The sequence below is a fragment of the Ochotona princeps genome, chromosome 15, assembly GCF_030435755.1.
Source record: "Ochotona princeps isolate mOchPri1 chromosome 15, mOchPri1.hap1, whole genome shotgun sequence".
Lineage (NCBI taxonomy): Eukaryota > Metazoa > Chordata > Mammalia > Lagomorpha > Ochotonidae > Ochotona > Ochotona princeps.
Window position 1 is genome coordinate 17,606,572 of NC_080846.1, and position 123,309 is coordinate 17,729,880.

The following is a 123,309-nucleotide window of genomic DNA, read 5'->3' on the forward strand; positions in this document are numbered from 1 at the left end:
TCCCCTCAGGAAAGTGGTGTGAAGTGAATTTGGACTCATTTGAAGTGAGACAGAGGGAGAATGAGTCTCTGTCCCCAATTTCAGCTCTTTCTATTGCTGTTCAGGGTCATGGGTTTGATCCTGGTGCGCCCAGCTGGTGGTATTAAGTGGGAAGTATTGTGCTTGGAGGCAGCAGCTTAGAGAGCTGTTGTTTGTAGAGAGAAGACTTGGAAGGGACTGGATGAAATGTGGGTCAACCTGAAGCCTGGTCCCTTTCTCCTGAGGCCTTTGGGCTGTGAATAATATGAATGATGCTGTTTTAAGTGAACTATTCATCAGCAATTAAAATAATTCTTTCATAAATGGTTAAAGTCACATCCAGAGACCTTGCTTATTATTGGTCCTTCTCTCGAGGAAGGTCCTATGCTGCCTACTCCCTGGGGATATATTGGAGAAAATGATTCTCTGAGGATTATATATGTTGCCTTGGACACCTGCATCCCATGTTCAGCCAGGAATGGGGGTCCTTGGCTGCTGTCCATGGTGCTGGCGCCTAGATTTGCTTGGAGGTGTAGGAGTAAAAGCTTGGTGAGGGGGTCTGAGTCGCCTTGAAGTGTGGAAGCATTATCACTTCTGACTTCTCAGGGGGGTCAGGATAGATAACGTTTAAGCTGAACCCCCCATCTCCAGGTGTGAAAATGTCTTCCCAAGAGATACGCCTTTATGCCCCCCCGGGGAGACAACAATTCTTTACTGATTTTTCCTATCGAAGAGTTGGTGGTGACCAGATGAGAGACAGAAAATCAGAGTGGTTACTTACCCCTCTACGATCAGGTGGGGCTCAGCTACGTATGACCTATGTGGGGGTTTTGGAGTCAAGCCTCGGCTGCCTCTTGTATGGCTTCATGTGCAAGCTTAGACATACCTAAGACCACACATATAGTTTCCATTTTGATTCTGTGCCCTAAAATCTGAACTAGTGAGATCATTGCTTCCCCCTCTCCATCAGCTGTAGCCCCCAGTAGAGGTCTTGGGATAGGGGTTGGGGCCAGCAATGTGTATGGTCTCCTGTCCTTTCCTTTTTCTAATTTAAATATTTCTTTTTCCTGGGAAAGGGGCCATAAGCAGCAGTGCTTTCTAATAGGGACTGTGAGGTAGGTAGAAGTCTCATGACCGATTCCAGGAGACAGGGTCTGACCATGAGCTGACGTTGTGTTCCCTTGTAACTCAGGTCATTTAGGTTCAAGTTGAGCTTGGCGATAGGGGAAGAGGCATGGAGAGTGAGCATACAGTAGAAAATAAGTTGAGAGGTGAGGCAGTAAATACAGAGAAACTTGGGTCTCTCCTCCAGGCCCTGGGCATGCCCTACCTCTCAGTGGATCTTACACAGTTCCATCCATCTTCAGAGGGCTAGCAGCCAATGGTGTTTCTGTGGCCAAAAATCCTTGTCTAAGGCAGCCAGGTGGCAGAGGTGGTATGGAGAAGGAAGTGTGAAGTGAGAACTCCATCTACACCCAGTTAATTATGGAGGTGGGGGAGGACACAGGGAGTGGAGACAAGTTCTGACTGGGAGAAGGTAACCTGGGGTGCACAAGGAGCTGTGCAGAGGGTGCTGAGAGATTTATTTTGATGGAGTATGAGTTAATCTGTATCCATCACAAGGGGAGAACTGTGGCCAGCCTCATGGGGGTGCGCAGAGAGTGCTGATTCAAGGAAACAGACACTCCCTCTGCCCACTCCTCTTCCTCCTGCCTTGCTGCCCTAGGGCTTCTGGCCACCCACATACTTAGTCTTCATCCCCTGCCTCTGACTCCCTGTCTCTCCCTGGTTCCGGTCTTTCTGTGAGAGCCCCTGCATTTACTTTTCACCACCACCCCCTTACTGTTACAGGAAGCCAGGCTGGATTTGGCTGTTCCTGCTGCAGACAGAAGCAAGTCTGGGGAAAGCCACTTTTGTAGGCATTTAGACCTCCTATTGTTTTTTTTTTGGGGGGGGGGTGGGGGTCACTCCCGTGACCTGGGAAACAAACATCGAGTTGGTGGGTCTAGGTCTTCTTGCCTCTGGATCTTATGTAAGGAGTGAACCAAAAGCCAGAGGTCAGCCATAAGTTAATATCTGATATTTTTTTATCCCCAAACTTACAAATATATTAAACACTTTCAATACATACATATAAAAAGGCTGAGGCCTGGGGGTGCCGATTCACCTCTCTGAGGAAAAAAAGAAATGTGCAGGCAGAGTATGGTATGCTGCTTATTCTGCTACACAGTCCAGATTCCATGTGACATAGGATGGGCTATCACCTGGTCAGACATAGGCCCTGGTATGGGATATAAAGGTCAAACAAGGTCTCATCCTTCCTCTCTCAAAGAAGGAGGACCAAGCAGGTGCAGGCCAGACGCACAGTTACTTAGCTTGGACCATAGTAAATGCTTAGCCATCAGCCACGAGCATGGTGCAAGCATAGCACAGGGGCTGGATTCTGCCCCTAGCACTTTTTAGTCAAGTCTGAGCTGGCCCTTGAAGGATCCCTTTATGACCAGGAAAAAGGCCAAGGAGGCAGAGGAAGGAACCATGGTTTTTCTCCAGACCTACTAAGTCAGGTCATGTGCCTACTTCACTCAGCCCTGGCTGCCTCAAGCCTTTTGCTGGGTCATTCTATCTAATCAGATAGACAGGCCTCAGGGGCAGATGCACATCTCAGTTTAGGGCCTCACACACCCCCGGGGGAGAGAACGAATGCTGAGGACAGCTTCCTTCCACAGCTCTATCTGTCCACAAACTGTAGGTTGATGCTCCTCTCAGGTACCAGCACAGTCCGGGTCATGGGTCTGATTGGAGCAGCTCCTGGCTCAGGCCGTATCTCAAAATGTGTCAAGATCTGGAAAGGTAGCAAGGCAGCTGTTACTGTGGCAGGGGTCCGTGATGGCAGGATTGATTGGTAAAAGGGTAGGATTAAGCTTAGAATGGCCACTGTTGGGTAAGAACCTGTGGCCAGAAGGGGTTCCTTGGTGAACCAATGATTGTCTCTAATGTTGTTGCTTACATTTCAGGTTGTGGATGGCATGACCATGTTTCCTAGGATTCCGTGCACCAGGTCTTGTGTGTTTTCCTAGGCTTATCAGGGGACAGGAGACTACAGCCTTAGCCGGCTAGAGCTTCCTCAGGTCCCAGAAGGAACAAGGCCTGGATCACTCACCTGGGCCAAAGCCATTTGCAGCTGAAACTCAGCTAGGCGTCTTCCCATGCAGCTGCGCTTGCCAAAGCCAAAGGGAAGAGAAGCAAATGGGTGGGGGGCTGGCCCCTCCCCCAGCCAGCGAGCTGGACGGAAAGCATTTGGCTCCGGGAACTGGGCAGGGTCCCGTGAAGTGGCATAGTGACACAGAGTGACCAATGTCTGGTGGGGGAAAGAACACAGACTTGTCAGTTTGGGCCCAGGGATTGGGGGGAGGGCAAGGCAAAAAGTATCTTGGGGACAGCATCCAGGGGAGGTCCTGTAGACATGACGGGGAGGTCTTCTGGGGCTTCTTTTGGAATGATTTCTCTGTTGCCCCCCCCATACCCTGGAGAGACTCATTTGGGTGAATGGGAGGGCTTGAAGGGGCTTACGAGGAAGGTGGTGTGAAGATGGGAAGGGGCCCCAGGTGCTAATGAGGTATGTCTCAGTCATAGGGGCTGCTAGGGGGCACTCACATTTTTGGGAATGATGTAGTCACCCACACGGACATCTTTGTCTGGAACACGGGCATTTCCAGGTACCACTGGGTACAGTCTGAGTTGCAAAGCAAAAGATGGAGACAGAATGGTGAGGCTGCAGCTGTCGCCTTGGTCTCAGCAGCTCCAACCTTCAAACCCATTTTTGGCCAGGAAAAGAGAGGGAAAGAGAGAAAAAAAGAAGGAGGAGGAGGAAGGAGGAGGAGAAGACGACGAGACGACAATTATTCCCTTCTCTCTCTCCCCATCTATCCACTGGCTCTTTTCTCAGCACTGTCTCAAGCTCTTCCTCTCCTCCCTACCGCCCACCTCACCTCAGAACTTCCTTGACCACAGCCTTCAGCAGGGGCAGTTGGGACAGAGCATTGGCTGGCAGGTGGGGATAGGCTCCAGGGCCCAGGGCAGCTGTGATCTCAGAGTGCAGTGCCATCTGGACTTCAGGATGCCGAGAGAGCTCATACAGGGCCCAGGAGAGTGTGTTGGACACCTGGGGGCACCGGCGGGGGCATCCAGGTATTAGGTATGAGGATACAGATTAGGGTACCTGGCAGCATGCGGGCAAAGGTGCTAAGCCAAGCTGCATTGGTGGCCATAGTGGGTGGGCTGCTGCAGGAAGGCACCCCCCTCTCCGCCGCCCATTGCAGAGGCTAAGCTCTGGCAGTGGAGTTCGCGGCATTGAGGGAAGCCCTCACCGTATCCACACCGGCCAGGAGCAGCTCTGTCACGTTCCCCAGGATGGACTGGGCAGGCATCTTTTCCCGGAGCAGGAAGTAGGTCAGGTGCGCATCCTCAGGCTTTTCCTGGTTTCCCGTGGCAGCTTCAGCCTCTCGCCGCTCCACGTGTTGCTGGGCTGCGTGGAGGCCAAGGCGCGCTGATACGGTGTTTCCGCTGGACAACTGTCTGTACTCGCTTCACCCCCAGCCCCTACTTTCATCTCGGTTCTTGACCTTACCGAAGGCAAACATCTGATCCCAGTCTCGGCAGAGGCGGCCCCAGGGCCCGGGCACCAGGTGGTGCAGCCATTTGGGCATCGCCATGGTCAGAAGCGTGGACACAAACACGGATCCCACAGCACGGATGAAGACTTCGGTGTCCGGCGGCACTTGGGCCTCCAGGCAGCCCAGGCGCGAACCCAGCAGCACCGCGGCTATACCTGGCCGGGAAGGGGACGCTGTCAGGGCATCAGGAGACCCAGCCGCGCGCCCCGGACAACTACCCCAGACTCACTTTCAAGCCCAAACTTGTAAAACTCTCCCGCCACGTCCCGAACCAGGGCGGGCGGTCCGGTGCCGCCTCCGCGCTGGCGCCGCAGTAACCGCACCAGGTCACGGACAACGTTGTCCAGGGTCCGGTTGTAGCCCGCGGCCGCCTGGGGCCGGAGGAGGAGCGGGGCCAGCAGGCTGCGGAGCCTCTGCCACTCTTCGCCTTCTCTGTGAGGGTGTGGAGAGAGGGCGCGTCAGGACGGCGGGCGCTGTGCCCGAGGCTCGACGGGGCAGGCGGCTGGGGAGAAGGAGCGCGTTTGGCAAGGGTGGCACAAGTGTTCTGTCTGTGCCCTTCGGGTACGCAAACCTGCCCCTGCCTGTGTCTGTCTTCCTTCTCCCTTTACTCGTTTCCGACCTCTGAGGGGCCCGAGTATGCAGGTGACTTCAATCTTAGAATCTCAGTCTTCCGTGCAAGCTCTAGCACCGAAGCCCACGCCGCGCTTTCCCCACGTTCCGGGACTCTGGCCTCAAAGGACCGGACAGCGGGCCGAGGGCCCGGCTTAACTTGGTGGGGGAGAGGGATTTGGTAGAAAACAGGCTGGGGTGGGAACCTTAAGTGCCCTAAGGGGTGGGAGAAACCACTGAGCGGGAGGTTGTCGGTGTAGGCGGCTGCGCGACGCCTGGGTGTTGGGAACTCTGGGGGACTCACGCTGTCAGCAGTCCGCAAGCCCGCTGGTGGAGGCGCCGGTGCTCGGCCCACGGTGAGAAACTGCAGCGCTCGGGCCGAGGTCCCTCCTGCCGCAGCAGCTGTTCCACGAGCGCAGGGTGGGCCACATACACAGTGCGCACCGTCCCGAAGCTGCCCAACCACACTGACCCAAAGCGCGCGGCGCCCTGCACCTGGAGGGGAACGTGCGCATGGACACTTGGAGACCCCTTGGCCGGATGGTGGTGAGGAGCTCCAGTTCTTCCTGCGGACCCCCAGCTGGTTACGTTGGCCCCGATGCTGCAAATTCCTCCTTTCTCTATCCCTGGGAAGTTTGAGCCTGTTGGGCAAATTGAGAACTTCGCACCTACTGAATGCAGACATTCAGTCTCTGTGTGTCCGTTAGGGTGTAAATGAAGGGGAGACTCCTAAAGGCTCCCCACCTGGGCGGTGCCTCCCTAGTGACTGCCCGTGTTCCTCCAAGGTCTCCAAAGAAGGTGCTTTTGGCACACCTGGCTTCCTTGGTGGACCCCGCACAGCCAGGTGTGTGCTGCCTCCAGTTCTGGCTTGCCTTTTCCATATCTGTTCTCCCTTCCTAATGTCCTGTGTTAGCTGGTCCTGTCTGGTATCAGCAAACATTGGTGCTCAGCCCCTCCTAACCTACCTGCAGCTCGTGCAGCCGTGACAGCCCCCCCTTGCAGAAAAGTTCGGCCAGAAAGCTGAACATGGAGGGGCCTGGGAGCTCCGTCAAGGTCTTTGGTGCTGAGCCCCGGCCTCGGGAGTTGAGGGGGGCGTTCAGCTCAGGAGCCCAGCAGACTCCATGTAGCAGCCTGGAGGTGAGCTTGAGGGTCCAGGTCATGCTGACTCAGAAAGCCCAAGAGAGAGAGGTCTCAGGAGCGTCCTGTTTGCCTGAACCCCTATTTAACCCTTGGGCAGGGCCCTGTTGACGCCCCCTCTCTGATCTTCTCAGCCAATCCCTTCTCCTGAGCAGTTGGTGCTAGGGGAACAGGAGGCGGAGCTGGGACTGACTGACTCATGTGGGGTCTAGTTCCTCATGGGATGGGAGTCCCATCTTAGCTTTAGCAGCCAGGCTGGGGCCATAATACCAGGCTTGAAGGCTCTTTCCTATTTAAAGGCATGGCAGGTGCCTGAACTCCACAAGCTGGCTTTGTGGCATTCACCCTGGGCAGGGGGTGTGGATGTGGAGTGGCAGCCCAGCCCCTCCAGACTCTCCCTGTAGCTTCTTTGGGAAGGGAAGCAGAGAGGAGGCTCAGTTGTCCCTGTACCCCACTTGGGTCTTTGGGCTTCTCTGTATGGGAGTGGTGCTGGCGCCCCCTGCCGCTGTGCTTCGTACAGGCGAATGACACAGCAGGTGACCTAACGGGTTAATATGGCTTACAGACACCTTCGTGTTTATTTCTTGGGGAGGGGGCGTCTCTAGGGTCAACGGGCTCCTCTTTCCAGCCCTGAGAACTTGGGGCTTGAGGAGTAGGAAAAATAAAGGCACAGTTTTTGCATGTTAGGAAAGTCCAACAATTCCCTGGGGCTGCTGGGTGGAGTGAGGGTCTAGTGCTCAGTGGAGGAGGTCCTCTATGGGGGAGGGGGACACATTCTGGCCAGCAGTCCCATCCCACCTTCAGCCTTGGAGGCCTCCACAGTTTGGCTCAGTTTCACGGTTTCCTCATCCTCCCTCCCTCCCCCCACGAGGCTCTGTCAGCTTTGAAGTTTTGGAATCTGTGGAATCCATGGCCAGTACAAAGGGAGGGACTCCATCCCCACTCCCCCCTCCCACTGGGACGGATCCCTCAGGCGGTGTCTTGGCCAGGGCCGGGACAAGGCACATGATATGCACTCCCATCGCTCCTGCGGGACAGCAGCTGGGACATGTGAACACCCGCATGTCGTCCCCAGGACTGCGAAGCAAACACGAGCGGGCAAGTGGTTTGTGCCTAGCAGGCAGTTTGGAAAATGGAATGACACATCCCACAGGGGAAGGGAGTGCTAAGGGACAGCAAGACCCCATGCCTCACGCACCCCCACCCCATGGGCCCTCCTAGTCCAAGGTCCTCCAACTTTCCCGTTCAGTTTCTTTCGCTTTCTGCTGGCTGTGAAGAGACTAGGAGGTGAGAGGAGCTGGGATGGCTGTAAAAAGCAGGGTTCTGTCCGGGGCTGCCTCTAACTTCTTGGTAGGAGGTTGCTGTTTCTTGTAGACCCAGCTGGGAAGGCCCGGGGGGCCTGAGTGTCCTCCCAGTGCCTGGAAGATGCCACTCAGCGCAGGATAAACAGTCAGTGACCAGGAAGGCTGGGATTGGGGTCCTCAGCCAGGAGCGTGGGGTCCTGTACTCTCCGGAAGATGGCTGGGAAGTTCTTTCCTCCATTGCGTAGAACTTTCTTGCCCTCTTCGGTGGAGGTGCCTAGATGTCCCACGATGGGGTCTTCACTCTGCAGGAAGGAAGGGACCAGGGAGTAAGAACCGTCCTCAGCTTCCTGGGTCCAAGCTGGATGCCAAACCACTCCAGGAAGAGCCTTCTCCCGTAGCTCCAACTTACCAGCTCCTCCAGGGGCACACGCTCGAACAAGGGGTGTCCTTCAAAGTGGGTGCACATCCACTGGTGCAGCTCCTGCACATCGGTTATGGTATATACCAGTCCCTGTGTAAGGGCAAAGTCGTCTTAGATGGATGGCTGGCTGCAGGCAGCCCAGGGACAAGAGGGGGGTGTGTGGCAGTGCTGGCTCCTGTCCACATCCTCCCACCCATGACTTCCCGGCCTCCCCAGACGCACTCCGACTCTCAGCACGTAGGCATACTCCGCCAGCAGCGTGGGGCTGATGATTCGCCACTTGTGCTTGGTGCGTTTGAAATGTGGGTCAGGGAAGAGGAAGAACATCTTGGTCAGCTGTGAGATGAGACACGCATCCATGGTGCTGTGAGACCTGGGCCTCGGGCACTGCCTGCCCTCACCCTGCCTCACCGCCCTCCAACAACAGGGCAGGGGCCCCTCCACACCTGGCCCTTGTGGAAGAAGTTAGGAAGGTGCTTCATGGCGTTGCTGCGCAGACAGGCGATGTTCTGGAAACCACCTCCGGGGGCCGCACGCAGGGCCCGGATCCGGTCCTGGACGTAATCAGAGACCTTGACCCGGATCTCCAGACCCAGAATCAGAGTGTCTGGGAACAGCGGGGACAGTTCCACTGCACACGGAAACAGCAAAGGGCTCAGCATGGCAGGAAGTGCACGCTGGGCAGGTGTGTGTGTGTGCTTGTCAGCTTGCAGAAGGAAGCCCTGGTGGGTGTGCCAGGGAAGTCGGCAATGGCAAGCGGGGACTGAGACAGCACTACGGGCTGGGGCAGATGGGCCAGCTGTGACTGAGACTAGAATCAGAGGGTTGGGGGTCCGTGTGCAGGATGTTCGCAGCTGCTTCAGCGTTTTCACGCACCATCTCAGTTAATCCTCATGACACTCTGTGATAAATTAGGAAGATGAGAAAACCAAGGGCCGGGAAAGCCCAAGGTCATGGTGCTGAGACAAAGGGCAGAGCAGGAACTTGAGAATTTCTGCCACCACACCCCATGCTCTTCCTCTCTGCCGGGCCGGTATGTCTATGGGAAGGGCTAATAAATATACAAGAGCGCCTTAGTATGCAATGCTGGGACAATGTGGACAAACACTGAGGGTCCCAACCCAGCAGTGGAGGACTGAGTTCTGTGTGTGGATTCCCTAGGACAGTTCAGGATCAGAGCCACACAAACGGCAGAGGGTCCCAACCATGGCAGCACAGGAATGAGCCCTACTGTGTGTGGAATCCCTAAGACAGTTCGGGATCACTGGCCACGGCGGCCAATCTTTGACACTGTGTTGGTCCGCTCAGTGACCCGGCACCTGACACGTGAAAAGCATCACACAGTGACTGCAGCCGGCCAGGGCAGCCTGGAGTTCTTCCAGGCATCTGAGGCAGCTCCCCACCCCCACCTGCAGGGCAAAGGCCATAGGCCCAGAGTGGAGGGGAGGTGGGGAGCCCTATGCTGATGTCACCAGTGTCTGGTCCGAAGGGGAAAGGCCACCCACCCACCTTCCCCAAACCTGCTGAGGTGGCAGAAGCTGGATCTCAGCTGGGCCCGGGGCATGCGTTACCTAACAGACCACCGTAGCCACAGCCTATGTCCGCAAACTCCACCTGGGCCTGCGGTCTCTGGTTCTTCTGGTCCTTGGGGTCGTCGTGGTTCTGATTTTGAGTGAGGGGGGCGAAGAACTGCGGGTACAACTCGGACCAGTCCATCTCCTCTGGCTTCACAGGGCTGTGGGAAGGACCACAAGGAGGAGGTGGGAAGGCTGCGTGTGTGTGTGTGTGTGTAGGGCTTCTCCCATGTTCTGTTTCAGCGGGTGCCAAGGCCTCCGGGCACAGTGCCCTCAGCTCCCATGGGTGAGTCAGAACTGCATCATGAAGCCCGTGACTGCTGAGGCACCCCACTTCTGCGGGACGATGTGGTCCCGACAGCGCCCTTTCCTGGGGGGCACAGGCTGGCCTCCTACAGCACCAGGGGGTATTATTTTGTGTGTGGGCAGGGGCCAGGGGGGCAGGGATGGAGTAAGCTGTGTGCAGGCAGCAAGGCGCAGCTGTCTCACTTGTTATCCAATGCAGCAAACAAAACCCTTAGAAAAGAGGTGTGAAGTGAATTAGGACTCTAGTTTCAGCCAGTTTCTTGCCCAGGCGTGGCGTCGCCGCACGCACACCGGCCAGGGCTCTACGCCCCGTCCGGCCCTCGGGCTCCGCCCGCTGTCAAAGCCGCCGGACCCGCCCCGGACCGACACCGGCCCCCTCCCGCTCGCTCACTAGCGTAGCGTGTGGTCCGCCATGGGGTTGGAGTGCGCTCGCTGCCGATAGTAGCGCTTCTGGGGCTGCGACGCCTCGGCTCCCGCCGCCTTCCCACTCTCGGCCGCGGCCATGACGCCCAACCCCGGGTTCCTCCTGCGAATCCACGTGGAGACAGAGGCCCGGGGCGCAAGGTGATGACGCGTCGTGCACGCTACGAGAAGACTCCGCCACTTAAAGACATACGAGCACCTTGCGCAGTGTTGGGAGGGGAGGACGGTCTTCAGGGGCTTTGGCTGGAGGGCGCCTCCGTACCCCTAGCCTCTAACACGGCTGATGGGGTCCGGGCTGGGCGCCCTGCCCTTTTGCCCTTTCCCGTAGCTTGCTAAGCCCTGGGCTGGTTGCCCTACCATCCCCGCTTGCAGGGATGCTCAGGTGCACTGCCCAGGTGAGAGGCGTCTGGAGTCTCGTCTGTCTCCCGGTCACCCTTCGTTTGATTTCGCTTCGCTTCGTTTCTTCCATCCCCATCGCTCTCCTGCATTCGGGCCAGGTGGCGGGGTGTGACTCGCGTGGGGCCCGTCGGAGCTGTGCGAGGCTCCCAGCCCACCTCCAGGAAGTCCCGCCGGAGGAGGGGGTGGCGGGCACAGACCCGCGGAGGCGGGGCCCGGGAACCTCGGGGCCGCCGAGTCGGCGTCCGCTCGCGCTGCTCGCCCGATGGCCGTCCCCGGTCCGGACCCCGAGTCGGAGCCGGAGTCGGTGTTCCCTCGGGAGCTCGGCCTCTTCGCCGACTCCTACCAGGAGAGAAGCCGCTTCTGCTTCTGCGGGCACGCGTTGAGCATCACGCAGAACTTCGGGTCCAGCCTCGGGGTGGCTGCGCGCGTGTGGGACGCGGTGAGGAGCCAACGGGGGTCCCCCTCCCCCGCCATGCCAGCTGTCGCTCTCCCCACGACAGCCCTGTCCCCTGGGTGTCTCTGTTTTTTCTTGTAGGCTCTGAGCCTGTGCAACTATTTCGAGAAACAAAATGTTGATTTCCGAGGCAAGAAGGTGATCGAGCTGGGCGCAGGGACGGGCCTCGTGGGCATCTTGGCAGCGCTGCAGGGTGCGTGGGCCGCCCGCGGGGTGGGGACCGGCGGCGGCTGCCCAAGTTGCCACGTCGGCGTCGTCGGCGTGTTGGGGAGGCGGGGATTGCCCCGGGCCCAGCCCAGTCCCTGGGGCCAACCCTGACTAGATACCTGCTTAGGTGTGCCAGATGGCTGGGGGTCTACTCCTAGGGGTTGCAATAGGGGGCTGTGGCGGAGGGGGGGCGACAAAAAGAGCTCAAAACCAGGCTGGCTTCTTGGAGGGGGTGGGTTCGTGGAGAATGAGCGCCCAGGAACTCTTGGCTGCGAAAGTGGTGGTACGCTGGTCCGGTGGTTTAGTTCTGTTAGGCTTTCTTCCTTCTTGCTAGGAGCATGGGGCTGTTGTGTTTCTGAGGGTTAGGAGGGTGTTTTCTGGGAAGCGGGGATAAAGATAGGAAGCATGCAATAAGGAACGTATCCTTGCTTCCGCCTGATCAAGACCCCAACCCTGCAATTAAACCTGTCCTCCACTTCTCATCTCTCTGTCTGGAAAGCCTGCTCTGCCTTTTTTTCCAAGATCACACCCTGGGACTGCAGGTCCGCACTGTTCTGGATCCCAGCAGGGCAGTCTGCCCGGAGGTAGGGATGTGCGTTCCTGTGCTAACCGCTTCTGCTCTATGCTGCTGTGCCGCAAATCCTGCTGGTATCCCTGCCGGGTGTAGGGGCCTCAGCAGTGAGCCTCAGCAGAGAGGCAGACACACGCCCTCTTGCCCAGGAGATGCTGAGACTGTGGGGAGCACACCCTGGTGTTGCCCGTCCGGGGAAGCACCCTCGGGCCCGTGCTCTCCTTGGTTGGCGTGAGCAGCTCAGTAGTCACCAGCTTTCTCCCCAGCGGTGGGTGGATGAAGTCAGGTGGGCAGGTCCTGCACGACTGCCCCCCATTCAGCTGCTGAGTCAGAGAACTGAGTGACATCTCATTTGCTGTCCCTCCAACTTTTTTTTTGTACCCCAACTGTGCCTGTGCACCCTGTAGACTCCCCAAGTTCTGTACTCCCCCTCCCAGCATTTCCAGTTGGAGTCACTGCTCTCTCCTGTGTAAGATTTTCCCAAGAGCCTGTTGCAGCTTACCCATGGGGACTTTTGGGGTGTCCAAAGTAGATTTCATCATCTTTCTGTACCCCCAAACCTACTTCCTCCTCAGGCTTTCCCATCTTGGTGAGTCAAATTACTGTTCCCCCAACCCCTTGCGGGCAGCCACATGTCACTTTTGATGTGGCTCCGTGTGCGTCGTGACATTTTTCAAGTCCTGTTGACTCTGCTGAAAGCTTCTTCAGCCACAGGCCCTAGCACCCCTGGCCCTTGCTGTGTACTGTGAGGCCAGCCTGCCCCTGCCCGCCCGCCCCTGCCCTGCCTGCCTGCCCGCCCCTCCCCTGCCCATGCAGCAGAGTGATATTTTTGCTAAATGTGCTCACAACCTATCCCCAATTGAGCTCCGAGACCTGCTTTCCTCCCCAGTCTCTCTCTTTGCCTTCCCCACCTGCCTGCCCCAGGTCAGCTCCTCAAACTGCTTTTGCTGTACCCTCCTTGGGATGAGGGGTCCACACAGGCTGTACCCTTCATCTGTAGCCTTTTTACCACCTGATTAGCACATGTACACCTTCCACTGCTCAGTGAATACCGTTCCTCCAAAGCAGGACTCCTTAGCCTCCCACCCTCAAGTTGGCTTGAGAGTGCCCCCGACACGCACAGCCAGGTTGACAGGTCCCAGTGAAAATACACCATGCCTGGGGTTCTAGTGTAGCAGGTTAAGCTGTCACCTGTGATGGCCACATCCCATGTAAGCATAGGTTTGAGTCCTGGCTATTCCGTTTCCGATCCAACTCTCTCCTAATGAGCTTGGCAAAGTGCAAGATAGTCCAAAACCCGTGGCCCTGCACCCACATGGGAGACCTGGATGGGAGTCTAGGCTCATGGCTTTGGCTGGGTCATTGTGGCCATTGGAGCGGGAGGGGGAACCTGGGGATAGACGATTTCCCTCACCCTTCTCTCTGTAACTCTGCTTTTCAAGTATGTAAGCACATCTTCTTTAAACGTTAAAGTTTGCCATCTGTGTCCGCTTGCACCGTGCTCTTCTGTCACACCACCTGTGCACTCACCATGCTAGCTTAGGACAAACCTTGTGCTCACCACAAGGTTCCAGCCCTCCCCTCCCCCTCCCATCTCTCCCCATCTCCTTCCCCCCCCTCCCCATCTCCCTCCCCACTGTTCCTGCTGTCCATCCCGCCATATCACTGGCCTTATCCGTTTTTTCCTTCTCTCTGGGCCATTCCACATTAAGTGTATGTACAGAATAGAAATTTTTAAAATTTATTTTTTCAAATATTTATTTATTTTTATTGGAAAGGTAGATTTACAGAGAGGAGATAGGGAGAATGATTTTCCATCTATTGATTCACTCTCCAAATGGCTGCAATGGCTGGAGCTGAGATGACCCAATCTGAAGCCAGGAGCCACGAGCTTCTTCCAGGTCTCCCACACGGGTATAGGGTCTGAAGACTTCGGGCCACCCTCTGCTGTCCTCTCAGGCCAAAAGCAGGGAGCTGGATGGGAAGTGGAGGGGCACTGCACTTGGGATTTCTGCCTATCTCACCAGCTCTCCATTTCTATTCTCTGCTGTTACTTCCTTTTCATCCTCACAGTCTATACCCACTCACTCCCGAGCAGCCCCATCACCCCATGGACGTACAGATTCACTTTATGCTAATGACTGCGACTCTCCCACGTCTGGCTCCAAACTATATTCCGGACCTCACTGCTGCTGCCCTGGTTTGGACCATCACTGCTGCCTCTTTGCACTTGCTGGTCTATCCTGGGTAGACTTTAGCCTGAGACAACCACCTTTGGGTGTTTGCCCAAACCTAACGTGGTCTATGAGGCCTTCCTTCCACCCCACCCTACCACCCCAATTTTTAAAAAAGATTTATTTATTTTTATTGCAAAGTCAGATATATATAGAGAGAGAGGAGGAGAGACAGAGAGGAAGACCTTCTGTCTGATGATTCACTCTCCAAGTGACCACAACAGCTGGAGCTGAGCTGATCCCAAGCCAGGAGCCAGGAGCTCTTCCAGGTCTCCCACACAGGTGCAGGGTTCCAAGGCTTTGGGCGGCCCTTGACTGCTTTCCAGGCCACCAGCAGGGAACTGGATGGGAAGCAGGGCTGCCGGGATTAGAACCTGCACCCCTATGGGATCCCGGTGCTTTCAAGGCGAGAACTTTAGCCACTAGGTGACTGTGCTGGACCCCCACCCCAATTTAAAATGACATTCCCTGCCCTGACTCCCACGGGCTCCTGTTTCCCTTTCCCTGCTGGCTGCTCATGACTGTTGGACACAAGGCGTGTTTCATTTTACTTATTTTGTTTGCCACGTTGTGCCTCCCTTGCCACCAGGCTGGGGAGAATTCTCTGCTTGGTTCATTGCTGAGCTCTCGATACCTGGGGCTTAGGGCATGAGAGAAATCAGAATGAAGGCATCTTACTACCTCACTTATGACCTTGACCGCATGGTGACTTTTGCAGAACCTCAGGATTGCACCTCAAGGAAGGTTCAGGTTTCTCCTGCTCACTTCTGTCTGCAGAATGTTCCAGGTGCTCTGTAGGTTCGTGGATGGCATGGCTGGAACTTTCTGGAATGCTCCTCTGATCTTCTGTTTCCCTGCTTTGCTTCTCCCTTTCAAGCCTGTGGTCCTCAGGCTCCGGCCAGACCTCCTGAGCATGTTGTGGTCATGTTCCTCTGGTCCTGCGCCTTGGTGCCCTGCTCCTCATCCCCCCACCCCCTGCGTGTGGCTAAAATCCAGCCTTCCTTGACTACGCCTTTGGCCTTGATGTTCTGGGCTGGGAAAGTGCCACCTGACCCAGCCCTTCTTGTGCTTTGGAGCTCAGCTGAGGTCACGTCTTCTGGGAGGCTTTCCAGACCCCCAAAGGCAGCTGTGTGTGTGTGTGTGTGTGTGTGTGTGTGTGTGTGTGTCAGGGGGGCATGGGGATGCACAGCCTGGCTCCAGCTAGGCGACGCTCCGGTTGCTTCTGCTGACATCTCCTTGTTGTTTGTGGGGGCACAGAAGTTGAAGATTAGCCTGGAAGGAATGCCACTGTTGTAGAATGTGGAGTAAGGAGTGGGGCAGTGGGTGTGACAGAAGGGAGGGCCACCTGAGCCCCAGGCTGGACTTTGGGGCTGTCACAATGTTGTCCTCCAGGCTCAGGTCTATGGGCTGGTCCCTCTGACTTGCCTTTTTCCCCCTTCCTCTTTCTCTCTCAGGGGGGGATGTGACCATCACTGACCTGCCCCTGGCTCTAGAACAGATCCAGGGTAACGTCCAGGCTAACGTGCTGCCCGGAGTGCGGGCCCAGGTCCGTGCCTTGTCCTGGGGGGTGGATCAGCACGTCTTCCCTGGAGACTATGATCTGGTGCTGGGGGCCGATATCGTATACCTGGAGCCCACCTTCCCACTGCTGCTGGGGACCCTGCAGCACCTGTGTGGGCCCCAGGGCACCATCTACCTGGCCGCCAAGATGAGGCAGGAGCATGGGACCGAGAACTTCTTTCAGCACCTCCTGCCCCAGTATTTCCACCTGGAGCTGGCCCAGCGGGACGAGAACGCGAACGTCAACATCTATAGGGCCAGGCACAGGAAACCTAAATCTGTGTGACGACGCCCCCTTCTGGCATTCTCAACTCCGGGTTCCCCCTCTCCCAAGGAACTGAGTGTCACCAAAGCCAAACACACAAGGACCGAGAAGGATGAACTCACCTGGCCTTTCTCTTCCCCCTCCCCTTTCTTTGTTGTCCTAGGCCTTTTGTGGGTCAGGGGCACCTGCTGGAGCCCTCCCAGCCCTGGTGTAAAGCAGCAGGCAGGCACCCAGCTGTTGTGCTCAGAGGAAGAGGCTGGAAGGAGAGGAGCCAGGGTGCTCGGGGGGAAGGGGGCAGTAGGGAAACACGATGCTGCTGCTGCCTGCTGGCTTTTTTTTTTTTTTTTGCAAAGTCTATGGGATTTTTTTTTTAAGGGAAAAAAATCAGTGAGCATTAAGGATCTCTCCACGCCTTTACTAGAGAGCTGAGAAGAAGCCCCAATCACCCATTTCTTGTTTCTTGAGACACAATCTGGTAGAACCCTGTCCCTGGACTGGGTCTGGGCAGCTCCGTTGGAGCTGGAGAATCGTGCTGCCCGGAAGGATCTGCCCCAAGCCTTGGCTTCTTCTTGTCTTGGGTCTTCCTCTGGGTTTCCAGGCTGCATCACTCCTCCCTCCCTAGCGTGCTGTGCCTCCCCACTCTTCCTCTTCCTGCTGCTCGTGCCTGGGGCACTCCGCTTTCCGCCTAGGTCACGCACACTGGCATTCTATCTCTCTGCTTCTAGCCATCCCTGCAAATGCGCAGGATCTCCCAGAGTCAGCTCCGAGGAGCTCTCACCATGGTCTTGGGAAGCAAAAATGGGCTCCCTTGCCCTGCAGCCAGTCAGCCCCTCTGTGATCTCATTGCCTCTCATCGCCTGCCCTTGCCCCCTCCAACACAGGGACGCCACAAGGTGTGCCTTCGTTCTCTGAATCCCATCCAGGCGCCCGATTCCTCCCCTCCCTGTGGATGAGCCTTCGTGGGCCACTGCTGCCTGTCAGAAACCTTCATTCCTCTTGGCTTGTTTCCTGAAAACAAGCCTCTCCCAGGTCTCCTGTTTCGATGCTGTTTCATTCCCCCTTTTCATTTCATGGGACCTCATCTTGTCTTGTGTGCATATTCGATCCTTGCTGCCTCATTACCTTTGAGGGTATAGGCCTGTGTTCCTTCATCTCTAATCCCCCCTGCTAAAACTTCAAGAGGATCTGCCACAAAACTCAACCCAGGCTTTTAAGCTTAAGGCAGTGGAAGCTTAAGGCAGTGATGATATTTCCTGGTGGGGGCCTGGGGGGAGCTCCTGGCTTCACTGGTGTCATTAGAAGGTGCCTCCTGCCCCACCACGTGACTCTTCCTCTGTAACGGGCGGCATCATTCCCACTGGACCGTTACTGGACCGTCGCCAGAGCCTGCATTATGCCATTTGAACTTTTAATCTCCCAATCCACAGACTAAACAAGAAACCCTCTTCCTTCGTCAGCACATTATCTCAGGTATTTTGTTGTAGTTGCCAAAAAAATAAAAAAAGCTGACAACACGGCCCTGAAGCCAGCTGGGTTCCTGCCACAGGGGAGATTCTCAACAGATACTTTAGCCACCCCATACCTCAGGGACCAGCGTGAGCAAATTCTGCAGCTCACCGACTTACGCTGCTTCACAAGCTTGTCACGAATCACAAATGGATAAGGAACATGAAAATGTAGTACGGACAATAAAGAAGTAGTAAAGTGTTACTCGCTTGTCTTGCACGTCGTCACCTGTGAAATGGGCAGTTCAGCCTAGTGCCGGCGGGGAGAGACGCGTGTGCTCCTCCGGCCAGCAGGTGGCGTCCCCGAATAGGCGCTATCTGGTGGAGCGTTTTGGCCCTGCGGCCACGCCGTAGTGCCGTCGCCTCACCTGTGCGCCTGCCGGCGGGAGTGGCCGCTGCCCTGCGCGGAGATGTCGCTGCTGTGGTCACTGCGCCTGGGCTTGGTCGCGCGGACTGGGAGCCGAGCGGTGAGGGATGCTGGCCCCGACGCCGACTTGCATTCCGGGCAGTTCTCCTGGGGCGGCTGGAGGACGCCTTTCCTGCCCCGACCCCCCGATTTCCGATAGCCCCCCAACCCCCTGGCAGCCTGGCCTCGTCCAGGCCCAGGGCTCTGCGCTGGCCGCACCTCTGGAGTCCCGAGCTCGCCTCCCCGCCCTCGTCCGCCTTGCTCCCTCTTGCCCATCGCCCTAGCTCCTCGTGGTTTCCAGCTTCTCACCCCTGTTTTCTGACCCCCTGTAGGCGGGGTGCTCGGTGTTTCCTGCGCCCCAGCCACGGCCCACGTTCCACACCGGCCCCCTGCTCTCTTCCTCGGCCTCCAGCAAGGAACTGCTCATGAAACTGCGCCGGAAAACGGGCTACTCTTTTGTCAACTGCAAGAAAGCCCTGGAGACTTGCGGCGGGGATTTGAAGCAGGTGGGGAGAGGGTGCTAACTGGGTGCCGGGACCCAGCCTGCTGGCTCACCCTGGGGAGCTTAGAAGTCACACCTGCCACCCAGTGACCCACACGGGCAGGACCCTGCGTCGGGGTTGCGGCTTCCCTGCCCCGTGGGAAGCATTTGGCTCTGGATCCTGGGGTTAGCAAATCCTAGCCCAGGCCGCCGTGCAGCGGTTCCTGCCTCTTGGAGCTGGAAGGGTTTGGGAGAACTCTGGAGGGAAACCTTCACAGACTCAAATCCTGCTTCCTTCATAGTCCCGTGACCTTGGACAATGCAATCGCCTCCCCCCCCCCCCAAGATTTATCTTTTTATTTGGAAAATAAAGAGCTTCCATTTGTTGGCTCACTCCCCAAATGGGTGCAGTGCCTGAGCTAGGCAAGTCCAAAGCTAGGTGCTTCTTCCAGGTCTCCCCCATGGGTACAGGATCCCAAGGACTTGAACCACTGCTTTCTGTGGCCACCGGCAAGGAGCTGGATTGGAAGTGCAGCAGGCGGGACTAGAACCAGCACCCATATGGGATGCTGGCGCTGCATGGAGGCTAAACTTGCTGTGCCATGGCGTTGGCCCCTCGATTCGCCTTTCAGAGTTGTGGCATTCTTGTTTTTCCATACTGTCACCTGCCTTCTCAGGAGATTATGAAGAACAGTCTCACATAAAGCTCCAGTTACAGGGTCTGGCATGTGGCATTTAGTGGTCAACTCAGCGAATGAGTGCTGGGTCACTTTGGTTTTTTCTTGAGAATTGAGTGGGAGCAGAAGGAACCCTGAACACAGCCTTTGTACCTTCTTTCCATTTGTGTAGGCAGAGACATGGCTCCAGCAGCAGGCCCAGAAGGAGGGCTGGAGCAAAGCTGCCAAGCTGCATGGGAGGAAGACCAGGGAGGGCTTAATCGGTCTGCTGCAGGAAGGAAATGCCACCGTGCTGGTCGAGGTGAGGCCCAGGGAGCAACCGTGGGTGTTGGGCTCGTGCCAGTGCCCTCTGCCCTCTCGGAAAAGATCTGTTAGTGAGCCATCGGGGACAGTGGGAGTTAAGCTTGCAGGGCCTCAGCGATGTGGTGTGGATCCATTTAGGTTTGGAAATGAGCAGGCGTGTAGCTGAGGAGTGGTCCTGCTGTCTAGACCATCACTTCTATGTGTGAATGCTGTGTGGTCTCATACCCCCTCACTGAATGTTTCCTGGAACAGTTGGATATTAAAGATAACAGGTGTGTGAATTGGGGGATCAGTGGGGGCCAGCTGTTTCAGAGGAGGCTTGGGGAGCCTTCCTTGGTGAGACCCAGGGGTGGATTCTTTTTGAGTGCGAGGAAGGAGGTAACAGAGTGGTAGCAGAGTTGATCTGGAGCTGGAGGTGGGCAGTCCCCAGCAGGTGGGAATTTGGGCTGAGTCTTGGTGGAACACCCGGGCTGTGGACTCCACGCTCAGTAGCGGCAGGGATCGGGAGAGGGCCTGCAGGTGATCTGTTTCGGGTGTGCACCTTGTTCTGTCGACTCCCAGGCTTCCGGGCACCCTGGACAGCCCTCGGGGGCAGGCGGTGGGAGGCTGTCCCTGAGCAGCTCTGCAGCAACAGCCATTTGTTCCTGCAGGTGAACTGTGAGACGGATTTTGTTTCCAGAAATGTAAAATTTCAGCAGTTGGTGCAGCAGGTGGCCCTGGGCACCATGTTGCACTGTCAGAGCCAACAGGATCAGCTCTCCACATACAGGAAGGTGAGTCTAGGCTCCGCAGCTCGCTGACCCCGCAGCTCTCTTTGAGTCCCAGCTGCTCCTGGTTTTCCTCAGTTGTTCTATCTCATCTCCTGACTTGTCACCTCTGCTTAAAGGTTCTTGTACAAGGCACACACCCTTCCTTGTGTTACTCGAGCCCTATTCTTCATTTTAAGTTTGTTATTGTAGTACTTTCATGTCACACTTTATTTGTGCATGGCCTTCGCAGTGTTGGCTGTCTGGGCCCAGCACTCAGTTGGAGCTCAACAAATTGGCAGAATCAGCCAAATCAAATGAAACCATCTGAGGCTTCCCAGTCATAAGTCTGGAATGATTAAAGAAAAGGATTTCTAAAGAGCTAGCAGAAGACACAACTTATGTGAAGAGGGTTGTGATGCTGTGGGTTGAACTGCTGCCTGCAGTACTGGCATTCCATATCGGAGTGTTGCTTCCAGGCCAGCTGCTCAGCCTCTGATCTAGATCGCAGCTGACGTACCTGGGAAGGCAGTGGAAGATGGTCCGGGTACTTGGGCCCCTGCCACCCACATGGGAGACCAAAACAGAGATTCTTGTTCATAAAATGATAAGGGAAGGAATTGGATCAAACTGCTTTTGGTTCCGCTTTCTTGCCGGGGCAAAAACAAACCACCCAGCCACAGCGATTTCTTGGTGTTCTTATTATCGCCTTTTATTCGTCCTCGGGAGGCCTCATGTGCTGTGTGGGCACGACCACAGATGTGTATGCGTGGTGACCGGGTGCTTCACTCGAGGGATGACAAATTCTCCTCCTCACTTACCCCTGAGGATTTGTCTCCTGAGCCATTCACTAACTTTCCTGCGCTGGTTTTTTGCGACTTGTGATGAGGGACTTTGGGCCTTTTTAGCTTTGGTTATCTGTTTATTCTTCCTTTTGGTTTTTAGTTAAAAAAAAATTAAAGAGAAATGATGTTGTGTATTTAATAGGTACAATTCTAAGAAGATAAGCATACTTTTTTATTTTTATTTTAAATTAAAGTTTGCTAGTATTCTTTCAGACATCTCAGTGTACTGTTCATCCAGAGTCACCATGTGTTGGCATTTCACTGCATTTGCTTTATCATTTCAAACATTTTTAAGATTTTTATTAATTTGTGAGGCGGGCGGTAACAGAGTCCTGACCTGCTGGTTCGCTCACACGCCTGCGAGTGGCGGGGTGGGACCTGGCATGCCACTCAGCCCTTCTCCGTGGGGGTTCGACCCTGATCACTTGTACCATCATTGCTGCTTCCTGTGTGTGCAGTGGGGAGTAGCTGGGACTGGATCTTACCAGTGGGCGTGGGCAGAGGGGCATCCTAACCACCAAGCTACACACCCTCTTAGGCCAGGTTTTTTACATAGTTGAGAGGGATGCATGCCCCTGTGGGGAGCGTCTGGTGTGGAGGAAGGTGGTGGGACACATGTTTCAGTCTTTTTTCCCGTCTGGGTCTGCAATGAGGGAAGGGGAGGAAGCCACTCCTTGCTGTGAAACTGTCTCAGCACCCAGGGATGGGGACAGTCCTCTGATGACACCTTAGAGACTCCGACTTGAGGCAGAGTGTTCTGAGAGTGTGGCTTGAGTGGTTTCAAAAGCCCTGAGACCTTGTGGGTTTTAGTGCTCCAGGACTGAGAAGATCTTTCCAAGATCTGTTGGTTGACAAAGTCCACCTTAGTGCAACCCACAGACCCAGGAACATGCTGCAAACTTTGACCACGAGAATTCTCTGACTTGTTCTGCTTTCCATCCTTTGATGAGGCAGTTGATGTCCCCTGCTGGCCTAGATGAGCTGGCTATCGTGTCCCCCATGTGCCTCTAGACATGTTGTCTACCGCACAGGCACCAACAGCTGAGGAGGCCCCGTCACCATACATATACTCTGAGGTCAGATTCACAGAGAGGCAGAAAGAGCCCCTATCCATTGATTCACTCCCCAAGTAGCCACAGTAGCTGGGGCTGAGCTGATCTGAAGCCAGGAGCCAAGTGCTTCTTCCGGGTCTCCCATGCGGGTGCAGGACCCCAAGGCTTTGGGCCATCCTCTACTGCCTTCCCAGGCCACAAGCAGGGAGTTGGAAGGGAAGTGGAGCAGTTTGGGATACAAAATGGTGTCCATATGGGATTCTGGTGCATACAAGGCGAGGCCTTCAGCCAGTAGGCCACTGCACCAGGCCCCAACATATATTATTATTATTTTTAAATTATTTAAAAGGCAGTTACAGAAAGAAGGAGACAGATCTTCCATCCACTGATTCACTCTCCAGATAGCTGAAACGGTTGGAGCTGAGCCTATCTGAAGCCAGGAGCCAGGAGTTTCTTTTGGGTCTCTCATGTGGCTGCAGGGTTCCAAGGCTTTGGGGTGTTCTCAACTGTTTTCCCAGACCACAGGCAGGGAAAGCAGTCTCGTACATGAACTGGCTGCCGTATAGGATCCTGGCATATGCAAGGCAAGGATTTAGCTACTGAGCATCATGCTAGGCTGTATTTCTGGGTGTTAAGTATTTATATTTATTTATTTATTTGAAAGGGAGATGAGAGAAAGAAAATGAGTGTCTTCCATCTGCTGGTTCACTCCCCGCACGGCTGCAGTGGCTGGGGCTGGTCCAGGTTGAAGCTGGGATTTTGGAGTTCCATCCAGGTCTCCCACATGGTAGCAGGGCCTGAATTGGGCAGTTCTCCAGTGCTTTCCTAGACACATTTGCAGGGAGCTGGATTGGAAGCCGAGCAGCCACCAGGACTTGAACTGGTGCCCATAAGAGATGCCAGCTTGTATTGTGGACTGAAGCTTAGCTCACTGTGCCACAAAGCCAGCCTCGCTTATTATTATTATTATTATTTTTTTGTGTGGTTATGTTATTCATTTGAAATACAATTAGAGTCTTACCCTGTTTAGTCAATGGTTGTTTTTACCCCTCACCTTTGTTGGTTCGATGCTAGTTTTGAACATGTAACACATTAACACAATCAGGAACGTAAGAACTGTTAAAACAGAGAAGCTCAGGAAGTCTGGAGTATGGTTGTACTTAAAATGTTTCTTTTTGCAAAAATAAGCATCTTTACAGAAATACTTCTTAGGCAAATGGTGGTATAACATGTGTTTACTTTTAATCTGGTTCTGCCTCTGAATTATGTGTCCTGGCACCTCCAGCACATCCTTTTCTTTTTCTGGGCTGCTTCATGTTCTGTTGTGTTAATGTGTGGGGATTTGAGTCAGTCAGCCTCTGCTATTGGCTATTTAAGCCATTTCCCAAATTTTGTGAAGAGTCTTCTGAGTATACACTTTAGTGTTGTTGCCAAGTATGTCGCCACCGCCAAGGCTAGTGCGGCGGGAGTCAGAGGACAGAGGCGTCTCTGGTTTTGCCATACACTCTCCAGTTCCCTCCACGGGGTGCGCCCCGTTTTTTGGACTCCCAGCCACAAATGCAAGAGTCGCACCTTTCCCATTTCATGCTTGTGTGTGTGAAGATGCTATTCTTTGGGAAGAAAGCATGTTCTAGAAGTTAGGTGAGAAGACGGGAATGGTGTGGAGCTTTGGGGCAGAGTGTGGTGATAGAATAAAATATTTCTTAAAAGTGCAACTGTTACCAGTGTTTAACATTCTTGGCTTGATGACAGTGCCATCTGTCTTGGGAATTGGTTGCTTTTGCCTGGTCTGCTAGTGCAGAGTATCTGACCTGTGCTTGTGCCCCCAGGGCTTCCTGGATTCCAAGGCGCTCTCGGGCCTTCCCACAGGGCCTGACCAGGAAGGCTTCCTGAAGGATCAGCTGGCCTTAGCCATTGGTGAGTGTCTAGGAATCCTAGGAGCTCAGGACTGCACCACCCCATGTCTTCCTTGTCCCTTTGGATCTTGAATTCCCACTTCTTGTGCGTAAGGGTCAGGAGGTTTGGATGGGAGGAGTGGGCTGTGGGTTCCCCGATAGGGGAGCGGAGGGACCTGGAGGAGCTCTTAGGAGGTTTTAGCCTGTAGTGACATGGCAGAAACAGAGTCCTGCAACATTAGATGCTGAGTTCCTTTTTTTTTTTTTTTAATTTTATTTATTTTTATTGGAATGTCAGATTTACAGAGATAAGAAGAGACAGAAAGATCTTTCATCCACTGGTTCATTCCTCAAGTGGCCGCAACAGCTGGAGCTGAGCTGATTCGAAGCCAGGAGCTAGGAGCTTCTTTTGGGTCTCCCATGTGGGTGCAGGGTCCCAAGGCTCTGGGCCATCCTCTACTGCTTTTCCAGGCCATAGGCAGGACCTGGATGGTAAGTGGAGCAGCTGGGACACGAACTGGTGCCAATATGGGATTCTGGGCACTTGAAGTTGGAACATTAGCAAGTTGAGCTATTGTGCTGGGCCTGCTGAGTTTCTTCAAAGAAGTTAGACTGAGCTTGTAGCCTTCAACTCTTTTGGCAACCAATTAAAGTGGTTTTTCTGTTTGCTAGGAGTTCAGTCTTTGTTTCCAGAACTTCCGGTCCTGAGTTTGTGAAGGAGCATCCTCTGAGGGCCCGCCGGCTGCAGGAGCCACATTGGGACGTGACGCTGGGTGGTGGGGATGCTGCTAGGCTGAGAAGGCAGGCTGGGCTGTCCTGACTGGAATCGACTGTTCCTCACACAGTTTGAGGTCAAGGCCCCAGTTCTGTTTTTACCAGCTCATCTTGCAGTATCTGCTGCTTTGGTGAGTCACATGTGACAAGCCAGGCAGTCAGCTCTGCTTGTGGCTTATTAAGAAATTCTGGAAGGACTGGGCATTTTAGCCTTGTCAGCTTCTGGGAATTTGCCACAGCCTGTTCATGATGCTGTGTGTCCCACAGCCATCCTGGATCCTGGTGTCCTTCCGGTGTCTTCGGGCCTCTGGCATCTGCCTGTGTTTGGCATCAGCCACTTTGGAGTGTTATTTTTTTTTTTTTCTTTTCTTAGGAGGTTTATTCCAGTGGGGCAGGAAGGGAGGGGGGAAGGTGGTGGAGATGTGGGGGAGGGTAAGGGAGGCCGGAAGGAGAAGAGAAGAGATGGAGTATTATCTTTTTGCTTCTGATGTACTGATGAGAGGAAGCTGAAGCTGTCTGCTGACGTAGGTTCTGGATTTTTGGGGGCTTTTAGTTTTTCAGGCTTTTTCCTGAAATAATGGATAAGCAAAGAATTGTCTGTGTCAGTTATGGTGACCTTGGGAGGGTGGTGATTTGGTGGGAAAAAGCACTTGAAGGCTTGCAAGTCAGTATCGATGTATAGTTCACACTCTGCCATGTATTACTGGGTGGGGTCCTTGAAGTTGCGGCCTTAGGAACAGCCGGCACTGGAGGGCTGGCTCAACAGCAGAGGATGGCCTTGTTCTGTTAAATCTTTTTTTTTTTAAAGATTTATTTTATTTTTATTACAAAGTCAGATATACTGAGAGGAGGAGAAATAGAGAGGAAGTGGAGCTGCCGGGATTAGAACCAGCGGCCATATGGGATCAAGGCGAGGAACTTAGCCACTAGGCCACACTGCCAAGCCCGTTCTGTTAAATCTTAAACATACGACAAAACAAAGCCTTGGGACCCTGCACCAACGTTGAAGACCTGGAAGAAACTCCTGGCTCCTGGCTTCGGATCAGTTCAGCTCTGGCCGTTGTGGTCACTTGGGGAGTGAACCAGCAGATGGAAGATCTTGTTCTCTTTCCTTCTCTGTAAATCATCTGCCTTTCCAATAAAATGAATTAAATAAATAAATCTTAAACATATAACAAAACAAAAACAAGAAAGAGAAGAATAGCCAGCGCTTTTGTGCTCGCTGCTGGGCAGATCTGGTCACAGGTGCTTGTGCCTCTGTTACCTTAGGGTCTCTGGTGATAACCCTGAGGCGGGGCTGATAGCATCCCCATTTCACAGGTGAAGAAGCTATGAGTGTGTTTGTAGCCAAGGTCCTGTCGTTAAGCCACTTACCAAGGGGGCTGACCCAAGACTCAGGCTTATGTTCTAGAAGAGAGCCTGCCGGGGTGTGGTCCTCCCCAAAGGCCTTCCCTGTCTCCCTCCCCATCTCCTCTTGGACACAGAAGATGGTATTCAGCCCCTGAATGCAGGTCTGATGCATGTGGAGAGGGATTCGCTGCCACCCTGTACCTGGCCTGTGCGTGTTTGGATGCCATGAAGGGCGTCGTGTTCTGGTGGTGTGTTGATTATGGTACTGTTTTGCTTTGTCCCAGGGAAACTGGGAGAAAACATGATCCTGAAACGTGCCGCCTGGGTGAAGGTGCCGTCCGGCTTCTATGTGGGCTCATATGTCCATGGAGCCATCCACAGCCCCTCGCTGCACAACCTGGTGCTGGGCAAGTACGGGGCCCTGGTCATCTGTGAGACGGCCGAGCAGCCAGCCAACCTGGAGGATCTGGGCCGCCACCTCGGGCAGCATGTGGTGGGCATGGCCCCCCTCTCCGTGGGCTCCCTGGACGACGAGCCCGGGGGAGAGGCAGAGACCAAGATGCTGTCCCAGCCCTACCTGCTGGACCCCTCCATCACGCTGGGACAGTATGTGCAGCCACAGGGTGTGTCCATAGTGGACTTTGTGCGGTTTGAGTGTGGAGAGGGCGAGGAGGTGGCGGAGGCTGAGTAGGTGGCGGAGACCTGGGGCCTGGGAGATCTGGGCATTGTTACCAAAAAGTCTGCAAGGCCTCTCCAACCTCTGTTTGTTGTTTACTTGAGTTTATATTGAAGTTATTACTTTATGAATCCAGTTATTAAAGAAACTAGCCATATACCAAAGAGTGGACCCTTTCCCTTGCTTGAATAATTCGGGGTTTAGCTGTCTGGGGCTTCCTGGTGACAGACGTTAGAAGACAGAGGGTGGTTACTTAACTGGTATGACAGGGCAGCTGGGACACAGGCTCGTCCCCCGTGTGCCGTGTCCCCTGCAGCACGGGCTCCTTGCGGCACCCCTGAAATTCCTACCCCTATTCCCACTACATGCGAGTCTTGTGTCCCGTGTTTGCTCTGTGAGCCTGCGCACTATGTTCCTACCTGGGTCTGCCTCACTCAAGGAACTTGGGGTACATGATTCCTTTGGGACTGTCCATTCCGACTTTGGGGTGTGGGCTGTGTGGGCTCATCTGGTGGCTGTGGGGGCTGGTGGCGTGCACCCTGTGTGGGTGTGTAGTGAGCTGTGGGGGCTGGTGGCGTGCACCCTGTGTGGGTGTGTAGTGGGCTGTGGGGGCTCGAGGTGTGTACCCTGGGTGTGTATGTAGTGAGTGGGCTGTGGGGGCTCGTGGTATACACCCTGAGTCTGGTTGCTTCACAGGCTGAGTGCCCCATGGCCCTGTTTCTCATGTGGATGGTGGGGTGTGGGTGTGAGGATTGTGAGGTTTCCTGGATAGCTGTAAGGCAGATGGGGACATTCTTGGCCCAGAATTTGGGACCACCGCGGCCCAGTTACCCAGGGAGCTCATTCTCCATCACCCCTCACTTTCCAATGGGATGAAATATCACCGTGACATGCAAACCCCAGATACCAAAATAAGCTCCAGATGCTTGCACTGTTGCCTTTATTTGAAAACTTAAAAATGCTCTGGCACGTGACAGATCTGACATTTAGATCTTGACCTTGGTGAACATGTGCTAACATACAGTCTAAGTTCAATAGGTTTTAGAAATTCTGAACCTAAATCTAGCTCCTGGCTACTGGGTTCATAAGCTTAGTTTTTTGGGGGAGGTTCTCTTTTTTTGACATCTCCTGAGTCATGCAATTTGCTGTCTGCGGGGGCTTTAGCTAGAAGGCTGCAAAACCCACGAAGTGGGTGGTTAACATTTTCAGTGTTTAACCACCAAAGGATGCGAGGATGAGGGGAGAAAAAAATGGAGGCCATGCTGGCCTTTCTTTGCAGATGCTCGTGCTGGCAGTGAAGGAGCTGTGTGTTAGGGAGAGGTCGGCAGGGGATTCTCTGCTGCCGCTCTCTGCTCTCTTCTGTGGCCAGGGAGTTCCCTCTGCCCACCTGCCTCAGAAAAGCCCCTTTTCTTTCTTGAGTTGGAGCTGCTTCCAGCCGGGCAGAGCAGCAAACTGCCCCCTTGGGATGCCGAACACAGCCACAAAATCCTGGTCGGAGAGGTAATTCTAAGGGAGCAAGCACAGTTTCTAGTTAGAAGGAAGGTGTGACTTCCATGGGTGCCACCAGGAACGAGGTTGGGGGAGGCAGGAAGGGGGAAGGGCTGTCCTGGGAGGATCTTTGTAGGAGGAGGTGGGATGAATTCCTCCAGAAGGCTGTCATGGACTTGAGGGACGCATAGGAGAGGTGTCCTGCAGTCTGTGGGGGCCCAGGTGGCCTGTGCTCACGGTCCTGACTAATACCAGTCTGTTGCCAGAAGAATGGGAAACGGCTTCTAGAGGATGGGTGAATCTCAGATGTCAGATGGGGGAAGGAGGATGGAGCACTATGCTGAGTGAGGCTCTTCCTTGCTTCCTGTTTTCATGAGCGTATTTACCCAGAAATCTTCACATGCAAGATCAGGCAGATCTTGCTGAGAGCATGCACTTCTAACATTTATGCCTTCGTGTAAAGACTATTTTCAAGGCAAAGATGATTAATACCATGTCCAGAAAGTTGTTAGAGCCCAGCTATTTAAGGGCTGTTAGATGCGGCATGGTGGGAAATCTAGAGACTTCCCCAATCAACTCCTTTAAGGGGAAAATGAATTCATTCCTTCAGTGTGAATCTGTTAACTGAAACTTAGGAAGTGCCAGCCAGGCACAGTTTTAGGTGCTGAGACTAGGATAGTGAATAAGACAAAGTCTTTCCCTTAAGGATGCTACTAGAGGCGATGAAAGACAGCAAGGAAGGAAGTGTAAAGGGACTGGAGCCATGGAGGCAAGGAGTAGCAGAGCTCTGAGGGAAGGCCTCTCGGGGGCCATGATGCTGGAGCCAAGGCCTAACCGGTAGAAGGGAGCTGGCTCTGTAACGAGCTGAGAGAAGGATGTGTTTGCAGGTGCACTAGCAAGTGTAAAGGCTGCCAGGTTAGCATCACTCTGTGCAGGGAGCAGGAGCCAGGAAGTAAAGCAGGTACTGATGTGTGAGATGGGACAAGAGAGGTGGCAAGGGCCACAATGTGAGGTCAGTGGACTCTTCTATGAACAGTGGGGAGTCATTTGATGTGTTTTCATTGGTATTTGTCTTAAAAGATGCTCACACTTTCCCATGGGAAATGGGTTGCAGCCATGGGTGAAAAACAGTAGGAACACAACAGCCTGCCATAGCTGGACTTGCCAGTGGCAGAAAGGGGGAGGGGAATTGACCCAGGCTGGAGAGAGTTTAGAACAAGCCTTGGCTGTGGGGGTTGAACTACTCAGCAGCTCTAGTTGTACAGCGAGGGCCAGCCCCGTGCCAGGACCATCCTGATTATTCCACTTGCACTGGGCACTCACCTCCTTTTTGGCAGGGTTCACGCCCTCAGGCAGCTCCTGAGGCTGCTTTTTCAGCAGAACTTCTACAGGGTAGTATTTCGGCTCACTGTCCTCGGAATCCAGGGAGAGGGTTGCATTCTTCATGTCCTAGATCAGAATGCAGACACTGGGGAGAAAGGCCACTCGGTCTGTGTGTATGTGTGTGGGGGGGTGGTATTGAACATGGTGACACTACTTTGTCCTGGTAATCACTTGGAGCAGACCAGCCCTGGCTGCATGTATTGGACCCTGGGAAGCTGACAGTGCTCTAGGGTTGGAGCTGCCTTCTTGGGAAGGCTGCTGTAGTAGGTACAAGGGGATGCTGCTCTCCCCAGTTTGGCATTTGTCTTCATCTAAACACTGGAATCCCTCCTGCTGTCGGGCACCTTGATGCAGGGCCCTGCATTTCCAGCCTCTAAAGGTCTTCAGGTTGGAGTCACACTTGACTTAAGCACAATTTAAAGACCCCACAGCCCCGGCAGCTTTGGGACCTGGGCTTGGAGCACAGCCAGGACCACAGTGCCAGATGGTGGGACACCTGGCGCCGTGTGTGCAGCCCTGGCTTTAAAGCTGTCGGGTTCCTGGCCAGAGGCTCTGCTTCTGTTAACCATTGCTTTATTTATATTTACCAAATGCACACTCCTTTCCTGTGATGCGAAGGTTATTTTTTAATGAATAAGGAATCAAGTGTTAGAGTCAGGCTTCTCATCAGACCACCTTCCTAAACTAAGAACAAAACTGCTGTCTTAAAAATAAAGGCTGACACTGTGGTGTCATGGCTAAGCCTCCGCCTACGATGCTGGTGCCCCAGATGAGCAGAGATTTGAGCCTAACTACTCTGTTTGCAGTGCAGCTCCCTGCTAATGTGCCTGGGGAAGCAGCAGAGGATGCTCCAAGTCCTCAGACCCCTGTGCCCACATGGGAGACCTGGAAAGAGCTCCTGGCACCTGCCTTTGGACTGGCTCGGCTCTGATCATTGCGGCCATTTGGGAAGTGAACCAACAGATGGAAGATCTCCCTCTCTTTCTTCTAGCTGTCATTCTGCCTTGCAGATAAATAACTGAATATTTTGTTAAAAAATTATTTTTACTTAAAAGGCTACATCACTGGGCTGGTCTTAAATAAGTAACTAAATCTTTAAAACCAAGTGGGGAAAAAAAAACCCAAGTAGACATCTAGTGAAGTACTAGGAAGGACATGGTGGGGTTTGGCCCTGTGGTGTCAGCAGCGTCTGTGGCTACTCTGACCTGGGGGCCAAGGTGACTTTATTCCTCAGGAGCAGACCCCACTGACTCACGGCAGTGATTCTCCGGATAGCCGCTGCGTCTCCTAGCTCTTCTTTCAGTTGTTCGTAGGATTTTCCTTCCTAAAAAGAGGAAACACAGGATGAGGGGCTGCTGAGAGGCAAGTGACACCCGACATCTCTTCAGCATCTTCAAGAAAAGCAGACAAGTTTGAGGACCCGGCATCTCAGGGGCAGGTGAAAATACATCTGTCATGGACAATGTGGTCTGCATTCCATGATGGCGCCCTCAGTCCTCCATGCAGGAAGTGAAGGCCAAGAAGCTGGGCCGGAGCTGTGGAGCACCAGATTAGGGGCCAGCGCTGCAAGAGCACGGCTGCTCGACTTCTGATCCAGCTCCCTGCTAATGTGCCTGGGAAAGCAGCAGAGGATGGTCCAAGTGCTTGGTCCCTTGCACCCACATGAGAGCCCCAAAAGAAACTCCTGGCTCCAGGCTTTGGATTGGCCTAGCTCCAGTCATTTCAGCTATTTGGATAGTGAACAAAAGACCTCTCTTTCTATCTTCCTGGCGTGGTAGCCTAGTGGCTAAAGTCCTCGCCTTGAACATGCCAGGATCCCATATGGGTGCTGGCTTTAATCCCTGCTGCCATTCTTCCCATCCAGTTCCCTGCCTGTGCCTGGGAAAGCAGTCGAGGGCAGCCCAAAGCCTTGAGACCCTACACCTGCATGGGAGACCTGGAAGAGGCTCCTGGCTTTGGATTGGCTCAGCTCTGGCCATTGTGGCCACTTGGGGAGTGAATCATCGGACGAAAGATCTTCCTCTCTGTCTCTCCTCCTCTGTGTATATCTGGCTGTAATAAAATGAATAAATCTTTAAAAAATTTTTTTTAATTTTAAAGATTTATTTTTATTGGAAAGTCAGGTAGATATACAGAGAGGAGAGACAGAGAGTAAGATCTTCCATCCGATGATTCACTCCCCAAGTGAGCCACAACGGACCGGTGCGCGCCGATCCGATGCCAGGAACCTGGAACCTCTTCCGCGTCTCCCACGCGGGTGCAGGGTCCCAATGCATTGGGCCGTCCTCCACTGCTTTCCCAGGCTACAAGCAGGGAGCTGGATGGGAAGTGGAGTTGCCAGGATTAGAACCGGCACCCATATGGGATCCCGGGGCGTTCAAGGTGAGGACTTTAGCTGCTAGGCCATGCTACTGGGCCCTTAAAATCTTTTTTAAAAGATTTATTTATTTATTTATTTTTAAAGATTTATTTTTATTACAATGTTAGATATCCAGAGAGGAGGAGAGACAGAGAGGAAGATCTTCCGTCTGATGATTCACTCCCCAAGTGAGCGCAACAGCCGGTGCTTTGCCGATCAGGAACCAGAACTTCCTCCAGGTCTCCCATGTGGATGCAGGGTCTCAAGGCTTTGGGCCATCCTTGACTGCTTTCCCAGGCCACAGGCAGGGAGCTGGATGGGAAGTGGCGCTCCCGGGATTAGAACCGGCGACCATATGGGATCCCGGCACGTTCAAGGCGAGGACTTTAATCGCTATGCTATAGCGCCGGGCCCAAAAATAAATAAATCTTTAAAAGCATTTTTTTAAAATTAGAAACAAAACTTGACTTCTTGCTATTGGTTATGATGACTTTGGCAAATAACTTCTCCCACTGAATGCCTCAGTTATGAAGTGGGAACAGTGCCATGTTGGCTATCAGAATGGTTGTAAAAATAAATGAATGGGGCATGGTTATGATAAGATAGTGCTCATTGCTTCACACCCCTGGTAGCTGCTAGCAAACATGCTCACTGGATTTATTGCTGGAAGGGAAGTGGTGAGGAAGGGAGTAACGTGGCTGAGCGGGCAGGTGGTGGTGGTGGTGGTGGTGGGGATGTCCTGCACCCCCTCCCCTCCCCCACAGAGCCCTGAGCTCTGAGTTCCCTGTTCTTACGCTCCAGATGTGAGGGTCCCAGGCCAGGAACCAGCCGGTGAAGGTGGGTGGCTCGAAGCCCTGTTTGATGATTAGGATGGGGGTGTCGGCGTCCCGGCCGCCGGGGTGTGTGCGCAGATACTCCTGGGCTGTTGCCAGGGCCCTCTCCTTCTCTGCGGCGTTGGCCTCAGCCCCAATCCACAGGAACACCTGTTGTGGTACGGGTTTCCTGCATTTCTCTGTGCTTGTCCCGGGAACTGTGTTTCAAGCCCATCACAGTGTCCCATCTTTCCCCCTCAGCAATTCACAGTCACAGAGAATGGCCTGACTTGTTCAGCAGGGAGACAGACTTTTCCAGAATCCCTGGGTGTCTGTCATCGTCTTGGCTTGGGATATCATCCGATCACCATCTCCAAACCTGAGCTCTCCCTTGAACTTGGGCTTCCCTAATCCAACCTGTGGCCGGACCCTCATGGCTGCCTGTGGTTGAAGACACCTCAACCGTCCTCGCCCAAACTAAGCTCTCCCCTTCTGAACCAGTGCCTGGCTGAGCATCCCCTTGTGGTCACTGGTGGCTATTCAGCCACATTGCTGGTGGGCGTCCTGGAACTCCCTGGTGTCTCCAGAGATGCCGGTCCTTTCTGCATGGGGTACCCATTACTGTTGCCCCTGCTATGCTCTGGACAGGGTGGCTTTGCCAAAACAGAGGGCAGGGGTTGGAGAATGCCCAAGACAGCAAGGCTTTAACACCTCCTGTTCTGTTCTTTACTGTTCTTTAACAGCAAAGCAGATGCCTCCCATGGGGTCACCACTGACAGGTATGGGATTGAGCCCAGGATGGTCTGGGGCTCCCTGGAGTTAACCCTGAGGTGGTGTGGTTAACAACCTCAACCTCCACTAGAGGGAACTCCTGGGCCTGGTGGCTGCATCTTACCTGGTCCCAGGTATCCAACAGCATCACATCACTCGGTTCTAAGTCGTCCTGGTTAAAGTCCGTGACCTCAGTGACCACGAAGCGGCCGGTCTTGTTGGAACACTCAAAGAGCCGGGGCTGGACGTCCAACTCTTCCTGCTGCAGTCTGCAACACAGCCGGTGGGCAGACCCTCTCAGCCGTTTGGAAACGGTGGGCTTTGTTGCCGTTCGCCAGCCTGGCCGGCAGGGGGCGCCCAGGAGCGCGCCGTCCCACCTTTTGTCGTTGGCGTAGGGAGTCTTCCCTCCCAGGAGGTCCCAGAAGGCAGCAGGTTCCTGGCCCTCGGCCACAGTGTCCTCTGCGCCATCACAGAGAAGCACGGCTAGCTCCTTAGCCATTGCCCGCTCGTCCCCGCTAGACCCCTGTGAGTGGGGTGAAACACAGGTCAGCGGCATGGGGGCATCCAGGTGTTGGATGAGAAGCTTCTAGAATGATAACCCAGTTGGGGTCAGCCTTAAGGGAAACAGGTGTGCTGTGATGCTGGGAAAAGGGGGAGGAGTAGACCGTGGACCTGTGGTGGGTGTTGCCAGGAGTCGCTTTCTATTTCACCTTCAATTTTAAGGGGTTTGGGCATCTATTCTCATGTCTTTTTTTTTTTTTTCTGGAGGAAAAAGTAATTTGAATGATGACATATAGTAAAATCAACTCATTCTGGCATGCAGTCGTGTGAGTCTTGACAAACACATAGATTTGAGTTGCCACACTTCAGTCAAGATCCGCAACCCCGCATTCCCTTAGGGATCATCCCCCTGAATCTTTGCCTTTGGCAGCCACTACCCTGTTCTCCATGGCTAGTTTTGCCTTTTTGCAGAAGGCCATAATGGAGCCACAGTCTTCAGCCTCTCCATCTGGCTTCGCTCCCCCGGCTGGAGGAATCTGAGATTCATCCTCGTGATTGTGTAGTGGGTCCTTCATTTTTACACCCTGGTTTTTATGAAGTGCATCTACTTGAGAGGCAGAAAAAGCAAGAGCAACCATCTGCAGGTTGATTCCCCAAATCCCCACAATGGCTTGGATGGGGCCAGGTCAGAGCCAGGAGTGGGGAATGCAGTCTGGGTCTCCCCTAGGGGAAGGGACCTAGTGGCCTGAGCTGTCCCGGATGCCTCCTGGGAGCTGTGCTTGCAGGAAGCTGGAATCAGAATTGGAGCTGGGTGTCGGACCCAGGCGCTCTGTTACTGGACACGGGCATCTTAACTGTCAGTGAGACATCTGCCCTGTCCGTCCGTCGTCATTACTGAGTAGTGTTCCGTTATATGGATGTACCACTCTTTACCCATTTTCCAGCTGGGTTTTTTCCAGTGTGGTGGTAACACATAGAGGTGCTATACACATTTGTGTACAGCTTTTGGAGTGAGGGTAGCTTACTGTTTCACTTGGGCCAACACCCAGGGTGGGATAGTTGGGACATATAGTGAACACAAGTTCCCAAGAACCTGTCAGGCTGCTTTCCAAGCACTGTCCCATTTTGTGTTCCTACAGCATTGATGCAAGCTCCTTCTGCTCTGTCTGAAACCCACACCGTCGACTTCTCTAGCCACGTAAGCAGGGTGGCCAATAGTGCCTCATGGTAGCTTTAAAAAATTCTTTATTTCAGGCCAGTGCTGTGGTGTAGTGGGTAAAGCTGTCTCCTGCAGTGCCGGCATTCTCTATGAGTACTGATTCGAGTCTGATCCAGCTCCCCACTGATGTGCCTGGGAAAACAGCAGAGGATTGCCCAAGTGCTTGGGTCTCTGAACCCATGTGGGAGACCCAGAAGGAGGCTTGCTGGTTTCTGAAGGCTTTGGATCGGTCCAGCTCTAGCTGTTGGGGCCATTTGGGTAGTAAAGCAGTGGATGGGCTCTGACGGGCCTGTGTGAAAGCTGAGCCTGGGGCAGGGCACCCCTACCTTGCCGCACCACAGGTAGTGCTCCGCTTGGGTCCGCAGCAGGAACACATCGTTGGAGTTGAGGGAGGAGGCAAAGGCTGGCACCTCCACGGCCTTGGTGTTGGATTTGTTGTTTCCTCGAATCTGGAAGAGTCTCACTGGAGGTTCGGGCTCAGCATTTCCTTTCCTGGAAGTCCCTCCCTGGAGAGAAGAAGGAGAGTGGAGTTGGGACCCACAGGAGCACAGCCCTGCGCTGGCCGTGGGGACCTTGGACACATGTGACTCCTGTCCCTACACCTGAGCTCCTAGGCCAGTTGGAGGGGTCAGGGTGGGCTGCAGCTGGGTGCCCACAACACTGGGTCTCATGGATTTCTTTCTTAATTTTACAGATTTATCTAGTTATTTGAAAGGCAGCATTACAGAGAAAGAAGAAGAGCATTCTTCAGTTCACTCTGCAAATGGCTGCATTGGTTGTGGCTGGGCCAGACTAAAGCCAGGAGCCAAGAGCTTCATCTCGATCTTCCAGGTGGGTGCAGAGGCCCAAACCCTTGGGCATCGTCTGCTGCTTCCCAGGCACATTAGCAGGAAGGTGGATTGGCAGTGGAAGTTCTGGGACTCGAAGTGGTGCCCATATGGAATGCTGACTCTGTAGGCAGTGGCTTAACGTGCTGAGCCACAGCACTGGTCTCCTCCACTCCCATCCCCATACTGAGTTTCATCCTGAGAATGTTGTTCCGTGCCAGGCTCAGCACCTGCTGCCCTCCTACATCTTTCCTCTGATCCTCATCTTTGCTCTATGAAGTAAGCATCATTATTTTTAGACAGATGAGGAAACCAGCACTCAAAACTGACTAAGGAAAGACAAGGCTTGGGGTCCAGCAGGGCTCAGAGGCCGGTAGACCTTGGATGTGAAGCAGTGACTGGGATAAGAAGCCCTAGGTGATCGGGGTCCCTGGCGTGTCTGAGAGATCCACCCTCTCTTGTCCCTCGGTGTAATCCTGGCCCTGCTTCCCATTGCCCACCTCCCCCTTACTGGTCTGTCAGGTCTCAGCATTCCCACCACCCCTCCACCTCTGGAGTGATCTCTCAGGAGCCTCACCTCAAAGATGACCAGCTTCCCTTTGAAGATGGCCATGAAGTGCCGTGGCTCCTTCCCCATGCTGACCCGGACCTGCACAGGGGCTCCGCCAAACTGCTGGTCTACCTCCACCGCCTGGTATGCTGAGGCTGCCAGCTCATCCTGGGAGGCGTGGCGGCCCTGTGTGTATGAAGGAGAGGCGAGTCCTGGACCCTGCTTCCCCAGCGACCAGGGGAGGCGCATCAGGGTCCAAGGCTGAGAGCCGGGGCCAGGCATACCAACCTGCCAGATGTACAGGATGTGGTGCGGTTTCCTGTTGACCTCATACGTGTACAGGACCAGATAACAATCTCCCCCATAAAAGAAGCCGTACTGTGAGTGGTCCACGGGAACGAGCTCCAGGTTCTCGATTCTCCAGACCTGGGTGGGGCGGAGGGGAGAGAGATGGTAGCCCGGGCGAGGGCCTGCTGAGCCAGAATCCAGGTGAGGAGGGTGCTCACCCCAGGCACTCCTGCCCCCTGATTCTTCTCTTCCAGCAGGGCGTGTTCATCAAAGTTGCATGATCTGAATCCAGTCCCTGGTCAGGTGCACTCTCCCTCTTCCCCCCCGCCCTGCCCAGGACCTGGTCTTGCAAGCTAGTAATGGTATTGGGGGGGTGTACCAGGTGAGTGACTGACAACTGAATGTTTGGGGCTGGGCTGCTCCCCTCACTTGCCTGGAGAGCCCTGTGGGGTTCAGAGGTTACTCCTGAGGTGCCGGAGAGGAAGGGACAGCAAAGGAACTCATCTCTCACCTCGCCTGAACCTCCTGCTCTTCTGATCCCCCGACCCTACCCCAGTTCTACACAGCCCAGAGAGCCAGGGCTGTTCCCATCAGGCTGCCATGGAATGTGTTAATTAAAAAATATATATTTATTAATGGGGCCGGTGCAGTGGCTCCAATAACTAATCTTCCACCCTCCAAGGGCTGGCATCCCATATGGGTGCCAGTTCATATTCTGATTCTTCCACTTCCCATCCAGCTCCCTGCTCGTGACCTGGGAAAGCAGTGGAGAATGGCATAAGTGCTTAGGACCCTGCACCCACTTGGGAGACCTGGAGAAGGTTCCTGGCTCCTAGCTTTAGATCAGCTCGGCTTTAGCTGTCTCGGCCATCTGGGGAGTGAACCAGCAGATGGGAGATCTTTCTTGCTGTCTCTCCTCTCTATAAATTTGCCTTTCCAATGAAAATAAATAAATTTTAAAAAGATATTGATTTGAAAGACAGGTAGAGAGAGGCAGAGAGAAATGAGATTCACTGCCCAAATGCCCACACCGGCCAGGGCAGGGCCAGGCTGAAGCCAGGAGCTCCGTCTAGGTCTTGCACAGGGGTAACCGAGGCACAAACACTTGAGCCATCCTCCTCATTTTCCAGGCGCATTAGCAGGGAGCAGCATTGGAAGCAGAAAAGCCAGAACTCAAGAGGGCACTCCAACTGCATGGGATGCAGCTGTCCCAAGCCAGGGTCCACCCACTGCGCCCATCCCTCACCTCAACTTTCCCACTGCCATCATCGACCATTCTTTCCTGGGCTGCGACTCCCAGCTTGTTGTGTAGCAAGGTTACATCGAACTTGTCCTGGAAAAACGTAGCTGCAGGAACGGAGTGGGGGAAGGTCGAGTGAGCGAGGGAACATCTGTGTCTGCCCGCCTGTCTGGAGGGCCACGGGTGGGCACAACCTCACCGATTCTGCCGATGCTGAATGTTTTCCCAAGGCCCCTGGCCTGGTCCTTTACTGTCCACTTTTGAAAGAGCTGCTTGAACATGGCTGACTCGGCCCCGTCATTGACCGTCTCCACGTTGGTGCTGCTAGGGTAGCCCTTCAGCTTGAGGAAGCCCTGCAGATGCCCCCCCCACAAGATCAGCCCAGAGCTATACTGGGCTTGTATTCACCCCTTGGGAAGCCACGTGGTAGGGACCCTCCCCTGTGGGAGGCAGAGCCAAGTTCTAGCTTACACCTGCCTCAGGGGCAAGTTGTTCGCCTCACCATAGGACCGGGAGGGAGCAGTTTGGCGTCCCTGTATTGGCTTGTGGCCATTAGGGTGAATGGTTGTGTGGCACCTGCCAAGCTCTGTGCTTCCAAAGCCTGCCACTCCATTGCCTGTGTGTCCTGCCTGTCCGCTCGTTTGCAGTACTGTGAGCCCAGCGGAGCTGATTCAGGATTCTCCACCAAACTCCCCAGCCCCTTAAATGCAGGGCCACTCGCCTTGGTGCCTGCCAACCCCTCACTATTAGCAGTTTCCTTCTGTGAAGCAGGTGCAGTGTGCCCATTACTTCTCCGAGTACCCCCAGCTGGGGAGGTGGCAGTGACCCTGTGTTCAGTGTGAGGCAGAGGCTTGGGTATGAAAGGCATCCAGGGGGCAAAGGCAGACCTGGATGTGAATCCTGGTCTGTTTGACTCTGAACCTGGTGTGGACAGCTGCAGCACCTGCCCTGGCACCCCGCCCTTCTACTCCCCACCCCTGTCTGAAACATCACTGGCTCAGTGAGCCGGACAAGGTTTGTACGTCTGCGCCTCCTACCAGGGCTTTGGCCATGACCGCCTGCTTCTCAACCTTTGTGGCTCCCCTTCCTTTCCACACGTAGATCTTGGTTCCTCTTTGGTCCAGGATGTAACAGTCCTGAGGCAGGCAGAGGGACACAGGGTTACTGCTGCCCAAGACCGGCAGGAAGTTGCTTTCCCAGGCTCTGTTTCTGCAGCTTGGGGCTCTGATCCTTCTCCCGGTCCCCATCCCAGAGCGTCCACATGAGTTCTACTTACATTGTGGTTCAGCAAGTCCTGGGCCAGTGGCCGCACTGCCACCTCGGTGACGGCCAGCTGTCCAGCCGCATCTGAGACCCTGGAGATGGGGAGAAGTTAGCTTGGGCCTTCTCTCCCAGCTGGGTGTTTTTGGGGCTTTGTGTGTGTTTGTGTTTTGAATATTTATTTATTTATATAGAAGTAGAGAGAGTGTATCCCCGTTTGCTGTTTTACTCCCTAAAATGCCCACAGTGGTTGGGGCTGGGTTGAACTCAGACTAGAGCTGTGAACTCAGGCCCAGTGTGGTAGCCTAGTGGCTAAATCCTCACCTTGATTACACTGGGATCCCATATGGGTGCCAGTTCATATCCCAGCTGCCTGGGAAAGCAGTGAAGGATGGCCCAAAGCCTTGGGACCCTGCACCCAAGTGGGAGACCCAGAAAAAGCTCCTGGGTCCTGGCTTCAAATCAGTTCACCTCTGGCCATTGTGGTCACTTGGGAAGTGAACCAGTGGACAGAAAATCTTTCTTTTTGTCTCCCCTTCTCTCTATAAATTTAATTTTCTAATAAAAACAAATTAAAAAAAAAAAGCTGTGAACTCAATCTAGGTTTTCCATGTGGGTGGCAGGGGCCTGACTAAGCCATCGCATTGCCTCCCAGGTTCTGTGTTAGCATGGAGTGGAGCAAGGACTTGAACTCAAGCATTCTGATATGGGTGTGTACTTTGTCCTAGTTAGTGTGTAGTTTCTGTAGAGTCTGACGTCCTAAGAAGGGCATGGCGTGCACACAGACAGTGTTCTCATATGCCTTCTGCAACCCTGGGCAGGTCTAGACCAGAGTAGAGGAAAGTCTCCAGGGGTCTCAAACGCTGCCAATAAGCAGGGAGGGTAGCTGCTCCCTTGACTGCAAGAACTCCTGGCTGCTTCTAGAAGCTGCATTTGAAAAGGAGCAAGAAGAAAACCAGGGGCTGGCATTGTGGGTTGAGTGGCTGTTTGCAATGGAGCACTGGTATGAGATCCGATCACCTCCCTGCTAATGCACCTGGGAAAGCAGGGGAGGATAACTCCCAGTCCTTGGGCCCCTGCACCCATGTGGGAGAGAGCCGTGGGGAGTCCAGACTCTTGACTGCCTGACTGTTGTGGCCATTTGGGGAGGGAGCCAGCAGATGAAAGATCTGACTCTAATTCTGCCTGTTATGACCAGCAGTCAGTCAACCTTGCAAAAATAAAATAAGAAAGCCTGATGCTTACACCCAGAGCAAACAGCCAAGCAGAGCTCCTGGCTCAGTAGGGACCCCTTCCCCACACCCGGCTTCCAGTCAGCCACCAGCGTAGGAAACTCACTGGTACAGTGTGATACTGGATTTCTGCTGCTGATCCACAACCTCATCAGGCAAGGCAGGCTTGATGAGGGTGCGGCGGCCCAGGTTATCCTGGAGGATCTTCATCAGCTCCGGGCTGGCTGCCTCCTGGTCGCCCTCTATCACACCTATCTCGGCCCGGCCCCCTCGCTCCCTGTCACGGATGTCCTTTGCCAGGAGCATGGCCTGTGGAAGAAGTCCAAGAAAGCCTTCAGCTGCTCCTGGTGGCAGTGGAGGGGGAGCAGCCCACGAGCCCAGGCCTGTACCATAGACTCCAAGACAGGTTCTTGGGGCAGAGCTGGCATGGGGGCAGAGAGGAAGAGGTGCATGCCAACCCCACAGCCGGGATTACAGGAGAGGAGCAAGCTTTACCTTCAGGCGCTCCCCACTGCTGCTTTCTGGGCCATTCCACTGGAGAATGACCTTCCCCAGGTCTAGCAGGAAGACGTCTCCTAGGTTAAAACTGTCCCAGCTCATGTCCACCTGCAGTTGAAGGTCAGCATGGTTCAGGAGGAAGCTGCGTGGTTGCACAGGACACAGGCCCCTGGTGGCAAGGTGCGGGTGGGGCTCACCTCCATGGCCCTGATGTGTCTCTTGCCCTTCACGTGCAGCAGCCGCTTCACGTCCGCAGTGTTGGTCTCCACATGCTTCATGCCCGAGGCCACGCCCCCCTTCTTGTAGCTAAGGGAACAGCCATTCTGTTATTCATGGAGCACCTGCCGGGTTCTGTGCCAGATTCTGAGGAGGCAGCTGGGAAGGGCCCAGAGGCATCCTGCACCCTGGGGGTGATGGCAACAAAACCAGCAGAGGCAGGGCCTGGCAAGATGGCCTTAAATCCTACTCTAAGCCCACCAACCCCAGGAATACTGCCCTGGCACTCACTGGTGCTCAGCCTCTGGAGCTGCAGGTCTTACCTCGGGGTCCCGAGTGACCTCAGCAAGGTTTCCTGTGCCCCTTGCCCTCAGCATCCTCGAGTTCCTAGACTCCCTCCCTTTGTGTTTCATCTCTGGGCTAACCACATTTATTCATGGACCTTCTCCCCCCCCCCCCCCGGTCTTTTCCTGCTCTGTGTGCTTTGCCCCTTCTTCTCTCCCCACCGTGGGCTCCCGCCTTAGCAGCTCACAGCTCTTGGACTTGTATTTGGTACAGCACATCCTGTTGTTTGGTGTGATGGCTTTGTTTCAATCGGTGTTTTCCCGACTACTTCCTCCTCACCACCTGGGCATGCGTGGGCCCTTGGGTTTCCCTTCTTTCTGTCCTTAATACTCACATGATGCCCTGCTTAAAGTAGCCACGAAAGGTGTCGGATTCATGGTGCTGGACCTCCCGGTGCTGCACAGGGCTGCCGCCCAGGTAGTCGTCCAGCTGCGTGGTATAGATGGCAGCACAGCTCTGTTCATCTTGGGAGGAGTCCTTTCCCAGCCAGAAGTGGATGTCCTGGGAGAGGACGCTACCCACTCTCCGAGTCTGGGACACAGCCAGAGAAGTCGGGTCAGGGACCAGCCGGCCTCACCTCCTTTGTTGCTGGCCCCAGGGGCCTGCACAGTGTGCACACAATGGCTCATGCTCTAACTTGCCTCTGGTCCGCCCCCCTCATCGTCCTGGCCCCTGTATAGGTCGGCTGTCATGGCCTGCTTTTCAGCAGCCCACATTCCCTGCTTCTCACCTCCAGCACTGGGCAAAGTTGGCAGCTTGTGGTTCTCAAGTTAAAGGAGACTAGTGGGGCTTTTTGCCCGATTGGGCCATGGACTCACCCTGCAGGTTCCCTGTGTGTGTCCATCTCTCCATCTGCCCCTCCCCACTGGCCATTCCCACCTCCACAGGAAGGAACACAACACGTTGAAGCCTCAGATTCTCTGGCCTTCCCCCACTCCAGTGCGGGTGCCTGGGCCCTGGGAGTGGTAAATGCTGCGGTGGTGTGCTCCAGACACAGCTGGGGCCAGCTTGCTGCCTGCTTGCCCTCACCAACAGCTCTCCCAGCAGAGTTCGGGCTGGACTGGGGAGAGAGGTGCTCACCGAGAGGATGATGTAGCAGTCCCCTTCGTAGAAGGTGCCGTGGGCACTCAGGGGTACCAGAGCCAACTCCATCTTCTGGAAGGACAAGGGGTGTGTGTGGGCTGCATCTCTCCTGCTATCCCCACCCCTGTATCTCTGTAATTTGGTATAGGGGAAAGGGGGCAGCTGGGCACAGAGTTAACGAACCCCTCCCTGCTCCCCCACCCCTCAACCCACCAGCACCTGCCAGCTCTGCCCTTTTTCTTCTCTAGGTTCTGAATCTGGGTCTCTGTCCTGGTTTGCCTGCCCTGCTCCCCAGGGCCACCTTGTGTGTCTCACCTTGCCTAACTTGAGCTGCCTACAGCCCTTTGTAGGACAGAGAGCTGTTTATATAAGCTGCCAAGTCCAGCCTCTCTGAGCACTTGTGTCAGTGCCCCCAGCTCTGACACCTGGGATCTGCGGAGCTGTGGCAGGTGAGGTAGACCCTGGAGACAGCGTCCCATCCTTGGGAGTGTGCACAGAGCTCAGCTGGTCACTGCGCACACAGCTGTGTACCAGGAGGTCATCTGTGCAGGCTCAGCTGGGTTTGTATCCCTCTCCAAAGGAGGTGCACCTGCAGCCTCGACTGGGTGTGTTCAGTGTGAAATGAATGCCAAACGGCGAAACGTGAAGCACCACACACATCTCAGTGCCTGGGAATTTTTAAATAACTGGTAACCTGGCAAATGTGGGCTCGTTAGAAAGCCTGACTCCCCTTCCTAAACGAGGGTGGCCCAGTGAGGGGTCCCTGTTGTGCTTCACGCTGGAGTGACCTGGTGGGGGTGGGGCTCAGAGCAGGCTCAAGGGTGAGGAGGGAATCCTCCCATGTCAGGGAGGTCAGAGTCACCCAGAAGGGCTCAAGCCCAGGAAAAGTGGTGACTAATGCCCCCCTTGGGACAGTGCCCACACCACACACCAGGCAGAGTGCCTTGGTAGAAAAATAAAAAAGTTCCACTGCTCTGACCGCAGCAGCCAGGAGTTTCCTGGCTCTGGGGTAGGTTCTTGGGGCTCTGCCCATCCCTCCAGGGTGTGCACTGGGGTGCAGACTCACCAAGCAGGATCACTGAGGCTGGATTTAGGATGAGTTTGGTTTTGCTGGCAGCGTTTCTTCCACCTCCCACCCACCTGCTTGGAGCCCACAGAAGGGGCCAGGGCTAGGCAGATGTGCACTTTGAGGCTGCCCCGTGCTGTTCCCAAAACGTCTAGCAGAGCCCCGGGCCAGCTGGCCGCGGCCCAGCCCAGCTCACCTCTATCCTCCAGGTGATGATGCCAGGATCGGTGCCTACAGCCTTGAAGGCGCTGCTCAGAGACATGGCGCTCGTCTTCCTGGGACTGAAATGTCACAGGGTGGCAGGGGATGTCATGTCGATGCCTCTAGCCATGACCATCAGCTCAGTTTTTCTACCAGATCATTCCTTGCCATGCCTTGGGGTGCTGCATCCTTGCACCAGGCCACATCCACATGTGCAAATTCACGTGGTGACCCTGCTTGGCTGGGAGGCTGCAGCCCATGACCCCTTTCCTATGTTAGAGCTCTAGTGCCAGCCATGGTTTTGCTAGCTGGATGGGCAGCATGTGATGGCCTGGGTTGCTAACGCAGTTGGAAGGTTACCTCACTATGTCTCAGGTGAATGTGTGACCTTCAGCCTCCTTGTTGTAAAGTCCAGAGAGGTTAAGAAAGTTACACCAAAGTAAAATTCGCATCTCACCCCCAAAGCCATGTGGAGATTAACTGCAGCCTCTCCCAAACAGATCAAAATCCAGGTCCCTGAGCCCTAAAAAGTCAGTTCCTGAACTTCTTCCTTCGACTTTTCCAAAACCATCCTAAAATTCAATCCTTTCTGCTCTTGCACTGTGCCAAAATCCTGACAGAAGGGAAAGGCAAGGCTGGGTTTGGGATAAAGGGGAAGCAGGTGTGACCCAGCCTTGCCGGTGGACAGGTGGCTGCCCCGTCCTCTTGCCCATGCACCGCCCCCCTCCTGCCCCAGACCTCTAAGCCAGGTCAATCTCAGAGAGTTCAGCTATAGGCCTCTAGTTACACCAGGATCAAGCAAGGCAGGGAGGAAGTGGGGAAGGGACGCGCATGTGAATTGTGCTCCATCTGTACCCAAGGTGTGGCCCAAGTCATTGAAGTTTGTGGAACTTCATGTCCATGGTCACATTGACACTTCACACAATTAACACCTCTTGCCATTTGATAACCTTCAGGGTTAATGAGTCTTATATCAGTTTCTTCCAAAGGAAGGGAAAAGGATGAGATGGATGGGTTCATATAGGACCAAATCACCCAGGAAGTGCTATGTGGGTTTTGCTCTTTGGTGGTCCAAAGCCGACCATCTCCTCTGCTGAGGAGAGCGCGTTCGAGTGTTCTTTTTCGAAGCCTTCATGCGTGAGGCTGGGCTGGCAGAACATGTGGCATTATCTAGTCTGGACTTTAGCAAAAATAAAAAGCAAATTCCCTTTGTCTGCTGCCATAGCAGGACTAAAGCAGAGCAGTGAGGCGGAGCAGCCAGTGTTTGAGGGATGACTCTTGTGGCCCCACCCAGCTGAGAACTGCCAGGAAACAGTTGTTTGTGTTCCCTTCAGACAGGCAGGCAATGCCCAGACCCACCCGGGCGATGGGCACCAGGACAGCAAATTCATCTGTGCAAGACAGAGACATGGCGGGCCCCTGGGAGCCGCTCTGCTGGTGCAGATTGCAACGGTCAGAGCGAGGGCCCGGGGCCGCCCTTCTCTCAGCTGGGACTGGGGAATCAGGAGGCATCTCTCTGGGCCAGGGACCCCAAATGCTAGAGGATAAACTCCAGGAAGGGACTTCTTGCTACTCTGCAGCACCCAGAAAATAATTCCATCAGGAACCCCCAAACCTGGCGTGCACTCTCTCTCCTCCCGTCACTTTGTAAACCTTTGAGAATGTTACAGAAACCCTGACCTGGGGTGGAGTTTTCAAATTCTGGGTAATTCTTGGAGAAGCCCCTAGTGTCAGACCCTGTGCCGAGGAAGCTGGCTTTAACTTCGGCCTTACCCTTAACCACTCGGCCCATGGGATAAGTGAAAGGGGTCTTCTCACTTTCACTTCTCGTCTCTTAAAAGTGAATCTTCTCTCAACTTCTCAAAAGGAAGTCTGAGGAGTTCATTACCAACTCCCAGTTCAACCCTTTCAAGCCTTTATGCCCAACACCAAAACCAAGAAATTTGGATTTCTGTATCTTCGTTGCTCCTCCTCCTCCTGACATACACCAGAAACCAGGCAGACCTTACCTCGCTTTCTCTCAGGGCCTCCCGGCTTCCCAGCGAGGGAACAGTAGGGGAAGGGCTACCCCAGGGTGCGAGGCTCCAGGTCCCACAGCTTTAGTGGAGTAATGGCTGCGCAGACACCGGGTTATATTTGCTTGTGTTTGCATCTTCACCGCATTTGCCTAGTCCTGGCCAATCACAGCCAGCCGAGCCTAGCCCTGGGCTTGCCTTATTCCAACCAGAGGGGAAGCGTTTTCTGTTCCTATTCAAAACAGCAAACACAACCAGAACAGATTTTTAAAGGCTTCTGTTCTAACTCCAGCTCCACACCCTCATCTATTGATTCTTTTTAAAAGCACAGTCCATCAATAATGCACGAAGGAGGGAGGATATGAAATTTACCATATTGTAGATATGGATGCATTATGTTGATGACAGGAGGCCCGGCTGGAGCTGATGGCTGAGAGCCTGGGATATCCAGGCTGGCAGCAGCCTTCTTGATAAGCTTCTGGATGTTTCTCAGAGGGAGGGGAAGTCTGGGAGAGGTGCTGGGAGTGGCTCTGTTTAGCTCTTCGGGGGGTCTCCACTTGTCACAATGCCCTCATACCTCTGGAGTACTTTAGAACATGCTACATGCAAGAACCACTCATTGTTCTCAATTTCAGGGTCCTGGTTCGAACCATTTCTGGGTCCTGCCCAGTGGTCAATCGGACATCAAGGACGTGTTAATAAAGCAGCCGGACAACAACGGAATGCATTCCCCATGGGGGTGGCAAAAAGCTATGGGAGCTCTACTTCTGTAACCTTGGGCGCAGCACATCTGTAGCTGGTGTCCCTGCAGTGCAGGGACCTGCCCCACCTGGCCATCCATAGCTCGGCCATTCTGGCTTCATCATGGCTAGTTTGCCAGGGAAAACAGCAGTGTCCAGAAGTTCCCAGTCCTGGATGGGCTTTAATTTATTTTTCACTTCTTTGAAAGACAGAGGAGAAACATCTTTGACTCCTTAGTCAATCCCAAAATGACCCCAAAGCCAGAAACTCCACTGGAGGGCCTGGTGTAATGGCTCAATGGCTAAAACCTCACCTAGAAACTGTATGGGAGTTGGTCTGTGTCCCAGCTGCTCCCCTTCCCACCCAGCTCTCTGCTTGTGGCCTGGGAAAGCAGCTGAGGACGGCCCAAAGCCTTGGGACTCTGTACCCACATTTAAGACCTGGAGGAAGCTCCTGGCTCCTGGCTTCTGTGAGCTCAGCTCTGGCCGTTGCAGCCATTTGGGCAGTGAACTAGTGGACTGAAAATCTTTCTCTCTGTCTCTCATTTTCTGTAAATCTGCCTTTCCAATAAATAAATCTTAAAAAAAAAAAAAAAAAGGGCCCAGCATGACACTCTAGTGGCTAAAGTCCTAGCCTTGTACACACTGGGATCCCATATAGGGCTGGTTTGTTTCTTGGCAGCCCTGCTTCCCATCCAGCTCCCTGTCTGTGGCCTGGGAAAGCATTAGAGGATGGCCTAAGACATTGGAACCCTGTGCCCACATGGGAAGCCCAGAGGAGGCCCCTTGCTCCTGGCTTCAGACTGGCTTAGCTCTGGCCGTTGTGGTCACTTGGGGAGTCAATCAGTGGACGAAGATCTTCCTCTATATCTCCCTCCTCTCTGTATATCTGACTTTCCAATAAAAATCAAATAAAATCCTAAAAAAGAAACAAAAACACTCCACTGGATAGGTTTTAAAAACCTGCTTTTATTAATTAGTTGTAAGTAATACAAATCTTCCAAAAATATAGACAGACACTTAATGGCGTCCTACATTTCAAGTTTTTGAATACAACAAATTTATCAAATCAGGAAGCAAGGGAGCAAGAACCCCATGGCCCAGGCACAGTGGGTGGCAGACTCCCTACCCTCCCATGGCATCATGAAGGGGACATGAAGCGGGCAAGGTGGGACATGGCAGACTTGGGGTCATCACCCTGCCCTGGTCAAGGCCTGGGGCAGGGGCTGGACCTGACCTTCACTGGCATTTGAGAAAGAAACACAAAGACAAAACAAAAGCCCATTTTATACAGAGGTGACTTGAGTGGGCAGGTAACCAACTGAAGCCCGGGAGAGGGGACAGGCCAACCTCCCTCCTCCACTTGGGACTTGGTCCAGTCTCCCGTGAGGACTGCCTGCTGCGTGCGGCCTCGGGAGCAGGCAGGGGCGACTGGCTACACGAGTACATGGGGTCACCTCCTGGGGAATGACCGCTTGTCCTCACACTCCCCTGGGGCCACTGGAACGGGGTAAGCTCACACGCTGATAAAATGGTCAACAGCTCTGAGAGGCAGGGCGTGCGCCACAGAGGATCGCAGGCTACACGACAGCCAGCGCACTCCATCTCTCTGGGAAGGGACCCGTGGGCGCACAGGGGGTTCCCTCTACAATGTGCAGAGTGGAAACCCACACCTGACCCTTTTCCAAACTGGTCCTGTGTCCAAGGCTCCCCCTATGAGAGGGACACGAACATCAGGCTTGTAATTCAGAAGCCCAAACAGAGAGACACACTGTGTCCCCGAAGAGGCACCTTAAAGAACTGAACCTGGCAGGGGGCAGATTCCTGGCATGACTTCACTGGGTGCTGACCAGGCTCGGGTGGGGGTGAGCGCCGATGCAGGAGACTGACTCCCAAAAGCCAAGTATCAAGCAGGAAAGGCTGGTGGGAGTCCCAGAACGGACCCCCTGCCCCAAGTCTTGTCCTGTAAACCTAGTCTGAACTGTTTCCTTTAGGGAGCAAGTTCTGCCATGGTCAAGTGCCCCTAACACACTGGGAAATCGGAAACCGGAGAGCAAACACCGACTGGAGGCTGGCTCTGGTCCACATGGGTGGCCCCAGTTTACATTTGGCTAAGCTGCTTCTGGGGGGAAGGAGAGTGGGGGGGAGCAGGGTCCCTACCAAGCCTTTGGGCCCAGGTCATGCCCCAAGCGCTTGGGCAAGCCTTATAGGACAGTGGGTGGCAGAGGCCACTCCCTGCACCTGGACCACCACGGAGATCCAGAGGTGGCACAAGGGCCTTGGGCACCGGGCCAGCCTCAAGCCTCTTATTGCTTATTTAGTCAGAAGAACTTGGCTGGGCCGAGATGGCTGAATGTTCGGCCAGGTGCTGACCTGCAGAGAGAGGCATCTCCTGCAGTGGCAGGATTATGACCTTGGCCGGAGCCGGGAACTGAGGTCACAGCCGGCCAGGGGGCCTCCACTCCTCTGCTTTTTAGGAAAAAAGTTCCTGTCCCAGCCACGGGCATGAGGGGTGCTGGGGAAACGATCACATGACTGTGAAGAGAGTTTCACTTCTGAGCAACCAGAGACCTGGGAGGAGAGAGGGTGGGACCACAGCGCTGAGGGCGAGTGGGTGAGCTGCCAGTTGGCCAGCCACTCTCGGAATGCCAGGCTGCTACTCCACCTCTGGATTCCTGTGATGCTAGCTAGTTCCTGAGGCTGGACTCAGTGGGTGGCCACTGTGAAGGACAAGGGAGCAAGTCCTGAGTGGGTGGCGTCCCCACCCCTGGAGCAATTCACAACGGCTTTGTGACACCTGCCTACAGGGAACAGATAGGATGGCAGCTTCCCTCCTACCCCAGGGCAGAGGAAAGGAAGAGAGGTGAGAGCCCCACCCGGCCCCGGGGAGGCCCCAATTAAGGCAGTGACGCTGGGGGCGGGAGTAGAGAGGGGGATACTTCTACTTGGTGACTGTTTCTTTACAGCACTCACTAGTAAGAACCACAGAGAGCAGGAGATACCCTGGGAGCAGGTGCAGGAGGGGTTTGCTCCAGGAGGCGGGCCCCTGGAAATTGGGTTTGCAAACTGAAAGGAGAGGCAGGAGTTCTGAGGCCTTGGAGAGGAAAAGCGGCAGGCAGGAAGGATGCAGTTGGAACAGAGCTCGCCGGGGACGGCCCGAGCTGGGGGAGACACAACAGGAAACGGCCCTGCCTGGGAAGCAGGTGGCCTGCTCGCTGTCCTCTGCCCATGCACTGAACGTTCTGTACCAGCACCCGCACAGTCCCCGAAGAGTGAACTGGGATATGTCTGACGGGTCACAGGCTAAGTGGCTGTCTCTGCTCCCTGCTCCCCCATGCTGCTGCCTCCCCTGCCCCCCATCACCTCCAGCGTAGAGCTGAGGCTTCACCAGGAACAAACTAGGCCCCAAACTCCGCACTGAGAAAGAGAATTTAAAAACAAGTGTCAGAGGAATGGAAGTAGGCTCTGTTCCCTCCCAGGGCAGCCCGGGAATGGCCTGGCCCTCAGGGTCAAGCCTGAGGCTGGGTGTGAGGAAGGCAGGCTTGGCCAGAGCCACAAGGGAGGCTAAGAGAGGGCTCAGGCTGAGGGGAGTGCAGCCCGGGGCCATGGGGTCTGGAAATGGGCACTAAACTTGCATCTTTGCATCTGCAGCAGCTGGCTGGAAGGGTGTCAGGGTGGGCGGCCCCCGCCCTCCTTCCTCCTTGGCACCGGCACCAACACTGAGAGAAGGCCGGGCTTGGGCAACAGAGCCTGCACGTGTTCAGCCCGTGGAGCCCAGGGGCTCCCAGGGTGACACAAAGGAGACCGACTACCTTGGGGAGAGTCGCAATCTTTCAGCTTCTCCCCTGCCCCTCAACACAGCCCACCCGGCAGCCCTGGCTGATGGGCTCGCTCCTTGGGGAGCAGATGGCTGGCTCTGCTGGCTGGGCTCGGGCGCCTTTGCTGCTGTCTGACCTGCCCCAAGGCTCCTCCCTGTCATTTGCGCTCCGCCCGCTGGCACTCCAGTGGCGGCTGTCTGTCAGGCTGGTGGTAAAGGCACGATGTGGGTGAGGCCCCTCCTGGGGTGGCCATTGCCAGGAAAACAGGCGGCTACGGAGCCCGCAGCTGCCCGAGGCTGGTGTAGACGTCCTCCGCTCCACTCAGCTCCTCAAAAATTGGGATGAGGTTCAGCAACTCAGTGTCGGCCATGTCATCAAACCAGGACTGTACCGGCACCTGGCAGAGGACAGGGGTGGTGAGCCTGCGGGCTGCTGCCCCACCTGCCCTGCCCCTACTCCGGCCGACCCCTGCAGCCCTTACCGCGTTCTCCGGGTGGAAGATGTAGGAGGCGGGAGAGTTGTCCAGGATGAGGGTTTTTCGCAGGTCCCTCCCAAGGCGGCTGAGGTCCTTGACGTAGCAGCCCTGGTGGAAGACACAGGATTCACGGAAGAGGCGGGCCCGGAAGACCCCGCAGCGGTCCAGCAGGTCCGTGACAGGGTCGGCGTACTGGGCAGAGAGACAAGAGGCCTTGGTGTGGATGTGGTCCAGACCTGGGAGTGGCTGCAGCATGCCTATGCCTGCAGCATGCCTATGGCCGCTGCCGCCACCCGTCTCAGACCTTCCTTCCCGGCCAGCGCCCTGCTACCTTGGCCAGGCTGGCAGTGAAGAGAACACATTCGAAGAGCTCCCCCATCCGCCTCAGGAACTCATCCACGTAAGGCCTTTTGAGCACGTACACCTGGGGAGAAGCAGAAATGCTCATGGAGGTGCCCCACACAGCGCAGCGTCGGGGGCCACCTGCACCAACCCAGCGCCCTGCAACACTCCCACCCCTGTCCCCAGCTGAGGCCCCCCACCCGCATCCCAGGAGCCACCTGCTTCGGCTGCAGAAGGTCAGCTGCCTCCGGAAACAAGTAATCAAGAATAGGCCTCACGGATGGAAACAGCCTATCCTGGATTACTTGAATCCAGCCGCAGCCTCTGTGGCAAACGTCGATCGTTCCTCCACCGGGAAGCTTGTCCAGATCACCACGTGCCCTCCCATGGCCACTCCCAACCAGAGGCCCTGCAGCCTTAGGGGGCTGCGTGGCTCAAACACACCTTTCCAGGCCTGCTCCTGCCAGCCCCGCCCTCTGCACCTGCATCCTTGACTGGGCACCTCTGGCCTATGTGTTGGCCTCCTTCACCGACGGGGCTCAGAACCACGCATAAAGCCTCTGTGATCCACGGCATGCCCTGGCCAGAGACGTGATCTCGGTGGCCCCTCCCCAGGCTGCCTCAGTGGGTTACCCACTCCCCAGGGCAGCCACCCTGAGCTCCCCTTCCTCAGTCATGGCCTCAGCCTCCTTCTCCCTGACTGTCATCAAGCCGGCCACTCCCTCACCACTGTACTCAAACCCGCATGAGCCCACCTTCCCAGGGTCTTCCCACCCCTGAATCCCCCCACAGCAGGCCATGCTTCAGCAGTGTGGGCGGGTCTTCTGGCAGAGGTGCTGTGAGTCACTGTCATCTGTACTACTGTACTACAGTATCCAAGACCCTGCTCAGGGCCATGCAGGCTGAGCAGGGCTGGGGGCTGACCTTGTGTGGCCTGGAGTGATTTTTACTTTTTAAAAACAATAATGAACTTGAAGAATACCGTCCACTTAACTGAGAGAGAGAGAAAGAGAGAGAGAGAAAGAGAGATGTGCATGTTGACTCTTATCTACTGGTTCACTCCCCAGGTGACCACAGAGGCTGAGGCTGGTCTAGGTTGAAGCTGGGAGCTAGGAATTCCATACCTGAGTCTCTCCCAAGAGTGGCAGGGACCCAGCTACTGAACTGCAACCTATTGCCTCCCAGGACCTGTAGCGGCAGGAAACTGAAGTGCTGAACCTGGGCACCCCAATGTGTAAGGCAGCTTAAGCACTAGTCCAGGTACCCAGTCCTGGCACCCCCTGGTGGTGTGTCCTGAGGCCTTGGGCAGAATCCAGGAGAGGGAAGTGTGAGGAGGCGTTGCAGGGGAGATGCCTGGGCTGGGAGGGACAAAAACGCACTAGCTCTTTTGGGGAGGGTGGCGAGGGGAGGGGAGGGCATCTTGGACAGAGAATGCAGCGAACACTGGTTTCCTTGTCTGTAGCACACAGAGGCCCCCGATATTCTCCAGGACAGAATGCAGCAACTCACACACAGTACTGAGCGCCTGCAGCCTGGGGATTAAGAAATGCTCTTGGGAAATAACAGACACTTCTAGTAGTGTGACTACAAGAGGACAACGGGTGACAACCACAGGAGGAAGTGCGGCTGCCATTTTCTGAGAGAGAAAGGCTGCAGGTGAGAGATAGCAACAGAAGGGAGCAGCTGAAGTTACAGGGAGTTGACCAGCTGGGGGGACCCAGGCCAGGAAGTGCAGAGCACCCCACCCTCTGTCCCGGCGGGTGGGGGGAAGCTCACCTGGTGAGTGGTCCCCTCAATCTCTACAGGCACTATGAAGTCAGCATTGCTGATGGGCTGCAAAGCAGAGAAGGGAATGACGTCAGCAGGTGGGCAGGATGCAGCAGCGGCAGCTCATCACCAGGAGGTGGGGTCAGGGGAGTCAGAGCCCCCAGCAAGCTCGTTTGCTCCCCATTTGAGGGCTCTCAGCCTACTCTAGTAGACTCAGTCACCCCCAGGCCTGCCCTGTACAGAACCCAGGGGTGTCTCTGGCTGTGCAACTGGTGGGCAGGTATACCTGCTGTCAGTGAAGGGCAGGCAGGGCTGCCCTCCTCAACATTTAGCAGGGCTTCTGGGTATCCCCAGCACCAGGCTGGCCAGAGAGTCCTAGCTCGCCCCCTCCTGGTTACTCAACCTACACCCCCCTTTTAGGCGCTCTCGGAGTGCCTGCTGCCAGCCGTGGCACCTGCGGTGGGGCTCCTGAGCAGGCTGCAGCTGGGTGCAGGGAGGGCTGCACATATCAGCTTACCTTAAAGGAGCTATGCACAAGGGTTTCATCCAGGTCGATGACCACACAGATCCTTCCTTGATCTTCTTCTGTCACCTCTGGGAGGAGGCAGGTCCCTGGGATCTAAAACCAGAACAGAGCAGTTGAGAGCTGTCCAGTTCATTGTACCCTCATGGCAGAACCGAAAGAGCTGGGCAGCTGTGGAGGCAGAATCACCAACTCGGGTCAGGCAGAGGAGGCAGACCTGGTTCCTTGGTTTCTGCCTCCCAGTGGGACTAGGAAGTGACCTGGACACTAGAAATGGTGGCCAGGCCTGGGCTAGGGTGGACAGCAGTCGTAGGAAGAGGGGTGTGGGCCCTAGGCAAGCACCTGAAGTGCATGGCTCCTTGGGGCAGGAGGTTTCTAGCCAGGTGCCAGGGCAGGAAGGCCTCGCGGGGCCAGCCGGGGGTCACAGGGCCTGGGCTCTGGAGCCTGCACCTGGCCAGATTCACGCACCTGATAAAACTGGTACTGGAGACACTGGAGGAGATCCGACTGAGAAGGGGAGAGAAGGAGGGCGTCAGTGCGGACTCATCAGCGCCTCCCGCTCCACCCCACCCCTGCAGCGGCCCGGGCCACGGACGGCTCCTCCCGCAGACCCAGCCTCCTGGGAGATCCTGACACAACCCAAGCGGCTTTTCCTAGGGGCTGAGCAGGGAAGAGGTAGGAGTGGGGGACTTCGAATTCACAACAGGTCTGATAGAGAAGCAAGAGGAGGGTGCCCTGGTTTCAGCTGCCAGCCCAACATATGGGAAGCCACACCATGGGTACCTCAAATCCAGAGTACAGAGAGCAGAAAACTGTTTCCCCACCTTTGCTAGCAAATCTAAAATGCTATGGTTGTAACAAGTAGCTGTCAGTACTGCAACAATGTGGAGGAATCCAACATGAGGGGAGGGCATGGGAAGGGGTTGGGGAAATCCCAGAGCCTATGAAACTGTGTCACAAAAGAAAGGTAGCTGTCAGGATTCTTAAAGGGGCCAGCAGTAGGTAAAGACGCTGCCTACACAGCCAGCACCCGTATGTTCCCGCTGCTCTACTTCCAATTCAGCTCCCTGCTCATGTGGCTAGGAAACAGTGCAGGACAGCCCAAGTGTTTGGGCCCTGCACCCACTAGGCCTGGAAGCTCCTAGCTCCTGGTCTTGGCCTGAACAAGCTCCAGCCATAGTGGCCATTTGCGGAGTGAACCAACAGATGGAAGATCTCTCTGTAATTCTGCCTTTAAATTGGTAAAGAAAATTTAAACAACAACAACAAAAAAAAGTAAAATCTTAGAACTAAGAAAAATTTTAATGTTGGCACTCTTGTGTGTTTCCTTCAAGTCTGTACTGGCAGTTCTGTATTCCCACTGAGAATCAGACAATTGGGCACTGTGCTTTCTGTCTTAACATTGCAACTTAGTGCTTGACTGAGTTACCCAGGACTCCCTGGAACACTGTCATGTTATCTGCTCACTTCTCCCTGCTGGAGAAGGGCGTGACTGCTCATTGGTGTGCACTTCTGCAGGTGTACTCTTGAGGGAGGGGGGAGGACAGCCAGGTTTTGGCACTCCACTGAGCACCCATGGCATTTGGGGTGCCACAGTTTTTGTTGGTGGGGGTTGGTACCACCCTTGAAAGGCTAGGGCTGCTACTGGCCATTGTGATGACCAAAACCACACACACATATTTCCCAATACCTGGCACAGGTACAATGGGAGAGCAATGGCAAAGGCTCCAAGCAAGCTGGTTGGGGCTGGTGCCATGGCTCAACAAGCTGATCCTCCACCTTGTGGCATCGGCATCCCATATGGGCATCCCGGCTGCTCCACTTGCAGACTAGTTCCCTGCTTATGGTTGAGAATAGCAGCCAAAGATGGCTCTAGTGTTTGGGGTCCTGGACCCACGTAGGAGACCTGGCTTTGGATCAGCTCAACTCTGGTCGTTGTAGCCATTTGGGGAGTTGAGCCAGCAGATGGAACATCTTTCACTCTCTTTCCTTCTCTATAAATCTGCCTTTCTAATAAGAACAAATAAATATTAAAAAAAAAAAAAAAGAGCATTCTGGTTTCAGTGCCTGGCTTCCTGGATGGTCAGGTGACTTGGCAGCAGCAGACCCGGGCTTTGGGGCTGTGGTAGTTTGAGTTCTGCGCTGGCACAGGCACTTGAGAAGTAACAACTTGGGGGGGGCTCAATCCCCCTGGTCTCAGTTTCCCTGTCAGCAAAGTGGGCTCCCATCGCTCTCCCTGTGAAGCAACCATGTGGGGGACACACAACAGGGACCTTTGGGAGGTCCACACCACAGATAGAGAGCACCAGAAGTGGCATGGCCCATGGAGGCGAGGGCAGAGAGTAGGCTGCCCCCATCCTGAGCTAGGGAACTTCACAAGCCCAGTTCTTCACACTGGGCCCTCTGTGTAGACAGTGGGCATCTTCCCACACCACGTGCACCCTCCCGAGCCAGCTACCTTAGCAATGGTGTTGGCTTCCTCCTTGTATGCTGTGAGCTCAGTGGAGGAGCTTGACTGGCCAACATGCTGGGCACGAAAACAGCAGAAAAGGGCCTTGAAGATGTTGCGTCCACGAGGCTTCTTAGGAGAGGACTTGGAGACCAGGCCTGGAGCAGAGGGAACGGTGGTAGCATTAGTTACAGGGACTTTGCACAGCCACCCGGTCCCCAGAGCCCGGGCAGGCTGAAGTGTGGGCTAAAGGTATATTTTTTGGGCTAAAACTCAGACGCAGGTGACAATGAAGTGTACATATTTATCCCCGCAGGCCCTCTACGTGCCACGTGTGTTTATGAGGCACCACTGGAGGCTGTGACGCACGTGTATGCTGTGTGCTGTCCAATCTGGCTTACCACGCTATCTCCATAGCCATTCTTTGTATTGGAAACACCCAAAATCCCAGCTCCCAGTTTTTTAATTTTTAAGAGATATGTATGGTACATCGTCTACAACCCCCATGCTGTCATCAGAATGCCACTTACTCCTGTGGAGTGACAGCTCAGCACCACGCATTGATCCGTCTGCCCCCAGCTCTCCCTCTCTCCACGCTCCTCTTTAGAGCTGAGATGGCCACAGTCCTGCTCCCTGGTTTGGTAAGTGGGAGCCCATGATTCCTTCTTGGTTCGGTCTGCTAGGGCCCACGTGCTTGGCTGCCCCACCACAGGCCATGGCAGGTGCTCTCTTTGGGAACCCCCACAAAGTGCTCCCTGGCCAGCCCACCTCCCAGGAGGGCTCCCCGTTCTGGACAACACAGTAGTCCAGGCTCCTATGAGTTAGTGCAGCTGCAGATCTGAGCGCAATTTGCCTACAAACCCCAGAGCAGCTTCATCTGGGGGAAGAGCCATCTTCTCGGTTCACACCCTCGTCTCTCCGACACTCAGCTACCTCCCTCCGAGACACATGTCCAGGCTCTCTAAGGCTGCCCTAAGGCTTGACAGAATGACCCCAAGAAAGGCCAGGTGGAGAGAAACCTTCTGGCTGTCTGGGCCAGCAGGTTCTTAGCGAGTTCTTACTGTTCTACATGAACTTCCTGGCAACTGTCTGTAGGGTGGAAAGACTGCGGCCAGGAGGTGGCGCTGTGCAGCCGCTTGCCAAGAGGCCTCCTAGCCCAGCATTTGGGGAACCCAAATGGGCTCAAGGATTAAACCCAAATGCCAGCAATGCTTCCATCTTTGCTGGTGAAACAGCAGCACATCCTGTGCCCCCAGGACAACTTCCCCAGCGGTCTTTTGGCATGGGGATGGGGAATGGGGAAGGCAATGGGGTTGGGGCAGTCAGGAGCAACTCAGAGCCTGTCTTGATGAGGTCCCTGCAGGGTAAAGAGACAGCCATGTGACACTGTTCCTGTGCTGCCTGTCACTCCAGGGAGGGCGAAAGAAAACCAAGCCATGGGTGAAGGCACAGCCCCCCACAGCAAGGACAAGAGACAGGCTGCTACTTGCCAGGTCAAGAACCACAGTGATGGAGTCTCTCCAGCCATCAGCCTGAAAAACCTAGATGTGCTCAGGACTTTGACCCTGGAGGAAACACCCAAGACCTTGCTTGGGGACACAGCAGCCTTGCGGACATCACCACGGACCCCCATGTCAAGGAGTTCAAATTCAGAGCAGCTCCCCGGTCTGTACCCACATGGCTTCCCCACTGCCTGTGCACAGTCCGGGGCCTCAGGGTGGCACTGCCAAGCCATGACTTTTCCTTTGGTTTATGGCTTCTTCCTGCAGAACCACAGCCAGAGGCCTGATCCTGACACTGAACCTCTCTGAAGAGAACATGGGAGGGACACCTTCAGCGCTCAGTAACAGATGCTGCTCAGGTTACAGAATCTTGCAAGGTGGTATGTGTGTGTGGGGGGGGTGCGGGTGGGCTGTGGGGATGAGGGGCCAGCTGGCCAGGAGCCCAACTGACAGGGGTGCCCTACCCCCTCACAGGGAGCTGGGACTCGGAGCGGGTGATGGTCTCCAGAACATCACATGACCCATGGATCCTAGGCCCCAGGGATTACAGAGGCAGTGACCTTGGGGTCGGTGCTCCAAGCCAAGTACTGTGGACTGGTCACTAGCCTGGCAGCCCTCACTGCCCCTTCCCACCCTTTCCTGGCCGACTCTGGTAACTGGCTGAATGAGGGGTTTGCTGAGATGCTAGAGCTGGGCTGGGGAAACCTTGGCTAGTTTGCAGCAGCCCCGAAAAGTCAGAAACAGGACAGCCCCTTTATGTGAGGGAGGCAGGTAGGCATTGAAGGAGTGGACGCGAAGTGTCTCCAGGCCTTGGCCACAAGAACTGGGCCTGCACCAGATCCCAATATCATTGTCCCCTTTAGTCTTCACTATAGACCCACTTGTCTATGCCAGCCGCCCATTTTACAGAAGGGAAACTGGGGCACACACGAGGCTGAGTAACCTGCTCAAGGACTTGCAGGTAGTGTGATAGAATCTGAACTCAGAGCTAGGGCTTCCCCACCCAAGATTTATTTATTTAAAAGGCAGAGTTGCAGAGGAGGAAGGGAGATACAGAAGGACAGAGAACTTCCATCTGCTGCTTCACTCCCCAAATGGCTGCAACAGCTGCATCTGGGCCAGGCAAAAGCCAGGAGCCAGGCACTTCATTTGGGTCTCCCAAGCTGAGCGGCCCAAGCACTTAGGCCGTCCTCCACTGCCTTCCCAGGTTCATCAGCACTTAGGCCGTCCTCCACTGCCTTCCCAGGTTCATCAGCACTTAGGCCGTCCTCCACTGCCTTCCCAGGTTCATCAGCACTTAGGCCGTCCTCCACTGCCTTCCCAGGTTCATCAGCACTTAGGCCGTCCTCCACTGCCTTCCCAGGTTCATCAGCACTTAGGCCGTCCTCCACTGCCTTCCCAGGTTCATCAGCACTTAGGCCGTCCTCCACTGCCTTCCCAGGTTCATCAGCACTTAGGCCGTCCTCCACTGCCTTCCCAGGTTCATCAGCACTTAGGCCGTCCTCCACTGCCTTCCCAGGTTCATCAGCACTTAGGCCGTCCTCCACTGCCTTCCCAGGTTCATCAGCACTTAGGCCGTCCTCCACTGCCTTCCCAGGTTCATCAGCACTTAGGCCGTCCTCCACTGCCTTCCCAGGTTCATCAGCACTTAGGCCGTCCTCCACTGCCTTCCCAGGTTCATCAGCACTTAGGCCGTCCTCCACTGCCTTCCCAGGTTCATCAGCACTTAGGCCGTCCTCCACTGCCTTCCCAGGTTCATCAGCACTTAGGCCGTCCTCCACTGCCTTCCCAGGTTCATCAGCAGGGAGCTGGATGGGAAGAGGAGCAGCTGGCATACAAACCAACAGGTCAGATCCAGGCACTGCAGGCCCATGCGCTCACCATCACGTCCTTGATGGCCAAGTGCAGCCCATCCCGCCCTTGTATGTGTCTAGGACAGGGTGCGAACGGGGCGGGGAGGGGTTGACACTGGCCTGGTTGCTGACTCAGAGCTCAGTTTCCTATCCACAAACTGAGCTAATAGCACGGCCTCAAGCATGACCGGAAGGAGAAATCAAATGTAGAGTAAGGCAGGCACTATGCCAGTGCAGCTACGGAACGAGCACGTGTCTGTGTGTGTGACACCAACTGGCAGCATCCCAGGTCTCGCTCCAGGAGGCTACAAGATGAGATCTGGGCACCCCACACCTGATGACGTGGTCAACATTCAGGAGGAGGGGAGACAGAATCATGACAGTGAGCAGGAGTCAGAGAGGGCAAACCGTGCCTCTGCTTCCTCCCCAGTTCACAGCAGGCTCCTGGGTGGTGCTCTGTGCCAGCAGGAAAGCAGGTAAGGCCAGCGTCCTCTGCCCTCACGGTCACCCCACTGTCCACAGCAGCTCCAGGCGAGAACAGCTTTTGCCTCTGCCTCCTAAAGGCAGATGCATGGCACGCATATACACGTGTACATGCACACACATAAATGAAGTCCGGCTTTGCCAGGGCAACACCATTTTTCATCAGGTCAGGTCCAGATATCACCAACGCCAGTGGCTCAGCTGTGTGTGTGACTGGCCCTGGCCTGAGTGGAAGACCACCTTGGGCTGGGAGACTTGAACGCTTTCTTGTTTCCCTCCTCTGAAGGACTTCCTTCCCCCAGCAGAAGGGAATGGTCTGGCCATCACTGCCATCCGGCCTCTCTGAGGGCCTCTCCCGCCCTAGCTATGGTAGGAAGGAGAGTATTTAGAGCATTTCCGGCCCTCCCTGGCTGGCTGCCTGGGCACTGTAGCCAAGACACATCTCATTGGGGCCCCCGCAGGGAGGATACTCCCAGGTCCTCGGCAAGGGGCCTCCTGGCCTTGGCACCGGACAGGCGCATGAGTGCCAGGTGCACGGAAGGGCTCCCCAGGCCAGCAGGTGAGTCGGCAGGGAGACAAGGGAAGCTGAGAGATGCCTGGAAACCTCCCCTGCCTCCCCTCCCCACCCCATCGCTGCAGTGCTGAGGGTGTGCTTACACCCCAGCACCATGGCTGCTGCTGCCCCTGGAGCTCCTGGGCAGCCAGGGACTCGCTTGGCTCAGCACCAGTGCCAAAAGCCCCCAAATGAACCTGACTGCACTTTTTCTTTCTTTTTTTCATTTACCTTATTTATTTGAAAGGCACAATTACAGAGAGAGGGAAAGACAGGGACAGAGGTTTCGCTCACCGATTCCCTCCACAAATAGTTGGGGGTGAGCCAGGCGGGGGGTGAGCCAGCACAGCCAAGAGCTTCTTCCTGGTCTCCCATGTGGGTGCAGAGGCCCAGCAATCTGGACCATCTTCCACTGCTTACCCAGGCCATAAGTGAGGAGTTGGATTGGAAGAGGAGCAGCCAGGACTCAAACTAGCACCCATATGGGATGCCAGTACTGCATATGGCAGTTCAAACCTCTCCACCACAGTGCAAGCAATTTTGGCCATGCTGTTTGGCTCTCACCAGCATGGTCCACACTGCTTGGCCTCACTCTCCGCTTCCCACAGCTCCTGGCAACTGCTAAAATCTCCTCAAGGCACCATATTGATCCCAGAATGAATCTCTCAAGGACCTGTAGTTCAGATCCCTCCGCCCTGGCAGCTCCCACATACTTTCAAAGGCACTGGAGATGGTGTGCCATTCCCAGAAGTGGCAGGTGCATCCTCCACATCTCAGAGGGCTCTTGGGGGGTGGTATGTCAGGAAGTGATCAGAAAGCCCGCAGCCATCCAACAAAACTGAAGGGCGGGGTCCTTCCCTGGCCTCCCAAGAGGCCACACCCTATGTACTAGCTGGGATGATGGTGTCCCTGTAGGGGATGGAAAACCCCACTTGTTCCTCAAGCCCCTTCTAAGGAGCTGGCAAGGGGACTGTCCGGCTAGCAGCCTGTTCCCACCCTCAAACCATCTCTCATCTGGTCTGTGAACAGGACAGTGGCTCTCTCAGGTGCCACGGACTTGAGATAAAATCCTAACCCTGCTTTGCATGAATCGTGGCCTCAGTGTCTTCATCTGCAGAATGGGGAGACGTCATCATCAGAGACTGATGAGGAGCCTGGGGAACGCCCTGACCCTAATAAATGCCTGGTGTTGGTCACCAGTCGTTAAGGGCCAGGCACTTTGCCATTCTTATCTTGGTCTCAATCTCAACATGTTCACTAAAATGGACAATAGACATTTCTTCCAGCTCATTTCAGAGGTCAGAGGTAAACACAGGGCCAGGCCTGGGAAATGGCCCTTTTCCGGGACACCACAAAGCCAATCAGTTTCTCTCTCTCTCTCATTCACACACACACACGCGCGCTGGCCAACCAGTTCCTTCCTCATGTGGCCCCAGTGGACCGGGAGGCAGGTGCCAGGGACATGCACCTGTTCCTCCCATCCTGTTGCACCATAAACAACCTGCCGACCAGGACAGGTGTGGCCACCTGAGCATCAGGCTACAAGTGAAGAAACCTGGGCCTTGCTCTAGTGAGGCAACCGCTCCGCGGTCCTGCCTGGAGCAGGTTCCGTCAGCAAACGCACAAGGAAGTTGAACTCTAACGTGTGCTATGCATGGCCGGCCAACCTAAAGCAAGCCTCAGCCCAGCGCCTGGAGCACGCGCCAGCAGACACTGGCCAAGCAGGCAGCCTGAGCACCCGATCGCTGGGGTGGAGGTTTTTCTTATCTGTTGGGTGAGGATAATCCCTGCCTCCCAAGGTTGTTATCAGGCTGCCTTGAGACACTGGCTGTAAAATGCTAGCAACGGTGCCTCGCCCAGTCGGTGGCTGCTCTGGGCTGGTGACAGGTGACAGCGTAGGTGAGGATCTGTAACAAGGAGCCCACAGGCAACACTGGACCCCCAAGGGGCCGCTTCCTGCCCGAGACTAAACAGGCAGTTGGGCCACTGCTGTGCCTAGCTGGCTCTTCTCCGAGGACACCTGTCAGAATGGCAGGGAGCATTTGGAACACCCGCATGCCCAGCCCACCTGCCACGCTTTGATTTAGCACGTCCCAGGTGGAGGGGCTGTATTTTTAGTAAGCGTCACACGAGAGTGAGTCCCCAGCTGGCAGCCCTCATCTAAACACTCCCAGGGGTCTTTGATTAACCCTTCCAGGACTGGAAGATGATTCTGCCAAAGTCCACTTGGCCCACCTCCCTGATGTGTTGGAGAGGCCTGGTACCCAAAGGGTCTGGTTTACTTTCCGGTGGGGGGGGGCGTTTTTTCTATTTCACATGGGAGTCTAGAGACCTCAGTCTGTTGGCTCTTCCTCCCGCCTGTTCTGGGAGCGAGGACCCGGGTCCTTTCTGCTACAGAGACAGAAGAGCCATCATGCCTATCCCTGCAAAGGTCAACTATGTGACTGTATGGCTCTCACATCTGCTCTGTGAGAACAGGACAGGCGGGAAAGGGCAGGGGCGGACCTAACAGGTGTCAGTTTGAGTCCTGGCTGCTCCACTTCCGATCCAGTTCCTGACTAATGCCCTGTGGGAAAATTCTGGAAGATGATCCAAGTATTTGGGTTCCTGTAGTGCATGTGGGAGATCCTGGTGAAGTTCTTGGCTTAGCCTTGGTGGTTGTGGTCATCTGGGGAGTGAACCAATAGAGGGAAAATCTCTTTCTGTTGACTCTGTAACTCTTTCAAATATATAACATTCAAAGTGTAGAGAAAGAGGTAGGTACTTGGCCCAGTGGTTAAGATGCCATGTGGGATGCCCATGTCAGATTGCCTGGGTTCGGGTCCTGCCTCTGCTTCTGGTTTAATTTTCTGTTGATGCATACCGAGGAAGGCAGCAGGTGATGGCACAAGCTCCTGCCACTCACATGGGAGACTTGGATTGAGTTCTGGGCTCCTGGTTTCAGCCTGGCCCCACCCAGCTGCTGCAGGCATCTGGGGAGTATAACAGAGGGCAAGTCTCTCTATCTTTGAAAGAAAGAGAGAGAGAGAGAAATAGAATCAAAATGCTAAGAACAAAGCCTAATTTGGGGCAGGGCCTAAGAGTACCTGGGAGGGAAAAGAAATGTCTGGTGCTGGGAAGGTTCAAGGTGAACAGGTGCTAAATAAAACAGGGTGCACAGTGCCTGCTCCTTGGGACCAGAGTGGCCATTGCGCAGTAGCAGATCCTGGCCTGGGAATACTTAGACCTGAGGGGTTCAGCACTTTGCTGGATAAAGAAAGTCCACTCCAGTGGCCACCGGGTCCAGAGAGGCCCCCCCAGTTCTCTGCTGTGACTTCCTCTGAGGCCCCTGGAAAGATGTGAGGGTTCACACACATACTTGGGTTCCTGCTGGAACTTTCGCCTCCATCTCAGAAGAGGGAGGAAAGTGTGGCGTCCATCCCCTGTCCCTGAGCCAAGCAAATGAATTCATTTCCTAGGGCTGGTCAGCCTGAGACGGGATAAAAGGCAGCTGACTGCTGCTCTTGCGCTTTTTCCCCACTGTGAAAGTGGCAAAGACCATTTATTTTAGGGCAGGGGTTGTGGTATGGTGGATTAAGTCACCTCTCAGAAAACCCTCATCCCATATCAGAGTGCCTATGCTTCGGATTTAGCCTCCAGCTAACCTGTCTAGGACGCAGAGGGGGCCCCAAGCACTTGGGTTTCCGCCACCCACATGGAAGACCAGGATGGAGCTCCTGGCTCCTGGCTCCAGCCCCACCCAGCCTTGGCTACTGTGGGCACTTGGGAAATGAACTAACACACTCACTCCTCTGCCACTTTGCCTTTGAAATAAATAGAAACATTATATATTTAAAGAACACTTATATCTCTCCAAAATCTTAGTTTTCTTTTTCCTCTCTTGTTACATTAAAATTCCGTAACAGAAGTCCAAGTTCATTAACTCTCCAAGCATATGCAAGCAGCAAGAGGTGCAGTTGTCCTGGGCCTTGGTTCTATGTATTCTGAGAGGCCCAGGAACTGCAGAGAGGGTCAGGCGCCAGAGACCCTCCCAGGAGGCTCAGGGCTCCTTGGCCTCCTCCCTGCTGGCCAGAGCCTCAAGGCATGGGCTCAGAGATCCCAGCCCAAGTCCCACGGGCACAAAGACTGGGTCTGTGTGGCAGGGTGATTTTTAAGCCTCAGAGGCTGATCCTTCCAGAAGGCCCAACCCCCTCTGTCGTCAGTCCCCCCTCTGACCCCTGGCCACCTGTCCTGAACAATAAAACTCACATGACCGCACCCTGTTTACACTGTGTGTCCTTGGCAGGGTGGGGGGAGATGGAGGAGGGAGAACAGAGCAGTGGTCATGTTAAAAAGAACATTCACATTTACCCATCCCCTATTACCCACCAGGCAGAATTTACAGACAAGTCGCAGAATATGAACACGATTTCTCAGGTTGTGCTGTGAACAGGAAATGCAAGAATTTGAATCCAGGCCTGAAGCAACTGATTTTGTTCTTAATAATAAACACTTCATTATCATTATGGTTCAACTTGAGAGAGCTCGCCCATCTGTTGGTTCACTTCTAAAATATCCAACAGGAGAGACCAAAGCCAGAACTTCAATCTTGGTTTCCTATGTGTGTGGCAGGGATTCAACCACCTGACCATCATGGGTTGCTGCCTGGGTTGTCCACTAGCAGGAAGCCACAGTTGGGAGCAGAGGCGGGACTTGAACCTAGGCATCCAGTATGGGAGGTGGGAGTCCTAACTGGTGTCTTAACCATATTGCTAAACACCTGCTTCATGAATAAACTCCACTACCCTGACTGCTCCTCCTGCTCCTCTTTACCCAATTCAAGAACTAAAGTTCTCAAGATGGGAATAAAAGACAATACTCCGAGTTGCCCAAAGTTGGCAGGGGCAAAGCTGAAGAAGAGCTCATGTCTGTTTCCTTCCTATACTTAGTTATGAATACTTCTAACTCATTAATTCTTCACAGAAAGCTTAGGAGCAGCAGTTCACTCCAGCTTGAAACATGACTACTGAAGTATCTGCTACTTGCATGCCATCCACTTTAAAGCACACGGGAAGGCCCGCTGAGAGGATGGACTAACCCTCGTGGCCTCTGCCATCCCAAGGGACCTTTCCCAAGGAGAGATATGGGAACCCGCAGGGGGTGGGGGACGAGAGGAGCATGCACTGACCTGCCCGTGGGGGGCCACTGAGGGCTGTATACAGGGGCACCCCTGCCCCCGCCTTCCCATCATCACAGTCAGCAAGCTAAGGACGAAGCCCTGACCAGACTCACTGCTGAGCTTTCCCAGCCGAGGGCTTGGCCATAGTGGAAAGGAAAACTTCCTGAGAGCCCAAGGCAGAGCTTGTCTAAGTGGAGAAAGTGGGAGCTACAGCAGCCCGGTGCCCACCCTAGTCTCACAGCAGCCTCCTTCGCATCCGCTAGCTGCCCGGGATGGAGGATGGGGGACTTTGGGGCAATGTCAGCTCCCTCTGAGAAAAGGGGGCACCAAAATCTCCAACCCCGGCTGTGGTGACTATGGTGACGATGGGACCCCATATGGGTACCAGTTTGAGTCCTTCCTGGCCGGATGCTCCACTTCCCTTCCAGCTCCCAGCTTATGGACTGGGAAAGCAGTGGAGAATGGCCTGTGTCCACTTGGGTCCTTGTGCCTGTGTGGGAGACCTAGAAGAATCTCCCAGGATCCTGATTAGCCCAGTTCTGACTACTGCAACTATTTGGGGAGTGAACCAGCAGATGGAAGAACTTGCTGTCTCTCCTCCCTGTGCCTTCTCTGTAACTCCAACTCCCAGGCAGGCGCTGGACTGACAGGGCGCTCTCCCGGAGAGTGCCTCCACCCTTTGATTTCACACTGGGAGGTTACTGGGTCGTGAACCCCGTGCTTTCCCCCAAGAGCCCTAAGACCCCAGTCGTGGGGCAGGGAGGAGTGATACCCTCGCATTCCCACCACACTGCCACTTCTCTTCTTTCTGATGCTGCACACAGTCCTACCCTTGCTGTCCCAGGAAGCCGTTTCACCCATCTGGCTGGGAAGATGATCCAATTTTGGAGCTTTTATCATCTACGCTTTCAGCAACTTTGTTCTACTTCCCCTACTGTAATTACTTTTGAATCATCAACAAACCCAAGCCAGCCTGAAAGCTCAGAGAGCAGAATGTTAAAAAAAATAAACCCACCACCACCGTGCAGGAGCCAACAACCTCACTGAACACCCACCGAAACCCAGGAGTGACGTGCTTTTTAACAGAAACTTACTCTAACAAAACCGGCCCCACTGTCTCCCCTCTGGTTTTTCCCAAGGGAGGCCGGACAGGGAGATGGGACACAGGAGGGAAGAAACATGTAAAGGACACATCTGTGTCCCTGTTTTGGTTTTGGAGTTCAGGGTGTTGGCTTTGCTGCTGAGTGAGGTGTGGCTGGGAGTGCAGCCTGGCTGGGCACCCCCAAGAACCCAGGAAGAAAGGAAGCCTTCTCGGGTATGCAGTCCAATTACCAGGGCAGGCTGCTGCCCGGCTGCAGAATTCCTCCAGGGTTAAGTATGAGGGAACAACCACAAACACAAAAGGAAAACAAAACCCCAACTCTCCTTCCCTCCAAACCCACCCAGTAACTTGCCACTGGGGAAAGTCACTTGCAAACTTAATCTGCTCGCCTGCCTGATGTGGCCCTGGTGGAAGAAAGTTGCAGCTCTGGCTGTAATAGGTGGCCTGCCGCTTTCCCTGTGTGGCCTCCTCACCCCTTCCAGGAAGCCCCCTGAAGCCCTGTGGAGAGCACCAGGAGTGGCGACAGCCCAGGGCTGGTCTTCCCTGCTTCTCAGCACCCCTCAACTTCATCCATACGCATCACCCCTGGTCAGCTCTTGGGGACCCTTCCCAGGAGGGGAGTCATGGGGAGACTGCCTCCCTTTCATAGTCCTCAGGTCTGGGCCTGCGGTTCCCCTGCTGGGCTAGTGATGCAGTCAGGGTCCCTGCAACACTGAGGTGGGGAAGGCAGGGCTCCAGGGGTGAGGGTGGAAGAAGAGGGCATCCCAGCTACAAGCAGCAGCACACATCGCCTCCCTCTCCCTCCCCCCCCCACCCCCCCCCCCGCACCCTAGGGTTATTCAGAAAGGATAGCACCCGCAAGCCAGCTGGGGAGCCCCAGGCAAGCTGGAGGGTTCTTCAGGATCATGCACCTTAGGAATCAGGGACCTGCTGAGTATTGTCACCCAAAGGGGCGACGTGGGGGAGCTGTTCTAAAGCTGTGCCACTGGCCGCCCACAAGGTTCTGGGCCTCAGTGAGCCCAACAGCAGCGGCCGCGGGCCTGCAGGCCCAGCTGCAGGCGCGGAAGGCTCTGGATTGGGCCCCAAGAGCGTGCTTCATCCCCAACCTTTGGGCCAGGTGGCCCCGGCCGGGGCGAGGAATTCTGCAGGAAATAATTATAATTATAAAAAAGCGCCGCTAGCCCTTACTCCCCGCAGAAATTCTGCCCGCTATTTTGGACACATTGCTGGGGGCCAGAAGAAGGGCATGGGGGAGGGAAGAGTTGCAGGGGCGGAAGGGGGGCACTGGGACCAAACTAAGACATTCCCACCCGGACACCAAGTGTGTCTCACCTGGAGCTCCCGCAAGAGGTCGTGGCCTCATCCCACAGGCCTCCGGGCCCCAAGCCCACCCCACGTCGCCCCGCACGGTCCCCACGACCCTCCTTCCCTCCGCCCCTGCCACGCGCCTCCACCTGGCCCTCGCACTTTTTTCGCTGCGCGATTCAGAAACACGCCGTGTGTGCTGCCATCCCGACGAATTATGTAACCAGGGACACCGCTCCCGGGCTAAACAAACGCCGCTGTGTGTGTGGTGTGTGTGTGTGTGCGTGTGGAGCGCCGCCGCGGCCCCGGGGGAGCGCACCGGAGCAGGGAGGGGCGCCGGCCGGGGCTGAGGCCGAGCTTGTTTGCTCAGCGAAACCGGCGGGAGGCAGCCCGGCCACTGCCCGCGCCGCGCACACCGCGTCCCGGGCTCGGCCAAGTCCGGCCCGGCAGGCCCGCCCCTCCCCCACCGCGGCCGCCCCCGCCTCCAGGCGCTGAACTTGGTTCTCAAAGTCCCATCGGGGACGCCGTCGTCGGCCCGCAGCCCCCACGACCCCGCGCTCGGCGGGCCTGGGAGGCGCTCAACTCCAGTCCGGGCTGCGTTCCAGCTCGGGACCCCCCCCCCCCACCAATCCCGTCCCCCTTGGCCTGTCCTCCCCCGCCGTCTCGCGACAGCCTAGACACACAGCAAAGTGACGACCCCACCCTCCCCCCACACACATTAAAAAAAAAAAAAGAAAAAACCCCAAAAAACAACTCGGGAAGAGGCGGACGCGGGTGGGTTCGCGCTCCCGGGGGGGCGGGAGGGGGAAGGGGTTGCGGGACCGGGTGACAGCTGCGCCCAAGACGCCCCTCCCCCTCGGGAGCCCGGATCCCGCGCAACCCGCACAGGAGGTTCGAGAATCGACACCCGGGGCGTGTGTGGGGGGCGGGGGGGAGACGTGGGGACAGGCCCAAGGGGCTCGGGTCGGAATCGCCTGGCCTGAGCGTCCCCCATCCCGCCTTCCCCGGAGGTCAGGCCCGAGAACGCGGGACCCCGGTAAGGGGTGGGGGAGGGAAGTGTGCAAGCCCCCCTCCCCTCCCCGGGGGCGACGCAAAGTTTTTGGGAAGTTGTTGCCCCTACCTTGCTTGGTGAGGACCAGGGCGTCTTCCCTCCGCGCCTGGGTGATGATGGAGCCGTGTTCCATCTAACAATCCCGCGGGCCCGGGCTGGCGGGGCGCGAGGACCGGCGGGCGCGCAGGCTGAGCTGGGCTGGGCTGGGGGGCCTGGGCGGGGGCCCGCTCCGGCTCCCGCTCTCGCGACTCCGACTCCCACAGCTGTTCACATCCCTCCCCCCAGCCCTCCGCTTCCTCCCCGGGCCGGGAAGGGAGGCGGCCTGTACCGGAGGGCGGGAGGCCCGGGCAGCAGCAGCTCCCCCCCCCCGCCCGGGTGCCCTCGGCCCCGATCCCCCGGTGGCAGCTCCGGGCTCCTCAGTTTGGGTCCAACATGGAGAATCCGGAGCGAAAACAAGAGGAGGAAATGGGACACGGGGCGGTTTCCAGGCTCCCCCCTCCCCTCCGTACTCCAGATAAACAACCCGCGGCTGCAGCGCCCACCCCCGCGCGCCTTCGGGTTCTCTGCCCGGCCGGGCCGCAGCCTGCTGGGCCTGCCCGCTCCTGGGCAGCGTCCTTACGCCCCGCGACCCTCCACTGTGAACGCACAGGGCGGCGGGCCGTCCGCAGCTTTCCTATTTTGTTACGGGAAAAAAAAAAAAAAAAAAGAATCCCCGAGGGGGGTGGGGTGGCGGGCGGGCAGGCTGGCAGGGGAGACTTGAAACCGCTCCGGCACTCCGATTGGTCCGGTCGGAGAAAAGGGGCGTGGCCCCTCCTTACTATGCGGTGCGAGGACCCAACAACATTCCAGGCGCTGCGGCCACGCCCCCGGCCACTCCCCCTCCCCGGCCGCGGCCTCCCCCGCTCCTCGGCCACACCCCCTTGCCAACTACTTAAAGGCCACACTCCAAAGCTCTCGCGTCTCCTGCTCAGGGCTGGGGTGTCCCTGTCTAGGCGACTTCGGTCTGGGCAAGGCGGGCCGATTCTGTCCTTGGGGGAGCCGAGGCGTGCCTGGAAGCCTAACCTGGGTCGCGCCAGGGTGCCTGAGGTTCCAGGCAGGTACGTTACTTATCCTGCTTAGCCTCTAGGGTGGCACAGCTGGTACTGTGTGACCGTATGACCTGAGCAGCCGGATTTCCCTCAAAACCTGTCACTTCTGCCTACCCAAGCCCGGTCCTCCCAGCTAGTCCTGCCTTCCACTTTCCCTTAGTCCTGGCTTCGGTTTATATATATATATATATATATATATTTAAATTAGGAGGAAGGTTGGGGGTAAGAGAGGCGTGTAGGAAGACCTCACCTCTGCTGATTCAGTCCCCAAATGCCTGTGACACCTGGTGCTGGCTGGGTTTGGGATAGGCAGAAGCCAGAAGCCTGCTGCTCAGTCTGGATCTCCCATGTGGGAAGTGGGGACCCAAGTACTGAGCAGCCACCTGTTGGCTCTTAAATTGCCCAATAGCAGGAAGCTGGGATCAGGAGGAGGGCTGAGATTGGTACCTGTGACGTAGATAACAAGCATCCCAACGAGGCTGGCTAACCATTCTCCTACCCCCCAGCTCCGTTTAAGGTCCCCAAGAAAAGGATTTCAGGTCTCTTGTTCCCCCAGCTGCCCTCCTTCCTTGCTCTGTAGGCCCCAGGACACCTCCCCTACTCCTCCCTGTGCAGGACCGGCAACACGCATGCCTGGGTGCTTTAACAGTGCCTGTGCTCGCTTGTTCCTGCTCTCCCACATGCATCCACAGAGCCTTTTTATATAACACCATTTTCATGGAAATGTGTTTTTCCGAAATGAAAGTGGCTGCTACAGAATATCTGAATGATGCTTATGTAACTTAAATGCCTAGTTTGGGTAGATCCTAATTCATTAACAGAAGGGAAGATGGAGGGCAGAGTTCTTGGGGATTGACCTCCCATTTTTAAAACAATAGGATCTTTTTTTTTTTAAGATTTATTTATTCTTATCGCAAAGTCAGAAATATATAGAGGAGTAGAGACAGAGGGAAATATCTTCTGTCTGATGATTCACTCCCCAAGTAACCTCAATAGCCAGTGCTGCACCGATCTGAAACCAGGAGGCAGGAGCTCTTCTGGGTTTCCCATGTGGGTGCAGGGTCCCAAGGCTTAGGGCCATCCTCCACTGCTTTCCCAGGCCACAAGCAGGGAGCTGAATGGGAAGTGGGGCTGCCAGGATTAGAACCCGAGGTTCAAAGACGAGCTTTAGCCGCTAGGTCCCTGCACTGGGCTCAAAACAATAGGATCTTTCAGGTAAACCGTTCTGGTCAGATTGCTTTGGGGATCTTTTTGGACCCTGCCTTCTGCAGTTACAGTAGAAGGAGTGTGGGCAGGGACAAAGGACTATGGATTGAGGGGAGCATGCTGCCCCAGGACTGCAGCATCAGGGAGGACGCTGCACCTGTGACCTGTCCCCATCCAGACAGACAGCCCTGCCTTTTAGAGTGTACCAAGTACTTTCCATCTCATCTAGTCTCTAGTTCCCAGAGGCGAAGAGAGTAGCTATTATGCTCATTTTATAGATGAGGAGATGGACTGGAAAGTTTCACTGGGAGGCCAGCATTGTGGCACAGCAGGTTAAGCCACTTCCTGTGATACCTGCATCTCACAGGAGCGCTGCTTTAAGTCCTGGTTCCAGCTCGCTGCTGATGCACCTGGGGAAGCAGTGGAAGATGGCCCAAGTGCTTACACCCCTGCATCCATGTGGGAGTTCCTGATGGAATTCTAGGTTCCTGGCTTCCACCTGGCCAAATCCTATTTAGCCATATGGGGAGTGAAAGCAAACCAGTGGACAGAAGACTTTCTGTGTGTGTGTGTCTCCCCTTTTTCTCTATAACTGCCTTTCAAACAAATTAATCAAATTTGAAAATAAAAAGGAAGATTAATGGACTCACCTGTGGAGGCTGAACTAGATGTTATTTTTAGGCTCTGGACTAGGACCCTTTTTTGTTTGCTTTTTAAAGATTTATTTTGGGTCTGGTGCAATAAGTTAGTGGCTAAAGTCCTTGCCTTGCGCATGCTAGGATCCCATATGGGTGCCTGTTTCTTTTGAATTTTTAATTGTAGAGTCTGGGATTTCTGCCCCCCCAATTCCTACCCCCCCCAACTGATTTTCCCCATATTGTTACAATAATATAGTTCTTCATAAGAAGTTAAAATTCCATCAGTCTGTTATTTAAGTGTGCCCCGACATTGCTGGCACAGACCATGTAAAATAGTCCAGCATCCCATTGACTAGATATGTCCAGCAGTTTCATTGGGAGTCCATCTTTGGTTTGGAAGTAGGGATGCATATTGCATTATATCCCCACATCTGGATATGGTAGTCTCTATTACTCCATCACTTACATTCCCTTAAATGAGAAGCCATGAAATAAGGGGTGCGGGTTTTAATCCCAGCTGCTTTACTTCCCATCCAGCTCCCTGCCTGTGGCCTGGGAAAGCAGTCAAGGATGGCCCAAAGCCTTGGGACACTGCATCCACATTGGAGACCTGGAATAAGCTCCTGGCTCCTGGCTTTGGATTGGCTCAGCTCCGGCTGTTGCGGCCACCTGGTGAGTAAGTCAGCAGATGGAGAATTTTTCTCTGTCTCTCCTGTTCTCTGTAGATCTGTCTTTCCAATAACAAAATAATCTTTTTTTTTTTTTTTTTTAAATAAAGGCAGAGTTATAACAGAGAACAGACACACACACACACAGAGGTCTTCCATCTGCTGCTTCATTCTCAAATGGCCTCAGTAGCTGGGGCTGGTCCAGGCTGAAACCAGGAGTCAGGAGCTTCCTTTAGGTCTCCCACATGGTGCAGGGTCCCAATAACTTGGGCTATCCTCCACTGTTTTCCCGGGTACATTAGCAGAGAGCTGGATCAGGAGTGGAGCTGTCTGGACTTGAACCAGTGCCCATATGGGATGCTGGCACTATAGAGACAGCACCTTAACTCTCTACAGTACAGTGCCAGTCCCAACAGAGCTTATTCTAAAAAAATATCAGAGTGCATACGTATCTTATCTTATGATATAGTATTTCTGGTCATGAATCCTGAACACAAGAGCAGTGGTTAAAATATAATATCCACATGCACAGAGCAAACACATAAAGACCACCTCTTCTGTGTTAGTTACCACGCTAGGTGCAAGAGACTCCCCAGCCATTACGGCCATCCGGGGAGTGAACAAGCGATGGAAGATCTCTTTCTTTTTCTCTGTTCCTTTCTTTTCAATTCAATAACCCTACCCTTCAAATAAATAAATAAACAAATATTTTGTTTAAAAAAAAAAAGGACAAGTAAGGGCCTGGCACGGTGGCCTAGTGCCTAAAGGCCATGCCATGCACGTGCTGGGATCCCATATGGGTGCCAGTTCTAATCCCTGCCACCCTGCTTCCCATCCAGCTCCCTGCTTGTGGCCTGGGAAAGCAGAAGAGGATGGCCCACAGTCTTGGGACGCTACACCCATGTGGGAGACCTGGAAAGAGGCTCCTGGCTTTGGATGGGCTGAGCTCTGGCTGTTGCGACCACTTGGGAAATGATTTAGTGGACAAATCTTCCTCTCTTATCTCTCCTCATCTCTGTATATCTGACTTCCTAATAAGAATAAATAAATCTTTTTTAAGAAACAGGGTAAAAAGAGATCTATTTATTTAAAAAGCACTGTGATAGGGAATGATGGAGAAAGAATAAAGAGGGAAAAGGAGATCCCTCTGTCTGTTGGTTTACTCCCTAGACAGCCACAATAGCCAGAGCAGAGCTGATCCAAAGTCAGGAGCCAGGAGCTTCTTCCGGGTCTCCCATGTAGGAGTAGGGTCTCAACGTTTTGGGCTGTCCTTGACTGCTTTCCCAGGTCATAAGCAGGGAGCTGGATGGGAAGTGGAGCAACCAGGACATGAACTGGTGCCCATATGGGTTGCTGGCACTATAGACAGAGTATTAATTTGCTACATCAGCATGCTGACCACTCATTTTTCTTAGGTGCTGACCTTGATAGTCTAAGTGGATTTGACAAGCACTGTGTGACTGGGAGCTCCTGAGTGCTGCGGATGCCTTCTCTGTGTGGGACACTGCTTGCTCTGAGAAACTGACCTGAAGCACCTGCTACAGAGAAAGATTTATGTGGTGCGATGGCTGAGCTGGCTAATCCTCTGTCTTCGGTGCTGACATCCCCTATGGGCATGGGTTTGTGTCCTGGCTGTTCCACTTCCCAGGCAGCCCCCTGCTTATGACCTGGAAAAGCAGTGGAGCAGTACCTCGGGCCCTGTACACATGCAGAGACCTGGAAGAAGTTCCTGGCTTCAGATCAGCTCAGCTCTAACCACTGTGGCTACTTGGGAAGCGAACCAACGGATGGAAGCTTTTTCTCTCTGTAAGTCTGCTTTTCCAATAAAAATAAATACATCTTAAAAAAAAATTCATGTTACCAATAGAACCTTCCTAGAGGCCACGGCACAGGTGTGAAGAGACCCAATGAAAGGGGGTGAATGAGGGAGGAAGGAGGCATGCAGGAGGGAAGGCCCTGAGAGGCCTGCTAAGGGGCCTAGTGCCTCCAGAGACCGTAAAGGCAGTGGCTGCCTTATTGGAGCCTGGAACCCTCCAAACAGACAGGTCACCTGATGCCATAGACTCTCACCGCTCTGCCCCCAGATTGCTAGGAGTGGATCTTCGTTCTAGAAAGCTCTCTCTGGGTCCTAATGGGCCTCTTTCCACCACTTCAGATGACAGATGGATATTCCAACTTCTGCCTACAACATTCTGCTAGGTAACTCCTGCTCTGTGGGCCCTGAGCTCGTTGCTTGCCATGCAGTTCAGGAGTCTCTTAATCAGCTTCAAGGGTGATGGCTGAAGGCAAGCCTCTCTAGCTGCCTGGTCACTGGCTTGCTCCATCCCTCTCCTCCTCTGGCCTCTCTGCCAGGAAGACTGGTGGCAAGCCACAACAGAGCTACTCATCCTTTAAAGTGCTGGATGGGGTGGACTGGGGGAGGAGATGGGGTCACCTGTGCATGACCCCCAAAGGCTGACTGTGCTCCTGATGCAAGGCTAGCGGAACAGGAGCGTAGCTGGAGGACTTGCTCTAGGAGAGGCATGCCTGCTCAGATACCCTGCCCCTACCCCACCTCAACCCTGCATGACCCTCTCTGATGCCAAATGAGCTACATTCACTTTCTTGATTTCTTAGATTGTTGCAGTAGTCTCAGTTCTATTTTATATTGTAATAGGGAAGACATGAGTCTTCATTAAATCTTTTTACAGGGTTCAGGCAGTGAGATCTTGTCCTGGTGTCCCAGGTGAGTTGAAATGAAGGAGGGAGACCCAGTAAACACTTGAACACCTGTAGAAATGCCAGGTTCTGAGGGCTGGGGAGGGGGAACGAATTTTTTTTTCTTTTTCTTTTTTTAAGATTATACAGAGAGAGAAGGAGAAAGAGATCCTTTCACCCGCTCGTATGCTTAAGCCATCCTCTGCTGCTCTCCCAGGCACATCAGCAGGAAGCTGGATTAGAATTAGATCAGCTGGGACTTGAGCTGGCATCCATTTGGGATGCCAGCACGGTACGCTATGGCTCAACTCACTATGCCACTGCACCAGCCAGGGGAGGGAGTTCACTGTACAGCACCCTGGCGATGCTCAGCTGGGCTTTGGATTTTGGATGCTGAATTCTGCAAGGTGAAGGTGTGCTCATCATACCAACACTGCCAGCTTATTGTAACACCTCTGGATTTAGTTTCTCCTGGTTAAAATGCACATAAACCACAGTAGCTACTTAACAGGTTTTTGTGAGGAGTAAATGAGATACTGTGAAGTGTTCAGAGCCTGAAGTTCCACAGGCACTCAGTACATTTTATTCTCATCATCACCAGCCTACCCTGCAAACCTGCTTCCTCTACAGGAAACCTGAGGCCCTGGCATCTCTTTCTCCCCATCACGGATCTCCTCTGCCCAGGCCAGTGGCTCTGTCTCTCCCAAGTATTTCTCAGTGCTTTTCTTTTTTTCATTCCCAGTAACTGCTGCTGTCTCAGAGGGGTCGGGCCTCTGGCTCCTCTCCATCTGTCTGTGTAGTACCCCAATCCACTACCCTAGAAAATATGCGTCTGATTCTATCTTGTCCCCATTGGTTCAGTGGTCCCCTCCTCCCCTGGGCTGAGCTGGCACACCCGGGTCTCAAGATGGCTCTCCTGTCGGGGTCCTCACCTCATCTCCACTTTCTCCATTCTGCCTGTGACAGGAGGAATAAGTACCTGGCCTCTAACTGTGCCTCCACAACCTTTACACCTGCAGCTGATGGGTTTCCTGCTTGTCCTCACAGACACAGTCTAAGCGCCACCGCTGTCTGATCCTTCCAGGCCCCAGGCTGGTCTAACTGCTTCTCTGACTGTCCCCCATTGCTTGCAGTGTAAGCTCCTTCAAGGCGGCCGCCATCTTGCTGCCTCTTGTAGGCAAAACCCGGCGCACTGCGTGCTCTTAGGAGCCAGGCCCAGCAGGCGCCTTTTCTCTCTGGGCACTGCACCTGGGAGACAGGATGCCTGCCTGGAGGTGGCCATCTCTACCACCCAGCATGTCGGCATTCCAGGCCTGGAGTGGGACCTGCCCTATGCCCTTGCTCGTGACACCCCAGACCGGAGCCAGAGGTGAAGAGGTGAAGCAGTCAGATTTGCAATACCACAAGCCAGTATTGGCAAAGCGGACGCACCTCGCCCGCCTGAGCATTCAGCAAGGGAATCTGGCAGGATTCCGTGAAGCCAGAGAAGGCTGCGGGGTGGAGGAAGCCAGAGTAGGGTCGACCACAGGGCTTCCCACCCCCACCGTCGGTGGAGGGGAATGAAAATGGACAGGAGTATTCCGGGTCTCAGATGCTCCCTCCTCTCCCTCTCCCCACCCCTACCTTCCGGGACCCGGGTGTGGTGGGTGAGGGAAGGCGAGCTTCGGGCTCCAGCCTTTCTCCTAAATAGGGAAGCGACAGGAGCGGATCGGGTTTCCTGGCGGTGTATACAGGTTCCCTGGACGGAGCCAAACCTCGCTCCTCCCAGGCTCCTCCCGACTCAGGCTGTGGGGTAGGGGAGGGAGGACTGGGGGAAGGAAAGAGGGGGCCCCTCCCTCGCCACACCCCCAGCCCTGCACTTTTGCGCGCCCGGCCGGTCCCTCCCGCCGCCCGGCTGGGGCTCCGTTTAGGGCGCTGCATTCCAAAGCCTCGGCCGCCCTTTGAGGTCGTGCGCACCAAGGGGGCTGGGAAGCAGGGCGTCCCTGACTCCGGTCGGCGACCTTGAGGCTTTCAAGCCATGAAAATTCTGCTCCCTTTCCTCGGACTTACGGAGGGTCTGCTTCGTTTTGGCTTTAATAACTAGGGAGGGAGGCCCCGCCGCGTCTGGGCCGCAGTCTTCTATGCTCCCTTGCCCCTCCGCCCCAGGCCACATCCGTTTCCCGTTGGAAGGCACTGGCTCAGAGTCACCAGGGCATGCCAACTCTGCGTCGGGAAGTGATAAGACTGGGTTAGGGACAGCCGCCTAGTTTAGACTGAGATCTAGGATAAATGTTGACAAGGCAGGCCAAGGCCAGCGTGCCCTGGGTGAAGCCTGGGACTTAGGCCTCTGAAAGCTGTGCTTTGGCTGGGATCCGGGACAGGGAAACTGATGATGGGGATTGGTTTCCCTCCAGGCTGGGCAGATATTCTGTGCGAGCAGCTCATTCCAGTCCAGTGCAAACTCAGAAAGCCCTGTCTGTCTTGGAGCTGGCCCGGGCCACCGGAAGGGCCCCTGGCTGCTTTCTGGGATTCAGACAGGAGTGAATGGTTTGACAAATTGAGCGCCAGCCACAGCCAGCTTGCCTGGGAAGCGTGACTTTGTAGGAACAAGGGCCGGTGGGCAATAGAATGGAGAAAGCAGAGTTGGCCAAAGCTTTTCATAATTTGGATGGGGTTGTCTACATTGCGTGTGTGTGTGTGTGTGAAATCATGGTGCACTCATTTGCATATTCACTGACCAAATGCATCATTCCTGACTCCTTTACTGTTGTCAAGCAGCAGGTAAGTTTCACCCTTCTTAGAGATTGGCTGAGCCAGTGAGGTGTAATGACAACCCACTGTGCCCACGGGTGGTGTGTGTGTGTGGGGCGGGGGAGACACATTGGAAGAGGAACAGCCAGGTTAGGTGCAGAGGCAGTGAGCTGAGAGTAAGGAAGAATAGCTTTCCAGGGAGAAAGCATGTTCTGGAAACTTCTACTTTAGTACAGCCACCTGTAGGAACAGGAGATGGAAAAATTGCATTGGAGGGAGAAAGAGGGTCGAGTATTGCCTGCCCTGAAGGACAAGGCTGAGCAAACCCCAGCTTTCTCGAGTGCACACGGCAGACCTTGCAGGAGTGCTGCAGCTCGGGAGTTAGCTCTAGGGTTAGAGTTGCCATACAGAATCAATATTTGTTTTATCCAGATGATGTGTATACATAGCTGAAAAAATCAAAAAGTGCTAAAAGGCTTGTAACAGAAACAAAAATCCCCCCTGGCCCTTCTCCTGACCCTTATCCCAACTCCACAGGGCTGGCTGATTCCAACTCTGAGCTCTTTCTTCTGGCATTTCCTTCCTTATTTCTAAATAATACATGTGCCGCTGTTCTGGATTCAGCTATCTCATTGTGCTGACTTCTGGTTTGGGCAGAGGAGGATTTGGATTCTCTGCTTGCCTCCTCGCCTCTCCCAGCCCTGTTATGTTTATATCTGTTAAGTCCATGTTCAGGGATTTCATGATCACTTTTGTAAATACTTTTTGTTTGTCCTTAGGACAAGTATTCTGGCTACATTTCCTTTTCTAATATGATTCTTTCTTGTATATTCTGTTTACATTTCTTTTCTTGAGCAACTTGAAGTTTTTTTTCCTGTAGACTGTTTTTGTGTTTGCTTGGTTTTCACTACATCTCCAGTTCCATCTTCCCACACCTTCCCATGGTTCTACAGAATGTCCTCTAAAGTACAGCTGTGCTATGGTTAACCTGTCATAAAAATCTTGTTAGTTTTCTGTTACTTTTCTCTTGGAGGCATTTGACCTGGGCTGCTGCATCGCTGAGCTTGACCTTCCTTGCCTGCTTTATTTGCTAGACTTGTGGTGCACATGTCACTGAGGACAATGAATAGTTTCCTTTGGCTTTTTCCTGCTTGCTGGGCCCAGTGTTGTCTTCTTTTTTTTTCTTTTCTTTTCTTTTCTTTTCTTTTCTTTTCTTTTCTTTTCTTTTCTTTTCTTTTCTTTTTGTTTACTCCCTTGTTGTGCAGAAGCACATTTGCCAGTAGCTCCCTGAGAAAGAAATGTTAGGAGGTAACGTTTTAGAAACATTTTGCATGCTTGAAATGGTTTTCTTCCAGCCTCACATCTGATTGAAAGTGTTGGCTGCATGTGAAAATCACTGTCCTTCAGAATTTTGAAGACATTGCTCCTTTGTTTTCTAGCTGTTAATTTTTGTGTTTGAGAATACTTATGTTCTTCCCATTTTGATTCTCACTTAAAGGCATTTTTTTCTTTTGTCTCTGATAAATTGAAAATCATAGTATATTGGCATGGGTCATTTTTCACACATTTTTCTGGGCACTTAATTTCACAAAGTGGTGTCCTTAGTGTGGTACTCACCTCAGTAGCCTTGCTACTACCTGTGAGAACTTGTTAGAACGGTAAATGTTTGGGACATGGTGTTGTGGTTTATCAGGCTAAGCATCCCACGTGGGCACCAGTTCAAATCCCAACTGCTCCACTTCCAATCCAGCTGCTTACTAATGTGCCTGGGAAAACAGTGGAAGATGGTCTAAGTGCTTGGGCCCTTTCACTCACGTGGGAGGCCCAGACTCCTGGCTTTGGATTGGCCCAGCTTTGCCTCTCATGACCATTTGGAGAACCAACCAGTGGATGGAAGATCTCTCTGTCTATCCTTTTTCTGTAACCTTGACTTTCAAATAAAAAGAAATACTTTTTTTAAAAAGAAGGAAATGTAGATTCGGAAGGTGGCACAAGGAAGACCTTCCCTGAGACACCCGCATCCTATGGAGCAGTGTTGTTTGTAATCCAGGTCCCTCCCTGTTCCAGCTTCTAGCGGATGCATAGCTTGGGAGGCAGCAGACCATGATGGTTCATGTAGTTGGGTTTCTGACACTCAGGTAGGAGATCTGGATTGAGTTATGGGCTCTTGGCTACAGCTTGGTCCAGCCCTGGCTGTTGTGGACAGTTGGGGAATGAGCCGGCAATGGAAGATTTCTACCTACCTTTTTAAAAGCCTTAATTAAAGTTTAAAAAACAGTCTTTAAAAAAAAATGTGAAATCTTGGGCCCAGCATTATGGTTCAGTGGCTAAAATCCTCACCTTGCAAGTTCCAGGATCCCATATGGGTGCTGGTTTGTGTCCTGGATGCTCTGCTTCCCATCCAGCACCCATGCTTGTGGCCTGGGAGGGCAGCAGAAGGTGACTCAAGTCCTTGGGACCCTGCATTCATGTGGGAGACCCGGCAGAATTTCCTGGCTCTTGATTTCGGATTGGCTCAGCTCCAATTGTTGTGGCCACTTAGGGAGTGAACCAGCTGATGCAAGAGGCCCTCTGCTCTGAGAAATGATGAATGTCCTCACTGCTTAAAGCACATTGCCGGGGGCTGGCATCTTGGTGCAGAGGATAAAGCTATAACACTGATACCTATAACAGTCCTAGTTCATGTCCTGGCTCCTCTACTTCCTATTCAGCTCCATGCTAATGGCCTGGGAAAGCGGTGGAAGTCGTTGAACTGCTACCACTTTAGTGGGAGACCCAAGTGAAGCTCCTGGTTTTGGCCTGGCTCTGGCAGGTCAGGAGAGGTAGGCCAGCTACACAGATGTGTTTTCCTTAGCCCGGCATGACAATCACCTTCCCTGTGGGAGGACAGACTGGCACACAACTGGCACTGATCTTCTGGAGTTTGGAAAAGCTTGCCTGGAGTGTTTGAAGGGAGAGACTATGGATTGGAGACAAGACAATCAGGACCAGCAAATGATTGACAACCCTGGTCCCTAAGTACCTCCCCCTGCCGCCTCCAGTGCGGAGCTCCTGCCTGCAGCCCTGTTGAATTGCCTCAAGCGATGAACATGCATTTGGGAAGTTCCTGGCTTGGTGGCAGAAGCTGCTGTGTGTTTGTGTGGGACGGACACCACAGCGCGAAGACAAGACTCGCCCTGAGCTTGCTGGTTAAGGATCCGTGAACAGTGCTTCTGGAACAATGGGGAACACATTCTGAGTAGAAAGCCAAAGACGTCCCCCAGTGCAGGCAGGGACACCTGTGGTCACAGGCACCCCGTGGGTACACGGCACTGGGTCTTGCGATGCCCACTGCATCGGTTCCAACCACCCACCTGCTCCCCAGTGTGTATTCTTCCCTCCTCCCTTATTCCCCTCAGATCCCTTTAAGGTTGATTCTTCAAACTGGAGGCTGATGCCTGATTTCCACATGTCCTGTGTGGCCTTCCTCCTGTCTCTGGGAGAGGAGGGAATGAAAGGGAGGAGGGGGAGGGGTGTGTCAGATCCCAAGCATGACAGTGCCACAGTAGGGTTCTTCAGAGATGGCCCTTTGGAGGCCCTGGTTTTGGGGTGGGGATAAGAGTGGGTGGGTCCTGCAGCTGAACAAAGAAAGTACTGAGTGCTGGCTTAGTTTGTGCCAGGCCAGGAGGGCATGTTGAAGACGCAGGCCACTGGCATGTGCATCACCTCAGTCGACCCACACAACAATGACTTTCAATGACTCTATCTGAAATTTCTGGAATGGAGGCACAGAGAGGCAAAGTCGCTTGTTTTCGTCAAACCAAAATCTGCAAGCAGTGGTGCCAAGGTTTGAACCCAAGCCGGTGGAGTGCCACCTCCCTGCCTCCCTTCCCTGGCTGACGCAACTGTGCCCACTGTGCCAAACTGACTTACTCAAGGCATTTTCCTTTTCAGTGCCAAAGCCTCTCCAGAATTGAGCTTAGGGGCCTTCTGAGCACGGCCCAGACCCCTTCCCCCTCCCTTCACGAGAGAAGAGGAATTCCAGGAGAGTGGCAGCCACTTTGGCTACTTTTCCTGAATCTTCCCCGAGCACGGAGCGTGAGCTTTGTGATTTGCCAGGTATCTCTCTGTTCCACTCAGGAACACCAGAGCCAGTCTCTAGCTAGAGCCCTGCCTCGAGCTGGAGTCCACGAGCACGTGTGGCTGTCAGGCCCAGAGTTTCGCTACGGCCAGGGAGGACAAAGCCAGGGCTGCGCGGGGTGGGGTTTCCTGTGACGCGTGCCCTCTGCCTCGGTTATAAAAAGCTCCCCTGGGATACACCTCATTCGCGGCCGAGGCTGGGGTGGCCGGACATGCGCCTGTGCGTGCGTGCGTGCGTGCATGTGTGCGGGAGGAGCCAGGAGCAGGCTAGAACAGCTCTCCTCCGCCTGCCTGGGTTCGCTTCCAAAATACTGTCAGCACTGCCAGTTGGAAAATATTTTTCTCCCTCCCTTTGTCTTCTTTCTTATTTAAAAAAAAAAAAGCCATCTGGTGTCAAATTCACTCCTGGCACATCATAAAGGGTAGCACTAAAAATGTCCCTGAAAAACTAAAAGCAAAACCGCAGCAGTATACATGGGATGTCATCTCAGCAGCCTAGAATTTTGGAGTTGCTAGGGGCCTGGGAGCTCAAACCCTTCCCACACACGGGAGGAAGATGAGGTCTGGAGGGGTTGCAAGGCCAGTTAAAAAAAAGAGGGGTGGGGCGCCGGTGTGGCAGCCTACTGGCTAAAATCCTTGCCTTGCACGCAACGGGAGCCCATATGGGCTCCAGAGTCCCTTCCTGGCTGCTCTGTTTCCCATCCAGCTTCCTGCTTGTGACCTGGGGAAGCAGTCCAGCACGGCCCAGATCAGCTCAGCTCTGGCCGTTGCAGCCACTTGGGGAGTGAACCAGCAGATGGAGGAAGATCTTTCTGTCTCTTCTCTCTGTAAATCTGTCTTTCCAGTAAAAATAAGTAAATAAAAAAGAAAAGAAAAGTTTAACTGAGCGCCTACTAGGTTCAAGGCGCCGAGACTCGTGAGGGGGACTGACACAAGTCCCGGCCTCCCGGCAGCCACCAACCAGATCCCACTCTCGCCTCGCTGGGAGCCAGGGCCCTCCAGGGTCCCATCCTGGAGCAACAACTTTCCCTGCGAGGGCGGCGGGGCCGCTAGCGCCAGGCCCCTCGCTGGGCACGGCTCAGAGGCCCCGTGGCTGCGGGGTCTCCAGCTCCGCCCGGGCCTGAAGGGGAGTGGCCATCGCCGCCAGCCCCTCTCCTGGGAGCCTGAGTGGCAGTGGGGGTTCAGGGCTGGGCATTAGACCATGCTGCTTTCCCTTGTGGCTGAGGCAGGATTGCCTAAGAACCTAGTGGGCATTGAGACCTGACTTTGAGCTTGACTTGGTCCACGCTGACCCACTGCCCAGCCCATCGCTTTACGCAGGCTGATTAGTAATGTTTGCTTCGAGTCATTAAAGAAATATTTATTTACTGGAGAGGCAGAAAGACACATAGCTATTCTGTGCTGGTCCACTTCCTCCAGCGCCTTGCAACTCAGTCCCGGCCTGGCGTGTGGGTGGTGGGGACCGGATCACCGCTTCGCCTTTTTGTGTCCAGTGTGTGTTAGCAGGAAGCTGGAGTTGGAGGGACTCCGGGCTCGAACTCGGCACTCCTGACTGCCGGCTGTAGGGCTGAGCCAAGCACCTCACCCTGCTTCAGCTTCTGACGACATCTGAGGATGCTTTGTCCGTGAGAAGAGAAGCATTTATAATAATTCCAGAAGACAGAGCCTAACCCAGTCCTTGGTCTGATTCCAAATATTTACCACAATCTTATTAACACAAGCTCTTTTATCCTCCAAATGCTTCCCTGCGTGCTGAACTCAGCGTATCACTGGGGAAAAAGGTTTTTTTTTTTATTATGATGCTAATTTCACAAATGAAAAAGCTCAGCATGTGAAGAATCAGAAATCAAGAAGGAATGAGCTGGGGCAGGCACTGTAGTTCAGTGGGCTAAGCCCCAGCTTGCAGCGCTGCCATCCATTTGGATGCTGCTCTAGTTTCCACCCAACTACAGGCTAATGCTCCCAGAAATGCAGTAAAGTCCAGGTCCTTGGGTCTCTGTATCCACCTGGGAAATCTGGAGGAAGCTCCTGGCTTGACCTTGGCCCAGCCCTGGTCATGGCAGTCATAAGGTAACCCCTGTGACCCCAGCATCCCAAATGGGCACTGGTTGGAGTTTCGGCTGCTCCACTTCAGATCCAGCTCCCTGCTAATGTGCCTGGGAAAGCAGCTAAAGATGGCCCAAGTGCTTGACTCCCTGCATCTGCTTGGGAGACTTGGATGAAACTCCAGGCTGCCGGCTTTACCCAGCTATTGCAGCCATCTCTCTCTGTTTCTCCTCTCTCTGTGTAACGCTGCCTTTCAAATAAAAAGATAAACAAACAAACAAAAAAAAAGTAAATAAAGGTGAGCTCTGGAGGGCTTTGGCTCTTAGCAGATGCCTGCTGTAGACACGGCCTCTAAGACGCTGTACAAGGTCAGCTCAGGGCTGGGTCAGTGAGAGTGCTGAAGGTCTTCACATGCCTAGTTAATAATTACACACAGCCATGCTTGCTCCCTTCCTTTCTGTTCAAAAGTGCTTTCTTTCTTTTTAAAGCTTTATTTATTTTTATTGGAAAGGCGTATATACAGAGAGCAGGAGAGACAGGAAAATCCTCCATCCAATGGTTCACTCCCCAAGTGACCACAATGGCTGGAGCTGCGCCAATCCTAAGCCAGGAGCCAGGAGCTTCTTTGGGGTCCCCCACGCGTGTGCAGGGTCCGAAGGCTTTGGGCCGTCCTCAACTGCTTTCTCAAGCCACAGGCAGGGAGCTGGGTCGGAAGCAGGGCCGCTGGGATTAGAACTGGCTCTCATATGGGATCCCAGTGCATTCAAGGTGAGGACTTCAACCGCTACGCTATCGCACCGGGCCCCAAACATGTGTTTTCTTTCTTCTTGACTTTAAAAAATTTTTTTATTTATGTATTTAAAAGACAATGTCAGAGAGAGAGAAAGAGAGAGAGAGAAATCTTCCATTCATGAATTCACTCCCCAATGGCTGCCAACAGCCAAAACTGGGCCAAACCAGAACCAGGATTTGCGAACCAGGAGCTCCATCTGATTCTCCCACATGGATATTAGGGGCCCAAGTACTATGCCTATCACCTGTTGCCTTCCCAGGCACTTTAACAGGAAGCTGGATTGGAAGTAAAATTTGCAATAAAAGTTCTATACCTACCTTTTGCCCAGCTCCTCCATCCCCCAGTTAACACCTTACCTACCCTCAATGCATTTGAGAACATTTAAGAAATTCACTCTGAGACAATACCATGAATGAAACTCTTGTATTTGGGGGTCAACGCCCCTTTTCTGTTCTAGGGTCCAATGGGAGACACCACCTTGCTCTTCTGGCTTGAAGCTTCCATGTCTGTAACCCAGCTCTCATTGCTTAAGGGCCTTTCTCCTTGGCAACGAGGCCAGAAGTGGAGTTAGTGATGCTGGACTCAGCTTCCTGACCTGGGGGGAGGGCCTTGGAAACACCTTGATCCCTGGATTTCCTGAGAGTGCTAACAAAGGCTTCAACTTGCTGGCTCCAGGAGCAGCTGGTGCAAATGCAGATCCCAAGGCCTGCACTGGAGGGTCCCCTCCGCCATCCGTTCCTCCAGTGGAGTACAGCCCTGTGCGGAGTGCCCTGACCCAAGCCTGCATTTCCTACTGGCAATCTGCTTCTCTGCGTCCTTCATCACCTGGCTGCCACTCTTTGCTCTTCCCAGGGGAAGCAGTGCCCTCACCCCTGTCCACTCCTTCCCTAGGCTTGCTCTTTTTTTCTCTCCACCATGGAATCGTCATCGGGGGCATCACCCTCTGTGTTGGCCTACAGTACAAGGAGCGAGCCCTGGGCCTGGGGATGAGTGAAGTGAGGGACAACCAGGGAGGGGTTCCTGAGTGTGGCTGGGTCACGAGAAGAACAGTGACGGTCTCTGGTCTCCAGGAGTGCAGGATCTGGAAGGAGAGAGAAGCAGTGTGAATAGATACTTGCATCCATCATGGAACAAGGTCTAGTGGGGCTAACGTGCACAGATGTGTGGGAGGCACATGGGGCCAGAGCCCGCTGCTGCTGGGATCGAGGACAAGCTTTGAGGGTGGGGACAGCTTTGTGGGCGGGGTCAGGCTTACATTGACTAGGTTTTGGTAGGAGGTGACAGAAGGGGGCCTGGAAGAGGAGCAAGGAAGGGTATTTCCGAAAGAATTCATAGCAAAGATACAGGAGCATTGACAAGCCAGGCAGATGAGGGAATTGTTGAGTCGGCTTCTGCAGCTTGGACCAAGGGCGGGCGGTATGAATTGGCCAGGGCGGTGGGTACTTGTTGCAGCAGTAAGTCAGCTTAGGGTGCCCATCTCTCACGTCAGTGCCTGGCCTCCAGCCCTGCTTTTCTTAGGATTCCAGCTTCCTGCTGATGGACACCCTGAGAGGCAGCAGGTGATGGCTCAGGTGGGTGGAGCCTTGTCCCAGTGGGAGACCTAGGTTGAGTTCTTGGCTCCTGGCTTTGACCTGACCCAGCCCTGGCTGTTGGGAACATCTGGAAAGTGAACTAGCAAATGGAAGATTTCTCTCTCTCTGCCTTTCAAATAAATGCAAACTAATAAACATTTATTTGAAAGGAGCCAAGGCAGGTGGAACAATCAGGAGTATGACCGACCGCAAGGAGTTTGTTTTATGTGGCAGCTGAGGGCTGTGAGCTCACCTTCCCCTTCATGTAGTCACTAGGGCAGGCCTGTGGAATGAGGGCTGCCCCTGGTGGAACCTGTGGGAGTGGGCATCTTCTATGAGAATCTAGGCAAGAAATGATGGGGACTGAACCAGAGCACTGGCCTAGGCAGAGGGGACAGATTGCAGAGAGACTCAGGAGGATAGTGATTTGGAGGTTCTGGGGCAGTTGAGAGTAGTTAGGAATGACTTTAGAATGTTGGCTTGAGGATGAAGAGAGATGGAATGGGAGGTGGGATGGGGTGAAGCTTTTCCCCACACATGGGCATCTTGGCATCTTGGAGGGTGGAGTGGGCTGGGGATTTAGCACAAATGGGCTTCCTGGATCCTACCCTCACTGCTTGGAGAAGGACTTTTCTAGGGAGAGAGTTGTAGAATAGATTCATTGAGCCTGTAGCTCCAGGGGCACCTGACAGGAGAGGGATGGGTGGGGAGCAGAGAGGAGAGGCCTGGGATGGCGAGTGTGGGTGGTGATGGAGGAAGAGGCATGGTTTGGCTCTTGGGAATTGAGAGGAGGAGGAGGGGAGACCTTGAGTTTTGGGCACAGAATTCAGAGCCTTCTTGCAATCTGGAAGCCAACTAGATGGAGATTAAAGAAGTTCAGAGGCTTCCTGAGGGAGCCAGCAGGATAGAGGAGGTGAGCAGGTGTGGAAGCCCCTGCTGGGCTGTTTCAGGATCTATGAGAAGCTGGAAGTGTCTGGGGTTTTACCTGAAGGTGCTTCCCTCTGCCAGCTGTGGAAGGGACCCAGATCTTAGAAAACACTCGAGTGGGCAGCTCAGGTCACTGAGGATTTGTAGTAATTCCCCCTGAAGAAATTTCAATTCTCAGTTGGATTTCATGGAAAACCGGGAAGGACCAAAGATTGTGAGCCACTTCCAGGTCGATCCCTCAGACCCCCATATCACAGCTGCTGATGGCAGATGTAGATAGAGGAATGCTCATTGCTCACAGAGACAGCGGTGGCGACAGCATCCACCTTCGTCTCCACAGGGCTTCCCAGAGGTCAGGAGACACCCACACAGAGAGAGGGTTACATTTCAGGAGAGGAACCCTGCATTTACAGAAAATGAATTTTTCATGACATGCTCTGGAAGGAGACATTATAGCCCTTTTAGATAACGTCCAAGGCCGATAGTGTGGGATGAAGGACAGTAATGCCTCACGTGCAAGAGGTGCAGAAAAGGAAACAGAATCATGGAAAAGCACGCTCCTGCAGCTGGTGGAGCCATGGCACTACATTGTTGCAGTTTCTGGGAGGCCTGGGTGAGGGGCATGCAGCCGAGGCACCTCCTTCCCATCTTTTTTCCTTGATGGATAGAATGTGGACATGCTGCGGGAGCTGGAGCAGCCACGTTGGGCTGGGGGGAAGTTTGTTCAGGACCAAGGATGGCAAATCAATGAGATGCAAGGTGGAACTGACAAAATTTCTTTCCAGAAGATAAAGGAAAACTTGTGTCTTGCTTTACTCTGCTTTCTGTTGTTTGATCTAGGCACCTGAACTTAGTTGGAGCAGTGCAGGAATAGCAGAGGGTCCGTGGAGGGAGAAGGCTACAGCCGTGATGGAGATGAGGGTGGAGGCGGGCGAGGAAAGCGGAGTTGCTTCTGCTTTTTTGCCACCCACTGGTGATGTCCATTCACAAGGGGGCCCAGCTGGCCACACGACGCATCCACTTGAAGGGCCATCCGTTTGAAGGCAGCAAGCAACAAGCTGGCTCCATTCACAAACCCTGTCATCCTTTGAAAACCAATCACCGTGCAAAGCATGACTGGGTGGTGGCCCATCTGTCACGCCCTTTCAGAAAACCCAGCAGCAGTCCTGCAGCAGCCAGCATGGGCCAAGCCAGCCACTCTCCCTTTGTGCCCCCTCCCCACCCCTGCCCTGGGGACATGCACTGTAAGGAGATCACAGTGCCTACTGAATTATTCAGAACTGCCCTGAGTGTCAGGGTTATTACAAATGTGCAGATTGCTACAGGCACAACCTCCAAACCTCCAGGATTTTGTACGGCTGCTAGGACACTCAGGTATGGATGGCCTAATTCTCCTGTGACAGGTTCCTACCTGCCCCTAGACACCAGGCCTGTGAGCCTCTTCAAGCCCTGTTCTGGGCTGAAGGACTGCTCTTGTGTGACCCCACCGTAGCTGGCACGCCCCCATCTCATCCCCTGTCCTTCTGGCTTCCCAAGTTGGTGTCCTGAGACACTCCACACGCCGGCCTGCCTTCCCCTGCTGGAGACGTGTGGATAGCAGGATCCTACACTTCTGTGGGTCCTTTGCCCTTCCCAATGAGCCCCCTGGTTCCCCTCCCTACCCCCGGTCCCCTCTGGACTTAATCTAGAGAATACCTCCAGCCAGGCAGGCAGCAGAACTGCTGGTGCGTGATTCTGCGTAATGAAATGCAGTGATATTTCAGGCCTGACAGACCTATTTCTGGCAGCCTTAGAATTAAAAGTGTGAGGCTTTGTACTGCGGCTGCTACTAGGAGCCTTCAGAGTTGTTCTAAAGATGGGAATAAAGCTTGCAGGGCTTCGGCTCAGATCACTGTGGCTATTTAGCCTGCTGCTCCTTTCATTGTACTTTTGTATGTGAAATTTCAGAGCTTTTAGACGAAGGGAACGCAGCAGCAAGTGCCAAGCACACAGAATATCCTGGTGGGGGACAATGTCCCCGTTTCCCTCTCTGTCTCTGGCGGCTTTGGGGAGGAAGAGCTGCTCGCTTGTTTGCTCACAGGGCGCGGTGCCTCTGGCTGCCCCTGCGAGGGGCCTCCTCTTGGAATTCTGCCCTGATGCTGCCTGCCACACGGGGGAGTGGGACTCCCATAAGGCTCTAGAAGGGGGTCTGGCCACGGAGGTTTGCAAGGAGCCAGGTGGAGGCTGACTGTTCCCCATGGTCTTTGCTGAGCTGGGGAATGTGGCACAGAGGGGCAGGTTTAGCCTGCGTTTCCACCCCTCCTCCCCTCCCCTGCTTGTGAGGGCTTGGTCTCCAACACTCCTGGGAGGAAAGTCAGCCTGCTGGTTCCCAGCTTGGCCTTGCTGGCTCCCGCCCTGGCTTCCTCGGGAAGGTGAGTGGCTGAGTGAGGTGAGTGGGTGAGTGAGGTGAGGCACAAGCTTGAGTCTGACATGACTGGTGTGACCCTGAAGCTCTGCTTATCAACTGCAATGGCCCCTCGCCCAGTCCTTCACCCTTCCTGGATTTCTTTCTTTCTTTCTTTTTTTAAGATTTATTTTTATTGCAAAGTCAGATACACAGAGAGGAGAAACAGAGAGGAAGATCTTCCGTCCAATGGTTCACTCCCCAAGTGACCGCAACGGCTGGTGCTGTGCTGATCCGGAGTCAGGAGCCAGGAACTTCCTCCAGGTCTCCCACACGGGTGCAGGGTACCAAAGCTTTGGGCCATCCTCGACTGCCTTCCCAGGTCACAAGCAGGGAGCTAGATAGGAAGTGGGGTTGCCGGGATTAGAACCAGCACCCATATAGGATCCTGGCATGTTCAAGGTGAGGACTTTAGCCTCTAGGCCACGCCGCCAGGTCCCCTTTCTGGATTTTTTTTTTCCCATCTGTAAAATGGGAGTGTCAATTCATCAACCATTCAGCTCTTTGTGATGCATGTTGGGTGCCTGGCTCAGAGGATGCTGTCCCTGGACCAAGGATGATGATGCTTGCTCCTTGGCACTGCCATGCTGAGGCCTTGCTCACTGGCTGGGGGCAGGAGAGGGTGGAGTGCAGTGGAGGGAGGTCAGCTTTAGAGTTGATGGTGCCAGCTTCCAACCTGGGGCATTTTTCTATGTGGTGATAGTGAAGTGATATTACACAGCATTCTTATTTCTCTCTCTCTCTTTTTTTTTTTTTAAGATTTATTTATTTTTATTGGGAAGGCCAATCTACAGAGAGGAAAGCCAGAGAAAAAGATCTTCCACCTGCTGGTTCACTCTCTAAGTGGCCAGAATGGTTGGAGCTGAGCTGTTCCGAAGTCAGGCACTTCTGGGTCTCTCCCATGGGTGCAGGGTCCCAAGGCTTTGGGCCATCTTCTACTGCTTTCCCAGGCCACAGGCAGGGAGCTGGAAGGGAAGTGGAACAGCTGAGATACAAACTGGTGCTTATATGGGATCCTGGCACATGCAAAGCAAAGATTTAGCCGCTGAGCCGTTGTGCCCGGCCCAAAAGTTCTTATCTTTTAGAATGCAGAATGAAAGAATTGTAGATTCAGTGACATGGTAATTGAGACTTGTTTTAAGATAATTCGGTGGGATGAAATGGGGGGTGTGGATGAAGCAAAATTGATCATGTGTGGATGGCTGACAACGTAGGGGATATCACAAGAGGGTATGAAGCATGGTTGATCCCAGCCAGTCGTGATCCACACACCTGCTCTGGCTGGCGGGGAGGTAGGGACAAGCCTCGTTTCCTCCCTGAAGGCAGAGAGAAAGAAGTGCAGCTGGTCTGCTCTCATTCAGGTTTTCCTGAGAGCAGAGCCTGAGACAGGATTCGGATGCTAATCACTTATGTAGGAGGGATCACAGGGAAGAGGCAGAAGGAGGCAGGAGAGGAGGAAGAGTTCATAGTGGGTGAGCATCTGAGCTTGCCCCACCCTTCCACGGACGTCATCTGTGTCGCTGGAGGCTGGGCGTCTGTCCAATGTCTTCTGCTGGCTGCCAGCTGCCCCTCACTTGGCTGGGACTGGATGTTCACTGGTCACTTCCTGGTTAACGGGGCTCCACCTGGCGCTTAGCTGTCTGTTCCATCGCTGCCGCCTCTGCCCACCACTTCCTGCTTTGGAGTTCTCTTCCGCCTGGGTTTCCTTCGTGGTTCGGCTGCTACTGTGTGTCCAGCTTCCTGCCTGCAGCCTCTTGGTTCCCTCCCCATGCCTCGTTCCTCTTCCACAGGCAGATGATCTCCTTGGTTCTATTCTAGTCCTCCTCACTTCTACACACCCACTGGGCACGTTGTGTCATGAAACGTTTTCTACTCTTACTGTCGCGATGCCAGCTTCCAAATCTAGACCCCACCCCGCGCTCTCTCCTGACTTTCATGGGCTTGTATCTACTCATTTATCCAACAAATGTTGATTAAACAGTTTAAATATGCCAGGGGTTGGGATAAATCATAAGTAGGAATTCTGTTCTTGGAGTGCTAACTGATGTGGGGATGGTGGACAGAATCCAAGGTAAACAAATAAGCAAACCAGATATTTTTAGTGGCTGGCATGGTGGTACAGCACGTTAAGACACTGTCTGCATGCCTGTTGGAGTCCAGGTTGTTCTACTTCCCCAACTCTCCGCTGATGCACCTGGGAAAACAGCAGAAGATGCCTTGGGTACTTGGGTACCTACCTCCCACAGGGTAGACAAAAATGGAGTTCTTGGCTCCTGGCTTCATCCTGGACCAGACTTGAGCATTGCAGTCACTTGGGGGAGTGAACCAGTGGATGGGAGACATCTTTCTTTCCCTGTTTCTCCCTCTCACCCCTTCTGTCATTCTTTCAAATAAATAAAAATACATTTAGAATAAAAGAGAGATCCAGATACTTTTTTTTTTGTTAATTTGCTTTATTTTTGATTTTCGCACAATGCAGAAGGATGTATGGACCACTGCTTAGGGTGGAAAGGGTTGAGGCATAGGGGAAACTGGATGAGACAATTGCTTCCTTTTTTTTTTTTTTTTTCTTTTTTTTTCCCCTCCTTCCTGAAGTCAGGGAGGAGGGAAAGATGAGGAAAGGCCTGCTCCCAGCAGCTCAAACACATCAGTTCCCTGGGGGCAGGGGACAGCCTCCTGATGTCATTCTAGGATCCCTGATGTGGAATATGTTCTGAGGATACTGCTTAAGTGATTTCGATAGTTCTGAGATGATGTTGATCTCATTGCTCCAAGGTGGAGGAAATCCTTCCAAGGTCCATTGGCTGACATAATCCATCTTAGGGTATCCACTCATCCACGTATTTGCTGTCAAAACTTAGCTAGGAGAGTTGTCCAATTCTGTCCTCCATCCTCTGACATGGTACTGGATAGATATACTCTGCAGGTATCAATGAGCTGACAAATCCCTCATGAGTGATGTTCAGTTTGGGCATGCTATCTGCTGCACAGGCCTCAACAACTGAAGAGACCCAATTCTGACATGTACTCCATGGTCAGACCACAGATCCGGTGATTTTCCCCATGGTTGGAGTTTTAAGTCCAGCAGGCCAGTTGGAGGTGTCCCAAAGATACCTCACTTGAGGTGATCCCAGACTGCGTGTGCCAACTAGTGTAGAGTCTGGCTCAGTATGTCACCCACATCAGCCTACGCACACACTGATGGCTACAGTTTTCTGGTCAGTTCTGTCCCCAGCCCCATCACATACACAAACCAGCCTAACTGCTCACCACACACTCGGCTCTCACACATGTCAGTGAGAACTACAGCCTAGTTGGGGTGACCTCTAAAACCCCCCACTAGTCTGCCCCCAGCCCTAGTTCCTGCACATGCTAGTATGTACAGGAGGCTGGTCTAGTCTGTCCTGTATCCCACTGGGCTCTAGTATACATCAATAGGTGCTGTAGCCTAACTCAGCCTGACTGACCCCACAATTCAACCCACATTTATGCCATTGGGTGCTGCCACCTTGTCCAGCTGGGTTTGCCTCCAGTTCTGGTTCTCATCCTCAGCATACACACCAATGGGATCTGCAGTCCATCAGAGGGGTGCCCTACAAGACCCACTTCCAGTCCTAGATCTTGTATTTTCCTGGTGGTACTGGAACTAGTCTGACATGACTTACCCTCCCTTGTCCCAGCACTTTGCTGCACTTTGCTGCATCAAAGACCAACTAGCCTGCACTCAGTCTGAATCATGTATGTGCCAGCCAATATGGTAGTCTAGTCCAGCTTGACTTTCTCCACAAACTCAGCTCACACGCAGGCTAATGGGTGTTGTAGCCCTTCTCAACCTGGTCCACCACAAATCCCAGCTTTTATGCATATCAGCGGCCCAGCAGAGGATGCCCTGCAGTTCCCCTCTACCAGCTTGTGTGTTGCTTTTGGGTGTTTTGGCCTAGTCTGGCATGGCCTGCCTCACCTCAGCATTGACTGTTGGGTGTTGCAGCCTGGCTCTACCTGGCCTGCCCTGAGTTCCTGCTCATAATGTTGGGAGCTACAGCTGAGCACAGCCTTGAGAGCCACCAGTCTCAGCTCTAATGTGAACTGACTGGTGTTGCAGCACAACCTGGGTTTTCCTCACCCCATCCTGGCTCTCACATCTACCAGTGGGTACTGTGAACTGGCTCAGCCTGCCCTGCCCACATGTATGCTGTAACCCAGCCTGGTCTGGGCTGCTTCCAGCCTCGGCTCTTGTGCTTACCAGTGGGGGCTGTGTCCTGATGCGTTGGGAGTCTCCACAGCTTCGCTATCAGGAATGTGGGAGAGCAGGAAAGCGTGACAGAGAGGGTTCAACAGCCACAGCTGGAGGAAAGCAGTCTGCATGTTGTGCCTAAAGCTCGCCCCTGCCAGCAACTGGCATTCCTCCCCCTTGGTCTCCAGGAATGGCTGCCACTCAGGGCCCAGCTTCTTGTGTGTTGCTCCTGCTTCCCTGGTTTTCTCCACCCTGGTGTCTTCCATGGCTCCTGTGTGGGACGTGAGCAGGGGCCGAGATTTGAACTTGGAGTCAGGAAGTTTCTTTTGGAGGTGATCCCTTGCAGCAGGGATGGGGCAGCTAGCTGGAACTTGAGGTGGAGCAGGTTAGTGCTGCGACAGCTGAGGCTCTCACTGGCCTGAAATTTCTGAGACCATGAAGAAGGAAGGTCCCCCGGATTGGTTTGTAGTACCTGGGGATAAGAATCTTCTTAACTCTGGGAATGTCCCAGGCTGCATTCAAGGACAGATGGCAGCCCTTCCATGGTGGCCAAGAGGAACAATGTCCTCCCAACTGGGAACTGTTTATGGCAGCTGCTAGAACGAGGTGGGTAGAGGGCTTGAGGGCAGGGTGCGGCAGCTCCATCACCCCAACCATAGACTCTCTCTCTCTCTCTTTTTTTTTAAGATTTATTTATTTTTATTGAAAAGGCAGATATACAGAGAGGAGGAGAGGCATAGAGGAAGATCTTCTGCCTGATGATTCATTCCCCAAGTGACCGCAATGGCCAGGGCTGAGCTGATCCAAAGCCAGGAGCCCGGAGACTCTTCCGGGTCTCCCAAGGCTCTGGGCCATCCTCAACTGCTTTCCCAGGCCACAGCCAGGGAGCTGGATGGAAAGTGGGGCTGCTAGGATTTGAACCCAATGTCCATGTGGTATTCCAGGGATCACAGGTGGTGGCCCATATGGGATCCTGGCATGTTCAAGGTTAGAAACTTTAGCTGCTAGGCACCCCCCCCTTTTTTTGTTAAGATTTATTTTTTTCTGAGAGTCATTTTATTTATTTATTTATTTTTCCTGAGAGTCATTTTATAAAGCCTTCCCTAGCCACTCCTTCTCCCTAGTTTGCCTGTCTCCTTAACTCGGGTCCTTGAGGACCATGGTGGTGAACTGCTTCTCTTTTGATAAGCACCTGTGATATCAAAACAAATGAAATGCACAAGAAGTTTAAAGTGATGTGGAGTCCACAGAGGGTCCCCCTACCCAGTATTGGGGATCCAGAGAAAGCTTGCAGGAGGAAGTGACATCTCAGCAAATCTGAGGACTAAATAAATCAGTCAGACACAAAAGTGCAATAAAAGCGGTTTATTTTCGTGGAAACACACGTGTGTGAAAGTTCAGGATTTTTTTTGTAAAGTTTTAAGACAGAGTTTAACGCACACACACACCCCACAGAGATGGAGAGAGAGAGATCTTCCATCTGCTAGTTCATTCCCCCAATGTTGCCATGGTTGGAGCTGAGCTGATTTGAAGCCTGGAGTCAGGAGCTTCCTCTGGGTCTCCCACATATGTGCTAGGCCCAAATCCATGCGTTCTCTTCTGCTGCCCTCCCAGGCCATTAGCAAGGAGCTGGATAGAGCCAGGGGGAACTTGAACCTTCACTCGTATGGGAGGCTGGTGCCACAGGTAAAATCAAGGCACCCAGAATGGGTTAGTTTATCTGAAATGTAAGGGAAGAAGAAAAGCAAGATACAAGATTAGCAGTGGTCAGCCAGATCAAACCTTGTAAGTATTGGCTTCGCTCGAAAGGAGTGGGGAAGCCTGAAGACTTACAGCGAGAGAGTGGGGCAGGCACTTGGTACAGCAAGCGAGATGCCACATGGGACGCCCACATCGGGATGCATGTGTTTGAGCCCCAGATCTCCTCCAGCTTCCTGCTGATGTGCCCGTGGAGCAGCAGGTGGTGATTTAAGTAGTTCGATCCCTGCCACTCATGTGGAAGACCCAGATGAAGTGTCCAAATTCTGACTTCGGCCTGGCCCAATCCCACTGTGAAGGTCATTTGGGGGGGTGAATCAGCAGATGGAAGATCTCTCTGTTTATTCTCTCTTTCTTTCTACCTTTCAAAACAAAACAAAACAAAAACAAATAAAACGTACAGGAGAGTGATGGGTTTGAATCCAACTTTTGGTAAGGTCATTTTGGTTAAGGTAAGAGAATAAGTTAGCAGCTAACACTAATGTTTGTCTGGCTGTAAGCTCTTTGTTGGTTGCTTACCCAGTTTCAGCTCCCTGTCTCTACCCTACATGCCCTGTTCTCTAGAAGATTCACCTTCACACCGTGTTATTTGGATGGGTGTTCTCCGATCTCCAAACATCACTAAGCTAATCAGTAAGCTAACTGATAAACTGACCATGGTGGTCGGCTCAGGGGTGGGCACTTGACCCATTTCAACCAGTGGGTGACTGACGTTCAGGACACATACAACAGGAGGATGTGGTGTGAATGGCCTTGGCCACTTCACGTTTTTTATTTCAATTTTATTTGTAAGGCAGAGAGACAGAGATGGAGAGTTTTCATCCACTGATTCACTTCTTAAAAGTCTGCAGTGACTGAAATTGGCCAGATCATGGCAGGAGAGGAGCATTCAGTGCGGATCTCCCACATGGGTAGCAGGGACCAACATGTCTGAGCATCACCTGCTGCTATCCAGGGTGCCCATGAGCAGGAAGTTCTTTTTGAGAGTGGAGTTGGGATTTGAAGCTGGGATGTACAAATATGGATGTTAGCATTTTAACACCTGTGCCAAATGCCTATCCGTGCTCCCTGATTCTGCTGGATCCTATTTGTCATCTTTTGTGGTTCTTTGGGCTGGCCACTGAACAGGCTAGAAGTATGCCTGGGAGCTTCCATTGATGTCTCTGGGACACAGGTGGAAAGCTCTGGACACATCTGGGGGAGATGGACAAGATGGCAGGCTTCAAGGTGAGTGTTTCCTAGGCTTTTGCCTGTTTAGTTTTCCTCCACCACATCTCAGGACAAGGAGTGCTCTGAGAGCCTGAGGGAAGCATGACACTTTTTTGGCACCTTGAGTGACTCACGTGTCTACACACCCTCCTTCAAAGGCTTGGGGATTGTCAAGGTCAGGGTATTTAAAGTCACATTCCTGGGAATGCTGTAGACCCTGCCAGCTCAGCTCAAGGCTAGGGAAGAGCCCAGAACACAGTTGTTGGTGTCAGCGCTCTCCTTGTTTATGTCTAACCACACAGACCCAGTACAGGGATGGCTTCATAGGACTCAGCTCCAGCTGGTATCGATCAAGTAGCCATGGGTTTTAATTAATTTTCCTAAATATTTAATTCAGCACCTAATAACACCAAGATGTGTAGATGCAGCCCTACCCTTTGGTGATCACAAGGACTAGGAAGCTGCAACAGTGGTCCTACGGGGATTCATGGGGCCAAACCAAGCATTCATGGAGAGTAGTCACACTCATGGGAAAGCGTCCTACAGGGTCCTGAAGGAGGGGAATCCAGGAGTGGAGCTGATGGGTGAGGTTTAGGGAAATCTGAAAGTGAGCTCCTGAGCTGATTTTATGAACCTAAACAGAAGTGAGCCAGGCCAACTTTCACTTCCGGCCAAAAGGAATAATAAGGATGGAATGTACCTTCCTGCCTGAAGAAACTGAGAAGTTGCGCAAAATACAAGAAGCAGTGGTTTTAGATATTAAGTGATCTTTTTTTTTTTTCTTAAAGTGATTGATAGAGGCATAGTGGGTAAAGTTACCACCTCGAGCACCAGCATCCGGTTCAAGTTCTAGTTGCTCTACTTCTTGTCTCCGGCTTCCTGCTCATGCAGCTGGGAAAGCAGTGGAAGATTACCCAAGCACTTGGATCCCTGCACCTACATGGGAGACACAGATAAAGCTCCAGGCTCCTGGCTTCAGCTTGCCTAACCTCCCTCTCTCTGTAACTCTGCCTTTCAAATAAATAAAAATAAATCTTTCCAGAAAAGTAACTGAGACTGTGATGAAAAAAGAGACAGCCGGGAATCCTACGCCCTGATGGAGGCACACTGTACCACGTGTGTGAAACAGTATTTTCAAAAGATGAGAACAAAAGAAATATTGATAGTAGCCTAGGTGGATTTGGCCTCTGGACCAGGCTACCAATGTATAGACTGTACCAAGGATTAAAATGCGCTAAAACATTGCCGCATTTTAAGAACAAAAATTTCCAGACTTGGCGGATTGTGTAGAATAAACATCTAGATGATTTCTTCACCAAAATAAAGTACAAGCAGAGAAAGGAAGAGAGTTGAGAGAGAGAGATTTGGGGGAGGAACTACCAGCTGCCAGAGACTTCATGTCAGTGGGCCGTGACATACACATGTGACTTTAGTTTCAGGGTTCAACATTCTTAGCATGGGAAAAGCAATGGTAAGACATCCAGGGCACTGTGTGCATTGGCACATATTTTATAATACTAAAGAATTATTGAGGAATAAAATACTAGGGAGGCCAAGGCAGGGGTGGGGGTGGGGTGGGGAGGAGACCTCCTGGGGCATGGGGGAGAGGCCAGCACAGGCCAAGGTGGCCCTAAATGATGGGGTGACCACCTAGCACTTGTTGGGGGTAACAATACTGCTGCCCAGACCTCTTGCTGCTGCCCCCTCCCTCCCCGAGGCCTAGGCTGTAGAGTGCCCGAGAAGGGAGAATGCAGATACTGACATGGAGCCTGTGATCTCTCCCGGCCTCCACAGGTGCAGGGGCCATATGGCACGGCGGTGGAGGCGGTGGTGGTGGGTTTTCCTGGCCAAGCTCAGCAACCAGGGCATGGCGTGGAGTGGGGTGGTGGAAAAGTCAGTGGCTTGAGCAGGACAGCGTCCTCCGATCCTGAAACTCAGAGTGTCATTCTGCTCTCCCCATGCAGTGCCAGGTTAGAAGACCAGGGAGAGGGGAGACTTCAGGGAAGAAGAGGAAAGGCAAGAGAAGAGGAGCAGCTGGAGTTGGACTGCGGGCTGTGTTTAGTGGCTTTAGTTACCAGCGGACTTGGGGCCCCTAAACTGCAGGGTCCAGTGCCACCCTCTGCCCTTCTCTTTACCCTCAGGGTCAGAGCAGAGGCAGGCGAGTACGGGTGAAAGGGGGGTGGTCATGGATGCCAAGTAGTGGTTCAGGGTCAACAGGGCCAGGCTGGGGACCTGACCCTCGATTTCTCCACGGCCACCAAGGTCAAGTGCCCCCATCCTGTGGTGTCCTGCTGTACCAGAATGCCAGAGAGCAATGACGATTGTCTCACTGGTCAAGTGAGTCTAGGCCCTGTTCTTAGAGCTCTCTAACCCGAACTTATTTCCTCTAACAACCCTCAGAGAAAGGTGCGATCCTAAAGTTAAACCCATCAAATAGATGAGTCTAGAGATGCCAGGGCAATTTCTGAAGGTCACCCAGCTGTGAAGTGGCCCTGTTAGAGCTGAGTCCCCCGTCCCCTAGTCTGGGTTCTCAGGGCCACCCACTGAGGCAGCCGTGCCCTGGCCCACGCCTGTGACCTCCTTGCATGCTCAAGAGCTTTATAAAGAACAGAGGACCCCCAGGTTAAAACTGCTCTGGAGGGGACCCTGCAGTTGCCCTGCCCCAATACCCTGTGCACGAAAGGCTGCAGGAAAGTGGGATGTGGGGAGGCGGGCAAGGCTGGGAAGCCACTGCCAAAGACAACAGTGTGCTTGTCCCAAACTGTTCCCTGGCTGTGTGTCTGAGCATGGCTGGGGGTTCTGATCCTTATCTATGCACCAAGGAATGAGCTTTGAGAGGTGGCACTGCATTCCCCAACTCAAGATCCGTGAAGCAAGGGCCCCCAGCCCTGGGGAAGGGGGACAGTGTTTGAGGCTGGGGCGGGCAGGAGGGTGAGGGATAAAGAGGGGCTGTTCTTGGTGGGCATCTGGGTCCCCTTCCCAGGTTCTAGCAGAACATTCTTGAACGATTTAGCCCAAAATAGCGTTAAGAACTTCTTTCCTGTTTTTCTCTGCACGCCCCCCCCCGGCTTTTGGATGAAATTATATTTTACAAATGACTCATTATTGTATTTATAGCTTCTCTCAAATTGTGGCATGTCGCCTCCTTGTCTCTCAGCTCCTTTCCCCCACCTCCCCACCCCAGTGTGACAGGAAGAGGTGCTGTTTACTGTAGGGCCAGGTGTGGCTACTCGGAGCTGCTTTGCCTCGCCCTGTAATTACGGCAGCCAGAGCCCTGACAGCGCCCCGGCACACTGAGTCATGTGCAGCCTTTGTTCTGGCACGTCGTCTGCGGCAGCACGTCGCTGGGAGGACGGGTTCCCCAGGAGCTCCGCCTGGGAGCTGCTCCTGGAGTGTGCTGGGGGATTGGGGGAGCAGTGGGGCACACAGGGAACAGGTCCTTGAGAAGGCAAGGCTGGACCCCTGCTGGGGAGGGCCTTGGAGCCTTCATGATCTCCACCCCAGCCTCTCCCAGAGGGAGTGGGCAGGGCTTTGGGTGGACATGCCAGCTCTTACACATCAAGGCCGCATGAGTATCTGGTAGTGGACACCTCGTGTTTTCTTGCAGGGGATGGCCTGGTCCCTTCCACAATGGGGATTCTCAGCTAGCTCATGTCCCCTCTGTCCCGGGGGGCTTCTAGTCCCAGTGGCTGCCCAGCTTTGTGCTTTTCCCACTCCACTCTCCCACCCTGGTGCTCTCCAAGCTCCGAGAAAAGTGTGGTGAGGTTGGCTGGGGGCAGTGTGCTGTGTGTGCTGTGAAAGGAGATAGGAACCAGGACCTGTCTGCCAATTTCCCCTGGTCTGTCCTGCCTGGGGACCAAGAAAAGTGAAAATGCCACAGCATGGGAAGTTGTGCCCATTTTCAGAGCTCCTTGACATCCTTGAATGCAGGCTCTAGTGACTGGTGGGTGCTTCTGCAGTCTGTGAGACCGCAGCAGGGACAGGCCCCTGGGAGCATCTGTGGTCCAGAGGAGGGAAGGGACGGCAGGCCGCCCTGAACCTCCTCCTGGCTTTACATGCAAAGCTGGTTCCTGCCAGTACTGTCTCTGTTGTGGCCAGTGCAGGACCCTGAAGTTGTTTACAATCCCGCCTTGGGTCTTGGATGTGTCCTGAGGATCCCCTGCCTGGAATTCCATTCTGTCTGTTTCTGTTTTCACTTCTTGGCGTTGCCGATGTGAGTGCAGAGGGGCGTGGGTGTGGACAAGTGTCACGTGGTTATCGGTGAAATCAGAATGAAGCCTTCACTAGATGACTTGTGTCTGGGCTCAGCTGGGTTCCTGGGAGGAGCGGGATATGGTCCAGAGGGTGTGGCCCAGACCAGAGACCTCGTGTCCTGGGATCTCTCCTCCATGGGGGTTCCATGGAGGTAGGGAGGGACTGTTAACCTTTCTACAAAATGAGAAGCAAGGCAGCCGGAGAGGTGGGGGGAGGGGTCCTGGTGCCACAGTGATGGCATAGGGAGGAAGGATGTGGACCTACCTGACCAGGGTGACCTGAAATTCCTCCTTGGCTTGGGAAAAACATCTTCTAGAGAGGAGCCCCATTGCCTCCTACCTCCTGGGAAGCAGAGCCGGGCCAGGGAAGCCAGCGGGATGCCAGACTGAGGGGCAGCCAGCACTGATAACCAGAGCCACCTCTAGACTGCCTTCTTCAATGACATGTGTGGCCTTGTGTCTACCTACCAGTGCTGCTGGCACCTTTTCAACTTGCCTGGGGCAGATCCACATCTCAGAGTGCTTTGGGCACAAGCAGAGGTGTGTTGAACCCAAGCTCATCGGCACAGCTCTCGCTCTCCACCTGTCTTGTCCTTCTTTCCCCGATGTCGCACCTGCGCCGACTCCACATCTTGCTGAAGCAACGTCAGCGAAGCAGCCTGTGGGTGAAGCCAGATGCTGGCTCTGAGTGACAGCCAATCGTAGGGGAAAATAAGGGTATAGACCAGATGGGGTTTTCCTGGGAGAGGCCAGACTGCCAGACTGCAATGGGCCGTGCTTCGCTCCACCTTAGATGAACAGGCTGCCTGAAGGGATGCTGGCCTCAGAGCCAGGGACTGCTTCTAGGGTGCGTTTACTAAGCTTTTTGCTGGTGACCTCCCCATGTGTAGGAAATGACTCCTGCTTATGTATGAGATGTTTCTAGCCTGACAAAGTACCTACATGCCCTCCCTTGGGCACAGCCTCTTGTCTTCCCATTTTCTTTTCACTTTTTAAAAAGTTTTATTGGGCCCGGCGGCGTGGCTTAGCGGCTAAAGTCCTCGCCTTGAACGCCCCGGGATCCCATATGGGCACCAGTTCTAATCCCGGCAGCTCCACTTCCCATCCAGCTCCCTGCTTGTGGCCTGGGAGAGCAGTTGAGGACGGCCCAATGCATTGGGACACTGCACCCGCGTGTGGGAGACCCGGAAGAGGTTCCAGGTTCCCAGCTTCGGATCGGCGCACATAGGCCCGTTGCGGCTCACTTGGGGAGTGAATCATCGGACGGAAGATCTTCCTCTCTGTCTCTCCTCCTCTGTGTATATCTGGCTGTAATAAAATGAATAAATCTTTAAAAAAAAAAGTTTTATTTATTTTGTTGGAAAGGTAGATCTGCAAAGAGAAAGAGAGACAGCGGGAAAGATCTTCCATCCAGTGGTTTACTCCCCAGGTAGCTGAAACACCTGGAGTTGAGCTGAGCTGAGCTGAGAAGAGCTGATCTGAAGTGAAGAGCCAGGAGCTTCTTTTGGGTCTCCTACATGGCTGCAGGTTCCCAAGGCTTTGGACCATCCTCCACTGCTTTCCCAGGTCATAAGCAGGGAGCTGGATGGGTAGTGGAGCAGCCGCGGCACAAGCTGGCACCCATATGGGATCCCGGTGCCTAGAGGTAGAAGATTAGCCAATCGGGTCCATTCCAGTTTGTTTATAAGGAGGTCGAGATAGCTTAAACTCTTTGGCCAAGGTTGTGCAGTTAGTTCATGGCATAACAAGGTTTAGAACTGAGGTCTGTAGCCAATTGTTGCAGGAGAAACTGCTCTATGGGTCTTCCGTTGTCCATCAATTTGAAAAGTGAACAAAGGCCTACGACACTAGGAGCTGGGTCATCAGGAAGACGATTACCATGTCTGAGAGCAGGGAGGGCTGATCTCCTTGGTTCAGGACCTGAGTGCACAGGTGTGCACAGGAGTGCCGTCAGCCAAGGTTGCCTAGGGGAAAGGGAAAGTCCCATTTGTTGAAAGTCCCTCTTGAGGTTGCAGTGAATGCTGTGATTTGAGATTTCAGTAATTTTAATTATTAGAGAGATAGGGAGAGAGTGCTTCCGTCTGCTGGCTCACTTTAAATGCCCACAGCACTTAAAGCTGAGCGGGTGCCACAGTCGGGAGCCAGGGATTCAATGTAGTGACCCAAGGACCTGTCTCATCATTGTTGCCTGCCTTCTGCATGAGCAGAAAGCAGGAGCTGGGGATCTGGCCAGAATTCAGCTCCCGAGGTACTTTGATTTGGGGTGTGGGCCTTTAAGCACTCTTCCTGCCCACTGACTCAAGGATCCAGACTGTGAAACACCATTGTAGCCCCTTTAGGCACACTGCCCTGGGATTGAGTCCGTTCACACTGCCATTCGGCCTCCCCACCACTATCTTTTTTCCTTTTCCTAAAATGCTCTCCTCAGCCACCCACTTAAGAGTAACTCGCTCCTTGCCCCTCTCCACAGCAGTTCCTGGCAAACACCTTCATACTAGGAATTCAGCTGCTCTAGGATCACTTTATTTTTTTTTTTTAAGATTTATTTTTTTATTGGAAAGCCAGATCTGCAGAGAGAAGGAGAGACAGCAAGAAAGATTTCTCATGCACTGGTTCACTTCTCAGGTGGCCTCAACAGCCGGAGGTGAGCCAATCCAAAGACAGGAGCCAGGAGCTTCTAGGTCTCCCACACGGATGCAGGATCCATCCGCCACTACTTTCCCAGGCTATAAACAGGGCTATGGATGGAAAGTGGAGCAACTGGGACATGAACCAGTGACCATATGGGATACAGGCATTTGGAGGTGGAAGATTAGCCAATCCAGCCCTGGGTCACCATTTCTAACTACCACTGGCAGTGCTCCATGCCCATGGAGGATTGGGTGTGTGCGGGGGAGGGGGGCGGGAAGTGACAAAGAAAATAACAGCAGGGCTGGCCCGATAGCTTAGCGGTTTAAGTCCTTTCCTGGAATGCGCCAGGATTCCATATGGGCGCCGGTTCTAATCCCGGCAGCTCCACTTCCCATCCAGCTCCCTGCCTGTGACCTGGGAAAGCAGTCGAGGACGGCCCAAAGCTTTGGGACCCTGTACCCACGGGGGAGACCTGGAATAAGATCTGGGCTCCTGACTTCGGATTGGCTCAGCTCTAGCTCTTATGGCTGCTTGGGGAGTGAACCATCGGACGGAAGATCTTCCTCTCTGTCTCTCCTCCTCTCTGTATATCTGCCCTTCCAATAAAAATAAATAAGTCTTAAAAAAAAAAAAGAAAGAAAGAGAACAACAGCAATATAGGATGGATTTCTTGACCTCCAGGGGGACCAGTTTTAGGGGGATTGTGGGGGGTGTGGACTAGAAGACAAGTTTATACAGAAATCAAAATGTTGTGGCTTCTTATTGCAGGGGTACTCCTGCATGGCTGCTGGAGTGAATGCCATTCAACTGAGGACGGTGCTGCGATGAGCCGGGATGGAGAAACCCAGTGACCATGAGAAGACCCTCTCAGCATATGTAAGATAGTTTGTTCTGTAAGAGAAACCCATGGGGCATGCAGTGGGGTTTGGAAGGAACGGCCTTGGAGAGAAGAAAGCTGGAGAAGATCTGCTAATGACCCCAACACCACTGCCAGGGTTTTGGGGGGTGGGAATCGGCTGGTCAGTTTGCCCCGGAGTGATGGCTACGAGATTCTCTCTTGCTTGCATTGATTACCCTCTACAACCCCTTGAACCTGCGGCAGCCTCAGGTGTGTGTGGGGGAGTGACAGGGAGAGGATGGCAGCTGTGGGAACTGGGGTGCAGACACAGGCTGAGGGATGGAAAACGGGAAACCCAAGCCTCAGGTTGCCAGAAAAAGCTCAGCCTTGAGAATCCAGGGTACCCAAATGGAGTTGGGTGGGGACATGACAGAGGGGGTCCCAGGCTTTGGGGGCTGGGACCTGCCTCCTTGCTAGACCACTGCATGGCAGACCTTCAGGCAGACTTCCTGGCACACTGAGTGCACACAGCTTCTTCTCTTTTGCAGCAGAATTTGGGTGGGGTATAACCCCAGGAACACCTTAGCCTGTCCCCATGGCCTGTTCCGAGATGCCCACAGACATGGCAAAGATCACTGTCTTCCGAGAGACAGAAGTAGAGCTAGAATCAAATAAAGAGTCCACGGCCTAACTTGAGATTTAAAAAAAAAACATACAAAAACAAAATCAGTCTTTTTGGGGCCAGTATTGCGGTGCAGTGGATTAAGCTGCCACCTGCTTGCCTCCACCGGGAATGTCAGGGTCCTGGTTGCTCCTGCTCCAATCCAGCTCCCTACTAACGTGCTTGAATCGCTGTCACTCACATGGAAGACCTGGGCAGAGTTCTCAGCTCCTGGGTTCTGCCTAGTCCAGCCCTGGCTGTCCATTTGGGGGAGTAAACCAGCAGATGCGGGAGTGTGTGTGTGTGTGTGTGTGTGTGTGTGTGTGTCTTCTTCTCTCTGTAATTCTGCCTTTCAAGTAAACAACACTGTTTTCAAAATCATCAGAAAGCTGGAATGTGAGGCTGTGACTGACTGATGGAAACATAAGCTGTGTTTTGGTTGTTTTTAAATTTGGGGGGATGGGAGTCTCTTTCCAGACGCAGCAGGAGCCCAGAGACACGGTTTGGACTGTTGCTGCCCAGAGACCCCAGAGCAGACCAGTGTGGAAAATGAGCAGGCCTGGGTGTGGCTGCTGGGTGATTCCCCGGCCAGGTCCTGGTGGAGTCCAGCCTGGGGCTGGAGCCCTGCCTGGAATCACTGCTCTCTGGACCAGTCTGCCCGGCGGGGGAGACCGCAGCGAGGCCGGCCGAGGACATCTCCTGCCGCTCCCCGCTGGCCTTGGCCGGTGGACCCATGGCTCTGGGCCTGCCTGGCTTGAGCCCACTTCAGTCCAGCCCCAGCATCCCTTTTGTTAGTGAGGTCCCGGGCGGGGGGGAGAAAGAAAAAGGGGGAGAGGGTTGGCACAGCTTATGGTCAAGATTTGCCCAATGTGCCAGTTGTCACTAAAATCTTAAAAACTGGGAAACAGGCTGCATAGGTGCCTGGACTGGACCTAAGGATGTGCTGTGCAGAGGTTCTAGAAGTTCCAAGAGTCCACAACAGGGCCGGGGCCAGCTCTCTCCTTCTCACGGGCCCCTCGGCCCCAGGGCAGCTGGGTGCTCTCTTTTTTTCTACTCAGCCAGCTTAGGGAAGACCAGAGAGGCCCGTTCAGGGAAAGGAGACGAACAGACAGGCCTTAGCTTACGTCTGTCAAAACCCAGGACTAAGCCTTGGCTGCAGACCCAGGCACACGTACACACACACACAGTCTTCTACTCAGCTACCAGGATGTGGGGCCCTCAGAGGGTGGGTCCTGGTGCTGTGGTGCTGGGAGGGCTGCATGAATACAGCCCCTCACTTTACTGGAAGGCTAATTTGAAACAGAGTGGAATTTGGCAGGGGCCGAGGGGCCTGTTTTCTGTGGAGGCCCCATTTCCTGCAAGACACCGTGTCCCTTGTGAATTGAAGCTGCGAGTCTGCCCATGCTGTTGCAGTCCTGGGGACATTTTCTTTGGGGGGAGAAAAAAACCCGAAGAGCCGGGGCTGGCTTCCTTGGCTTGCAGGGTGTTTTCATTTTTTGGGGAGGGGGCATCATTTGTTCATTCTTTTCACATGTTCTTTTCCCCTACCCCCCCCAACCCCACCCCACACACACACCATGGGCTTCCTGCCAGCCCTTGCCTGTGCGTGTTGCTGGGCTGTGCTTGCAAATGGCTGAGGGAAGCCAGAAATAGGAGCCGCCAGGAAAACACCCAGAGGAGGGCAGGGGCTGGCAGGGATGACTAGGGATGCGCAGAGGGGGCTCTCAGAGGCCCCCAGCCACAGGAGAGACCCAGGATCCCAGGGGGAAGGATGGAGCCTGGGTTCCCTAGGGCGGGCCCTGAGATGGGCAGGCCCAAGGCACCAGAAGCAGGCAGGGGAGCAGAGAGCAAGAAAAACCAAACCATGAGAGAAAGCAGGGGGTCCAGAGGGCAGTGAGGCCTGCACTCAATTACACGTTTTGGTGGCCTTGTCATGTGTGGGAGGGGCCCAGGAGGCAGCCAAAGTTGACCTCATGTTCTTGCCAGGGTTTGAAGTCACTGCTTGCTCAACCCCTACCACCGAATCACCAGAAAGCTGCAGAACACAGTGGGAGCTAGGGGCAGAGAGGCTGTGGGGGGCCGTGGGAGGGCAGAGTCTTCCACAGCCTCCTGCTCTGCCCAGGGTTCAGCCTTTGCAGCCCAAGACCAAGCACCCAGCTCAGCGACTGAATCACCAAGGGGCCTGGGGAGAGGAAACTGGCATGCTGTCCTCCCACGGCGACCACATTCTCAGGAATGTTCTGGAGACCAGCCTCGCCTGAGCCTTCTTCTTGAGAAGGGGGCTTCTTGCCGGCCAGCAGGCTAGGGGTGGCAAGTCCATGAGGGTACTGAGGCGCTGTTCCTGGAAGCCACCTCAGCGTTAAGGCCTGAGGACTGATGCCTTTGGGGGTGGGAATGGAGGCCTGGAGGACTGCCTGGTGCTCTTGCAGGGCCCAGCTGCAGTAAGTAGGGGGCGGTGGTGGGCCAGGAGCTGCCGGCTGAGGTCAAGGCCAAAGGATGCATTAGCAACGTGGCTAATTGTATCACGCTTTTCCTACGTGTGACAGCATCGGGCTTATGCCTCAGCCCCTGCAGATGACCGGAGGAGGAAGAGAAGGAGGAGGAGAAAGGGGGTGCTTCAAAGTGACCTCACCCAGTTGGCACCCCAGGATGTGGCTACTTTAGAGGCCATGGCTTTCCTTCCTTGGACAACTTTGTGGAGCTCATCCTTGGGATTTAAGCACGGGATGGGGCTTGGAGGGACTCCTCCGCTTCCAGCTCTCCTGCCTTGGAAAGGGCCCTCCCCGCCTTCTGAGCTTGGCTCAGAAGGGACTGTCAGTTCTGGAGGCTTCCTTCCTATGCGCCCCTGCCACACAGAGGGATGGCTGCGATGGACTGCTCTGTTTCAGAGGGGACTGAGGTGTTCTCTCTTTGTGTCAAAAGCTATCAGCTGACTTGCAGGGTGCTGACTAGTTGCAGATGTACCACCCTCCCCAACCCCAAGAGTTTGGCCTCAGGGGCTGCCTGGCATCCCTGCAGCGTTGTAGGTTCAAATCCTGGCTCCTCTGCTTAGGATCCAGCTCCCTGATATACTTATTCTGGAAATCAGCAGCTCAAATCCTGGGGTCCCTGCCACCCAGGTAGGAGACCCAGAGTGGCTGGCTTCCTGGTACCTGTCTATCTTTAGATAGCAAGGTAACTAAATTAAAAAATATATACAGGTTGTTAAGTTCCCCAAGCCCACATTTCAGCTCTGTGGTTCTCCCCCTAAAGTCCTGTCAATTTGCAACCCAGAGCCAAGTTCCCCTCATGGATGATTTCCATCTTGTTCTTTCCAAATGATTTCTTAAATTGCTCTCCCTCCCCACCTTCCCCATGCAGGGTGTTCCAGGACACAGGGGCCAGTGTAGGTACCCGGTTTCCCTTCTCTCTGAGGAACTGGGGTGGGGTGGTGAGTGAGGGGGGAAAAACCGAATTTGGCTGCCAGGAAAAATGCAACTGACTTTGTGCACCCTCGGTGGCCCAGGGGTGCTTGGGCACCTCCTGAACCGCCATCGCTGGGAGGCCCTGTGGACACAGTGGGAGGGTCAGGGCCAGGCGCCCCAGCGCAGGGCCCCAGGATCTGCCCGCGTCCCGCGCCCCGCCTCAGAGCCTCTGGGAAGGGCTGGAAGGCAGGCGGAGGGGAGGGGGCGGGGAGGAGGGAGCGTTCCTGCAAATCACATGATTTTCCCGCTTATATAAATCACAGCTTGTTTTTCTCAACCGGCTGCAGACTTAAAGGAGCAGAGTCTTCTTTCTCTCCCAAGGGCAGGACTTCCCTTGGGGGCACCGGCCGGAAACATCCTACCCTGATCTGGGCTGGAGTGTGGAGGGAGGTTTGGGGGCCAGGGTCCCTGCAGTTCCCATATTTCCTTTTAGTTTGGGTCCAGGGCATGGGGAAGAATGTTGTGTCCACAGCATAGGCAGGGCGACTGGGGTCAGAGGACCTCTTGCAGCTCTGAGATTGGGCCTAAGAGGCTTCAGAGAAATTGACCCGTAGGGGCTGGGATTCAAGTCCGATGCTGACTCTTCTAAGCAGCCCTGGCAATTATTCTGTGAGAAGAAAACAGAATCAACTCCTATAGCCAGCACTCACCATGTACCTGTTGGGGGCCTTGTAAGGGGAGAAAACAAGACCTGCTAGTCTTGGCCTTGCAGAAGCCTGCGCTGATAAGCTATAGACCAAGACCTGGGATATGGAGATTAAGTAGCACCTTTGGTTTGGATGTCTGTCTAGGTTACAAGGTCAGGTGCAATGACTTGCCCTGGGAACTCTACTGGCTTTGGGAAGAGGGTTGCAAAGCCCTTCTCTGGACAGGGACAGCCTGTGCTGGGAGCCAGGAGCTTCGTCAGGGTCTCCCACATGAATGCGGTAGTCCAAAGACTTGGGCCATCCTCTGCTGCTTTTGCAGGCACATTAGCAGGGAACTGGATCAGAAGCGGCACAGCTGCTGGGACCTGAACTGGTGTCCATATGGGATACTGTCGCTGCAGGAGGAAGCTTAGCTTACTACCCCTATGACGCTGCTTCCTAAACTTTTTTTTTTAAGTTAATTCATTTGAAAGGCAGAGAGAGAGAGAGAGAGAGACAGACAGACAGACAGAAATTTCCCATGAGCTTGGTCACTCCCCAAAATGCTGCCAGCAGTCAGTGCTGGGCCAGGCAGAAATGAGGCGTCCAGGACTCCATCTGAGTTCTGGGAGGGACAAAAAGACTGGAATGGTCACCTTCAGGGTGTGCTGTAGAGGGCAGCTGCATTGGAAAGTGCAGCTGAGGCTCAAACCCATCAAGCCAGTGTGGGACCCGATGGCTGCTGAGGCCAGGAGCCAGGCCCTCGGCCTTGTTTTCCCACATGCTGTCTTTCTGCGTCTACAAAAATTAACTGAAAAATAATCTGAAAAGTAGCTGAGTTGCTGGTGTTGCGGTATGGCGGGTTAAGCCCTGTTTGCAGGGTTGGCGTCTCATATGAGCACTGGTTCCAATTCTATCTGCTCTAGTTCCTGCCCAGCTCCTTATGAATGTACTTGGGAAAGCAGCAGCAGATGGCCCAAGCACCTGGAACCCTGCACCTGCTGGGGAGACCAGAAGGGGTTCTTGCTTTGGATTTATGCTTGGCCCAGCTATGGCCATTGCAGCCATTTAGAGAGTGAGCCAGCACATGAAGATCTTGATCTCTCTCTCTCTCTAACTCTAAATAAAATAAATATATATATTTTAAAAAGCCATAACTGAGGGGCATAAACAGAGGGTCACAGGTTGATCTTCTGCCCTTTGGTGCTGGCACCCCATATGAACAATGAACGTGCGTTTGTGTCCTGGCTGTTCCACTTCTGATCCAGCTCCCTACTAAGGCCCGGGAAAGCAGTGGAGGGTGGCCTAAGTCCTTGGGACCCTGCACCCATGTGGGATGTCTGGAAGAAGTTCCTGGCCCTTAGCTTTGCATCAGCTCAGCTTTATCTGTTGCAGCCATTTGGGGGAGCGAACCGGTGGATGGAAGACCACTCTATTTTCCCCTCTCTCCGTAAAAACTGCCTTTTAAAAAAAAAAAAACCTGCCTTTTAAAAAGCTGTAACTCAGTGACTGCGTATCTTATTCCTTCTCTTCCTCACCTCCCTTTTCTCTTCCTTCTGGAAGACACACAGTCTTGTTTCTTTGACTGGTTATTGGAACTGGCATACCCTCCATTATGAAGGAAAGAACTAATGCACTTGTGTCCTGAGGGTCTTGTAGCTGCACCTGACTATTTCCTCATTTGTCCCTTCCAGCCCTGCAGGTTCCTAAGGACAGTTGTTGTCAGATCTTTTTTTTTTCCTGTCTGCGTAGCTGAATAATTGGAAGAAAAAAAAATTTAAAGGTTTTTATCATGGGCCTGGTTTAGTAGTCTAGCAGCTAAAATCCTCGCCTTGCATGTGCTGGGGTCCCATATGGGCGCTGGTTCTAACCCCTGCTTCCCGCGTGTGTCCTGGGAAAGCAGTCAAGGACAGCCCAAAGACTTGGGACCCTGTGCCCGCATGGGAGACCAGGAAGAGGCTCTGGACTCTTGGTTTCAGATTGGCTCAGCTCCAGCCGTTGCAGTCACTTGGGGAGTGAATTATTGGACAGAAGATCTTCCTCTCTCATCTCTCCTCCTCTCTGTATATCTGCCTTTCAATAAAAATAACTAAATATTTTTTTATATATATATAAAGGCTTTATCGTTCTATTCAGGAACACATGGTTTTGTGAACTCCCAAGTTCAGAAACTTCCAAACCCATTGTGTAGCCCTTCATTTGTATAAATGGATTTAACTGAACCACCAAATAAAATCGCCACAGCCAGCATGGTTTTGCTTCCGATGGGGTGGGGGCGGCACAGATCCTGAGTCTGTGGCTTAGCTCTGTCCCCACCTCCCGGCCACGGCACCCGCCAGGTCAGGCCAGGAGCAGCGCAGCCTGCCGCTCACTGCCTCACTGTCCCCACTGCTTGCTTCTGTCCTTCTGCCGCCGTCCACTTCTGGACTGAGAAGGCCAGGCATGAGCCCACAAAACAACTTCCCAGCTCCTGAGCGTGTCCACTGTGTGAGTCGAGTATGAAATCTGCCCATGGTGCCAGTAGCTCAGCCCTGCCCGTGGAGTGCAGCTCAGCTGGGCAGGGCCCTAGGGACCAGGGCAGAGGCATTGCCACAAAGCCTGGTGGCAACCGGGGCCCAGGACCCAGACTGGGGCCTATCAGCCTACTCTGCTAATGTGTTTTGTGTTCTAATTTCTTCATTGGGTGAGTTTGCTAAAAACCAAAGTTTGGGGTAATAGAGCAGCTATTGTTTAGAGTGATGATTCGAGATGAATCAAAGATGGTAATATTTTAAAAGGGCCATGGAAAATGGAGCTAAAAGATAAGTTTAGAGATGGCGTTGTAAATCAAAAGTTTGTCTATTTATTCTTCTAGAATATATATCTAAAAAATTTAAAAGGAAAAGTTTTATTTTGGTGCCAGAAATTCTGAAATTCTTGCCTGGTTTTCTCACACTCGGCATTTTCCATCTTTCTGCAGATTTGTGTTGATGAATGTTGCATGGTGCCGTCGTGTATGCTAACACATGTGTAAGATGCAGTCCTAGTAGTGCAAATAGGTGACAGCATATATACAGTAAATTTAAAAAAATGTTATTCTGCCAGGCCGGTGTGGTAGTGTATCAGGTTAAGCTTCCACCTGTGTGTCAGTATCCTATGTTGGCACCCATTCAAGTCCTGGCTACTCCACTTCTGATCCAGCTCCCTGTTGCTGCATCTGGCTCAGGTCCTTGGGCTCCTGGACCCACCGGGGCGATCCAGAAGAAGCTCTAGCCTCCTCGCTTCAGACCAGCCTAGCTCTGCTGTCACGCTCATGTGGGGCGTAAACCAGCAGATGGAAGAACTTTCTCACCTCTCCCTATAACTCTGCCTTTCAAATTTACATATATGTTATATTCAAATATATATATATATATTGTTATTTTAAAAAATGTCTTTTAAAAATGTTATTCTGCACTGAGACACACAAGAAGACTAAAGGGTAAAAACAGCTCCAATGACACATTGCTGAGGTTGGAGTTAGGTCCTTGCTGTTCCGGCAGTTTTGGCTCCTGGGCCCAGGAGGTGCCTGAAGCTGTGGAGCACTGGTTGGTGTGTTGGATCTGTGTGTCTCTGTCGACCCCTCTCATTGCTTTCCTGAGGAACAGGCTGGAGTGTGCCCGGGCAGGGCATGAAGTCAAGGACATTTGCATGCAGCGGCTCATTAAGACTGACTATGGAGTCCAAGCTGCTGCGATGTTCTCTGCTGGCTTTCTGGATGTCCTTGGCAGTGACAAGGTTGCAGGGAATTTCCCTCTGATCTATGTCCCAAGGTCACTCTGTAGTTCATCCCCTGATTAGGCAAAGAAAGGGTTGTGCAAGGTGAGGAAGGCCTTGGTGGGTGCAAAAGGAAGTGCTAGCCTGGCGAGTCAGGAGGCGTGTGCCCTTTGCTCCCTGGATCCCTCTTCCAGATGCGTGACAGCAGCCCCCGTGACCTGGAGACCTGCAGCAGGATGACGGGATTCATCCAGGGTGTCGCGGGTCAGCTGTGTGCGTGGCGACTGCAGGTGCTAGCCTGGGAAGAACTGATGTGAGCAGCAGTGGAGACAGACATCTTGGCTCCTTGGATGTGCTTCATGTAAAAGACGCCAACGGGGCACTGGCATGATGGCACATCAGGTTAAGCCACCACCTGCATTGCAGCCATCTTATACAGGGGCATTCGAGGCCCAACTTGCTCCATTTCTGATTTGGCTCCCTGCTAACGCTCCTGGGAGAGCAGTGGAAGATGGTCCCAAGTCTTTGAGTTTCTGCACACATGTGGGAACCCCAGATGGGGTTTCAAGTTCCTGGACCGGTCCGGGTTGTTGTGTCCATTTGGGAAGTGAATCAGTGGAAAAAGATTTCTTCCTTTCTCTGTCTTTCCCGCTGTCTTTATAACTATGCTTTGCAAATAAGTAAATAAAGGAAAAAAGGGGGGGGGAGAAAGAGGAAGGAAGGAAGGAAGGAAGGTAGGAAGGAAGGAAGGAAGGAAGGAAGGTAGGAAGATGGAAATGCAACAGCTTTGCCGTTCAGCTCTCTGACATTTTCGTCATTGGCGAAGGCAATGAACCTCGATTCCTCTTCTGGGACCCTGGGATTCCACCACTGAGCCACCAGCTGCTGCTTCGTTAGCCAGAGCTGCCATCAGAGGAGGTGCCGGGGCTCCCAGCCAGGTGCTCCGATATGGGATGCCCGGGTCCTAAGTGGCTACGTAACTGCTGTGCCCAACATCACCCCAGTATGCTTTGTTTAAAAAAGAAATTATTTGAGAGGTAAGGGAGGGAGAGAAAGGAGAGAGAGAGAAAGAGAGACTCCCACCAGCTGGTTTATTCCTTGAAGCCAGGGATCCAGGCACTCACCCAGGTCTCCCACAGGCGTGGCAGGAATCTGAGCCGTACCCACTGCCCCCTCCCAGGGTGCTGGGAGTCGGGGAGCCTGGGGGTACATGAACCCTACCATTGGGTGTTGGATACAGATGGACAAACCTCCAGGTTGGATGCCTGCCTCTTGTTTGATTTGTATGTGTACTTATTCTCCTCTTTCCCCAAAACACCTTGAAAATACCTAAAAAACCAACAATAATCATGTGGATCTGCTTGGATCCTTAGTCAACATTCAAACTTTCGGTGCTTTGATTTGGGCTCAAAGACACCTCCCCCATTGATGTTTTAAGGGTTTGGGGGCTGGTGCTATGGCTTACCAGGCTAAGCCTCTGCATAAGCTGCTGGCATTCCATAAGGATGCTGGTTCTAGTCCCGGCTACTCCATTTCTGATGCAGCTCCCTGGCTGTGGCCTGGGAAAGCAGTGAAAGTTGGCTGAAGTCCTTGAGCCCCTATGGGAGACCTGGAAGAGGCTCCTGGCTCCTGATCGGCTCAGCTCCAGCCACTGTGGCTGTTCGGGTAGTGAACCAGCAGGTGCAAGATCTCTTTCTTCTTACTTCTCTCTGTGACTGTCCTTTAAAAAAAAATATGTGGGGCCCGGCGGCGTGGCCTAGCAGCTAAAGTCCTCGCCTTGAACACCCCCGGGTCCCATATGGGCGCCGGTTCTAATCCTGGCAGCTCCACTTCCCATCCAGCTCCCTGCTTGTGGCCTGGGAAAGCAGTTGATGACGGCCCAAAGCCTTGGGACCCTGCACCCTTGTGGGAAACCCGGAGGAGGTTCCAGGTTCCCGGCATTGGATTGGCGCAGCACCAGGCCGTTGCGGCTCACTTGGGGAGTGAATCATCGGACGGAAGATCTTCCTCGCTGTCTCTCCTCCTCTCTGTATATCCGGTTTTCCAATAATAATAAATCTTTAAAAATAAATAAAAAAAAATATATATAGTAATTATGCTAGGTTCTTGGAGTTGCTGCTCCTACTTGCAACATTCCCTTTTCTGAAACAAAGCACACAGAACTCTGGCCACCTGCGGGGGGAAGATCTTATTTTTCAGGACAGGGAATAAAGAAGCAATTCTGATGCCGACTTGTACCTAATAGACTTGGCCTATCCTAAATTGGTATTTGAGGTCCATCTGGTGGCCAGAAAGGTTTTCACACACTTCGGTTCTCCCTATTGCCCTCTTGTGGCCAGAGGTGTTTTGACACCCTAGCGATCTTTTTCAGGCCTTCAGTACAATACAAATAAAAGATCATGCTGGAAGGGGAAAGCAGATGAGGTCTGACCTCTGTAGGTGATGGCTGCTGCCACAGGGTATTTTGAAATACCACGTAATGTGGCAGGTGAGCAGGCATGCTGAGGACAGAAATACCAAAGGGTCCCTTTCACCTGCAGGAGAGGTGGGCGGGGAAGTGAGGATGAGGTACCATCCCTGGAAGACATGTTCAGAGGTGGCTATTGCCATGGGCGTCCAGGCAATAGAAAATAGCCAGAGTCAAGTTGGACCCCTAGAATATGCTGACATGTTCGTAACTTGACCCTTGTCATGACCTCCAGGGGAGTCTCTTGCAAGGATGAGAGTGTCTATCTCAGGAAAATATCTCATTCCAGGATGGGACCTTACTTTTTATTTATTTATTTATTTTTGTCTGGCAGAGCCTCTGAAAGTCATATAGTTTGATACAAGTTTCCTGAAGAGAGAGATTACAGAGACACAGTAGCAGTTAACAGTCTTATTGTTTCTCCTACTGGTGCTTGACAGGCAGCAGGTGGTCGACCTTTTCCCTTATCCTCAGATTAGCGCTCAGCTACAAAGTTTCCTCTGACCTCCCGGGGCAAAACACAGGTATTTTGTGCTTCCATCACTACCTTCACCAGCTGGTTGTCCTGGCCCGTGCAGAACTTGGGTGTTCACATGCATCCGGTGAGACTCCCCAGCAACCCTGGGAGCGGAGAATGCCTAACCTTTAGAAGACAAGAAGAATTCCCCTTTGTCACATCATGCCAATGTTAGCCTAATTCTTTGGATAGTCTTTTGTGCCCACGCCAATGTTAACCTAGTTGATTGGATAGTTTTCCACACCAGTGTGAATCCCTGACAATGGCCATCCAGGGCTGCTCCCTCCTCCACATGTGGCAGTGCAAGACAGCCCTCCTGCCGGTGAGTAAAAACTCCCCAGTTTCTAAGAGTCATCCTCCTGCTCGGTTCTTAAATAGAATTGGTCAACTCGCATCACTGTCATCTGACCCCAATTTCTCACTCCAGGTTTCTCTCTTAGAAATCGCTTCATTCTCTCTCCATAAACCAGACTTCTCCCTCCATACTGTCTGACCCACCCTCCGAGCATTCTTGTAAGGTTGAAGGTCAACAGCCCATCATTAAGCTCTGCCTGAGGCTTCCCGAACAAACTGTTAAAAGAACTTGCTTCTCCCTTCTAAAATACTTACCACCTTCTGTTTTTTCTTTTCCTTTAAATTTATTTGAAGTAGAGTGAAAGAGAGAGAGAGAGAAAGAGGGAAAGAGAGAGAAAGAGAATCTTCTGTTAATTCACTGGCCCAATGTCTGCATAGCTGGGGTTAGGCCAGGCAGGAGCCAGGAGCCAAGAACTCCATCACCCTCCCAAGTGAGTGGTAGGAACCTAAAACCTCCCACCACCTTCTGCTGTTTGCCAGGGCACATTAGCAGGTGACTGGATTGGAAGTGGAGGAGCCGGAACTGAGTCAGCCCTCCAGCGTGGGTCCTGGGAGGCACTACACTGTTCACCTCACACTCTATTCCTTTGTCTTGATCTTGAATCCATTTTATTTCCTCGGAGCCTGTTGAAGTGGAAGGCTCTGGTTTTACCTTCCTTGTCTTCTCCCACTAAATATCTGCACATGGATGAGGGGGCTTCAAAAGCATCATGAAAAATGGAGTTAGAACATAGGTTCATTTTGGTGCAAAATTTTTGAAATTCATGCTTTTTTTTCAAAGTATACATTTTCATGAACTTTTCAAAGTCCCCTCCACATACAGGTGTCCGGTGAATATTAGAAAATATTGGATTAAAAAAGAGATTCTTAACAAAAAACTCAAAGGAACAAAGCTGCCCTTAATTAACATGGCTTTCCAATGAGATGTAAGGGTGGAAGAGAAACTAAGAGGGGTGGGCGTGAGGGTGCGTGAGTGTTATGGTGCAGTCGATTGACCTGTGTACTTGGGATGCTCATGTCCCATAGCAAGAGTGCTATGAGGTCCAGCTGCTCCACTTCCAGTCCAGCTCCCTGCTAATGTGCCTCAGAGGCACCAGAAGATGGCCCGAGTGCCTAGGCTCCTGCTGCCTGCGTGTCAGGATCAGGTGAAGCTCCTGGCTGCTGGCTTGGGCCTGGCGTGGCCCTAGCAGTTGCAGCAATTGGCGAGTGAGCCAGTGGATGAAAGGTCTCTCTCATCTGTGTCTCTCTGCCTTTCAGAAAGTGGGTAAATCAATGCATATTTCTAAAGAGAGAGGTGCAAGGAAGAATTGGGAAGCGCATGCTGAGGTTCTCTGAGGCCAAGCTGGCCTGTGCTGAGAAGGACACAAGGTAGATGTGGGGACCACCCAAGGGTGGGGCACCCAGGATTGGACCTGGAGAAGGCTCATGTTGAGGAAATGCTCTGTTATACTCCATTCCTTGGCCCTGACACAGTAGCCTAGTGGCTAAAGTCCTTGCGTTGCATGCGTTGGGATCCCATATGGGTGCTGGTTCATATCCTGGTGACTCCACTTCCCATCCAGCTCCCTGACTGTGGCCTGGGAAAGCAGTGGAGGACGGCCCAAAGCCTTGGGACCCTGCACCCTTGTGGGAGACCCAGAAAAAGCTCCTAATTTGGAGGTCGTAGCCTAACCTGGGGAGGAGGAAAAATGGCTCCAGCTAGAAGCTGGAGTCAGAAGCCGCAGTCAGGAACTGAATCCAGGCAGTGCGTTGTGGGGTGTATTCAGTGCCAGGGTAAATGCCCACCTGCCTCACGGATGCTAACAGAGAGACATCCTACATGGAGGCTGGCTGCCAGCCTCATTTTCTGTCTGTTGGGAATGGGGCAAATGAAGCAATTGTGATGGAGAGGTACGCGGGTCACAGTTAAGGCCTCCCACAGTCTGTGACTGCGCTGAACTGCACAGTCAAGACCGTTTGTGGAGGGAGTCAAGATTATGAACCCGTAAGCAGTCAGATCATCCGGATTATCCCGTCAGGCCTAATGTGATCACACAAAGGGTGGCAGAAGCGTGAGTACAGGAGGCCAGATGGAAAAGGCAGGAGGGATGTGAAGAGGATTTCGACCTTGACTCTGAAACAGGAGACGAAGATCAAGGATGGCGACACCGCCAGGAGCTGGGACCAACTGATGGCGGTCAGCAAGGATATGACAACTTGAGGAAGTGACTTTGACCCACAGCCTCAGGGAGCCTCCAGCTCCCACCTGTGAGGTCTGTTGTCTTATCATTGGCCTGAGGACAACTGGCCAGACTGCTGATTTGCTTCACTCTGAGATAATGAGGTTAAGGCGCTGAATGGGTGGTTGCTCAGGTGCTTAGATCAGCCATCCTTCACTTTTTGAGGGCAAAAAACGCCTTTGAGAACCTGGGGGACGCCCCGGGTCTTCCATTAAACAAGCCATGTGCACAGAAGATTTGAAACACGGTTTTGGGAGGTCTGTGAACCCAGGGAAGTGTGCCGCATGGGTTCTCAGGGTCAAAGGCTTTGCCCTGTTATAGTAAAAATAGGCAAAATGTATTGCCGAGGCGACCTCCTGGGGAAGGCTTGGTTGTTCCCTACCAAGGGCTGTCACAGCACGAGGGGAGTGCTTAACTGGGTTAATCTGAGCTAATTACACTGTCATAACACAGCGTCCCAGAAGGAGGCCATGCAGCTGGCCGAACAGTCCACTGCTGGTGACTGAGGCAGAGCCAGCACTGAGAAGGCTGATGGATTTTTTAATTTATTTTTATTGCAAAGTCAGATATACAGAGAGGAGGAGAGACAGAGAAAAGGATCTTCTGCTCAATGGTTCACTCCCAAAGTGACCGTAAAGGCTGGAGCTGAGCTGATTCGAAGCCAGGAGCTTCTTCTGGGTCTCCCATATGGGTGCAGGGTTCCAGGCTTTGGGTCATCATTGACTGCTTTCCCAGGCCATAAGCAGGGAGCTGGATAGGAAGTGGGGCCGCTGCGATTAGAACTGGTGCCCATATGGGATCCCGGCATGCTCAAGGCAAGGACTTTGGCCACTAGGCCACTGTGCTGGGCCGAGGTGATAGATTTTGTTCTCTTGAGATTATGCAGAGTGGAAAAACCACATCTCTTCTGCTCTCATACATGAAACATACTAAACCTATGACCAGATCTGCCTTGGTGATTTCTGACGCTGTATGGACTTTCCATCTGTATATTTACAAGAGAACTAAGACGTGAGCTGCTTAGGTAATTCTTGTACTCGCATTCAAAAAAGTAAAGAGAATTGGGAGTTGTGGTAAAGCGAGTAAAGTCCCACCTGGGACATTGGCATTTCATATCTGAGCGCTGGTTTGAGTCCTGGCCACTCTGCTCCTGATCCAGCTCCCTGCTATTGTACCTGGGAAAGCACCAGAAAGTGGTCCAAATTTTTTCTGTGAGTGACAGCACAGCAAGTTTGCTTACATCAGCACAAACATGCGAGTCATGCCTTCCATAGGCCCTTCCAACAGTCATGCGGTCATTAGGCGATAGGAATTTTTCCCACTATAGTCGTCTGGGATTGCCCTGGAACCTGGGTTCCCTTCCTGACTCAAGTGCCATTTATGGGATACATGACTACGTTCAGAAACAGCCTCTGGGGGTGGGTGTGCCAGCTACTCAGGACGCCGGGGTCCCATGCTAGGGTGCCCCAGCTCCTCTGCTTCTGATCCAGCCTCCTGCTAAGGTAGGCGGCGGGTGAAGTTTTAAGCACTTGGGTCTCTGCCCCCCATGTGGGAGGCCCAGCATGAGTTCCAGGCTTCTGACCTTGACTTGGCCCAGTACTGGCTGGAGAGTGAAACAGCAGATGGAATCTCTCTGTCTCTCCATTCCTCCACCTTTAAAGTAAAATACGGGGAAAAAAAAAAAACACTTAAAAAACAAAAAACCCAGAAAAACCTGCGGCAGAGGTGACAGTACTGTGTAGAGAGGTGATTGACACCTGCTGCTTCCATCATACACACAGTGACACTGCTGGCAATAATGTGCAAGGGAGACAGCCCTCCCCACAAATCTATATATTATTATTAAATGATTTATTTTACCTGAAAACAGAATTACAGAGACAGGCATCTTCCATTTGTTGGTTTATTCCTCAAATGGCCGCCAATGGCTAGGGCTGGGTCAGTTTGAAGCCAGCAGTCGGGAACTTCTTCCAGGTCTCCCACAAAGGTGCAGGGGCCCAAGCTCTTGGACCATCTTCCTCTGCCTTTTCAGGCACTTAAGTAGGGATCTGGACTGGAAGTGGAGCATCAGAATTCAAACTGATGCCTATATGGGATACTAGCATCATAGACAATGGCTTAACGCACTGTGCCACAATGCTGGCTCCTAAGACATATTTTGTGGGGAAGAATAGACACAGTATAATACTCGGTGTCTGGGACTGTGATGGGGGGTGGGCAATGAGTATGAGTCTGGGCCATTGGTCCTAGGTTTCTTGTGTCCACTGTGGCCTGTAGCTGGGCTGGCAGGTCCACTGGCTTCAGGATCAATGGGGGCTTGGGCTCATCATTTTTCCAAAGCATAGTTGGAACAACAGCAACAGAAAGGGGAAAAGAAGAGCAAAATTCAGAAACAACATCTGGTTCCAACTGCGTGTAATTGAAGTTCAAGGATGTAAGGTGCCGAAAGTTCCATGGTCTTCCACCTGAAGTTCTTTTGGAAAAAACACCAATCTTAGGCCACAGTATAGATGCAAATGATGCTTAAGGTGACACGGATACACACACACACACAATTTAGGTATTTAATTTATTTGAAATGCAAAAAGAGAAAGAGAGATTGATTTTCCGTCCACTGGCTGGTCTAGGTAGAGGCCAGGAGTGAACAACCTGAAGCAACATCTCTGATAAGACGAAACACACACATAATATTTTCCAGTATCACTTGTAGGTTGCAAACCATATAAACTACAGCATTCACCTTTAGGACACAGAGTGAATAACCTGCAACACACACGCACACAGTAGAGTGTTAGGCAGCTTTCATGGGGAGATTTGCAGCCTTTACTGTTAAGCAAAATAAGCCAGGAACCAAGGAGGATGCAGTGTGCTGCACCTCTGACCAGATGCCAGGGGGAACACCGCGCATGTCCACTCACTTTTCACACAAAGGCTCATGTGGACACTCAGACGCCGCGGGCTGATTGTCTTTCAAAACCACAAGAGGGTCTGGTTGGGGGAAACCAGCAAGGAAAAGTGCCCGTGTGGCTGCCAGACACACAAGGAAGCACTGGGGGGTGCCTGCATTGACAGGAAATGCCCCTCACCAGAAACTTCTGGAGTGTGCTCTTCTACATGCGAGACAATCCTGGCTGGCACCATGACCAAGACCAACATGCAGAGCACCACTGTGGTACCCTGGGACCGGCTGCACGGCGCATGCACCCCCTTGAGAAGCGCCACAGGGACATGGCTATGCACCTGTCCCTTGTCTACAACTCTGCCTTTCAAATGAATAGAACTTAAAAGAAAAAGATACCCCACAAAAACCTGACTTTACTCTGATACCTTACATTGGCTGGGTTTGCACCCATGCATAGTTTTGACTTTGGAGCCATGTTAATGTTTTATAGTCACAAAATAAAGCTAAATCAACACACTTGGGCAAGAGCTACAAAAGGAACAACTGGACAGACATTGGAAAATCAAAAACAAGTCTTTCAAGCAGCACTTACACATGCTTTTGCTTGCTGTATATTTATTTCCATCTGTTTGAAGGGACGCAGGGCAGAGACAGAGAGGGACTTCACATCCACTGGTTCACTCTCCACGTGCCTCTGACAGCCAGGAACTCCATTAGGGTCTCCCACACTTGAACCTTCACCTGCAGCTTCCTAGGGCTCATTAGCAGGAATGCTGGATTGGAAGTGGAGTAGTGGGGACTGGCACTGGGACTTGAGGCAACACCGTGCTACAGATGGAGGCTGCCAGAGAGCTGGCTTAACCTATGGTGCCACACGACCAACTCTCCAATCCGATTTTTTACAAAAGATTTATTTATTTTTATTTTAAAAGCAGATTTACAGAGAGAGAAGGGGGAGAGAGAGGGAGAGATCTTCCACCCACTGGTTCACTCCACAAAAGGGCCACAAAAGGCCATAGCTGAGCTGATTCAAAGCCAGGAGCCAGGAACTTCTTCTGGGTCTCCGTGGGAGTGCAGAGTCCCAAGGCTTTGGGCCCATTCTTCACTGCTTTCCCAGGCCATGAGTAGGGAGCTGGATGGGAAGTGGAGCAGCTGGGACATGAACCAGTTCCCAC

The 123,309-nt window shown here is 53.5% G+C and overlaps 6 protein-coding genes across 11 annotated transcripts; 2 read left to right on the plus strand and 4 right to left on the minus strand.

Moving 5' to 3' along the window:
• Positions 1 to 2,719: 2,719 nt before the first annotated feature.
• On the minus strand, positions 2,720 to 6,460 carry LOC101530921 (25-hydroxyvitamin D-1 alpha hydroxylase, mitochondrial). The gene is made up of 9 exons (XM_004582977.4): positions 6,266 to 6,460; positions 5,605 to 5,795; positions 4,921 to 5,123; positions 4,646 to 4,846; positions 4,386 to 4,543; positions 4,008 to 4,180; positions 3,673 to 3,751; positions 3,179 to 3,376; positions 2,720 to 2,860 (listed from the first exon to the last, which is right to left on the minus strand). The coding sequence occupies exons 1-9, from the start codon at positions 6,458 to 6,460 to the stop codon at positions 2,747 to 2,749; spliced, it is 1,512 nt and encodes a 503-aa protein (XP_004583034.2). The 3' UTR covers positions 2,720 to 2,746.
• A 530-nt stretch (positions 6,461 to 6,990) lies between these two features.
• METTL1 (methyltransferase 1, tRNA methylguanosine) lies at positions 6,991 to 10,604 on the minus strand. Of its 2 annotated transcripts, XM_004582978.4 has the most exons (6): positions 10,434 to 10,601; positions 9,734 to 9,897; positions 8,609 to 8,793; positions 8,385 to 8,498; positions 8,151 to 8,252; positions 6,991 to 8,043 (listed from the first exon to the last, which is right to left on the minus strand). In XM_004582978.4, the coding sequence occupies exons 1-6, from the start codon at positions 10,544 to 10,546 to the stop codon at positions 7,888 to 7,890; spliced, it is 834 nt and encodes a 277-aa protein (XP_004583035.2). In that variant the 5' UTR covers positions 10,547 to 10,601; the 3' UTR covers positions 6,991 to 7,887. The 2 variants fall into 2 exon arrangements, with proteins under 2 accessions (XP_004583035.2, XP_058529543.1); XM_058673560.1 differs by lacking the exon at positions 8,385 to 8,498 and having other exon boundaries at positions 10,434 to 10,604.
• A 376-nt stretch (positions 10,605 to 10,980) lies between these two features.
• EEF1AKMT3 (EEF1A lysine methyltransferase 3) lies at positions 10,981 to 16,854 on the plus strand. The gene is made up of 3 exons (XM_004583222.2): positions 10,981 to 11,303; positions 11,400 to 11,511; positions 15,785 to 16,854. Exons 1-3 carry the CDS (start codon positions 11,127 to 11,129, stop codon positions 16,174 to 16,176), a joined length of 681 nt encoding a protein of 226 aa, XP_004583279.1. The 5' UTR covers positions 10,981 to 11,126; the 3' UTR covers positions 16,177 to 16,854.
• A 1,131-nt stretch (positions 16,855 to 17,985) lies between these two features.
• TSFM (Ts translation elongation factor, mitochondrial) lies at positions 17,986 to 27,022 on the plus strand. Of its 2 annotated transcripts, XM_058673624.1 has the most exons (6): positions 17,986 to 18,127; positions 18,399 to 18,572; positions 19,397 to 19,525; positions 20,178 to 20,300; positions 24,000 to 24,087; positions 26,474 to 27,022. In XM_058673624.1, the coding sequence occupies exons 1-6, from the start codon at positions 18,071 to 18,073 to the stop codon at positions 26,878 to 26,880; spliced, it is 978 nt and encodes a 325-aa protein (XP_058529607.1). In that variant the 5' UTR covers positions 17,986 to 18,070; the 3' UTR covers positions 26,881 to 27,022. The 2 variants fall into 2 exon arrangements, with proteins under 2 accessions (XP_058529607.1, XP_058529608.1); XM_058673625.1 differs by lacking the exon at positions 18,399 to 18,572 and having other exon boundaries at positions 18,014 to 18,127.
• Positions 27,023 to 27,995: 973 nt separating this feature from the next.
• AVIL (advillin) lies at positions 27,996 to 41,624 on the minus strand. 3 transcript variants are annotated; one of them, XM_004582980.4, is made up of 16 exons: positions 41,491 to 41,624; positions 41,291 to 41,401; positions 40,902 to 41,104; positions 39,580 to 39,658; positions 39,341 to 39,439; positions 38,503 to 38,656; positions 38,310 to 38,410; positions 37,064 to 37,201; positions 36,803 to 36,961; positions 35,725 to 35,904; positions 34,056 to 34,201; positions 33,803 to 33,947; positions 32,890 to 33,078; positions 30,992 to 31,060; positions 29,677 to 29,802; positions 27,999 to 28,371 (listed from the first exon to the last, which is right to left on the minus strand). In XM_004582980.4, exons 1-16 carry the CDS (start codon positions 41,569 to 41,571, stop codon positions 28,258 to 28,260), a joined length of 2,094 nt encoding a protein of 697 aa, XP_004583037.2. In that variant the 5' UTR covers positions 41,572 to 41,624; the 3' UTR covers positions 27,999 to 28,257. The 3 variants fall into 3 exon arrangements, with proteins under 3 accessions (XP_058529638.1, XP_058529637.1, XP_004583037.2); XM_058673655.1 differs by lacking the exon at positions 32,890 to 33,078 and having other exon boundaries at positions 27,996 to 28,371; XM_058673654.1 differs by lacking the exon at positions 36,803 to 36,961 and having other exon boundaries at positions 27,997 to 28,371.
• A 6,284-nt stretch (positions 41,625 to 47,908) lies between these two features.
• CTDSP2 (CTD small phosphatase 2) lies at positions 47,909 to 70,021 on the minus strand. Of its 2 annotated transcripts, XM_004582981.3 has the most exons (8): positions 69,410 to 70,020; positions 56,343 to 56,491; positions 54,353 to 54,391; positions 53,879 to 53,980; positions 53,371 to 53,427; positions 51,584 to 51,676; positions 51,259 to 51,444; positions 47,909 to 51,174 (listed from the first exon to the last, which is right to left on the minus strand). In XM_004582981.3, exons 1-8 carry the CDS (start codon positions 69,471 to 69,473, stop codon positions 51,049 to 51,051), a joined length of 816 nt encoding a protein of 271 aa, XP_004583038.1. In that variant the 5' UTR covers positions 69,474 to 70,020; the 3' UTR covers positions 47,909 to 51,048. The 2 variants fall into 2 exon arrangements, with proteins under 2 accessions (XP_004583038.1, XP_058529873.1); XM_058673890.1 differs by lacking the exon at positions 54,353 to 54,391 and having other exon boundaries at positions 69,410 to 70,021.
• Positions 70,022 to 123,309: the final 53,288 nt, after the last annotated feature.

Bases quoted from the DNA above. Each gene is read 5' to 3' on its own strand.
- LOC101530921 (XM_004582977.4), bottom strand. From the start codon at position 6,460: ATGACCTGGACCCTCAAGCTCACCTCCAGGCTGCTACATGGAGTCTGC. The intron at 5,124-5,604 runs GTGAGTCCCCCA...ACACCCTCACAG, and splicing joins GCTTGCGGACTGCTGACAGC to AGAAGGCGAAGAGTGGCAGA. The intron at 4,181-4,385 runs GTGAGGGCTTCC...CGGTGCCCCCAG, and splicing joins TCCTGGCCGGTGTGGATACG to GTGTCCAACACACTCTCCTG.
- METTL1 (XM_004582978.4), bottom strand. From the start codon at position 10,546: ATGGCCGCGGCCGAGAGTGGGAAGGCGGCGGGAGCCGAGGCGTCGCAG. The intron at 9,898-10,433 runs GTGAGCGAGCGG...TCCTTCCCACAG, and splicing joins GCGGACCACACGCTACGCTA to CCCTGTGAAGCCAGAGGAGA. The intron at 8,794-9,733 runs GTAACGCATGCC...TTCCGTGTGCAG, and splicing joins TGGCTACGGTGGTCTGTTAG to TGGAACTGTCCCCGCTGTTC.
- EEF1AKMT3 (XM_004583222.2), top strand. From the start codon at position 11,127: ATGGCCGTCCCCGGTCCGGACCCCGAGTCGGAGCCGGAGTCGGTGTTC. The intron at 11,304-11,399 runs GTGAGGAGCCAA...TTTTTCTTGTAG, and splicing joins CTGCGCGCGTGTGGGACGCG to GCTCTGAGCCTGTGCAACTA. The intron at 11,512-15,784 runs GTGCGTGGGCCG...TTTCTCTCTCAG, and splicing joins CATCTTGGCAGCGCTGCAGG to GGGGGGATGTGACCATCACT.
- TSFM (XM_058673624.1), top strand. From the start codon at position 18,071: ATGTCGCTGCTGTGGTCACTGCGCCTGGGCTTGGTCGCGCGGACTGGG. The intron at 18,573-19,396 runs GTGGGGAGAGGG...CCATTTGTGTAG, and splicing joins GCGGCGGGGATTTGAAGCAG to GCAGAGACATGGCTCCAGCA. The intron at 19,526-20,177 runs GTGAGGCCCAGG...TTGTTCCTGCAG, and splicing joins ATGCCACCGTGCTGGTCGAG to GTGAACTGTGAGACGGATTT.
- AVIL (XM_004582980.4), bottom strand. From the start codon at position 41,571: ATGAAGCATGTGGAGACCAACACTGCGGACGTGAAGCGGCTGCTGCAC. The intron at 38,657-39,340 runs GTAGGAGGCGCA...GGGCATCTGCAG, and splicing joins CGGTCATGGCCAAAGCCCTG to GGCTTCCTCAAGCTGAAGGG. The intron at 28,372-29,676 runs GTGAGTGCCCAG...TTGCTCCCTTAG, and splicing joins TGAACCCTGCCAAAAAGGAG to AATTACCTCTCCGACCAGGA.
- CTDSP2 (XM_004582981.3), bottom strand. From the start codon at position 69,473: ATGGAACACGGCTCCATCATCACCCAGGCGCGGAGGGAAGACGCCCTG. The intron at 51,677-53,370 runs GTGAGCTTCCCC...GCTTCTCCCCAG, and splicing joins TTGAGGGGACCACTCACCAG to GTGTACGTGCTCAAAAGGCC. The intron at 51,445-51,583 runs GTAGCAGGGCGC...CTCTCTGCCCAG, and splicing joins TCACTGCCAGCCTGGCCAAG to TACGCCGACCCTGTCACGGA.